The following is a 144,179-nucleotide window of genomic DNA, read 5'->3' as shown; positions in this document are numbered from 1 at the left end:
GCCCCCCCGCAACCCCCCTGCGAAGCGGGGGGCCCCCTCAGCTCAGTATTCTCTTCCAAGAACTCTTAATATAATATGGAGCAGGGGGCCCTCCATGCACCTTGTAGGGGGCCCCCTCAAATTTCGTTACGCCACAGGTGGAATGTCTTCCAGATGCATCCAACAATATGGCAGACTGGCCCTCCTGCCATCTACTAGCTAAGTAGGTACTTCAGCTGGAGAAAGGATATGAAAGTGGCTGCAATAGATGCCTTCCTCCAGGACAGGACTACGAAAAAGGGTTATGTGTTTCCCCATCTCAATGATAAGACATCTGTCGACATAGATGAGAAGAGAGTAGGCAGACCTAGTGGTGGTGACCCCGATCTGGAGATCTCAAGTTTGGTATCCAGTTCTGATGGAACTTTCCTGGCACTCTCCAATCCGGCTACTCCTTCTTCCAGATCTGCTCCTGGATCCATCGGCGAATCCTTATTGTCTGATTACAGAGGGCAATTGTTGTCTTGGTTTGGAAGATGATAGGGAATGATGGAAAGCTCTCTGGCACTTGCAACAGCCTCAGTTACTCCTATCCAAAGCATGATCAAAAGGAACTGTCAAACGCTACAGGCAGCATGGTTGAGGTGTGTGAGTTGGTGATTGTTTGCAGAGGTGTGTGGATCCTATGGGGTCAGATTTCATCCTTATCTTGAATTTTCCAGATAGCATCTCCTCCAAAGGGATGGCATACAGATCGGTAAACACCTTTTCATCAATGATTTTGGCTGGAATTCTATCAAAAGTATTTTGCTGGGGAAAACCCCATTTGTCTAAATATTCCCGAAAACCATCTGCCTGTCTCTTTCTCCAGAACCAAGATACTCTCCCGTTTGGGATGTGAACAGGATTCTTATCAGACCTGGCTTCCTTGGCGTGGTTTCCCCTGATTTTTTGCCTTCTGACCTCCTATTTTAAACTGTTGTGCTGACTTCGTTTTTGCTGGCTTTAGGTATCTGGTCAAGTTATCTCTGCTATCCAGTGCTAAAGTGCATGTGCTCTTTACTTAAATCATGGTAAACTTGGTTTATCCATGTTTGGCATATTTGATTCACTTATAAGTCCCTAGTAAAGTGCACTATATATGCCCAGGGCCTGCAATTCAAGTGCCACTAGTGGGTCTGCAGCGCTGATTGTGCCACCCACTTAAGTAGCCCCTTAAACATGTCTCAGGCCTGCCACTGCAGTGAATGTATGTGCATTTTTAAACTGCCATTTTGACCCAGCAAGTTAACCTACTTGCCAGGCCCAAACCTTCCTTTTTATTGCATATAGGTCACCCCCTAAGGTAGGTCCTGGACAGCCTATGGGCAGGGTGTAGTGTATTTAAAAAGTAGTTTTTACTTTTAAGTTTTACATATCCTGGTAGTGAAATATTCTTAAACTTGTTTTTTACTTCTGCAAGGACTATCTCGCCCATATCATTACATGGGGCTTGCTTATTTCATTTTATCAGTATAATTTCCAATTGGGAAGAGATGGGGCTTCCAAATTTGATGTCTCTGGACTCACAATGTAAATACACAACTGATGGTGAAGTTGGTTTTTAAATTGCAGTTCTGAAAATGCCACGGTTAGAAAGTTGGCATTTTCTTAGTTAAACCATTTGGTGCCTTCTGTTTGTCTCTTGAATCTGAGGTGGGTGACAGCTGCATTCCTGCATTCCCTCTAGACAGCCATACACAAAGGAAGGATAGTTGTGACTGAGTAGCCATCTGCATGTTGATGGGTCATCCAGAGCAGGCTGAGAGGGCGGAGCTGCCACTTTAACATTTTAACACCTGAAAGGGCTCTGTCCCATCCCCACACAAAGGATTGCATACACTCCAGGAGTGAGTCTCGAGATAGGGCAGGAAAGGTAAGGTCTTGTGCATTTCAATGGCCCCACTCAACTGGGTATAAGTACTGGACCTCTGACACCACCAAATCAGAACACTTCTGGAACTGAGGACATTCTACCAGGAAGAAGTACTTCTTTTCAACCAGGAGTCACTGCCACTTTGCTGAACTGCTTTGCTGTGTTGGCTTGTTCTTTGCTGCTTCTTGTCTGGGATTGAGAAGGACTGTATCTGCATTTCTGCATCCCAGAACCTAAGCCCTCTCCAAGGGCTTATTGACTTGCCTCCTGTTTCTAAAGTCTAAGGGATATCAAGGGCTTCAATTTCATCTTCAACTCAGCACCTGGACTTTACTTGCCGTACGTCTTGCTCTGCCAAGTGGTGCCAATCCAGTCCAGGGCCCTCGAAAGCAAGTTTAAAGTGCTGCATCAGCCAGAACCTGCGCATCGGTACCGTTGGGTCGATCGGTACTGCTGCATCGCCTGCTGTGAGATTGGGTTCGATGCATCATTGCTGTTGCAGGGACCGACGCATCACACTCGGAACCACCGCATCACCTCTGAAACAACCTCTTCATAACTACGCATCGCCGTCACAGCGTGGAGAAGATCGACACATTGCCCCTCCAACGTGGAATAACCAGGTGATTTGCACTTGGAAACACCACACTCAGAACCGTGGCTTTGCTCAAAAGAACCAATGCATCACCGTAGTTGCGTGGAGAAATCCACCGCAACACCCCAACTGTGTGGGGATGATCAACGCATCTCGTGCTGCGACAAGGATAAAGGTAGTTTTGCTCAGTAGGCCCTGCGTGGGTCCTGTAGCCAGCCTGTGCTTATGACTTTGGTCCTTTCCAGCACAACCAATTAGCTTTTTAGCGCTATTTGCTTCTAAGCGCTATTTTTGCAGTTAATCTACTTCTACTGATAGATAGTTGAGTGAGTCATCTCCCATTAGCATTAAAATGTAAACCTAGACAATCAACAAAGGGGAAGACTCCGGCTGTCAGAAAGCACAACTTGTTATTCTGAATCCAATGGGAGAGATTCACTTCCTCTGCCCCTAACCACAACCACTAATGACCACTCATAGTAAAACACGAGAGACACATAGTAGAAATGGGTAAAAGGGAGGGGCATGATAGAGGAAACAGAGACACCGGATATTATTTCTTTCCCTTGAATTGTATTGGATTCTTATATAGCGCGAACTGCCACCCTAGGGGTATCCTGGCGCTTAGACTTGAAGATAGCCACCACAAGAGCAGACCAAATTAACCGTGGGAAGGTCTAGTGTTCAACCCTTGGGAAAAGCCAGGTTTTCAGACTCTTCCGGAAGCCGGTCGGGAAATTGGCTTGTCTAATGTTCTGGGGCAGCTCGTTCCATAGGCGTGCGGCAGCCACACTAAAAGCTCCACCCCCCATCCTGGATCACTTAAATCTGGTAGTCATTATCTGATTTGCACTAGAGGAGCGAAGCTGCCTCATGGGATTATACCAGGTAAACGTCTCCTCCAGTGGAACTGGGCCCAAGTCATGCACTGCTCTGTACACATTACAGAGCGATTTAAAACAGACTCTTTCCTCAATAGGCAGCCAGTGAAGATCTCTCAAGGCCAAGGTTGTAGAAGATCTGCACTGCCTATTTTGCTGCAATGGACTGGACTCTCTGCAACCCCTTAAGGATATATTGTGGTGCTCCCAAATACAGGGAGTTGCAGTAGTCCAGCCTGCTCAGAATAATGCTCCTTACTACAAGAGAGCGAGTGTCCTTAGGCAGTAGCGGAAGAATCTGCAGTAGCATGCACAACAGGGAGAAGCACACGCTGGCAGTTTTGTTAGCCTGTGACTCTATTTGGAGATTATCATCCACCAAGACCCCCAAATTGCGCACCGTATTGACTGGAGCCAGGGGTTCCTCCTCGGGGGTGAGCTTGAACTCCAACGGTAGATGTTGAGACATTCTGGTAGTGGAACAGTATAGCACCTCTGTTTCCCCCCATTGAATTGCAAGGAATTTTTCCTGAGCCATCTTGAATTCTGACGCATACATTCCTGGAACGTATCCATGGACACTGCTTGTTTCCCTTCCAGGGAAAACACCAATTGGGTGTCGTCAGCATAGTTGACCAGGTCAATTCCGAAGGGTTTAATAATGGGGAACAGGGGCCGCAGATAGATATTAAAAAGAATAGGGCTGATCGCAGAGCCCTGCGGCACCCCGTGGTGTACTGGAGACTTGCTGGAGGGGCATGGCGTCATGGTCACAATGTGTTGTCTTCCTGACAGATAAGAATGTAGCCACTGTAAGGCCCGTCCTTTCACCCCTATCTTTTCCTGTCTTTCCACCTATACTGTGTGGCTCACCATATCGAATGAGGCCGACATGTCCAGTAGCACTAGGACAGTGGGATTCCCATTGTCGACACGCATACGTAAGCTGTCCATTACGGTTGCCAAAGCTGTCTCAGTGCCGTGGCCTGGACGAAAACCAAATTGGTTCCTATCCAGCAGGTGATTATCCTCAAGATAGCATGACAAGGTTTTACTAACTGCTTTTTCTAAGATTTTAATTGGATATGGCAGGAGGGAGATAGGTCTAAAGTTTGCTGGAATTGTAGGGTCCAGCGAGGATTTCTTGAGCAGGGGTGTCACTACTGCCTGCTTCCATATCTCTGGTATCACTTCTTCTTCCAAGGATTGGCAGCAAATCTGCCGCAGCCAAGGGAGAGGTTCTTACCCAAATACTTTCCAAATTCTATGTGGAAAAGGGTTAAGAGGAGAGCCCGAGGAGACACTTTGGGCAAGGTTATTAAAAGAATCCTCCGTAAGAGCTTGAAAGTATCCAAAGGAAGTATCTACCCGGGGTTCTTCGCCTAACTTCCAGGGTGAGTCATCCTGGTCACTGGCATTGTTGGGATGGAGATCTCCAACAATTTGAGTAATTTTTTCTTCGAAGTGGGAGGCAATCTCATCGCAGAGTTTCTGCGATGCAACCACCTTGTTGCTCGTACTGGCTGGGCTGGAAAGGTTCCTGAAGATATTAAAAATAGCTTTTGTGCTGTTTGGTGCTTGCAAAATAGATTTAGCATAGAAGTCTGCTTTTGCCCTAGAGATAGACTCCTTGTATCTGGCCTGTAATGATTTCAATTCTTTCTTATCCAGCTCTGAGTAAGTCCTTCTCCATTTTCTCTCAGCTTTCTTGCATGTTACTCGCAGTAATTTCAGCTCCTCGTTGTACCAAGGGGCTGAGGCTTTATTCCTATTCTTGAGTCTTTTTACTGGAGTTAATAGGTCCAGAGTTCCAGCTATGTAATTACAGTATATTTGATACTTCTCCTCTACGGAGACAGAAGGAGCAAAAAGATTCTGGTTCGTGATGGTCGGGTGAGTCCTATTTTTTACTAGTTTGGCCCACTCTCTTCCCTTTTGGTATGCCACCGACTGGTTATAATTGTCCTCTGACCTGGGTATCGTGATGCTAAAGTGAATTAGAGAGTGATCAGTCCAGCTTTGTGGCAGTATATTTGTTACTTCAGTCTCGGTCTGATTAGCAAACAGGAGATCTAGTACGTGACCTCCTTGATGGGTTGGTTGTTGTACCAATTGATGTAAATTAAAATTCTCACATGTTTGCCTTAAATCTCTCAAATGGTTACTTAGGTTCCCATTATCCCATAGATTGAAATCCCCTAATAGAATCGTTCTAGAGTGGGTTAGGGTCAGGTTAGTAATGGTATCAAGTAGTGCTTGATATTGGGTATCTAGTCCTGGGGTTCTATAACAGACCATTCCTGTAAGTAGCCTGCCTTTGGCCTCTTGCAGTGAAAAGCCCAGGAGTTCGATCACTGTGACGTCATCTACCTGTAGAGGTGCAAAGTTCCACTATTCCCTAAAAATCACTCCAACCCCCCCTCCTCTTCCAACAGCGCTCGGTTTGTGAAAGATTGTATAACCTTCTGGGCAGGCAAAACCCATTTCCACAGAGGAGTCAGTGCTAGTCACTCTGCAAGGAAAAAAAGCATAACCCTCACTTCTGTGTCCTTAACAGAATTGAAACTTTCCACCCCGATACATAGGAAAAGTTACATTCAGGTTAAATTACAATAGGGCTTTAGATGCTCCTGTGGACAATACAATTTAATTGTTCATACTTTTCAATATGCTTGTACTATTACTCTCATACAATGTGCATTTTGTATTGGGTGCCATTTGGTATACCTCTTAAATAGGCTAGTAAAAAGGGCAACTTCTGTGGGTCAACTTTGAATACACCTGCATTTTGATGGACTAAGTTTAGTTTATACAACAATGATTTAATTGTGAATAAATAGGGTGACAAATGTTTGTTTCTTTATCATAGTGATATTTTGTCTTTCCTTGTGATGTTTCCATTACTTTGCTGATATCTATTGCTAGCTGAATAATAAGGCGATATTTGGGAGATGCCAATGCAAGTTTTTCCTAGGTTGAATACCAATGTGTGAGTAGCTTTACACAATATAAAATCTCTATATATTATTTTTATACATTACAAACAGCAAACTATATGGGGGAGGTGCTGTCTGATTGCACCTAAATAACTTGTACTAAATATCTTTAGGGCATCCTGCTGATATAAATAATTATGTTATAAGTTGCCACATTATGTAGGCAGTTTTATTTTTATCATTAGAATGTGTATAAAAATGGCTCTCATATAGCCAACTTCGTTAATGAAGTTTAGTTTATGTCACAACTTGGAAGGCTCCTTAAAGATATGGGAAGGCTTTAGCTGAGCAATCCATACCAATAAAGCTCAACGTCTTCATGTAACGCCAAAGGTTTTCTATGGGTAGGATCAGTTTATCTAAGTCTATTCCAACTTGACCACTGGCTGCATTGGTTTAATAGATAACAGGTCAATAAATTCTCTGCTATAAGGCCTTTAGTAGGTGCCTTTCAACATCTTATGTGTGGGTAATTAAGTGTATATAATTTATTTCTATAGGTGTCAGCTACACCTGTGATTTATTTCAGTGACATTTTCCTACGAATACGATTGATTGCTGTATAAGAATATGGCTTAATGGCTCGAAGGATGGCTTCATCTATCACTACATGTTTATATAACAGAATAGTAGGCATGGACTACATGCTGACTACATGCTACCTATTGATAATAAAAAACATGTATGTTTGTTCCTGTTGAACTTATTTTGGTCAAACCGTAATGAGTTGTGTGTTACAGAAGATCATATGTACTTGTAGTACAATTATAGATTTTCTTATATAATATCGTCAATTGATTGGTATACCTTTTTTATTATGAAAGTCTAAGAATTTTCTTGCCCAAATTTGCCAAATAATTATATGCATAGCAGTGGCGTTTTGATATACATCTGCGAATATTAGATGATTGTCATTGGCATTTTTTTTATATGGATTTTAAATCTATAAGTATTTAAGAGTTCCTTATCAGATTTTTATTAATACATATGTTTTGGATTCAGCCCTGAAGAAATTGCTCTTGTGAAAAAGGAATGAAATGCAATGGTCGTGTTTTGTTTTGAAATAAGGATAAAGAAGTTTGGAACCTTTTTGAGACTAACGTGTTTGACTCTTGAAACTACATGTAGTTCAGGATGAATTGTGTATGCAATGGCAGGAGTTGCGAAAAACAATCTATTTTCTTTTTTTAGCTTTATATAAGGATTTATTGTTCCCACATAGAATAGTTTTTCAGATTGCTCTAATTTTACAGTTTTTCCTTTTTGGTAAAATCATGTTAGCTTAGATTAGTTCAAATAGAAGGTGCAATTTAAATGTTTTGGTTCATTTATGTTTGGGTTTACAGCACAGGATACACATTTGATCAGATGAATATATATGAACTAACAACTGAACCAATGTTTCCTAATTCATTAATATGATTCTTTTTTATATATGTTTTAGATGAGGGCTGTTTCATTGAATCGTTTTATTGTTTAATATACAGCCTTTTAGGGTAAACCATTTGAATTCTTATCAATTTTTTTAATCTACATATCTGCCCACATACATGTAACCACAGAGTAGCTGAGATCAGTCCTATATGGTGCAAGAGGTGAGGCAAAGGCAGTTTTTTTTATAACAATCAAACATTCAGATGCTGAAGGCATTCGCTGTTACTTTGTTATATTTTCACTAGCTTGGCCTACGTTCCTTGGTGACCGGGCCTTTGGGAGCTGCTGATCCAAGGGTATAATGAGCAGAGGAAACATTATGTAAATATCTGGTGGTTATTTTCCGAACAGATTCCCCAGTGTTTAATTGGGTGCTCAAGACCTAGTTATTAAACTTGCTTTTTCTTAACCTTATGAAGGTGTTAGATATTTCAGGAAGCAGGCCCATCACTGACAGCAAGTACCAACCAAATTGTGAATCGTATGCCAATTTAAAAACTTTTTTCTGCCTCAGCCTAGATGTTAGGTGCAGAGAGTTTGCCATGGAAAGATCTTGAAACTTTTGCCACGATTTTTAGGATTTACCGAATCCCCCATCATACTGCAGAGAAAGTAAAGACTATCAATTCCTGTACTATTTTGAGGTTGTTCGTAAAACTATTCGGGATGTGGCCTGGCAGTCTGGGCTGAACAGTTCCTATTGGAACAGACCATGGGGTAACATAGATTACGCACATGGTCAGTGACTGGCTACCGCCCCCCCCCCCTTATGACCTCACCACCCCCGGACACAGGAACATAAACATGGTATCTTTGGAAGGCGGGAGGTCGCAAGACCCCCCGGCCGTATTTATTAAGTTATAAAAACAATAAAATCTTTATAATTGCATGATAAACCGTTATACAAAATCAGCAGGACATTAGATACATTATTGTCAACAGGTGTGAGTGACTATCCTTAACAAAGACTCTAATACAGATTGTTTCCTAACCGAGTCTAACATCCTCCTCTGTATTTTTGTATACTAACATTTCTGGGCCAAACGGCAAGGTCGCTAAACAGTGTCAGGTCCTACTAGCTGCGCCTCAGATGTGCGCATGCGCAGCCGGGCCCGGTAATTACCCGGTCCATGCCGTGAACTTCATTTACCCACTAAAGGAGAGCCCTTACTCTGCGCCATCCGGTGACGTCATGAGTATGCACGCGCGGGGTGGCTACCAGCCTAAGGAAAGCATGACTCCCCAACCCGCGCCCCTTTGAAGCACCAGTTACCTTGCCCCTGAAGTTCTAGGAGGGGCCAATGGCCCCTCCCCCTGGGCGGGAACCTCCATAGGATGATGCCCGCCCCCTCAGACCTTAAAATAGTTGCTCACCGGTCATGACCTTACCGCATGCCCCATTCCTAATAAATACGACGACCTATGGGAAAAAATTCTAAAGGACAACTACACTGACTAGAAAGCATACATCATGTATAACACCGTAGAGCTACAAGGGAAAAAAGGGGCTAAACACAATTGCACCAGCGACACATAATACAGTACCATTCACTACATTGGGAGAAAAGGCCTACGAGAAAGCATAATCAGCAACATACCTTCTAAATACAGTATTGATCACTACAATGGGAGAGAAAGTCCTAAAAGAAAAACCTCATCAGAAAATAAACATTTCAGATACAGTTTACCGCGCCTGGGAAATTAAGCTAACAACAACCTAGCAATTTACACACTAAATCGGACTAGTAACACATCATGGATGGTGGGTGGGAAAACACGAAGCCCCGAGCGCGGGGCACGTCCGGTGTGGGGGAGCGTCCAGACAACAAGGGGGTCACCTGGCCGCTCCCCGCCTCTTTATTCCCCAGCGGCCCGCCCCCCTCCCCTCCGACCCGGATGTTGATTAACGTCATCCGGGTCAAGGGAGGGTGGCAACCAATCGGTGGCAGGGCGCGCCCCAGAGGACACGCCCCACCACCGAGAGGTCCGGAGGGCAAGGGGGGGTCGCTGCACCGCCATGCGGGCGGGGGGGCCAAGAGCCCCCCCTTTTCACATGGTCAGTGACTGGCTACCGCCCCCCCCCTTATGACCTCACCACCCCCGGACACAGGAACATAAACATGGTATCTTTGGAAGGCGGGAGGTCGCAAGACCCCCCGGCCGTATTTATTAAGTTATAAAAACAAGAAAATCTTTATAATTGCATGATAAACCGTTATACAAAAATCAGCAGGACATTAGATACATTATTGTCAACAGGTGTGAGTGACTATCCTTAACAAAGACTCTAATACAGATTGTTTCCTAACCGAGTCTAACATCCTTCTCTGCATTTTTGTATACTAACATTTCTGGGCCAAATGGCAAGGTCGCTAACCGGTGTCAGGTCCTCAGATGTGCGCATGCGCAGCCGGGCCCGGTAATTACCCGGTCTACGCCGTGAACTTCATTTACCCACTAAAGGAGGGCCCTTACTCTGCGCCATCCGGTGACGTCATGAGTATGCGCGCGCGGGGTGGCTACCAGCCTAAGGAAAGCGTGACTCCCCAACCCGCGCCCCTTTGAAGCACCAGTTACCTTGCCCCTGAAGTTCTAGGAGGGGCCAATGGCCCCTCCCCCTGGGCGGGAACCTCCATAGGATGATGCCCGCCTCCTCAGACCTTAAAATAGTTGCTCACCGGTCATGACCTTACCGCCACAGGCCAGCATTGTTAACCGACGATCTGGCCTCCCCCTTACCTAGACCTAAGCCAGGAGCGCGCTTACTTTGCAAATCCCTCCAACCAGGCCCAGACATTATTAGACCACAAGACGTTCACTGCCTCAGTCAAGTGCACCCCGTCCCTCAGGTAGAACTGCTCACCCCAAATACACCCATGTGGAATCGTCTGCAACCGGGGGGCTCGAAATAATTTGTCCAACTGTGTGTTGATCCTCCGTACCGAGTGATTCAACGCCCTGACCAAGTCCCCCCCTCGCCACTGCCACCGAGGGATAAGTTGCGACCAAACTACTGTGGAACCCGGACAAGTCCTGGCCACCCACCCCGCAGTGGAAATGATCTCCTCAATAAGCATGCGCCTCCCCAATTTGGCCAAATCATTCTCCCCCAGGTGAAGTATCACCACTGACGGGGGAGCGGGCTGCTGAGCTAAGAGTCCCTGGAAAAAGTTCCGAAACTGGCTGAGGCATAAACCCCCTCTCCCGAAGAATGAGATATCAAACCCCTTTTGCGCCGCCTTCTTCCTACGGTCTCCTGAAAGAAAAACATGTTCCGCACGCCTAACATAAGAGTGGCCCACAATCCAAGTCACCAATTTCTTGTGTCCTCCGTGCTGTGCCGATGTCGGTAGTTGGCGCCCGGTGGCGAGTTCCTCCCCTGCGTGACAGGTTTGAGAAACTGCAAAAAACCAGAAACATACCAGGCGTGAGCACCATCCTGTCACAACATGTCAATTCATACATAACTCTTGTAACGTTCGGACGACCATCTCCCCAGTCTCTTCACATTCTCAACTGAGAGACCCCTCGCCACTGCCTCAGTTGCTGCCCCAATCCTAAATGAGTGGGTGCCGAATTCCTTTGGATCAAAATCTGCCAGTCTGACCGTTAGCTCCAAGACTCGTCTAAACTGGTACCTGGTCAATGGTGTACCATCGGCGTGACACAACAGTGCGCCCCCCACCGTGCCCTCCCGCTGCCTGCAGAAAGCCTCCACGTGAGAAACCGGGCAGCAAGGGTTGGCCCGTGCCCGGTGGAGCACTATGGTGTGACCCCGAGAATCCTGATCAGTTTTTGATCTCTGAATTGTTATCCACATAACGTCCTCCCTGATCTTCACACCGGCCCACTGTAGTCCGCCCACCCTATCAGCCTTCGACCCAGCCACTAACTCCCCAACCCTCAAAGCCCCATAGAAGGCCAGGGAAAATGCAGCCTTGAACAAAAGTACTTTCCACTGTGAGCTACATACACCGTGCAGCGCCCCCAATAAGGCTGTCAGCCGTGCCAGTCCAATGGGCCTTCTCTTATCACCCCGGTAACCCTGTAAACGGCGCCAACCCCTCAAGGCCTTGCGTACCAGAAAGGTGTTAGTGGGATCTCGCATACCCTTACCCTGTGCGAAGAAGGAGACCGCCGCCCTATGTCTGCTCGCAGCCGCCACTGAGCGCCCTTCCCTGTGCATCGATTCTAGGTAAGCTGCAAAGCTGTCCTCCTGAGCCCACCTAACCTCCCATTCCTGCCCCAAAAAAGCCCGGTAAGACAAAAACGCCCCTTCGTAAGCTGTCTTGGTCCTGGGGGCTAAGCTAGCAACCACGAGGTCCTGTAATCTGGGGCACCAATCTGTCAAAGTACTGCCGGGAATTGCGCTGGCTGGGGGTCTGCTGCAGGAAGATGTTCCCTGAAAACCTGCATTTTAAAGCGAGAAAGGGAGTCAGCTGCATTGTTGAGGATGCCAGGGACATGCTTGGCTCTGAAAACCACATTCCATTTTAAGCATTGCAACACAATCTCCTTTATTAAGCGCAGTATGAATGGACAGCGTGCCCCCTGCTGGTTTATACATTCCACAACTGTCATGTTATCAGACCAGAACACCACGGATTGATTGCATAAGTGTTCCGGCCAGACCATCAATGCTACCCATATCGGGAAGAGTTCCAGAAAGCCAATATTGGCGGTCAGACCCCGTGTTCTCCATTCTGCTGGCCACCGCTGGGCGACCCACTTAGTCCCCAGGATGGCACCAAAGCCCGCACTCCCCGCAGCGTCTGTCCATAAGCCCAATTCTGCTGATGTGGCGGGAGGACCTGACCACACTACTCTGCCATTAAAATCCTCCAGGAATGCCATCCAAATAAGCATATCCTGGCGAACCTCAGATGACAACCTCGTGCGGTGATGTTTCTCCCGTAACCCTTTCCTAGCTTGAGCAATGGAGCGTGAGAAAGGGCGTGCCATTGGGATGACCCGAAGCGCAAAATTCAATTGCCCCACCACTTCCTGTAGCTGTTGCAATGTAACCTTGTCTTTGCGTAGGCATTGAAGTAGGGCTGCTCTAAACCTAGACACTTTATCCATGGGTAACCTGAAGCATCCTTCCACTGAGTCAATTTCGATACCAAGGAATTCTAAACAGGTGGACGGTCCAACCGTCTTCCCCGGCGCTAGCGGGACCCCAAAAGCCCGCATGAGCACACAAAATTCCTGCAACGCCCAAGCACACTCCTGAGATCCCGCCGCACCCAAGAAAAGGAAATCGTCCAGATAATGCATAACCTACCGGTGGCCCGTCGCCTCTCTCATGACCCATTCCAAAAATGAGCTGAACGTCTCGAAGTAGGCACATGAGATGGAACAGCCCATGGGCATGCATTTATCCATATAGAACTTGCCATCGAAAGTGAAACCTAATAGATGGTGGTCCAGAGGATGGACTGGGAGGAGACGGAAAGCAGATTCTATGTCTGATTTTGCCATCATCGCCCCTGGCCCCAGCGCCCGCAATAAGTCAACTGCCTGGTCAAATGAGGCATACTTTACACTACAAATCCCCTCATCAATCGCATCATTCAATGACGCTCCTCTAGGTGCCGACAGGTTGTGGATCAGTCTGAACTCCCCTCTCTCTTTCTTGGGTACTACCCCTAGTGGAGAACACATAAAATTGGGGACAGGCACCGTCTGGAAAGGGCCAGCTATCCTACCCAAAGACAGTTCCTTGCTAATCTTAGCAGCCACCACTGCGGGGTTATGTTGTACTGACAGTTGGTTCCTGCAATGTGCACTACCTGTGTACCCCCCTGCCGGGATCCTAAAACCTTGGGAAAAACCTTCCTGAAGTAGAGTGGCCGCTGTGTGATTCTGGTACCTATTCAACCAAGGGATCATTGCCAAAACATCTATAGGGGTGGGGATATCCAAATTATCTGCACTACTCTGGCTTCCCCCTCCCCTTCTGACTGTGGTTGCCCTGCTTAGACCTGCAAGCTGAGTCGGGGTGGGAGGGGTGACCGCAGACTGCACATGCATGTCTAAATCTACAGGTGCCAGGGGCCCTCGTGCAGGTGCGCTTATTAAAATCCCAGCACACCCCTTTTCTCTCAACCCCCCCCCTACTCCTACCCGGGACCTCGCTCCCCTGGGCCGACCGAAAGGGGTGTTGAGGTCTGGTGGAGTACCCCCTGCCCGCACTGGTGGACTGGAGTGGGGCTGAGCTCCCTGAGAACTGCCTATGCCACGACACAGAGTCAACCCTGTCCCATGTCAGTGATGAATCAAATTCTTTAGCTTTCCTGAAATTGACATCATACTCCTTCCAGGCATCCCCCGGGTACTGCTCGCTCCACCCCACAATCCTACTCTGGTAGCAAGCCAATGGCGCCTGCACATTAGGAGGCCGTTCGGACATGATGGTCGTGAATACTGCGAAAGCCCTGACCCAGTTGAGCAAAGTTTCCTCCACCCTAAATCTAGAACACTGTGCCCTCCATTCACTAGGAAGCATCCATTCCTTTAGTGTCTTTGCATGTTCCATTTCCCTGCTATCAAGTAGCAATGAAAAAATGTAAATATATTTTCCCGCCCAGATCATTTCTTTCGTTGCCTGGGACACATGTTGTGCCAAATTCTCACTCCTGGAGGGCATTGACCCATCCCCCAAGAGAGGCAGCGCCACCTCCTTACCATTTCCTTGCACCCGGGCCGGTTGACCACCATCTGCGTTCGGTTGGGCGGGGCTGGAACCTGAAAGTGAAGCAGATGAGGGTACCGCAGCTCTGTCGGCTGCCGCTGCCGATTTAATCCTTTCTACCAACTGCGCTGCTTCCGCAGCGTGATCTGATGAAGCAGGTAACACGCCCCCCTTTTGTAGCCAAGGCAATAAGGCCGCTATTTGAGATGCCAATTCAGCAGGGACCGAGTCCGGGTTATCAGCTGGGACTACGGGCGCCCCAGGTGGCGTGGCCGGTGGTACTGGTATGGCAGGCAACGGAGTGACCGGCGGCGGCAGGCCCGGCACTGGCATCGGTACCACGGGCGGGGAAGCAGGCCCCACAGGAGGTAACGCCGGCGGCATGGCAGGAGCCGGTGCAGCGGGCGCCGGAACTACCGGCACAGGTATAAGAGGTACCGGAATCGCGGGTGCGGGTGGAATAGAAACCGGAACTACCGGGGCTGGGGCACTGCACCTGGGCTTCTTGGCCTTAGACTTCTTTGGTGGGCTAGCAAAATCCCCCCTTGGCAAGGGTGCCTTTCGCTGCTGCACGGGCCTGCCTGAAGGGCCTGGGGGATCAGCAAACCTTCCATTCATGAGGGCCTCCAATTCATCCACCTTCCCCAACCGCCTATTAATGCTGTTCATCTCCCGCATCATGGCCTGCATCATAACCTCCATCCCGGACCCTCCTTTACCACCCATCGACCTCGGCATTACTGAGGTGCCCCGCCCTACACTCCTAGTATTCCAACACAGGTGTAAGTGTGCTTAATACCTTCACCAGAGGGAGGATGTACAGGGGGCTGTAAGCACCATGCAACCGTAACCGCAACGCCCCGGCTTATCCGGTTTGTCAGGGGTGAGTAAACTCTAACGTAGACCCACCCGGCGGCCACCAGAAGCAATGTAATGCGAGCCCCCGCTCTCCTCTTACCGTTCCAATCCTGCGTACTCCCAGCCGGAATTGACCTGCGACCACCACCGCTGTCCACCACTCAGAGCTTACCACGTGAAATTGGAGGAATGCAGTAATAAGACACCTAAAATAAAAAATGTATTAATTCCTGGAAATGTTAACGCACACAGTTGTGAAAGCAGACTGTATAAAGTTAAACCCCCATGTACATGCTCCAACTCTCCTTTACTGCCCAGTCCACTGCACCTGGTAAAAGAGAAGCCAGATCCAATTGGGCACAATCAACAAAGGTAAGAAGCCAAAACCACCTATTTACCGCCTATTGTCCCCAAAGGCTGTTCACGTGTGCCCGCAGTCCCCCACTCAAGGTCTAAAAGGTAAAAGGCCAGAAAAACAACCAATTTACCCCCCTATTGTCCCCAAAGGCTGTCCACGTGTGCACGCCGTTCCGCTATGGACCCCCCCGCACTACCAACCTGGGCGGTATAAGGCGCGCTCATGCTCCTGATAAGCTTCCCGGATTACCCCTCACCTGGGCCAGAGACAACGAGAGCGGCGTCGCGCAGCCTCCGGGAGCCGACAATGATATCGTGATGCACACGTGCCGACCCCGGAAGCCACACGCCACACCGCCCCCACTCCCACCACCGTACCTCAATGCAGACGAGAAGTCACCGGACAAGGCAAAGGTACTCGTAGTTCCGCCAACCGCGTGTCTGCCCAGCGTCTCCTTGTTCCCAAGGCAGCAGCGCGTCCGTCGGCGAAGCTCACGCCGGAGGAAAAGGCTAAAGACCGCCTCGCGTCCGCCTGCTGCTCGAGCCGGCAATCCCTGGCTATTACGGTCGAAGCCAGATCAGACCTGGAGCAAAAGAAAGAAAAACAGTAAAAACACGAAGCCCCGAGCGCGGGGCATGTCCGGTGTGGGGGAGCGTCCAGGCAACAAGGGGGTCACCTGGGCGCTCCCCACCTCTTTATTCCCCAGCGGCCCGCCCCCCTCCCCTCCGACTCGGATGTAGATTAACGTCATCCGGGTCAAGGGAGGGTGGCAACCAATCGGTGGCAGGGCGCGCCCCAGAGGACACGCCCCACCACCGAGAGGTCCCGAGGGCAAGGGGGGGTCACCGCACCGCCATGCGGGCGGGGGGGGCCAGAGCCCCCCCTTTTCAGTACATTATTTACTCCTTCAGCAGGCCGTAGTATAATACTCCATCACCCTGAAGGGGGGGGGGCATATTCTGGATTTAGAGCTGTTCGCCACCCCACTAGACACCTTTTACATTGGCAGGAACAAGCAGTCATGCCGGTTCCTGTCAATGCATTGAAAGTGTACAGTGCAGTTCAGTCAACATGACGGTGCCATAAATATACGTCCAATAACTTTTTTATTTACAAAAACAAAATGCCAAAGTTGGATTTTCTTTATGAAAATAAAAAAAAAACGATGACCCCACGCCATGGCAGTTTTCTCCCATGGAGTGGGAGTGTAATTAAAATGTTTTTACTTTCACTTACTGCCAAGTTTTGTATGGTGGTGAGTCCTTTTGCCAGCCGCTGTGTGCCTGATCTGCTGACAGTTATCTGATCGGTCCGAGGGGACCGCAACGTTTGCCCGTTGTTGTGCCTGCCTGCTCCATCTGTCCTCACGGCACAAAGGGACTACATTACCTAGCATTCCCCCGTGAGGCGCACTGCTATTTGCGTCACAAGGAAGCGTCAGGAGGCACCCCAAAAGCCGGCACATGCTCCCACGGCGTTGTACGTGCACAAGTGTGCCCAGGCCGCGCCTGAGCGAAGCCCGGGCCAAGGGCGAGCCGATCCGAGCATGTCAGAGACAGACAGAGGCTGGGCTGGGCCATCCTATTAACATCTAAGACTTGAGGTATCTACAATTTACCCAAAGACGCTGCTATTTGAATTGTATGCTTAGTATACATAATTAGTCTAGTTTAGTTCTGTACCATGAGTAAACGTAAACACACTACAGGGCAGGGGGTGGTGGGTACTTTGGACGTGTTCTTATTGAGGGCAGAATCAGCTCTGATACATGAGATCGAGCTTACAGAGCGCAGGCTATTGTTAGAACCCCAGCAGCTTTCTAACAAAACTCTTCAGGATATGCCTGCCCCTCTCTCCCTGCAATCCAATAACGAAACTCCGTCTCATGTAAATATCACCTCAGATATCAAGACAGGATCCACCTCCTCCCCAGAACTAGTAAGCATACCTAACAACTCTCCCGTAACAACTAGAGGGCAAAAGGCCGCTATAAGTTGTAACAATGGCCAGGAACCACCGACTTAGAAGAGGAAGGGTAGGGGTGCTCAGAGACAAAACCATAAAGTGAATAGCCCAAAGGCCACGAGGTGGAAAGTTAGAATTAATGATAAAGATGCTTGACAGGGGCCTATCCTTCCACAGTTACCAGCAGCAATGAACAGTTTAATACCTCCGGTACAGGAGGATGCTTTCCGGAAGAGAATGGAGACAATGATATCTGTTCTGTTAGACCTATTGGCCCAAAAATGAGCCTTTATTGAAGATAGGCTTATTAACCTGGAGAGGTCAGTTGCAAGTATCATTTCTGATGATTATAGTATAGATAATGGGGGGGGAAGTCATATCTATTAGGGGTGATAGGAAAAACAGCTTAGTAACAAGTAATCATGCAGCTGTACCATCTAGTGATCAGCGACACACACAATGCTCTAGTTTACCCATTAGTAGGACTGGAGATCAAGTTCAAGGTCAAAGATCTCTGCTTCCCCTACATGATCAGCCGAGGCCACAGTTACAACTTGATGGCCTAAATCCTGGGAATAATCATGGCTCTAAACCCCTTAATACGGCATCTATAGTAATGGGTGGCAATGTACCGATAGATGGGCTCAGACCATCCGCATTCCAAAACACACTCCTGGCTATAATCAGGGAAGTAATGGTATTAAAAACTTAAATTGACATCTTCCACCTGAAGCCACTGTATATACAATAGTGCTTGCTAATGTTCCGCCTCTTTCTCACAACACTGTTGAGCATTGGTCAACCCTAAGGAATAAGTCGCTACATCTATTGACTGCCAGAACTGGGCTGACCGATATTCTTCTTTTCTCAGAGTTTAAAATGTCTTGTCAAATACCTTGGGTAGGTAAATTGACTAAATCTTTGGAAGGTGACTGTGTGGTATTAACCTTTAGATCACCCAGATTAGGGAAGTCTATTCTTGATATAGCAGAAAATCAGTTTATCTTTCCTCATAGCATAAATAGACTGCCCCTGGGGTATTTTTATCAACCCCCTCGAGCCTTGAGATACAATCCTGTGGGGGAACCATCTTCAAGGGGTTATTGGCCTAGATACTCAATTCCAGTGAGTAATTGTAATGGTACCTTTAATTCATTAGATGAACAAGAATGACTTGCCCATTCTCCAGGATCTTTCTTAAGAAATAGTGGTTGTGGAGATAAGGATCAGAAAGATAAAAGCCTTGCGGTCCATGATCAACCGACTCCCTATACCCAAGAGGCATGGGACATGATCATTACAAATTTGAGCATAAAGGACACTCATAACTCTATGTCCGTTACCTGCTTAGAAGAGTTGCAACCTAGTAGAGAAGGTGGATTAGCGAGCCATTTATGTACACAGCCTTCAACCGACACAGTAGAGAACAGATATTGTGAAATAGTATCCTGTAATGTCACTGTCTTGCTGTCAAAACAGTCAGACCCTCTTTTTGGGGAATTTATTATGACTCGTAACATTCTCTGCTTCCAAGAGACGTGGGCAAAGGAGGCAATCCATATTAATGGATTCAAGACATTCCATACTCCAGCAATCGAAGGCCTGAGTGGAAGAGCAAAGGGGGGAATTTGGACATATATATCAAATAGGCTGGAAGCGAAAAAGTTAGAGCTTTATGCAGAGGAACCTGACTACCAATTAATGTTAATTCATGGTGATGGCAACTATTGTATATTACTGATAAACTTCTATAATAATATACCTTCAGCCAAAGTGAGAGATGTCTTAATGCAACTATTTAATAATCTGCAGACCCTGTATAGTAAAAATGATAGAGACATGATGTTAATCATGGTAGGAGATTTTAATTGTGCCTTGTGTTTAAGCAAGGAAGGTAAAATCTGTGGTGTTGTAACAGAAGAAGGTATTAGTAATACCCACTTCCGTCATTCTCCATTGGGGGAGCTGCTTAACAACTTGATTTTTAGTACGGACTTGGGTTTTGCTAACGAGCTAACTAACAAACCTATATCTATGCCCCATACTTTTAATGGTGGAGGCTGTTACTCCACCATAGATTATATCCTCATATCGAATACCCATGCTCATAGACTGAATTTGTTTCATGTGGATGATAATCCACTGAGTGATCACTTTCCATTATGTCTCTCAGTTTCTATACCGTCTAGTAAGTTGCATAGTCAAGATATAACAGACCAGGCCTTATCTAACATCTCTATTACAAGATAAATGGCTATAGAATAGAATAGAATAGAATAATTTTTATTGTTTAGTTAGAAAAAACCATAACAATATAACATTTATTAACAGTGCATAATACCGATAAAATCAGTTAAAAGGTAATATAAAACAGGTGCTTTATCATTAAGTTTTAAGCCGTTTCCTAGTACGAATAGTCAATATGTCAATAAATTTAGGCTGTTACCTGAAATTAATTCTGAAGTGCCATCGTGCTAATAGCTTAATGTTAAAACATACACGTTTGCAATTTGATTATAAATAATGTAATTTATGTGCAAAAATTTAAGTTTTAAAAAGCATTTATGAACAACAGCAGCAGGGTGAACGGACGAGTTCATTGATCGTTCAATGGGGCTTTCTTGTGACTGAGAATAAGTCCTTAAGGTCTGGCTAAGACGGATCCGTATCTCCTTCTTGGTATTTATTTATTTTATTTATTTAGCGATTTGTAAAGCGCCTGGTGACCCAAGGGCATCCCCGCGCTGTAAAGAATGTTATCCAGATGAGGGCAAGGAAGAGGGGAGACCTTATTTGGGGAATAGGAGTGTCTTCAGTTTTTTACGAAAAACCAAATAACTGGGTTCCAGTCTAAGGGTACGTGGGAGGGAGTTCCATCCAGTAGCCGCTTGTACAGAAAATCGTTGGCCTCCTGTGCGTGTCCTTTTGAATTTGGGAATATTGGCTAGATGCTCATTCTCGGATCGTAGGGATCTGGGTGCTTTGTAGGGGGTGACCATGTTACTGAGGATCGCAGGGCCAGATCCGTTGATCAGTTTGTAAGCCGTGCACATGGCTTTGAATTCCACCCTTTGGCGCACAGGGAGCCAGTGCAAATCCTTGAGGGCGGGTTTGGCTGACACTCTAGATGGAAGGTTCATGAGCATGCGTGCTGCTGCATTCTGTGTCCGTTGCAGTCTCGTCAAGGTGGCCTCAGGGGCTCCCAGGTAGACCATGTTACTATAATCCAGCCGAGACAGTACTAGCCCCTGGATGAGTAGTTTCCTGGATGTGGGTGGTAGTAAGGGAAGAATCTTGCGGGTAGTGCGCATGAGCCCAAAACAGGTGCCTGTAGTTTTGGCGGCTTGCGTCTTCATGGAGAGCTCGGGTTCAAGCCAGACTCCGAGGGTCTGGAGAAGCGTTGATGCTTTTTTGGACAGTTACCAAGTTTTTTAGCCGTTTGTGTTCAGCAAACGTTAAAAATTTTGCTAGGCGGCAATTTAACTGAGTATTTTCTGGATTGAAACATGCTAGTACCGCTTGTCTCCTTGTTCGGATACCCATAGTGTTAAATAGGTTTTTTAGGAGTTTCTGCCGGTCGTGGGCCATATTTTTGCATAGGCAGATTAAGTGTAAAATGTCACCTTGCTTGGTTTTGCACAGGCTGCAGGAGTCTTGACCTGTCCGCCGTTGCCATGGCGGAAGATGTTGGGCACAAGGCAGAACTCCCAGTCTGAACCTCATAAAGCTCAGTTTTACTGCTTAAGAGTACCCCTGATTGAAATATGACTGTGGGGTCAGAGACTTATATGTGTTCAGAGTCATCCAGGCATGGGCTCTTTTAGAGAAGGTTGCCTTGTCTTCAATCAGTGACGCTTGTTTAATGACCTTCCAGGCTAGTTTTTTAAAAGCGTAGTATCCAATTTGGGCATCCCAGAGTTCCTGTAGTTTAGTGTATTCTAGGGCTGTCTGGAGGTAAGCTCTGGCTTGGGACGTATCTCTGTTTTGCAGTTCTTGCCACAGCAAACTGTTAAGCATGTGGGACCGAGAGCTTTTGATCTTAAACCAACAGATGATGTATGCTCCTTGTCTGGCAAGATCTTGTCGCAAAAGCCCGAACTCCAACCTGACCTGGGCTGGAGAGATGTAGTTCGGAAGACAAAACATTTGTTTATAGGCTTGAACCTGAAGGTTGTCTAATTGCTTAGCGTCTCTGCCCCGCATTGCTTCACTACCATATGCAGTTGTGGGAAGAAATTTCGCCTGGGCTACCCTTAGTACGGGGGTCAGGAGCGGCCCCGTGAGTTTGTGCACAAGATTTTTCAGAGTTATGGCCATTAGCAAGCCCTTTCTTTTTTCCTCCTTCATCTGAGATTTAAACAAGCCTCCTTTATCGATTATTACTCCTAAGTATCTATATTCGTCTGCCGCGTCAATTTTTTTATTACCGAAGAACCAATTCCTCTGGCGTGTCCTTTTGTTTTTTTGGATTGTCATCGTCCGTGTTTTTTGCAGGTTTATCTTTAAATTGTTTTCTACAGCATAGTTCTGCATTACTGTCAGGAGCTTCTGTAGACCGACGTGTGTGTGACTAAGCAGAACTACGTCGTCTGCGTACATGAGGTTGGACAGTACAGTCCCACCTAACCGCGGGGAATGAGAGTTACATGCATTAAGCACTTTTGGCAGATCAGCCAGATATAGATTAAACAGGGTTGGTGCAAGCACACAACCCTGTTTCAGGCCTTTTGAGGTGTAAATTTTCTTGGAGATGTGACTACCATCGCCTAGTTTCACCTGCACCCAGGTATTTGTGTGTAAAAGTTTCAGCATGTTTACCGTAGGTGCTGGTGCACCCCATTGATCCAGTTTCCTCCACAGTCTGACTCTCGTCCACGCTGTCGAATGCAGCACTAAAATCAATGTAGCACAGGTGTAGTGGTTGCTTGGAGATTTTGGCTGCGTCGATTATTAGAGATATTGTGAGGATATTGGTGGTGGTGCTTGTTGATTTACGGAACCCTGTCTGATTCCACGGTATAATAGAACTAGCCTCTGCCCAGTTTGTTAGTTCTTCAAGTATTGTGCCTGCAAAGTATTTAGCCTCATTATCAATCAGAGCTATTAGGTGATAGTTGTTAGGATCAGCCTTGTCCCCTTTTTTATGGATTGGTGCTATGATTGACCCTTTCCAAAGTTCTGGTATTATTTCCAGTTGCCTGATGTCCGTGAATAAAGAATGAAAAATAACCACCCAGGCATCAGGCTTAGCTTTGTAAAGTGCCGGAGGAATGCCGTTCGGGCCTGGTGCTCCTTCTCTTCTTCCTTTTGTGATTTGTTTCCTTATTGTTTCCAGGGGGTGATGACTGGCGACACCTAATTGGCTGTTTTCGTTGTCTCCGAGATTTAGGTTACTAGGGTAGGTTGAAGTCTGGCTGATATGTGCTTGCGGCGAAAAAGAGCTTATTTGATAATTGCCAGGTGTTTCAGCAGGGATGTTAAAATGGCTTGACAGGTAGTTTATCCATGTTGATTCTGTTATGTTTGACCCAATTCCAGTGTGATGTGGACGGATGATTCCGTTAACTGTTTTCCAGAAGCGACTACTATTGTTGCATTTTATGTCGCATAGTAATTTTGCCCAGTGGTCATTCTCAGAATCTCTTGTGATGTGCCATTTAAGTTTCTTCAATTTTGCCCTTTGCTCTTTTAAGTTTGTTCGAAGAAAAATGTTCCACAGTGAATATCTTAAATTGCGCAGGGCTGCATTAATTGTTTTTTTAAGAGACTTTATCTCTAGTCGGGTTTTTTTCGAGATGTTGTACTTATTTCGTGTGAACTGTAGCTCCCGGTTGTTGTTGTTGTTGTTGTTGTTTTTTGCTAATTGACTTATGAGTGTATCGGTGAATATTTCCCAGGTTTCTATTTGATTTCCTGGGCTTTCAGCTAGTTTATTAAAAAGTTGAATTGCAGCATCTGCTTTAGTAGCTGTATTTGTTGTTGTGCAATTAATCCTCCGTAGGTTAGAGGTATGAAGACTCTCCTGGGTTGCTTCTGGCGTGATTGTTTTTGAGGCTATGCAGGTTATGTAAAATTCTTGTGGGCGATGGTCGCTGTCTCCTTTTTCCCCCATTCTGAACCCACCGATGTGTTCAAAGAGTGCAAGATTTACAAAGGTGTAGTCCAAGATGGAACTGGTTGTTGAGGAGTAATATGAGGCTACGAGTGGGGTGTCATCTGAGAATCTTCCGTTTAATGCACGCAGATGTAAGTGTTCCAGGTCATCTAGAAGGTGGTTGTTGCACAGGTTCTTCTTCTTCTGCTGTGGTACGTGTTGTTTGGGGATATTATAAAGGCCAGTATGCAGCACTACCTCATAACCCTGAGCTGAGCCTATAAGATGTTGATTAAAATCCCCAGTCAAAATGATCAGAGGGTTCTCTGGCGCCATGTATATTTCTGTCACATGTTTCACTAACTCAGTGGCATCTTTTATTTTGCGTTTAGGGTGGATGTATGAGTTTATCCAGGTCACCTCAGTTTCTTTATCCTCAATGTAAATTGGAGTTTTGACTGTTATAAATGTGTTTGAGTTTAGATCCATCGTTGTTACTGATGATATACGTGTTGTTGACACGTAAGTGGCCAGCCCCCCAGAGCTGTGGCCAAATCTTCCGGATCTATTTGCCGGTGTGGAAAAGCACATGTATCCCTCAATTTGTATCGGGGACATGAGCCAAGTTTCTTGCAGTAGTATTATATTGTGGGCCTTGATGTAATTTAGAAAGTCTGGACCAGTTATTTTTGCTGCTAGGCCCTTTATGTTCCATGAGCAGACTTTAAGGCCTGTAGATCCAACTTGTTGATCTGGTCAATCCAGCTCTATGTGTCTTTTTATGGTACGTAAAATTGTTTCCGTTTTTCGAGCCTGATGTATTGGAGCCCGTGGTTGAGATGTTAATTCCTGTTTGTGCCTGTAGTCTTCAATGCTCTTTTGGCGAGATCTACCACGGGCGCCCTTGAGGATGCTGGTTGGTGGAATATTATCCACTTGTTGACCTGTGCCATCAGTAATTATTAGTGGTGCCGGGTATGCTGGATTTTGAAATGGAAGTATCTTGATGCCCCATTTTTTGAAAACATGTAGTTCGGCCAGAATTAGTTTTGCAGATCCGCTAGAGGACCATGTTGTTTTTGTTGCTTCCATAGGTTGAGGGTTGTTGGTGTTTACAAACTCTATGGATGTTAAATCCGTTGATCTTATCACAGCTAAAGTTGGAATTGCTTTACATAGTTTTAAGATGTTACCGCGATAAGATAAATGGCTATAGTTTACGCTGGTCGATGGTGGATCCTGCAGTGATCACCAGAAAAGTGATAGAAAAGTGTAGACCAGCTATCGACATCTGCCTGAGTGAGGTGGCTACTCCAGTTAATATTCTTTCCTCCTTTTAGTCGATTTCAGAGGTCATAAGAGAATCGCTATCTGTTTTACGAAAGAATAAATGAAACCCTCATGGCTGCTTTAATTCAAAGTGCTCCCGGGCCTATTCTAATTTAAAAAGGGAATTAGATAAGATTCCTAAAAATGTTACAACTATAAGAAAGGTAAGAGGGGAATATAGAGTGTCCCTTAAGGAAAGAAAAGTCACAATAAGAAATAAAGCCTGGGAATCTCTTCATAAAGCATCTATAAGGGGAGATAGTTTGGCTTTTTGGAGAATAGTAAAAGCACCTCACCTGAATTCCAGGGAAGGGCCATCAGTGGAAGTTGCTATATCAGAGACGCAGTGGATCGACTTCTTCTCGGGGGTGTACAATATAGATGGAAACTCTGTCATCCACACGGAGAGTGTTCCCAGGGAAACCATCAATAACCCTGAGGCCCAGTTTTCTGACCTTCAGTTTACACTGGAGGAGGTGACACGTGCACTTTCTGCGAGTTCTGAGAGGAAGGCCCCAGGACCAGACAGGGTCCCCATAGATCTTTTTAAATGTAATAATGAACTATGGGGGCCCATTATTACTCAGGTTTTAATGGCTAGTTGTCGCGCCCCCTTTCCAAAAAAGGGGGACCGTCAGGACCCAAAGTGTTATAGGCCAATCTCTTTATTAGATGCCTTGACTAAGGTGGCTGGACGTATAATATTGAAATGTCTAAATGATTGGGCAGAGGAAAACAATGTTCTGTCCGACATACAATATGGTTTCCGGGCAGGATTAGGGACAGTGAAACAGAGCCTTAATTTAGCAATCTTAGTGGGTAAATACACACGAGTGAAGAAAGGCAGGCTGTTTTTAGCTTTTGTTGATCTCACTGCCGCCTTTGACTCTGTGAGACATGAGGAGTTGTGGGTTATCCTTGAGAAGATTGGCGTAGATATACAAATTATTAATTTTCCTTATTCGCCTATATTGTAATGCCAAGGCGCGAGTACGCTTTGGCTTGGGTGGAGAACGCACGGCCTCATTTCCTATTAGGAAGGGGGTCAGACAAGGCTGTGTCCTGGCCCCCTTTCTTTTTAACCTTTACATTAATGGTTTATGTGAGGCACTACTTAAGGATAACCAAGACTTCCCACAAATAGCTGCTTGTCCCATTCCTTCACTTCTCTACGCAGATGATGCAGTTTTAATGTCCTAGACCCAAATAGACCTACAACGGGTTTTAGATAGTTTTACTAAGTTTATGGGCCACCTGGACCTTAAGGTGAATACTTCAAAAACCTACATAATGAGGTGTGGAACGGGGAGCCAAAGGTGTAGGGATATGTTTTTAGAGGGTCAGAGAATACTAAATGTTTTGCATACTTGGGAATCCTATTTGACCAAAGTGATTCTTGGACACTAGCCATTATGGCAACAAAACTTCTATTTGCTAGATCAACAATGGCCCTTGCTAATTTTGCAAGGAAACTTGGGAGAAGACCGCCTTTGGAATTAATAAAGATTTACAAAGCGAAATGTATCTCTGCAGCCATGTATGGTGCGGCTGTGTGGGGCTTTGCAGACACACAGCCGCTGCAAACAGTGGAAAATATATTTTTGAGATACATTTTAGCTGCTCCTAGTAATTTATCTGTGTATGTCTGCCACTCTTGAGTTGGGTCTGCCATATATTTCAGATCTAATCAAAATGGAGCCAATTCTCCTATGGCATGGGATTTGGAATAAACCTGAAACAAAGTTAAATCAGGATATTCTAGCAGACAGCTTAAAACTTGAAGGAGCTTTATTGATTCCGTGGCTGAGGTACATTAGAAACTTTATGTCCGATCTTGATCACCCAGAATATTATAACAAACCGAGTACCATGCAACTTATTAGCAGAAAGGAATTAAAAAGACAGGGCCTTTTGCTTCTGGACACTATTAGATTAACAACAGAGAGTTTAAAACCCACTGTCCAGTATAATCAACTGATTTTATCTTCTTTTAGCATTCAGCCTTATTTATTATATGTACCTGGTGGCTATGATAGATTTTTATTAAATCGTTTTAGTGTAGTATTTTCCACAGACTTGTGAGCTTTCCTGGTATGAATGATTGGTCTCGAATACTAGGACTGTGTCCCTGTGATAATAGCTCGGAGCAATCGATAATACACGTCCTTCAATTTTGTAGATTTTATACTAATTTGAGGAAAGTTTGGATCGTCCCAATTTTAAAGGAGCTGGGCTTGAGACAATGTCGCCCTGCAATGCTTGTGCTGCAGCTCCTGGATGATGTACACAGAGGCTGGAGGATTGGCATGTTCTTAAAAAAAGTACTTAGCCACAGGAAACGCATTATTTCGTAATTAAGGAGACTAGTATGATTGTTTGTATGACTAATTTTCAATATGCAGTCTGATTATGTATTGTATACAAAATGTTATAGTATTTAATGAATGAATTGTTTTTATGTACTTTTATGATTAACTCATAAAGCAATCGAACAAAGTCTCTTTGAGTCAAAGTAAAAACGGTCAATTTGTCCACCCACTCTAAACAGGTTTAGCAGACAAATGGCCAAACCTCCAATGGCCCTTACTCCTTTCAGGCCGTTGTAGGAGTATATCAGCAGTGGTGACGGAGCTGTCTCCATCACTGATATATTTAAGTTTCTTCTGACTCAAAATGAGGTGGGCGGAGCTTCTGTTTGTTGGAGAGCATACTCTGCCACAACTAAATACCCTCTCCCCAAACTTTAAATGAAGCCTTAAGTGTGATTTGCATGTGGTTGCTCTCCCATTTAGTGTGAGACAGTTGACAAAAAAATGTATTGGGCAGAAATGTGAGCTGAGTGACTATCAGTGGAGTAAAATGTTCGTGCATTTCATTCATCAATTTTTGTGTTTCTGACTGACCAGGAAGCCCATGGTCATGCTTACCTGACTGATTGTCAGTATTAATAATGTTGAGAGAAGTCTCCACGTCTTAATAGAGCACACTGTATAATAAAATGAAGATTGCAAGGCACCCTTGGGCAAGAAAGCAGTTAGCTTGCCCTGGGGTGCTGTGACCCCTACTTTAGCAGCTACAGCAGGGGGTGTTTTTTTTAGGCCTCTTTTATCTGCAACTTGGCTGATAAACACTCCTAATGAACGCAAAATGGAAGAAAGAAAGATGGGTTGATAAAAAAGTGAAAAGGATGGACAAATAAATGCATGGGTGCTTGAAAGGGTGGATAGATGAGTGAGTGAAAAGATGGATCGGTAAACGAATGGATGATTGACTGGGTGAAAGGATGGGTATGTGAAAGCATGGATGAATGAGTGAAAGGATGGCTGGGTAGAAGGGTGGATGGATGGGTGGATGAAGGGATGGTGAATGAAATAATGGATGGATGAGTGGGTAAAAGGATGGGTGGTGAAAAGATGGATGGATGAGTGAGTGAAGGGATGGATTGGAGTGTGAAAAGATAGCTGGGTAGAAGGGTGGATGGGTGGGTGGGTGAAAGGCATGGTGAGTGAAAGAATGGATGTATAGTGAAAGGATGGTTGAGTGAAATAATGGATGGATGAGTGGTTAAAGGTGGGTGGGTGAAAGGATGGATGGATGAGTGGATGAAAGGATGGATTGGTGGGTGAAAGAATGGCTGGTTAGAAGGGTGGATGGGTGGGCGGGTGAAAGGAAGAGTGAGTGAAAGAATGGATGTATGGTGAAAGGATGGATGGTTGAAAGGATCGCTGCATGAGTGGGTTCAAGGATGAGTAGGTAAGAGGATAGGTAGATGATTTGGTGAGAGGATGGGTAGATGGGTGGATGGAGGGTGGCAGTGTAAATAGAAATCTAAGAGGATGGATGGCTGGATGGCTATATGGATGGATGGATGGATGGTTGGATGGGTTGGGTAAATTATGTCAGAGTGAATGGAACTCTGGGAGGATGGATAGATTGCTGGTAGGTGAAAGGGTAGCAGAGTAAATAGAGATCTTAGAGTAGGGTGGATGGGTGGGTTTAAGGATAGCAGAGTGAATGGAAATATGAGGGAATGGATGGATGGGAAACTAAGTGGACATCTGAAAGGATGGATGGTTGGACAAAAGGATCAATAGATAGATTACAGGCTTTATTGTTGGACAGTTAAGTCAAATTATGGATGTGTGGGTGGATGTATGTATAGATAGGTGAATGCATATATGATGGATATGTGAATGGATGGATGAAATGGATAATTGATGGATGGAATGGTGAAAGATTGAATGAAAGATGAAAAAATGAACAAATGACAGAATGTAAAGATGAAATGGTGGATTTCAGCAGATGGATAGAAGGGTGAAAGGATACATGGTAGCTGCTTGGATGAAAGAGACAAGGGTGCTTTTCTAGAGAGCTTCATGCTCACCTGCTTTGCTTGCTTTGTGCAATCAGAGATTAGGTTCAGATAGGGGGGGGTACCTTAATTTTCTGGTTATTTCATTGAGCATGTTACTGTAAGTCACCACTCAAGTGACATCTACTCCAGTTCCAATATCTTCACACTTTCACATTCTCTGTCCCACAATAATACACTTTCTCATTCCCTCTACTCCATCCCTTACAACCTACGCAAATACACATCTTCACCTCTCTAATCACAATTCAATAAGAGAATATAAACTCACAAATATTTAGTCAAATACATTTTACATTATACAATCTTTGAAGTAAACAGGTACCATTGTCTCACTTCTATTCTCACAATTCCTTTCCTCAACTAAATTTTCCTCCAACACCTCAGCACGCAGAATCAAACCTCAGACACTTGCCTTCCTTGGAAAACTACTTCAGATTTCCCCACAAATATACCAGCGATTAGGAATTGTATTAATATAAAAATCAGTGTTTCAAAACAAAAAAAACTGAAATTTACCAGATATAGTTTACCGCAAGAACTATAACTTACACCCCCATAGTACATGGCTGATGACCTAATATTTTACATCACTCATGACATGTTCATTGACATCACTGATAACATCATCGATGACACCTCAAATTACAACATTGATGACATCACCCAACCTACTTCTGTTTAAATTACTCTATAAACCAACTAACCTCCAGATGATTTAAAAGCCTCCTAGGTGAACCAAGCTCCTCCCATGTACAGACTTCGCCCTGTACTGAACAAAATGTGGACAGTCAACCTCAAGTAGAAAAACAACCAGACACAGTTGGGCAAGCCTGTGTGGCACTTGATCTTTGCCCGGTGAACAGGACATCATCCATCCCACTGTTGTTTAATTAACAATATCAAAACTGCCTTTAAAATATGTAAAAAAGTACTAAATGGTGCACAATCATGTAAATCATAAATTAATCAACATATTAATTATACAACATTTCTACACTGTAGCCAACTCCCTCTATTCTCATTCAAGCTGAATTAGGTGGTGAAACCTTAATAAACACAGACTTCACTCTCTATGCAGCTCTTCATAGGGATAATACTCAATAATGTCATTGAATGTGTCATAAGTGATGTAATATATGAGGTCATAAGGAATGCATAACAGGGGTGCACGTTATAGTTAGCTCAGTGAACTAAAACTAATTAAAGTCAGGGAATTTTCGGGTGTAAAACATAAAGCTACTTCTGACACTTTCACCTAACTACAACGTCACTTTACACTTTGTTATTTCCAATGAATATGTAAATAGAGAGCTAGATAGGTGTAGATCCATCCATCCATCCATCCATCCATCCATCCATCCATCCATCCATCCATCCATCTCAATGTAAAACTCAAAGGTTAAAGTAACGTTATAGTTAGGTGAAATGTTAAGTAACAACGCAACAGACTAACTCTAAAAAAACACAGAAATTTACCAGCTATAGTTAGAGTTATCTCAAGTAACTATAACTAGTGCCCTATGGTAACTGTAGTTCATGCACCCATCATGCACAGTTTTCTCATCAATAATTTCACTGCAAATGTTGCAGTGATATTATCAATTATGTGAAAAAGGTGTAATGAGTGTTGTAATATGTGAGGTAATTAGCAGTGCATGGTGACGGCACAAGCTATAGTTACCTTAGTGTTAGAGTCATAATTACTTGAAATAACTCTAACTATAACTGGTGAATTTCAATGGTTTTTAGATTTTAAAACATTACTTTGTTACTGAACATTTCACCTAACTGTAACTTTACTTTAACCCTTGATTTTTCGGTGAATTTTAAAGTTTTTTTAAGGTTAAGTAATATTCAATTACAATACGTAAATCCAACCTACGGCGGTGCGTGGCAAGTAGTTGACTCCAGAGCTGGGCCTGCAGCCAGGTCCTGTGGCCAACCCCTTACATGCAGCCAACTCAATGCTGCGCACAGGGGGTTGTCCACAAGGTCTGTTCGCAGCCCCCGTAAAGGCAGCCAACCGCATACTGTGCAGGGCCTGCGGTCATGCATGGTTGGGTTGGCCACACCACTGCATGCAGGCTACTGCATGCAGTGCAAGGCTTTTGCCCCTGTGCAGTGAAGGGTTGGCTACAAAACCTAGCCTGTTGCCAGGCCTCATGGCATCACCCTTAAAGGCAGCCAAAACCATACTGCACATGGTATTAAGCTGTGCGCTGTGACTGGTCAGCCCCCAGAAGAGGGGTTTTAACCCATCATACCCTCCACCACAAATGTACCCATGGCCAGGACCATACGGTCCACAACAGTTTCAAGTACCCCCTCCCATACCAGAACATGCCATACTTCCAGCCTAATCAGAACTAACAATATTTTTTAGGCCGGGGCGGGAGAAGACGCAGATGGGGAAGAAGAGGCAACAGAAGAGTCCAGAGGGAAGACGACATGAGAGGAATGAACACGAGGATCCAGAACTGGGGATCCTCAATAAGGGCCTTGTATTGTCCCCACCACTCAAATGGACAAGTTTAAAACCCGATGTGAATTGAGTGAATTTTTTAGAAAGATACGAGTCAAGACATTTTTTGAAGGAAAACCTCGACAAGCGAAGGACACGGGCTACACACCCCTACGATAAAAGTCTACATTCTGTCTACCCCCATCTATGATGCCCTCAGAGGTAAGCGCATTTGAGGAAGTGGTCACCAAGGAGATCACTACAAACTAGAAGGAACGTCTACAACAACCTGAGCAGAAAGGAACGAGAAGCGCTGGAATCATTAGGCAACTGAAGTAACCTTGTAATAAAACTGGCTGTTAAGGGTGGATCAATCGTGATACAGGATGTGAACTCTTATAGGAAGGCAATGTTTAACCCTCCTCTCGGATCTGAGACGCTACAAGAAACTGCAGAGGGACCCCACAGCACATCTACAAAAAACCATCTCCAGAATAATTGCTGAAGCATTGGAGAGAAACTGGATCACGAAGAATGAGAGGGACTTTCCTAATATCTCGATTCTATACAACCCCTAAAATACACAAGGGTAGAACCCCACCACTAGGCCCATCATGTCTGGCAGTTGATCTATTTTGAAACCTCTCTCTAAGTACACAGACTGGTTCCTACGACCCCTCGTCACTCGAATCAGATCATATGTAACGGATATTAAACACCTGCTCAATATCCTAGTGGACTTTGATTACAATCTCCTACAAGAAACCATGATATGTTTGGATGTGGTGGCCCTATACACCAGTATTCAGCAAGAGGAAAGTTTAAGTGGAATTAAAAATACACTTGTGCACAAGATTGGCCCTGGGAGGCACCCGTGGAGTGGATCATGACACTAATGCATATGACCCTTACGGGGACTTTTTTCAAGAATGACGACCAACTCTACCTATAAGTTTCTGCAACTTCCATGGGCAGTACTTTTGCCCCCAGCATTGCTTGCTTATACATGAGCCAGCTGGAGGAGGAACACATTTGGGGGCATATTCTCAAGGATCTATCGCCGAGCTATCGGCACTTTATTGCAGCCAAAGTCACGATTAATTTATTCGTCCCATTCACAAGCTGGTGCTAACAGCCCATATAACCAGTTTACCCGCAATAGCAGCTGCAAAAAGTATTGCCACAGATGACCCTGGCAACTAACGCTAATGAGATGCAGAGTAGGCGTTACTGTGCAAAAAGCTGCCACAACACCACATCACAACATTCTCAACGACAAGCCAGATCTGCGATAAGATCACAAAACAGGCAATAAGGTGCGTTAGCAGCAGGAATTTAACACCTGCTCTCACCTCATGTAAAGTCGGACTACAACCTGCACCAGAAAAGGGAGCCCAGCCCAGAGCCACACCTGAAGAACAACAGATGCCATGGAGCCAACGATCATGCAGCTTGGACCCCGAAGAGGGCCACAACACCCACTGCCACCCGCATGGACCGCCCAACACCCCCCCCCCCCCCGGGGCCCTACCCCAGGCACCCCCACCTCCCCGGACCAAGAGATTGTACATCAACGTCCCAAAATCATGAACAAAATCATTCACCTGACGTCACAGAATTACAACAAATAACAGTCATGTGAGTACAGATAAAGCAGAATCAATCATTCACCATAGACTGTTCAAACAAAATATCACAATCAAATTTGTCTCCAAACAACTATTTGGAAGAGTCATGGCCGGGTCATTCCTGGACAGTCTGTAAGTGACAGCCTGCAAGACAATATCCAAGATAAGAAGGTGTGTCAGGCACTCATCAAAGGACAGAGAGAGAGAGAGAGAGAGAGAGAGAGAGAGAAAGAGAGAAAGAAAGAGAGAAAGAAAGAGAGAGAAAGACAGAGACTGAACAAGAAGTGCAAGGCCAATCGGGCCCTTGGCTCATACATGCCAACTGTTGCGTGTGTTTCACAATTGGTGCACCCTAAATCTAAGGCCTGGCATCAATTTCAACGCAAAGGCCACATCACATTTTAGAAATGCAAGCAGTAGTCAGACTAAAATTAGGCATGAAAGCTCCTTTGTCTCAATACACAAGGTGGAAGGACATCCAAACCTCCAATCTTGGTCTTAATTGCGGCCGGCACCCCCTGAGTGAGATACCATACCAGACTCTGACGACTCCCACACCACGACCTGCGTTAATGAAAGACCGTGTCCACACCCCACACACACTTGTCCCTGCTCGAGGTACACCTGCATGGGATGCTCCTGACACATTGGTAAAAAACAACATACGTCCAAACGTTGAACACACATAAGACTCATTGCTCCGTGCTGTGGCATATCGTCCACAGAACTGCCGCCGGTCTGAGGAGTACCGGTGGTACGAGACCAACAAACGCAATGGCAGGCAATTTCGGGCACATGCACAACCCCTGTAACGTGGAACTGTACCGTGCACGAATGCTGCATCTGTTGGGATCACTGCCACTGGCAGTTTTGTAAATCAGTTACCGTCTGAGTTTCCGTCTTGCGTACGTCACCTACGTCCAGCCCTGGTTCCACTGTTGATCATGCACATTCTAGTGGCCCATGGATGTCTGCCTATCCAACACAACTGTAGCTGAACTGGATTATGACTTGTGTGTGCGCCCCCTGTTGGCCAACGGACAGGGGTGTAACTGGGATACCTGTGCATGGGATGCTTTGATCTGTGGCATGTGTTCTGGCAGTAGTGGATGGGAGATTGCACAAGTCATCATGTGCAGTGACCACATTGAGGCGCTTCTCTATTGGGCTGTGTTGCGGATTGGTGAAACTGCGTGGACGGAGCACACCTGTCCGGACCAGTTAATGGATTGGCTCTCCCTCGTGTTCCTTGAAATCGAGAACGACGTACTTTTGGAACTGATACCCTATGAAGCTGCGCCTTGCATTCATGGACGAGTAACTACCTTCCTGCGGCCACAACTGATTGACACCCACAGCACAAGTACCAACGTCGTGTAGGAATGGTCACATATCCCAGAACAACAGTGGACATGTCTGCATGCACCCGGACTCAGAATGCATGTGAGTGCACCTACACGTGTTGTTAGACACCTGTGCAAGGTGATGCAGCCCCAAGGGCAGAGCTGCACAGCATCGTTTGGCAACGTTCCTAAATCTGACATACTGCTGGAGGGAGACTACACACATGGCAATGTAGCACGACATGTGACCTTGTTGGTCCCTTTCACCTGCTCACTGTCTGCAGATCACACAGTTGGTGCAGTCCGGTGGTACAGCTCCATGCAGATCCCATGGGCTCTGAGTCGTGTCCCCTGACACGGGGCAATGAGCAGATGTCAAACATCACATGACTGATCGCGCAAGGCAAGGTGGGCTGAGACTGTTGTCATCCGTAATGATTTGTGTTAATTTTTGCCTCCCCATTTCTTGCACCTCGACACGTTCCCATGCTGCCTGTAAGTGTCTTAAGCATTTGTCCGCATGTTGTGGCCCATTCCTTGCCTATACTGACACGCACATGCTAATAAAGTCTACGCAGCTTCACCAGTGTACAACTGTGATGAGTGTTGATTAGTATGACAAATCGTGTGCCTCAATGAGCATTGTCCGTACACAGGGAGGGACAGACTGCCGCATGTACATTGGCGGTGAGTCCCTAAAGGCAACTCCACCTCTGTGAGCCAGACATTGTGTTTGGGATAGTTGCTTGTAGACCTGTGCTCTTACGTGTCTTCAGCAATGTGAGTATGGTGTCCAACTTCTTGCCATGTGGATCAATGTGAGCCATCAAAACAGGCTGTATCCACACTGATGTGTGTGAGTAGGTCATGCGAAGAGATGTTCTGTAGCCACATGCGATGGGGACACTACTTCAGGAGTGCCACCAATTTTGACATTTCTACACGCAGCCCTAATTAATACATGGATGTGGGGTTACGTTGGGGGGTTGCGAGATTGTTGTTCTTGTGCAATGAGCTCACAGCTAGTTCACACCTTCACAGTCATTTAATTGGCCATGTGGGTCAGGGTCAAACATGCGCATTGATAACTTTTATCAGGGTGTACCTTTTTGTTCAATCAATGTCCCTACATTCATCCATACTTTTATACGTGAGTGAACATAGACATGACACATCTGTGTGATTTGGAATGTTTTATTCACATTCTGGGTAGTCTTGCAGCTGGAGCAGTACACGACCAGTTCAAGTTCACATAACATGGTTGCCCAGTGGTGGGCCAACCAGAGTCCTTGGGGGAATGCAAAGTTAATCTGAATAGGAAGAGTTCAGTCCGCAGCCGGATTGCTGTGTCATTGGTACCAGAGCAGATATGGCAGGTCATGTCGGGGTCCAGGTGAATGTCGCAGAGCGTTTCGGGGGACAGTGGGAGGTGTTGTTGTGTCTTTTGCGTTCCAGGCCATGATGCATAGGGTGGAACCAGGCAGGGACAGGCCATGTGGTGGGGATGGATGCTACTACCTCCTTCCTCACACAGTCATTACCCTACACATCTTACTCCTCTGAGACGTCTTCTGTGTCCGGAGTGTCAGGTGTGTGTGGTGGTGTTATGGCTGCATCACTGTGTGCCACGGACACATCAAAGTGTGAAGGTGATAGGGCGGCATCACTGTGTGCCAATGACACGTCAGGGGGCGGAAATGTGTGTGTCAAGGTTCCTGCTGCACTCATCTGGTACAGGCTCAGTGGCAGCAATGGCAAGATGAGGATCTGCAAGGCATGGAAGATCACAGCTACGTCTCGCTGGTGTTCAGCTCTGGCAGCCATACTTCCAGGCTGCATCAGCTCCATGGTCTCCATTGTCCTCCGCATCTGTGCCAACTCCGTGCTGTCATCGCTGTAGCCTGTCTGACTAGATAGTTTTTGTATCCGAGTAATGGCCCCAGCGAGGTCAGCCAAGGATTGTTGGTGAGCATGGTGCGGACAGTGGGTGTCTGTCAGGGACTGTAAGTGGTCCCTGATGGGACTCAAACATCCACGTATGGCATCGAGTTTGGCTGCCATGAGGTCGAGCCCCACCTGCAGCTGATCCGCCATCTTCTCCTGGCACCCTAACACACAGCATTGAAATTCCATTTGTTGGTCGTGGAGGTCCTGTGAGCCAGCCGTGGTGGTGTGTGCAGGGTGTGGGGTCACCGTGATGCAGTTGGGCTGCCCTGTTCCTGGGGGTGGGGTGTGGAGACTGTCCATTAGCCATTGGAGGGTGTCTGGGCAAATGTGCAGGGTGTCCTCTTCATCATCACTGTAGAGATGTGTGGTCTGCTCTGCAGGAGGTGTTTATTGTCCCTCTGCAATGTAACAGGGAGATGCAGGTTAACAGTGTGTTCCATGTATGTTGACGCATTGTAGATGTTTACATTCAGACTGCATGACAATGTACATTGTGGCTGTTTAGGTGAAGCTGCCTATTTGATGGGAGACAGTGGACATTTCGAGTACATGACGGATGTGTGGTTGTACTCGTACATTATCATCTCACAGTGTCATGTAATGCCAGATGTCATTGGCCAATTTCTATGCACAAGTGGCACCAGTTGTGTCCTCTGTCCTGTGGTGTAAGGGTTGCACTTTGTACCACATTGTAGTCAATGTTGATGTACTGTGATTGCTATGTGTGTGTGCTGCATTGTTGGCGAGTTGCCCCTACAGCTCGGTGTGCCTTTGACTTGTGTGCTTTTCGGGTGCTGGGATGTTTGCGACTTGGTTAATTTGTGCTCTTGGACAAATTTTGTACTCTTGTGCATTGTTTGTCTGCAGATGTGTTTTTGACGTCATGGGTTGTAGGTGCCTGTGGATGTGCCAGAGTGTGACCTGCTCCTTTACGGATGTGGTCCACACTCAGCCATATCAATGTCGTCTTGTGCACCATGTCAAATTGGTCGAAAGTGGTAGGTTCCTCTTCCGAATTGGTGGCGCGCACAGGTATACTAAGACTTATATAGGTCTACTTCTTATCAACAACTTTCAAAAAAATTCTTTCAAAGACGTACTCTTGATTTATCATCCTTATGTTTATTCACAACCATTTCATCTGAATTTACTGTCATTTTACAATTTTACAATCACCCAATGCATTTCGGGTCGATAAGTAGACCCTTCCTCAGGGGTCTGTAATTGGAAAGAAAAAAGGAAATTTACAGGGCTGTTCAGCCTATTTAACTCTTATGTGAAGTACAAGTACAATGCTCTAATTACTTAATGGACAATTTCTAGCTAATACCTCGCTACTCTTTAAAGGTAATGCATCTCTAGATTTGATGTTAGAAAAGAGGCCGATATAAGTGAATACCAGTAACTTTCTTTAGTTTATCAAAACGGTAACTGGTTTTCGTATTATCTCCAATCACGTTCAAATAAATCCTTAACATAATGCTGACTACATAAGTTAAGTAAATGATAAATTGAAAAATCGGTAACCTAGTTGTTCTCTGTTTGCGTGAGTGTGTCATGTACTTACTTCCTGGTGTAAAATTGCCGCGTATTCGTCTTCCAATGGAAATCGAGTTAGTGAACGTTCACGTGTCTATGGTATTTATGTGAATCCTGATTGGTTTAAATGTGTTCAAGTCTTCCAATACAATTACCTTATAAGAATTTCACGTATTGGTGCTATTGTAAACCTGTGTTGATTGGTTCCCGTCAAAATGACGTGTTTACACACTCGAGACCCGTCTAAGACTCTTGCGTGTGTGGGGATGCCACGTGTCTATTAACCAATAGAAATAAAGTATATACGTGTGAACTTGAATTCTATTTCTTAATTAAACTCTGATTGGTTCAAACGCGTGAATATAGCTATAGAACCAGTTGATCGTGTGATACTCCGATGTTACTAGTTGTTTAAACAAATAACTACTGGCATATGTTTAAAACAATGCGCAAGTACAAACTCACATTTAGGATATTAAAAAGTGAAACATGAAAAAATGTCAAAAGGCTTATCCATCTTTCATAAACAATGCAAACAATGTGAAAAGCAAATTAAATCAACAATGTATGTTCCAAACGAAATATCATCTGAAAACCAAAAGTTCATGAGTTCAGCCATCTTGAATTGGGATGGTAATATGGGATTCAAGCAGGAATACAATATTGCATCCTCAACAAATGTTCAAAGAAAGCATGATAATTCAATTCTATCATTGATTCCTTTCGGTTGCATGCTGTCCATTTTCCTGATCCAAAAATATTCCGCTCTCAGTCTTTGTTTATGGGCATCCATAGTAGGATGTGGTTTTATTACTTCCATTATCGTGAATCTCAGTTGTGCAATGTTATGACCTGCTTCTGTCCAATGTCTGGACAATGCGGATTTTAAGTTCTTATTTCTGATGTTGCTTTTATGTTCTGTTATTCTTATTTTTATCTTGCGTTCCATTTGTCCTATGTATAACTTCCCACAGGGACATTTAATTCCATAAATTACTACTTTAGTGTCACTCGTACTTGAGTGTAATAAAGTAATTCTTTTCCCAGTCGTTGGATGAGTAAAATCTTGGCCAGTCATCACATTATTGCAGTGCATGCAATTTTCACATTTCCTCATTCCTTTGTGTATGATTTGTTTGTTTGCCATGTGAGAGCTCTTCATTAGTTCTTTTAAATTTCTTGACCTTTTGTATGCAAATGTGATTTGGTTTGCTACCAATGGTCGAAGGTCTGGTTCTTCTGTGATAAGAGACCAATGTTTTTTCATGATAGTTGTGATTTGACTGGTTTGCACTGAATGTTTCAATACACATACTGTGAGTTTTTTGTCTGTTCTTACTTGTTTGTTGAGAAGAGATCCTCTGTTCATGGATAGGACTTTCATTTTGGAATCTTGAAGTATTTTTTTTGGATATCCTCGTTTCATGTATTTTTGGATATGCGTATCAATTATGGAGGACAAATCATTGGGGTCTGATGTGATCCTTTTGTAACGGATAAATTGAGACAACGGTAAATGTGTCTTCAATGAGTGGTGATGAAAACTGTCAAAATGGAGGCTGCTGTTTCTATCGGTAACTTTGGTGTGAACCTTAGTGTTGATTTGACCATCTTTTATGGTTATTCTTACATCCAAAAAAGCCAATTCGTTTCTATCCATTTCATGGGTAAATTTAATTCTGTCGTGCACTTGATTCAGTATTTGGATGTTTCTCATAAGATGTTCTCCAGCTCCCTTCCATAATATAAAAATATCATCAATATATCTTTTGAATACCATGATACCACTTGTCCATTGTGAATTGTTCAATATATGGTCGTTTTCAAATTTTGCCATAAAGGTATTCGCGTAGGAAGGTGCCCCCGCAAAACCCATCGATGTTCCACTGCATTGTTCGTAGAATTCATTATTCCATTCTAGGTAACTATGAAATAATGCAAAATGAAGTAGTTCTAACAGAAAAGACTTATCTGTTCCTGTAACTTCGTTTTCCAGTAAGATCCATTCCATGGCTTCTAACCCTTCATTGTGCGGGATAGAGGTATACAAAGCTGTTACATCAATTGAACATAGCCATAGTTCTTCATTTATTGGTATTTCAACCGTGTTCAATAGATTTAAAAATGCGGTTGTGCCCTTAATGTAGGTATTCCATTTTTGTACCAGCGATTGCAGAAACCAATCCAAATATTGTCCTAAAGGTTCTGAAATTGATCCACAGGCGGACACTATGGGTCTAAACGGTGGTAAGGTGGCATGTTTATGTATTTTTGAGAGCATATAAAACTGAGGTCTCCTGGGATATTTGACATTTAGAAATTGGTATGTTTTTGTTGTTATCCATTTCATTTCTAATGCTTTATCCAGAATTATTTTTAATGTGCTTACAAAGGCATCAGTTGGATCTTGCTCAAGTCTGCGATATGTATTGGCATCTTGTAGATGTGATTTAACACTCTGTGTAAAATTCCGTATTCATGACTACTAGGGCTCCTCCCTTATCAGCTTTTTGTATAGTGATGTTTGTCATTTCTTTGAGTGGTCTTGTGCACCATGTCATGTATTGTGACTGCAGCCATGCTATCTGTCATGCAGTGTCACTTGCACTGTCCGTGTGGCTCACAGAGCCGCTGCTTTTCTGGATTCAGCACATGTGCATGGGTAGGTTGTGACATTGGTGATATGGAGGGGAGCCCATTTGTGCACATTGGTGTTTCTATGTGTGCTGCAGTGTGCCAAGGGTATCAGGGACATGTTCCACACTCATTGTGGGTATGCAGTGTGCTGCACATGATTGTGCATGTGTGCCATTGTGCCCATCTCCATCCGTCCTCCCAGTCCCTGGTCATTACTCACCCTGTTGATGTTGGGTCAGGTCATATCGAGCTGTGTCCAGACCCCAACTCCTTGCACCGTCTCCACACTGATGACTGTGGCCACCATTTCCTCCAGCTCATCCAGCTCCTCCTGTGGTGCAGGACTCCCACCACCAGTCGCCTTTGCTGCATTCTTGTTGGCAGCGAGTTTCTCCTTGGTTTGGCTGTGCACTTCATGCCAGCGCCTCTTGACCTCCTCCATAGACCTCCTCGACACTCCAACTGCATTCACGTTGGTGACGATGGACTGCCATTTTTCCGTCTGTGTTGCCAATGATGCAGTGGAGGTGACGAACAGTTGTTGGTAGTGTTCTATCACCTCCGTGACGATGATCCGGTCTTCCTGCGGACTGAACCCCGTCTTCCTCTTCTCCTTGCCCTCCCCGAACACGGGGTTCCTGGCTGGTCCTCCGTGGGGTGGGGGTTCAACAACCCATACACTGGCAATATCCGCAGCGTGTTGAGATACATAGACCATATCCTCATCATCTGCCATGGGGACGAAGAATGCACAAAAACATTTGAAAATTGGATAAACCATCTAAATCCATTTTTTACGCTTCACTATGTCATCTAACAATGCAAAGATGTCATTCTTGGATATCAATGTTATAGCCAAAAATGGGAAATTGGAGAGTACGCTATATACTAAACCGACAGCCCGCAATTGCCAACTCCACTTCAATAGTGCATACCCACGATCACTGAGGGAAAATATCCCTATCAGACAGCACCTAAGAATCCGCAGGAACTGCTCAGATCTTGAAAACTACATCAGACAGGCTGACAAACTCACTAAAAAACTATAGGAGAAATCTTACGCTAGAAAGGTTTTTGAACAAGCACACAAAAGGTCTCGGAACGCACCACAGTCTGCCTTACTGGAGACGAACACTTTAATATGTGTCACGACCTACAATGCTTCTTCCAATGCCATCAAGAAAATAACTAACAACAAGTGGCACATACTCACTTCAAACAAACTTGAGATTCAAAAGTCAGTGTTTTCGTTTAGATGCAACAAAAGCATTAGGAACACTTTAATACACATTGACAGTTGGAAACCGAAACAGAATACTCAACTGACTTTATGGAACCAACCACAGGTGAAGGACCAATATCCGTGCGGCTCATGGGTCGTTTGCCAGTTCACTACCCACACTACCCATGTAGACGTGGAACTGGAACACCCATGGGAACAGAGGGATCATAGAAACTGTAACATAGAGAACATCGTATATATGATCACATGCCCCTGCAAGGCCAAATACATTGGTATGACCAACAGGAAGGTGAAAGTACGAATAAGTGAACATAGAAGTACAATCAGCCGAGCAATCACAGCTACCAAACTCACTGCCCATTATGTTGAGAAGGGACATATGGACAACGATCTGGAATGGATACTGGAGAAGAAAAGGCAGTGGGTCTACAGATTACAAAACCACACACAGGAACTCAATGATTCCATCCCATAGAATCAGCTGATTCAATCGAAAATAACGTGATATGAACACTTTGCGTACATATATATCATTGCTGAGGTTCCAATTTCCCTCGAAGCATATACGCACAAACAGATATCCTCACTGACCATACCAACTAAAAACAAGAAAACGTCATGATGAAGTCATGATGTATACATGTTAGGTGCGTTCTCTGCCAACTAATGCATCTCATGTTGAAGCAATATAACCAGGATCCTTTAGCCAGATAGATCATAATCTAATGATGATAAACAAAAAGAAAGTGACATCAGGATTGGCTCCCAAAATAAATGTGAATTTATGTAGCTGGGACCATTAGCCCAGGACACCTTTATATTGGCTCTCGCCAAGGGCATAGCATAACTAACTGCAATTTGCTATAACACCATCTGAAATGCACAGAGAATAAGTGGGTTACTCTCCGCATGATGGGGCTACTTTCATTGTTTACACCCGGTACATTAGTATCACCTCGGTCCCTTTCACAGCCGTAAACAATAGTGCAAAGCATTGATTGACAACGATCGCCCTACAACCTGATGGATCGGGCGATAGGCAGTAACCTTGGTCACGTAAGGGAATGAACTTCAATCCCCATGATGCCATACTCTTCCGTAGTCCCGTCCGGGACACATGGAAATGACATCATAGAAAGCTCCGGGTGGGGCCCCGCATCCCGGGCAATCAGGAGAAGGGCAGGCAAGAATGCTTTATAAGCCGCAGCCCAGCATAGTGAGTTACAAATGCAGAGAGACGCGGACCCAAATATGTGTGGCTGTGGGGCAGGACCTTTGAGGAAGTAAGTAGAGAGGCGAGGATGACTATGATCATCCTTGGGACAACTGACAACAGCATGCGTGAGGCTTTAGTCACATGTTTCTAATGAAGCAAGTGTCTATTGTTTTGTCTCCGTCCTTTACTTTGGATCAATCCATCTACAGAGTTTGACTACAAAGCTACCCCCACCCCCCCCTTTGAACAACAGACCCTTGAGACATAGTAGAACCGTCTTAATAGGGAAGTAGCTGTGATACAACAGGCTATTACGAATGATAAGAGAAGATTAACGGGCATTTTATACCCAGAAGTATGAGTGTGAGAGTAAAGGTACAGGATGCATGTGACGTGACGATGTAAAAACTATGATGTTTAACAATTTACAGGACGTTTATGTAAAGATGTAAATGACATCATGACTCGTGAAGTGCGATCATATGGGACAATATTATCCCCAGAAGGCTCATTTTAATCACAAATCATACTAAGTTTGTAGAATGAAAGCACAATATAGCACCCAATTCGCTGGTAATATATGGGTGAAATAGTTGCAGCGCAAGTCGGACACGTGATTATTCTCACTAATGTTTCTTTTGCAGGCAGACTCGAAACAATACAGTACTGGATGGGAGATAAGTATACTATTTACCATTCCCGAGAGTGCAGCTATCTGCACTCTTCATTGAAAGAAATATAGAAAAATACCCTGAAATACTGTCAAGCCCACACTGACTTTTAGGAGTCAGGGTGAACCCAATGATGAAGCATGACACTACTAGAGAGTGTGAGGGTTATTTAACAAAAATGAATTGCTTCCTTCCCTGCGCTTAAGTGGTTGGCGCCACAAGATTTTAGTGTCGAGCTTTCATCATACTAGGTGGGATACCTTTGGTGACCAGGCCCTGGGGACCCATCCCCTGTGGCCTGGTGTAATTTGTAGGGGGAGGAGGGCACACAGCCCTCCTCCCTGGCCCGGGACTCCATTCCTCAGGGTCTAATGTTATTGTTGGTGGAGGGGAATGCTATATTGGGCCCCGGGGAGCCCATCCCTCAGGGCCCAGCGTGATTGGGAGGGGGGACACATGGCCCTCCTCTTTGGGCTGACTTTGGCCCCAGGCACCCCATCTCTGGGGCACGGCATTCATATTTGGGGGAGGGGGCTAATTCTGACTTTCTGGACCCCATCCCCTGGTGTTGAAATAAGGGGGAGGGGGCATGTGGCCACCCTCCTTGAGCTGACTTTGCCCCCAGGGACCCCAACCCCCAGGGCCTGGTATCATAACTAAGGGAAGGGGGCCACGCTGCCCTCCTCCCCTGGCCAATTTCGACCCTGGGGGAGCTCCAAGGCCTCCACAAACCTAGCAGGCTGCCCAGATCGAACAAGAGTTACAAGAAACAAATGATGGACGGAATGCTGACAATGCAGACATTCTCCCCCAGTCAAGAGATCTGGGTTAAATCCATCGTTCTTTTGCCCACTACGCCACCCCAGTTTAGACATGGCCATATGCAAATCAGTCTTGACCCTGTGCCTCATGGGAACAGTCCAGCCCGAACTGCCAAGCCATGTCTTCCCTGGACCGGAATCAAGCATCCTAGGACCGGTTTCTGGCGTTTAATGAACACAGTAAAGACGTGTCTCACTTGTGAGACCGGTATGGTTGTGCTGTATTCTAGTGCATAGAGTTTTCAAGTATTCAAGTATACAAGTGCATGCATAGAGTCATTCAAGTATTCAAGTATTCAGGTGCACCGATTCAACTGTATGAATGTTATTGTCTTAGTCAGGTTCAGTTAGGTTTGAATGTGTCAGGTTCGAATGTAAGATTGTTTTATTGTGATTTTTTTTTGGGTTACATTTCAACATGTCGTTATTTTCAAAACTACGTAAAATAGGTACTAGGAAAGGTGTATTAGAGAAATCAGTTAACATTCCGCCTAGAGACACACCTGGACATTTTATGTACTGTAAACATGGTTTAGATGCCGTGTTGTTTTTAGAGCTATGGGTGGATTACACGAAGGATTTAGAGATACAGTATAGATGGCCTATCACGGGAACGTGGGATGCGGAATGCATTATGAAGGTAGAGGAAGAGATATGGAAGAGAAAATGTAGACCTGCTCAGAAGGATGCCATTGAGTTTTGGCGCAAGGAGTAACATAGAAGAACAGAGAAAGAGTTCCACAAAGCAGAGAGAAGTAGACAGGAGTCTGAAAAAGCCAAAGAAAAGAAGTTACAGGAGGAAGGGGAGCGGGTAGAAAGAGAACAGGCTGAAAGAGAAAGAAATACTGTCGTTGCTGGTATTTATCCCGTCCTTTCAGAGGAACTAGCAAGAGTGGCCCCAGTAGAAAGACCCATTAGAGTGCCACCACAAGTACCCCGAAAAATAAGACCAACAACATCCGAAGCGTTTGTTACCGCCTACCTAGAGGAATCCCCACCAGCATACCTAGACGGATCTTTCCCTGCACCCCCAACACAGGCCCAGCTCCAGGAGCTCGAGGACGGCGGGGAGGGATCCGGGACAGCATCAGGAGGGGGGCCAACTGTAAAAGTAGACGTCTCCGAATGTATATACGATCCAGATCCAGGAAAGGGCAATATGCTCGTGATTTCACTAAGACTTAGACAAGCAGTCGCATATTTGGAAAAATTACCAGATATGGATAAACACCTAAAGAAAATGTACAATTTCATAAGAACAGGGGAAGGTCCTGAGTGCATTGCAGAGGCCACACAAAACCGAAAAGTAATTGTTAAGAACTATATCCTTCGTTTCCTAATTAACTGTCTGATCAGGGAAAAAGACGAAGGTGACGGGGACGTACACCCTTGTTATATAGGTTGGAGTGATCACATAGATGCTGGTCAGCATGATAAATCAGGACAGACAGACAGCATGTTGACCAAAATCCAAAAGGCAATAATAGCCTCACACGAAGCAGGACCGGACGGAAAGGCTGAGTCGTCCTCTGATGACGAAGCCGGGGACAAAGACAAAGTACTATACGTGGGCCATGCCCGACGGTTCGAGAGGCCCAAGGGCCTCAATTACCGTAAACAGGGAACAGCTATAAAAGAAAGATATTCCCTTGAAAGTTTATTCCAAACTACCGAAAAGGCCCTGAATAGATGGATAGGTAATGACCAGCCCCTCACCCCGACCGAACAAGAATTAACACGGTCAGCCACCCTGTGGGTGTCCCAACATGATACATATAATAATGATATAGTAGCCCAAACGTTCTTGAGCCTCCCACCAAACGAACAGCGCATAGCTGGTGTTTACATGGTCCAACATTTGATTACGTTGTATGAGAGTCAATATTCTGATCCCGGTCTATTGTATAAGTTGCTGGACGACATAGTACTAGAAAGGTGGACGAACATGGGTACTGAATTGATTAATGTCATCCTAGATCTACGACACAAATATATAGAATTCGTGACTAGGTCCCTGCTTCCCGCTCCACCCCATGATAGGCGACAGTTATACGACAAGCTGAACCCCCTACGAGAAGTTCATCCTGTAAAAGATACAAACAATGTTCTACAACGGGTGTATGTCTACACCCCCTTGTCGAAATTAGAGATACTGGAAATGAAAAAGATGTTGCCCTCCCATGATAAAGACCCGGGGGGTTTTCACCGAGAACTAAAAGGAATTCTCCGCTTAGGAGAGTATACATATGCTGACATCCTAAAATTATTGAAAGTACTATTGCCTGCTGGTATTTACGAGAAGCTTAAAGAAAAGGACTGGGAGGTGGGAGAGAAAAAGATTAGCTGGGATGTGTTGGAAAGAGAGGATACGGCCAGAGCCCCGGGGGTTGGTCTGGGTCCCCGAGCTAAAGAATTACCTGAACTCCTTGTACAAGTTTTGCCTAGATTATTAGTTACTAAAAAGGAAGACTGGGATGCTATTTCAGCCTGTAAGCAGAAACCAGACGAGGACACAAGCGATTTTTACTCTAGGTTTGAGAAATGTTTTACTATCAATAGTGGCCTTAAGCCCGGTAGCGAATCATATCCCCATCTTTTCGTGAGCAAACTAGTAGAAAATTCCCTACCCGAGATTAAGTATAGGGTACTGAAGGTTGAGAGTACTTGGCAAGCAAACAGGCCTTCACAAATGTTACAAATGTTACAATATCACCAAAACAAAATTAGAGAAGAACACGAGCAGGAAAAGAGACGCATGAAAGACACAAAGATGAAGATGCTGGTGGCCCAATCGGCACCGCCAAACACAAACACGAACAAAAGTAGCACAACACCAGTTAAAGGGAACTGTAATTATTGCAAGAAGCCAGGCCACTACGTAAATGAATGTGCAGTCCTGAAACACAATATAGCTACAGGTAAAACAAAGCCACGTCCATCTCCTCCCAAGGAAAATAACACGCATCAGACATCAGATACGTTTCCACCGCCGCCACCGCCAGTCCTTGCACCTGCACCCACCCACGCTACAGCACAAATGTATCAGCACGCTCAACATAACTATCCAGAATACCAAGCATATTCATGAAGCAGCCTAGAGAGGGAATTCGACTTGCCCCTTATTCCAGTTCCTGTGGACCAAGAGGGTCCTTATGTACATGCACGTTTACTGGGACAAGATAAAAAGTTTTTGATTGACACTGGGGCGAGTAGAACTACCATCAGTCATTCCGAGGTTCCAGGGGCACCCCTCTCGGGCTCAAAGAGCATATCCCTGGGTTTTTCAGGAAAGCCAATTATTAATGAGGTTTCGGAACCAGTCTCTTTAGGAGTTGGTCCACTGATACATACAACAGACTTACTGCTTACTAAATCATGTCCAGAAAACTTACTTGGTATAAAGACGTTAAAGGAACTGGGAGCAATTATCTGTTGCTCGCCAGAAGGAGTGCGACTGTATTTACGTGATTTCAAGGGACATTTTGTAATAAAAGATTTTGACATCAGGCTCCAAAATTTACCACAGCACCTATGGGCACAAGGTCCGACTGACGTAGGTTTCATGAACATTACACCACACCAGGTCACCCTCAAAGCAGGAGTAGTGCTGCCACGAATACGACAATACAAGATCCCACCTGAGGCTGAAGTAGGGTTACTGAAATTAATCGACAAACTCATTGCACAAGGGGTGGTGGTGGAGACTGATTCAAACGTATGCAACTCACCTGTTCTTCCTATTCTTAAGCGAACTGATCCCAAAGCACCACCTGTCTATAGATTAGTTGTGGACCTGCGAGAATTGAACAAATGTGTAGTCCCACAGTACCCGGTGGTCCCGGACATTTCTTCATTATTGACTGCTATTGATGCAGAGGCTACGTTCTTTACAGTTATCGATCTGAAGAACGCATTTTTCAGTATCCCAATACATCCAGACAGCCAATATCTTTTTGGTTTCAGTTTAAAAGGCCGCAGCTTCATATTCACAAGAGCACCACAGGGCTTCACAGAGAGTCCTAGCATCTACAGTCAGGCACTCAAACAACAACTAGACAGTATTCATATGCCTACCACTACAGCGCTGATACAGTACGTAGATGACATTCTCATCACAGCAAGATCAGAAACTGACTGCGAAGATGCATCACTCACGGTTTTACACTTTCTGGCTGACAAGGGGCACAAAGTGTCCCCTTCGAAGTTACAATTCTGTGTACAGCAAGTGGCGTACCTTGGGCACTTGCTATCCAAGGAGGGTAGGCGACTGACACCGGAACGTATTCAATTGATTTCTGGCCTTTCACAGCCCAAGACACAAAAGGAGGTACGTGCATTCATTGGCCTCACTTCATATTGCAGGCAGTGGATTCCCCAGTATGCTTACATAGCCAAGCCCTTAATGCAGTTGACGACACAGGAGGCAGCTTCTACTAATGTCCTCCCTTGGACACAAGAACACACTGTGGCATTTGAAGAATTAAAAAGAGCTTTATGTCAAGCACCAGTTTTAGCGACCCCTGATTACAACAAATCTTTTATGCTTTTTGTGACAGAGCGGGATGGAACAGCACTATCTGTCCTCACACAAGATCATGCAGGAAAACACAAGCCCTGCGCTTATTTTTCTAGTACATTGGACCCAGTAGCCCAGGCTTTGCCTGCGTGCCTAAAATCTGTTGCAGCAACGGCCTTAGCCATAAGACAAAGTGACTCGCTAGTGCTGGGCCACCCCCTGACAGTACAAGTACCGCACGCAGTAGAGGTTCTCTTGAACCGGACACAAACCCAACACCTGACTGTAGCGAGACTGACAGGTTATGAGCTGACGTTATTTCAACCACACATAGAGATCAGACGATGCAACATACTGAATCCTGCTACTCTTTTGCCCTCTAGTACAGAAAACGTTCCACCACATGACTGTGTTGAAGTGATACATACCGTGACTAAACCAAGACAAGACTTGACAGATGTTGCACTCCCAGACCCTGACCTAACGCTCTATGTTGACGGCTCATGCATGAGGACGGGGGCGGGAGAATTAGTGGCAGCGTATGCAGTGACCACTGCTACTGAAATCATAGAGACTAAAAGAATAGACATACTGTCAGCACAAGCAGCAGAGCTCATCGCTCTGACACAAGCATGCATAAGAGCTAAGCACTTGAGAGTAAACATTTACACCGATTCACAATATGCATTCGGGGTAGTTCACAATTTTGGAGTACTATGGAGAGAAAGAGGTTTCTTGACCTCTCACGGGGCCAAGATACAGCATGGCCCCCTTATACAAGCCCTTCTGGAAGCGATACATTTACCGACAGCCATAGCTATCCTGAAATGCAAAGCACATACTAAAGCCACAGATACCATTTCTCAAGGCAATGATCTGGCAGACCGAACTGCTAAACAGACAGCTCAGACCCCACTAGACATGACGAACTCACAGATACCATCAATGACTAAAGCCATGACAGTCAGGGATCCTTCCAGGGATGTACAAGACATACAGACACATGCTACTCTAGATGAATTAAAGAAATGGTCGGAACAAGGAGGGGTACTGACTGATCAGGGTTGGATGACTAAGGGCAAAGCAACATGGTTTCTTCCTGATTCGATGGTACAAGTGATCATAAATACCGCACATAGTCCTGCACACTTAGGAGAGAAAGCAATGCTAGACAGCTTACAGAACATCTGGTTCAACAAGCACCTGCGTGCAGCAGTGAAACAAAAAGTCAGAACATGTATGATCTGTTGCCAATTCAATCCAGGTAAAGGCATTCCGGTGGAACAAGGTGGATTCTCTCCACCTGACCATCCTTTTGAAGTCCTCCAAATGGACTATATCCAAATGAACAGATGTAGAGGTTACAAATATGTCCTGGTAGTTGTATGTGCACTCACAAGATGGACAGAAGCTTATCCAGTCCCTGATTATACTGCTGTAACTACCGCCAGACAATTGGTGCGAGAGTTTTTTCCACGTTATGGATTACCGCGTGTCGTATATTCCGACAACGGTCAGCCTTTCTCCTCTGAACTCATGAAGCAGGTGTCCCTTCTGTTAGGGTATACCTGGAAGTTTCATTGTGTGCGACATCCTGAAGCAGCAGGCCTTGTAGAAAGGCACAATCAGACCTTAAAGACAAAACTAGCAAAGATTTGTGCAGAAAAAGGTGTAGATTGGATGGTAGCCCTGCCGGTTGCCCTCTTTTACATGCGAATGGTAGCCCATTCTAGAACTGGCTTATCTCCTTACGAAGTGGTCTTTGGTAGACCACCGAATATGTGGGGCACTCCGATGCCTAAAAAGATTACTGATGTTGATAGTAACATGCTGACAGATTACCTGGCTTCCTTGATGTCTGCACTACTCTCTTGTCGTTCGCAGGTTGCCGCCGCCTTCCCTGACAACACCCAGGTCAAGGAACACTCCATCGCTCCTGGGGATTATATTTTTATAAGGAACTTTGACAGGACGAGCCCTCTTGAGCCGAGGTGGAAGGTGCCGAAGTTAGTGCTATTGACCACGAGGACAGCCGTTAAAGTCGAAGGACGGAAAGGATGGCTGCATATACACCACTGCAAGCGCTACTTCGGGAATAACGACTCTTTTAAAAAGGAAACAAACTTTTCAGACTTTGAGCCCCCTTTACTAGAGGAGACTCCTCAGCAGGAGTACAAAGCTAAACTTAGATCTAGAAAGCCAGACCCCGTTTGATCAATTAAGTCCACTAGGTGGTGAATCGGTTGAACATGTATTCTGACTTACATAAGATCTCGGACAATGATAATCATAAAAAGAGCAAGATGAAAAGCAAATACTGTAAAATATTACGTGGTAGATGTATAGTGACTTTGATTTTTCTATCTCTTCTGTGCATCACGATAATATGTATCAGCTTAATACTACATGCTATTTTTCCTCCTATTGCCTCACTCTTACACTCCTCCACTAATGATACCATAAAGCACACATTTAGTGATCTGCCATCCTATGAGCTATCCTATCGACTTGCCCTGCGCAACAATACCTTTATTCAGATGCTGCACCATTCACATCAGACTAGGAATGCTACAGACTGCTGGGTCTGTGGCCGACTTCCCCCGTATCAGAAGGTGAAGGGAGTGTTGCCTCTTTTCCCTTTTCCGTTCTCCCATAATGGTTCTTGCGGAGCATGGTTTGCCTTAATGACATCCATCAACGGTGATGCCAAAGAATGTCAAGACAAGGAGTGTAGGGGTGACTGGGTATGGGGTAACTTGAATAAAGTCATGAATGAAGCATGTTTCCCAGACGAAGAAGGTCTTCCCCAAAGAAAAGGTACAGATCTAGAAAATGAAGAGTATCAGCAAGGAAATGCGACCCTCGACTTTATAATGTTGAATGTCAAGCCCATACACAATGTAGGTCCATCCTCAATTACAATCCTGCCAGTAAAAGGGGACTTGTGTGTCAGAAAAGAAGGCTCAGTACATTTGGGGCACAGCGAGTGTAATACTATAATAGAGTTTAAAGACAAAGGAAAGTCCTATTTCAGAGCATCACGACACACCTACTTTATTTGTGGCCAGACAGCCTATGTACAGCTGCCCTTAGACTGGGGTGGGACGTGCTACATATCATTTCTTTTACCACCCGTTTTCTTGGCCCCATCGAATTATCATCAAGATCCCCAACTAGCACTTATCAGACACAGACGAGGGCTCGATGCCTCCGGCATTGACCAGACCGAGACAGCTTGGGAGCAATATACTGATTTCAACAAAGGATTCTTTTTCTTCATAGGTCCCGTCCAGAATAGTAAACTTATCCGCAGGCTAACAAGGATTCTAGAAACAGTTGTAAATGAGACTGCATCTGCCCTGGGGAACTTGACCCAGGAACAGTCTGCTATGAGAATGGTCGTTCTTCAGAACCGCCTTGTTCTTGACGTCATCCTGGTGGATAGGGGCGGGGCTTGTAGAATCATCGGCTCCAGCTGTTGTGTTTTTATTCCTAATAACGCACCATCTGTATACAAAGCAATAACAAGGCTCCACAAGATTGCCCAAAGCATACATCAAGACCCAGGCACGTGGACTTGGTCCAGTTGGCTCTGGGGAGTAATATCGGCATGTGGATGGAAAGTGTTGACTGTCTGTGGGTTAATACTACTAATGGTATTCAGTTGTTGTCTATGTCTGCAGTGTGGCCCGGCCATTTGCGGCCTGTGTGCTACTGCATGTGTTCCACGTCCCCATATACAAAGCATTGAAAATGGAAAAATAATGCTGCAAGAACAGATCGACTGTCTCATGAGAATAGATGTGACATGAAGGGTCCACTAGGGGACAAGGAGGGAATGAGAAAATAAAGATTATGACAAGGCCTATGTGTCCCCTATGTGTTCCCCAACGTGTACATGCATGTACGCCATGCATTTTCCCTCTATGGCCTGTCAACCATGATGCCTATGCTATAACGTGGCCTGCCATCAAGTCTCCCATGAGAGAAACGACAAATCTGCACTGAGGCCTACACGTTTTGCATTATGTTTTCCTGCACTCGTGCCATTTTCATGAAAGCCCATTTTGTGGCTCAGCCGGAGCCTGAAAAGAGGTTTCAGGCCTCAGACGCTCTGAGAGATGCAGCTGCGTATCCTTGGCCTCGCACACTTGGGCCTCAGCCAAAGGGACCCAGTCCGAGGTGCCGAGATAGTATTGATCACGGTTATCTGCTTACTCCTACTGAATCACATTCCTGCCTGGAAAAGGAGGAATAAACAAAACCCGCCTGCAAAGGATAGAGCCTAGCCTTCCTGTCTCCCTTTCAGTGATTGCAAAGCTCACGTCAGTGAAAAACCCATAGCCCCCACGTAAGGCCCACGCAGTGAATAAAGAAATAGAAGCCACATCGGCTCTTGGTGATGGGCAACCTATGTCACAGATCAGTTCCTGCTCCGGACTTTAGATATCAGATAATACAAGATGTGCTGGTCGTCCTGACACTGAAGGCCTCTCTTCCAGACTCCCCGGCTGCACAGTAACCTTCCCCCATTTACACACGTCATGCTCGAGTTGAGCACAAGTAAGGCAAAGTTCCAGTAAAGTTCCAGCTGATCACGCAACCCCCTCCAGGTACCCACCCACCTATGACACTCACCTATGACTCATCAAGTGGACGCCCACATGGACGCCCACCTTCACGCCTACTTTCACGCCCACATGCTCTTATCTCATTCTCTCTTGCTCTCTTGTGCCTGAAGCGCTCCTGCTTACGTATAATATTGAATGTATATATACTGTACTCTGTGAATAAAGTTGCAGAAGACCCTTCCTGATCCCTTGTGGTGATGGAACTATTCTCCCTATAACTCGAGTTATTGGAATAAAGCCCTTTTGAACCTGATACCACGGACTCAGCCTCTTGCTTTATGCATGATCCTATTGATACCTATAGAAATTATGAGTGCGTAATACTTTATTTACGACACCATCTAAATCCATTTTTTACGCTTCACCATGTCATCTAACAATACAAAGATGTCATTCTTGGATATCAATGTTATAGCCAAAAATGGGAAATTGGAGAGTACGCTATATACTAAACCGAAAGCCCGCAATTGCCAACTCCACTTCAATAGTGCATACCCACGATCACTGAGGGAAAATATCCCTATCAGACAGCACCTAAGAATCCGCAGGAACTGCTCAGATCTTGAAAACTACATCAGACAGGCTGACAAACTCACTAAAAAACTATAGGAGAAACCTTACCCTAGAAAGGTTTTTGAACAAGCACACAAAAGGTCTCGTAACGCACCACAGTCTGCCTTACTGGAGACGAACACTTTAATATGTGTCACGACCTACAATGCTTCTTCCAATGCCATCAAGAAAATAACTAACAACAAGTGGCACATACTCACTTCAAACAAACTTGAGATTCAAAAGTCAGTGTTTTCGTTTAGATGCAACAAAAGCATTAGGAACACTTTAATACACATTGACAGTTGGAAACCGAAACAGAATACTCAACTGACTTTATGGAACCAACCACAGGTGAAGGACCAATATCCGTGCGGCTCATGGGTCGTTTGCCAGTTCACTACCCACACTACCCATGTAGACGTGGAACTGGAACACCCATGGGAACAGAGGGATCATAGAAACTGTAACATAGAGAACATCGTATATATGATCACATGCCCCTGCAAGGCCAAATACATTGGTATGACCAACAGGAAGGTGAAAGTACGAATAAGTGAACATAGAAGTACAATTAGCCGAGCAATCACAGCTACCAAACTCACTGCCCATTATGTTGAGAAGGGACATATGGACAACGATCTGGAATGGATACTGGAGAAGAAAAGGCAGTGGGTCTACAGATTACAAAACCACACACAGGAACTCAATGATTCCATCCCATAGAATCAGCTGATTCAATCGAAAATAACGTGATATGAACACTTTGCGTACATATATATCATTGCTGAGGTTCCAATTTCCCTCGAAGCATATACGCACAAACAGATATCCACACTGACCATACCAACTAAAAACAAGAAAACGTCATGATGAAGTCATGATGTATACATGTTAGGTGCGTTCTCTGCCAACTAATGCATCTCATGTTGAAGCAATATGACCAGGATCCTTTAGCCAGATAGATCATAATCTAATGATGATAAACAAAAAGAAAGTGACATCAGGATTGGCTCCCAAAATAAATGTGAATTTATGTAGCTGGGACCATTAGCCCAGGACACCTTTATATTGGCTCTCGCCAAGGGCATAGCATAACTAACTGCAATTTGCTATAACACCATCTGAAATGCACAGATAATAAGTGGGTTACTCTCCGCATGATGGGGCTACTTTCATTGTTTACACCCGGTACATTAGTATCACCTCGGTCCCTTTCACAGCCGTAAACAATAGTGCAAAGCATTGATCGACAACGATCGCCCTACAACCTGATGGATCGGGCGATAGGCAGTAACCTTGGTCACGTAAGGGAATGAACTTCAATCCCCATGATGCCATACTCTTCCGTAGTCCCGTCCGGGACACATGGAAATGACATCATAGAAAGCTCCGGGTGGGGCCCGCATCCCGGGCAATCAGGAGAAGGGCAGGCAAGAATGCTTTATAAGCCGCAGCCCAGCATAGTGAGTTACAAATGCAGAGAGACGCGGACCCAAATATGTGTGGCTGTGGGGCAGGACCTTTGAGGAAGTAAGTAGAGAGGCGAGGATGACTATGATCATCCTTGGGACAACTGACAACAGCATGCGTGAGGCTTTAGTCACATGTTTCTAATGAAGCAAGTGTCTATTGTTTTGTCTCCGTCCTTTACTTTGGATCAATCCATCTACAGAGTTTGACTACAAAGCTACCCCCACCCCCCCCTTTGAACAACAGACCCTTGAGACATAGTAGAACCGTCTTAATAGGGAAGTAGCTGTGATACAACAGGCTATTACGAATGATAAGAGAAGATTAACGGGCATTTTATACCCAGAAGTATGAGTGTGAGAGTAAAGGTACAGGATGCATGTGACGTGACGATGTAAAAACTATGATGTTTAACAATTTACAGGACGTTTATGTAAAGATGTAAATGACATCATGACTCGTGAAGTGCGATCATATGGGACAATATTATTCCCAGAAGGCTCATTTTAATCACAAATCATACTAAGTTTGTAGAATGAAAGCACAATATAGCACCCAATTCGCTGGTAATATATGGGTGAAATAGTTGCAGCGCAAGTCGGACACGTGATTATTCTCACTAATGTTTCTTTTGCAGGCAGACTCGAAACAATACAGTACTGGATGGGAGATAAGTATACTATTTACCATTCCCGAGAGTGCAGCTATCTGCACTCTTCATTGAAAGAAATATAGAAAAATACCCTGAAATACTGTCAAGCCCACACTGACTTTTAGGAGTCAGGGTGAACCCAATGATGAAGCATGACACTACTAGAGAGTGTGAGGGTTATTTAACAAAAATGAATTGCTTCCTTCCCTGCGCTTAAGTGGTTGGCGCCACAAGATTTTAGTGTCGAGCTTTCATCATACTAGGTGGGATACCTTTGGTGACCAGGCCCTGGGGACCCATCCCCTGTGGCCTGGTGTAATTTGTAGGGGGAGGAGGGCACACAGCCCTCCTCCCTGGCCCGGGACTCCATTCCTCAGGGTCTAATGTTATTGTTGGTGGAGGGGAATGCTATATTGGGCCCCGGGGAGCCCATCCCTCAGGGCCCAGCGTGATTGTGAGGGGGGACACATGGCCCTCCTCTTTGGGCTGACTTTGGCCCCAGGCACCCCACCCTCTGGGGCACGGCATTCATATTTGGGGGAGGGGGCTAATTCTGACTTTCTGGACCCCATCCCCTGGTGTTGAAATAAGTGGGAGGGGGCATGTGGCCACCCTCCTTGAGCTGACTTTGCCCCCAGGGACCCCAACCCCCGGGGCCTGGTATCATAACTAAGGGAAGAGGGCCACGCTGCCCTCCTCCCCTGGCCAATTTCGACCCTGGGGGAGCTCCAAGGCCTCCACAAACCTAGCAGGCTGCCCAGATCGAACAAGAGTTACAAGAAACAAATGATGGACGGAATGCTGACAATGCAGACATTCTCCCCCAGTCAAGAGATCTGGGTTAAATCCATCGTTCTTTTGCCCACTACGCCACCCCAGTTTAGACATGGCCATATGCAAATCAGTCTTGACCCTGTGCCTCATGGGAACAGTCCAGCCCGAACTGCCAAGCCATGTCTTCCCTGGACCGGAATCAAGCATCCTAGGACCGGTTTCTGGCTATCAGCCGTCATCAGCCAGGATAGCTTGACTCCAGTGGCGTAGTGAGCACGGGTCCCACGTCTGGGAATACCCATCCCACTTAGGGCGAAAAGCGTTACAAGAAACAAATGATGGACGGAATGCTGACAATGCAGACATTCTCCCCCAGTCAAGAGATCTGGGTTAAATCCATCGTTCTTTTGCCCACTACGCCACCCCAGTTTAGACATGGCCATATGCAAATCAGTCTTGACCCTGTGCCTCATGGGAACAGTCCAGCCCGAACTGCCAAGCCATGTCTTCCCTGGACCGGAATGAAGCATCCTAGGACCGGTTTCTGGCTATCAGCCGTCATCAGCCAGGATAGCTTGACTCCAGTGGCGTAGTGAGCACGGGTCCCACGTCTGGGAATACCCATCCCACTTAGGGCGAAAAGCGTTACAAGAAACAAATGATGGACGGAATGCTGACACTGCAGACATTCTCCCCCAGTCAAGAGATCTGGGTTAAATCCATCGTTCTTTTGCCCACTACGCCACCCCAGTTTAGACATGGCCATATGCAAATCAGTCTTGACCCTGTGCCTCATGGGAACTGTCCAGCCCGAACTGCCAAGCCATGTCTTCCCTGGACCGGAATCAAGCATCCTAGGACCGGTTTCTGGCTATCAGCCGTCATCAGCCAGGATAGCTTGACTCCAGTGGCGTAGTGAGCACGGGTCCCACGTCTGGGAATACCCATCCCACTTAGGGCGAAAAGCGTTACAAGAAACAAATGATGGACGGAATGCTGACAATGCAGACATTCTTCCCCAGTCAAGAGATCTGGGTTAAATCCATCGTTCTTTTGCCCACTACGCCACCCCAGTTTAGACATGGCCATATGCAAATCAGTCTTGACCCTGTGCCTCATGAGAACAGTCCAGCCCGAACTGCCAAGCCATGTCTTCCCTGGACCGGAATCGAGCATCCTAGGACCGGTTTCTGGCTATCAGCCGTCATCAGCCAGGATAGCTTGACTCCAGTGGCGTAGTGAGCACGGGTCCCACGTCTGGGAATACCCATCCCACTTAGGGCGAAAAGCGTTACAAGAAACAAATGATGGACGGAATGCTGACAATGCAGACATTCTCCCCCAGTCAAGAGATCTGGGTTAAATCCATCGTTCTTTTGCCCACTACGCCACCCCAGTTTAGACATGGCCATATGCAAATCAGTCTTGACCCTGTGCCTCATGGCAACAGTCCAGCCCGAACTGCCAAGCCATGTCTTCCCTGGACCGGAATCAAGCATCCTAGGACCGGTTTCTGGCTATCAGCCGTCATCAGCCAGGATAGCTTGACTCCAGTGGCGTAGTGAGCACGGGTCGCACGTCTGGGAATACCCATCCCACTTAGGGCGAAAAGCGTTACAAGAAACAAATGATGGACGGAATGCTGACAATGCAGACATTCTCCCCCAGTCAAGAGATCTGGGTTAAATCCATCGTTCTTTTGCCCACTACGCCACCCCAGTTTAGACATGGCCATATGCAAATCAGTCTTGACCCTGTGCCTCATGGGAACAGTCCAGCCCGAACTGCCAAGCCATGTCTTCCCTGGACCGGAATCAAGCATCCTAGGACCGGTTTCTGGCCATCAGCCGTCATCAGCCAGGATAGCTTGACTCCAGTGGCGTAGTGAGCACGGGTCCCACGTCTGGGAATACCCATCCCACTTAGGGCGAAAAGCGGTACAAGAAACAAATGATGGACGGAATGCTGACAATGCAGACATTCTCCCTCAATCAAGAGATCTGGGTTAAATCCATCGTTCTTTTGCCCACTACGCCACGACAGTTTAGACATGGCCATATGCAGATCAGTCTTGACCCTGTGCCTCATGGGAACAGTCCAGCCCGAACTGCCAAGCCATGTCTTCCCTGGACCGGAATCAAGCATCCTAGGACCGGTTTCTGGCTATCAGCCGTCATCAGCCAGGATAGCTTGACTCCAGTGGCGTAGTGAGCACAGGTCCCACGTCTGGGAATACCCATCCCACTTAGGGCGAAAAGCGTTACAAGAAACAAATGATGGACGGAATGCTGACAATGCAGACATTCTCCCCCAGTCAAGAGATCTGGGTTAAATCCATCGTTCTTTTGCCCACTACGCCACCCCAGTTTAGACATGGCCATATGCAAATCAGTCTTGACCCTGTGCCTCATGGGAACAGTCCAGCCCGAACTGCCAAGCCATGTCTTCCCTGGACCGGAATCAAGCATCCTAGGACCGGTTTCTGGCTATCAGCCGTCATCAGCCTGGATAGCTTGACTCCAGTGGCGTAGTGAGCACGGGTCCCACGTCTGGGAATACCCATCCCACTTAGGGCGAAAAGCGTTACAAGAAACAAATGATGGACGGAATGCTGACAATGCAGACATTCTCCCCCAGTCAAGAGATCTGGGTTAAACAAGAGCCAACATTTGCCTGGCCTGGAGTAGATGCTACTAATGCTGTTCTCTCTGGTCAGAAGCAATATTTAGATCTGTTTCCCTGCCCACTTCACTGTGGGCAGGGAAACAGATCTAAAGTCTGCTCCCAGTGGGTGGGAGCATTTGTTAAGATATAAAAATGCTCCCTCCAAGGTAGAGCAAACACAGGCACCCCAGGACATAGCCTGTAAGCTGACCCTGGGGGATGGGGTCCCCAAGGCCATTAATGGCCATGCTGCTCTCTTCCCTTTGCACATGCAGCTGGGCCCCAGCGTATAGGGTGTCCGGGCTGAAATGGGTCTGGGGAGGGGGGCTGCCTGCCCTACTCCCCTTTTAGAAACATGGCATGGCCCCAGGGGATGAGGTCCCCCAGGGCTGAAATCAGTCTGGGCAGTGGGCTATGTGCCCCCATTCCCCTTTACAATGTGGCTAGGCCCCGAGGGATGGGGTCCCCAGGAATTAATATTGACCCAGGGAGCGGGGCTGCATGCCCCACTCACCCTTTACAATGAGGCGAGGCCCCAGGGAAAAAATTGGCCTGGGGAGGAGAACCACATGCCCGTCCCCCCTTTACAATGCATCTGGACCCCAGGGCATGGGTCCCAAGGACAGAAAACAGTCCTGGGAGAAGGGGCCATGAAGCAAGGAGCTGTGAAACAGGGGGAGTCACAAACATGTTTTCCTCATGCAATTTCCTTAGAGATTTTAGACACAACTACAGCCCGAATGGATTTACACCAAATTTAGGAAAGAAGGCTTTTTGTAATTTGGTGTAAATCTGTTCAGTAGTTTTGGAGTTATTAAAGAAAAAAAATGTCTTTCTGGAGACACAGATCCACCACGGATCCACTCACCAACAGAAATGCCGTGATTGGCTGACCGCAACCTGAGAGAAAAGGTGCGTCTGCCATTTTGTGAATCAGGACAATGTTCAGTAGTAGAAAATAAAGTAGATATAAGAGGTCAGGATAGAGGTATCCTGACTCCATGGGACTGATGGAGGGGTCTGTGAGGGACCCTCTTGGGAAAGAAATTGTGGAAAATTGTTTTTTGCATGTGTGAGTATCTGTTTATTTGCGTGAGAATCTGCAGATCCCCCGTGTCACTCAGTGTGGCTCCCAAGTGGAACTGTTGCAGATTAGGGGATCCAGACCCCAATTGAAAACACATATGCCCATTCACAGACCCACTCACACACTCTCTCACATACCTACACTACTACTCCACACCCACTCATATATCTATATACCCACTCACACCCCCATACAGTCACTGATACATCCACTCAGAAAACCACTCACATACTCAATCACAGACTTATAGAGATACTCACATAGCGATGTACACACCTATACAGCCACATACACACCAACTCACAGATCGACACAACCTCTTACACACCCACTCACAGACCCTTACAGCAAAATCACTGACACACCCACTTAAATGCCCATACATCTACTCACATACTACTCAGAAACCTACACAACCACTTACACACCCACTCATACACCCACCCATCACACACTCACATTCCCACTTACACACCCACACAACCACTCACACATCCACTAAGCCACTCACACACACCCAATCAGAGACCTAGAAAACCCATTCACACACCCATACAGACAGTCACACACCCAGTCACACATCCATACAGCCACTCACACACCCATATAGTCACAGATACATCCACTAAGAGACTCAGGAACCACTCACGTATCTAATCTCAGGCTCACACAGAAACTCACACACCCAGATACCCATAAAACACTCACACCCATACAATCATGGATACATCTACTCAGAGACTCAGAGAACCACTCAATCAATCAATCAATCAAAAAACAATGTTTATTTAGACCTTGGTCTTTAAACAATTATAAAACCAATTTAAAAAACATCACAATATATACATTATCAATGTTAGGGAGTTGGTACATTTTTCAATAGATAGTACATGAATCCAGTTTTCCAGCTTAGGGAGGCTCAGCACATTTTAAAAATATATACAGTATAAAAATATTCTATTAAAATACAATTATTAGTACCATGATACAAAAGTTAAAATGGTTTAAAATCATTAAATCTTTTAACTAAATAATTCTTAGGAATTGTTTTTTTTTTTAAATTTCTTTCATATATTTCCCAATTGCAATCGCTATATCAAGATTTGGCATTTCAGTAAGTAGTTCTGCTGCCTTATTCCTTTGCCTTATTTCATATTTTAGAAATATTGGGCGGAGATAACATTTACGCTGTTCTAGTAGCGTTGTACAGTCCAACAGAATGTGCAATATATCGCCTTTAGTGCTCAAATTACACTTACATTGGCCATCAAGATGTAACATTTTTCTTTTCAGTTCCTCATTTACCAGCCAGGGATTTATGCCTATTCTCATTCTTAAAATCTCCTGTCTATACCCCATGTTTAGTAAAATTTCCAGATAGGGGAACCAATTTTCTTTTCGCCATGAATCCCTCATTAATTGCACAGATTTTTTCTTCTCCAAGTATACCATATCTCCTCTTCTTGAGGCTTCTTGTCCATATTTTATGAGCTCCTTCTTAGAGAACTCTACCTGCAAATGGCTCTGGGTGATTTTCACCTTTAAATTCTCACTGGCCTGTAATAATTTCTTCCTTGTGTCTTTCGCCCATTTTAGGCTACTTGATATAATCTCTTTCCTACACCAATGTGATATTTTCTGGCCTGTCTCTAAATCCAGGCGTTTCCAAAATCTAACCAAAGCCATTTGAGCCTGAATACTCCAAGCAGTTGTACCTATCTCGGTTCTTATTGCTTGGATCATCGAAGAGCGTGGTAACGCCAACAATGTTTTCAGGCACATACCTTCCTCTTGGTCCCAAACTTGTTTACCGTTTAGATAAAGGATCTCTACTCCATACGATACCTGTGGTGGGATCATAGAGCTAAAAGCCTTTAACAGCGGTCTATGTGACATATATCCATAGTCCCGATTGAATTTCTTCAATCCACAGATCGATGTGACGGCCTTTGCTTTCTGAGCTTCTAAATGTGTATACCATTTTAACTTCCTGTCAAACCATACGCGCAGATAGCGATATTCATTCACTATTTCCAGTTTAAAATCTCCTAACATCCATTTAAAACTTGTGTCTTTATTTCCGAAACATACATTTTTTGTTTTTTCCATATTTACAATTAAACTTTTCCCTTCACAATATTCTCTAAACGCATGTAATTTTCTTTGAAGGCCTATTTCAGTCTGGTCCAAAATCACCAGGTCGTCAGCATATAGCAAGCATGAAATTTTCTTACCGTCCATTTTAGGGCTTGCACTTCTTTCAACCTCTAACGTTGCTGGTAGGTCAGCCAAAAATATTACAAAGAGCAGGGGGGCTAACACACAGCTCTGTCTAAGGCCGTTTTCAATTACTCTTTTTGGTGTCAGTTACCCCTCTGTATCTCTTATTACTTGGGTCCAATTGCCACTATGTAGCTCTTTTATTATGCTCAGCAACCCCACGGGGATATTTTTATTTACTAGAGCTTCCCAAAGGCAGTTCCGCTCAACTGAGTCGAACGCTGCTCGAAAGTCAACAAAGCAGCAGCACATCTTACCATTTTGTTCCAATGACTTACGTGCCACTGCCTCTAAAGCAAAGCACTGGTCAATTGTGGAGTGTTCTTCTTTAAAGCTTCTTATTAGAGGGAAGTTCCAAGCAAACATAAACATATAATCTATTGGGCAGTTTTGTGTACCTATCTTAAATGTTTTCTTTGCTGGGCAATCAGATTCAAATCTACCATTCAGACAGTAAAGGCCCTTCGACCCTAAATAATTTCCCAGCCATTCACCCCGTCCTTGGGGGTCGCAGGCCGGAAAAATTGCTTGTTTTATCTCATATGCATCCATTATATCCCTATACCAGAGATCAACCTTCTTTGGGCTCAATTTGTGATTAAAATCCCCCATTATGAAAAACCAGAGAACCACTCACAAACCCACTCAGAGACCTACACAGGCACTCACATACCCACTCACATACTCACACATCTGTTTACACAACTACCTCCCACACAACCACTCACAGACCCATGCAGTCACTCAGTCACCCACTAAGAGACCTGGAAAACCACTCACACATCCAGTCAGACACCCATACAGCCACTCCCACACCGAGTCAGAGACCCAAAAATTACTCATACACTCACACAGCCACTCACACACACCCCTACAGACCCAGAAAACAACTCATACATCTACTAACGGATCCACACAGGCACTCACACACCCACTCAAGCACTCACACACCCATGTATATACTCATACAGTCAGTGATGCTTCTACTTACAGATCCACACAGAAAGTTACACACCCACTAACACATCCAGAAAACCAATCATACACCCACAGAAGCACTAGACAGCTAGTCACATACCCATACAGCCACTCTCTTACCCTGGTACACACCCACACAGCCACTCACACACCCATTCTCACATCCATATACCCCTTGAACTCATCCACACAGTTACCTACATAGCTACTCCCACACCTAAACAGTGACACAGTTATATAAATTGTAATAGAATATGTTTGTAATAAATGTGTTGTTGTTTTGTATAGAATGTGTGCTTTTGGATGGGACCAGATCCGCAGATCCTCCGCAGAACCACCAGCAACTTAGCCGGCAGACCCCTTATTTGACCGATGATCCGTTGCGGATCCCAGTGAGAAATTTGAAAAAGAATTTGAAAACATAAAGAACCAGGGCCCTTTTCACAAAGGTAAAGTTAGACCAAAAGTTAAACTTAAACCACAAGTCTAACTTTACCACTTTTCAGTATTCACAAAGGTAATTTACTACTGGTTAAGTTAGACTTTTGCTCTAAGTTAGGCTTTTGGTCTAACTTTACCTTTGTGAATACGGAAAAGTAGTAAGGTTAGACTTTAGATCTAAGTTAGACTTTTGGTCGAACTTTATCTATGTGAATGCCTGGGAAGTAGTAAAATTGAACTTTTGGTCTAAGTTAGACTTTTGGTGTAACGTTACTTTTGTGAATACCAAAAATTAGTAAAGTTAGACTTTTGATCCAAGTCAGTGCTTTGGGCTCACATTACCTTTGTGAATACCTGAAAAGTAGTAAAGTTAGACTTTTGTTCCAAGTTAGACTTTTGATCTAACTTTACCTTTGGGCCCCCAGTGTTTGAAGAAAAGGGTTGGGACTGAAAAGAGCATTTGTATTTATGATGTGTAGATGATAATTACACATAGAACAGGATGCAATCTTTTAAGTTGTTGATGAAACTCTCTTGCCTGTATCTGTAAAATTGACTCCTTCTTTCTGTCCATGTCAAAGTGTAAGTTGTTAAGGTATATAGAGCTCATCTTATGGTCTTGGAGAAATGTAGAAACAGCTTTATTAATATGTTTCTTGTTTTCTCTATCTGCAGACAAAATTGGGTTGATCACTGCTACTTCTGTCTTTGGCAAAAGTTGGAGAACACCAAGGAAGAATGTGGGAAAAGTTACATTAATTTAGCAAAGGCATCCTTCAGTAGGATGTCCAGTCGTACCCCAGTAATTGCGCCTAGGTCATTGCCGCCACAGTACAGAATCATGAAGTCTTGATGTTGGCAATCCGCAATCCTTTCAACCACAGGCAGCAATTGATGCCACTATACCGCGCTCTGGCCAACCCAAGTAATGTCTACATTAGGTAAACCTAGGCCCCTGTTAATGCCACTCTTTCTAGCACTTTCTCTGACTCAAAACACAAATCTATGACCCAGAATCTTGACTCTGAACATTTTGGAGACAAACAGGATTAGTACACAGGAAAGGCTGCAGCAGAATGAGGCAGTTTGGAGATCTAAGGCAGTTACAATGGAGGACAGCAAGTAAAATATAAAATAACTTATTTTATTGGATGGTGGGGGTGTACAGGGATCTAGAGTTAGGTAGTGGTGGCATGGCTTGACAACCTACGATCCCATGATTCCCCCTATAAATCCGTGCAACATCCGATTTGGATTTGTGGTCAGTTCGTACTGGGCCCAGACAGCATCCGACGCCCAGCGATCTTGAAGAGAGACCTCGAGCGGCGCAAGTGGCTGGCGTAGAATGGGTCATGGTGTGCAGGCCCGAGGCCGCAGGCTAAAGTAGCAAGACGGAGCCAAAGTGATTGGAGCTGCAAAACACCGCAGTAGCCAACAGTCCTTGCCGGGGCCTAAGCTGTAAGACCGGGCTCTGTTCGGCTCCGCTCCCCCAGAAAGTGCTGTGAGCTATAAGCCTGGATGTCCCCATACCAGAGTGTAGGCTCTGTGAGGAGGTGGGGAGTGGCTGAGGGAAAGCCGCAACGTGAACCGGAGCGTGTCTGGCCCACTGGGAGCACCTGCTGCTAACTCTGTATATTGAGGGCTACATCCTGACGTATGGCGGTCCAGGGCTATGTTATGTTAATGTCATGTATTTATAGAGCGCATGACTGCACCAACAACAATGCGTCCCAGCGCTAATGTCAATCATAAAGTGAGGAGTCAAGAGAGATTTGGATTTGGAGAAGAGTCAGGTCTTCACTATCTTTCTAAAGGTCCAATGTCCGAGTTGCTGCAGATGGGAAGGGGTAAGGAGTTCCACAGAGCGGGAGCCAGCGACTTGAAAAAACGACCACCCGCTCTGGCCCTCCAAATCCGACGAACTCTGGCCTAATATAGGTCTGCAGAGTGCGTGTAGGTACATAGTGGGAGCATATGTCGCTCAAGATTCCTGGGCCAATGCCTGAGAGGATCTTGTGAATGATACACAGGGCTTTGAAGTGTATTCTCTGTTCCAGAGGTAACCAATGTAACCAACGGAGGAGTTTAGAGACATGGCATGTTTAGGAAGAGCGAAAAAAACAGGGGAAGCCGTGTTCTGGACGCGTTGTAGCCTCTTGATCGCGGATTTGTTGGATCCCAAAAGTAGCACATTGCAATAGTCCAGTCTAGCCATAGTGGAGGACAGGATGATCAACTGCTGGGTTTGAGAATCAAAGAGACCCAGAATTGGCTTTAGGGCACGTAGCAGCCCAAAACATTTACCTGCCACAGATTTGGCATGGGCCTCAAAGGTGAGATCTTTGCCGCCAATATTCCTAAGTTCTTAACCATAGGTTTGGTCATGGGAGGCACTCCAAGAGCAGGAGGCCACCACCGGTTGCCCCAAAGATGAGAGTCCCTACTTACCAGGAGGATTTCGGATTTAGCTCAACGCTGACCCCTGGTGGACACCACAACATAGTGGGTGTATGTGGGAGGAAAAAGGCAGGTCAGTTTCTTCGAAGGTCCGATCGGCCAGAAATGAGGAGAACCAGGCAAGGGCTTTGTCGTTGACACCTATCTCCGTCTGACGATGGTGCAAAACCTCATGAGAGATGGTGTTGAAGGCTGCTCTCAGATCTAACAGAATGAATGCCGTAGTTCTGCCCGCATCTAAGGAGGTTCGTAGCTGTTCTATGACCACCAGCAGAGCGGACTCGGACTGTGCCGTGGCCGGAACCCATTTTTAGATGTGTCCATTTTAGTGTTCACTTCCAGGTATTGGGTTACAATCAAGTTGACATATGATTCCATGATTTTGGATTGGAATGGGAGCAGCAAGATTGGTCAAAATGTTTCAGGCTTGAACACATCTAATGTTGGCTTTTTCAACAGGGGACCACTTTAGTGTGTTTCCAAGACTTGGGGACCAACGTTGAAGATAGGGGCAGATTGATCAGCTCCAAGCACTTGGGCAACAGACACTGTCAACATTTTCTGAATGAATCAGGTTTCAGGGGATCACCTGGAGATCCTGATTTTATCTTGGTGAATAGCGCTTCTCCAGCTTTAGGGGAGATAGGAGGGAAGGAGGAAAGAGAATGGGTGCACAGAACCCAAAGACACGTTCCTCCCCATACAGCAGGAGGTATCACCTGGGCAGAAACTGGTAAAGATACACTCCACCTGCTCAAGAAAGAATTTAGCCAGTATTTTGCATTGCAGACTGGAGGATATGATGTTGTGGGTAGCAGAGGGGGACTTTACCAGGTCCTTCAAAAGTGAAAATATAGTTTTGGTTGGGTTGCTGCTTGTCGAAATCAAGTTGGTGTAGTATGCAGCCCTAGTCTTGTGGCCCAGTTTATGGTATGCTTTAATCGCACTTCTGTACTGTGCTTTAGCCAGAGGGTCATGAGACTGTCTCCAGGCTCGTTCTAGAACCTTGCAGTTCTTCCTGGATAGGGTCAGAGATTCATTGAACCAAATGTTAGCCCGTGCACTTTTTGAATGGGTGAGTTTGAGCGGGATCCAGGTGTCCAATGCTTGGGTGACCCATCCCCGAAAGAGTACATTAGCCTCTTCAATATTGGCAGGGTTTGTTTGGGAGCTGTGTGCTTAAAGCTTCTAAAAAGGCAGCATTGTCCAGTTTATGCCAGGGATGTTTAAGTGTGGGGTTGCGGTGCAACAGCAGTTTGGCACCCACTAACAATAGCTGCATAGAAATAAGGGAATGATCTGTCTGGGGCATAGGGAGGGGGCTGCACCTCCAAGGACTGGAGATTAGAGAAGAAAGGGTCAAGGAGATGTCCTGCAAGGTGGGTTGGCCCTGGAACCAGTTGGACCATTTGGCAAGCTGCCATGTCCCCTAGGAAGTTAAAAATGTCTGGTGCCTCCTGCGACTCCAGATGAAGGTTCAGGTTGCCTATAACATTGAAATTGGCTGTCTGAAGTGCTAGGGTAGTGATAGCATTGGTCAGGGCTTCTTGAAATGTTTTCGATTGGGCCTGTGGACGGTAAATGAGTAGCCCAGAAAAAGTAAAATGAGCTGTCAACGTGATTTAAAGAGTGCGCAGTCAGGGATATCTTTGGGGGTGAGGCTACAGGTATAAGCTGCTTTGTGTATAATTGCGATACCTCCCCCTCTCCCCACCGCTCTGTTCAAGTTGCTCATTACATAACTGGCAGGGAGGGCCAGGGCTGGTATGGACACAGAATTCTCAGAGAGCCATGTCTCTGTTAAAAATAGAACTGCAGGGGACTGTTCATATAGGCGGTCGAAACACCTCAGCATAGTGTTTAGACAGGGAGCAACAATTTAAGCTACAGATAGTATAGGTCTTATCATTAGAGATGTTAACTGCAGAGCACAGGCAAGTTCTGGCCCTGAAAGTGCACTGACTGCAGTATGTGGGGCAGGCGTCCGGGGCCTCGGTTGTGTTCTCCACAGGCAGCTCCACCTTGTAGAGTGACCAAGGCTGCACAAGAATAGACTAACCTGTGGGGTAAAAGTGAAGCAGAGTGCCTGGCGATGTCCTGGCATGGATGAGCACAGACAGGCTTACCTTTGGCATGCTAGCGGTGCATCCACACTACGGCGTGCACTAAATGCCTGGGGGGCACAACTTGCTCCTCCGGGGCTGATCTCTGATTGGGTTAGAAGTGGCCAATCAGAGTGAAGCACCGCTGAAAGGTAAAAACTATACAAGAACAATTGCATGTCAAAACAGGTAAAATAAGTGTTTGTCAGGCTATAAGTGCAAAATAACCATTTAGTGTGACTAGAACATTAAAACCAGCGGCAGCAAAACATCAATGTCCCACCACTCGGTTCCCCACCTTCCCTCAATACTGCTGGATCCAAAATCGGCCATCGACCAGGCCGCACCCGGCTACCCTGTGACCTGCACTGCAGGGGCGACGCCAATTTTTTTTTGGGGTGGAACTGAAGTGATTGGAGCCGTGGGCTTAAGCCGTGATCAGCCTGAAGTAGGTGCCATCTGGGGAGAAATGTCAGGGCAAGACCGGGCATGAAGAGGCACGACCGGGCCGACGTGATCCTAGAATAGGGAGCCAGGATCGGTGGGTCGGAAGCCTGCGCACCACAGGGCTGAAAGTAACTGGAGGGACTGCCCGATCCGGGCCCATTGGAGGCAGGCAGACCTGAACAGAAAAGGCAACACCATTAAGCTACAAGTGGGGAACAGAGTGTCCCCTGCGGCCCATTGGGCTCAAGACCAGGAGACACACCCTGCCAGGTGAACCAGGGGTGAGGGGCTTCCCGGTGAGTCATCAGTAGGAACTCTGACAGGCCGCCAGGCATGTGGAGCAGCCAGGGCAGGCGGCGGAGAGTACTGCCGGGGAGGCTCTTGGGGGCTACCCCCATATTTGTAGGCTGAGAGTACTAACAATGCAGGAGATATAATCATGATGGTAGGAAAGGGACCCTGCAGTGGCCACCAGACAAAATTGTACAGCTACACACTGCCCAGGGGGCCAGTGGACAGTCTGGCGGTGGAGACAGACCCCGCCCTTCCCTCCTCGCATCTCATAACAGCTACAGAACTCACCCTAAATGGCCTAATGTTGGCCCTACAAGGAGTGCGGTCGGATCTCGCTGGAAAAATAGATACTGTGACTAGAGAAGTTACATTGATTAGAGTGGACCCAAGAAACATGAGCGACTGATTGAAAGAGGTGGAGTAAGTCATGAATACACTTGTGGCAGACACAAAGACACTTCAGGAAAAAGAACAACACCTCACGCCACAACCAAAGTTCTAGAAGCAAGGCTGGAGGATCAAGAGGGCCACTCCCACCACAACAACATCCGCATTATCGGAGTCCCAGAGAGAACAGAGGGGACGGCAGTGGACCTGTATGTAGAACACGTAATATTAAAGTCGCTCAAATCAAAATGGTTGTCCAAATATTTATCAGTAGAAAGAGCCCACAAAGTCCTGGGTGCTCCACCAAGGCCTGGGGCTTCACCACATCCCATCATTGCCCAGATCTTCAACTACCAGGACAGAGATGTAATCCTGCAGGCCTCCTGCAGTGCACCACCACTCAAAATAGACAATGCAATTATCACCTTTTTTCCAGACTTTACCAGAAAGGTGCAGCAGGTGCGACAAACTTTTCTTAACATCAAGAAAGCTTTGAGAACCAAAGAGATGAAAAACTCCATTTTGTTCCCGCCAATGCTTCAAGTAACAACGGAAGGTAAAGTGTGGAGATTCCCCACCCCAGAGGAAGTCTGGGAGTGGCTTGATGGGTGGCGAACGGTGGGATGGCAACGACCTACACACAGAGGCTATAATAGAGGGATCAGCCAAGCGGCACATGAGGCTGCAGACGCAGGTCGGAAATCCCCTCAAATTTGGGACTCCTGGGAGGTCTAGATGACTGAAGATAACGGAAGGACGGCGACCAGCAACTAGGAGCTGCAGAGCAACTCCCGGGAGCTCATAGAATTGATGAAAGACTGGTTCAGAGGATGGACTCTGGAGACGCAGATAAGCATATAATTTGTACTTTCCGTTAATGCAAACATTGCAGATTTCACATAACGACAGTGGACTATTTCTCTGTATGGTGCAGACTGAGCCCCACAGCCCTATTACCGGGGACTAGGGCAGGTTCAATGGTAGGTAAATGCATGGCTTAAGCTGAACCGATGTTCGTTAGTTCAGTTTTGGGGCGACAGGCATTCTGCAATTTGGGGACGTGGGAAGTTCTGGGTCCATCATGCAGGGTAGCAGGAAGGGGGGAATTACCAAGTAGGGGGTTAGACGTTATCAAGTTTATTTCTAAATACAGCAGATGTACAACTTCGAAGCACATCATGAAATGGGGTAGGGGGCAATAGTATCACTCCCCAAATCACTATCAATGTAGCAACAGCAGCACACGTAAGAATGCAGCTAAGAGAAACCTATATGCACACAGATCACCAACATGTACACACTGACGTCACCCCACATGGAGCAAACTGGTGATCATGACATGGAATGTTAATGGCCTAGGAAACAAAGTTAAACGTATGATGGTGATGCAATATATACGAAGACATTCCCTAGACATAGTGTTACTGCAAGAAAAGCACTTGCTGGGAAGCACATGCAAAGCTCTAGACAGATTTGGGTACAAATTAGTGGCGCGTGCTGGATTTACCACTGGGTCTCGGGGACTGGGAATACTGATTAAAACTGCATTACCATTTACACCCTGGAGAACATGGCAGGAGCGCCTAGTAAGGTTTGTGGCCAATACTGGACCATGGGAGGGTCAGGTCGTCAATCTGTGCTCATTATACGTGCCACCCAAGATGCACTCTAACACATTGCCAGATTTAAGCACACTACTCTTGGAGCTCCCTCACAGAGTGTTGGTATTGGGTGGCGATCAAAATGCATTAATGGACCCCTCCAGGGATAGACTGTCGAGTACAGGGAGAGATTTGGGAAATTATGTCCTGAAGGCATTCATGGAATCCCTACGGCTGGTGGACTTGTGGCGAGAGCACATTCCCCTAGCCAAGCAGTACACCTTCTTTTCGGCATCACACAGAGGGTATTCACGGCTTGACTATATTCTAATGCATACTGACACGGCCAACAAATTCAGGGAGAGATTGCATAAGGCGAGAGGCATATCAGACCACTCTGCAGCTGAGGTGTGAAAGATAGGATCAATTAGAACCACTGTTCTGCCACAACGCATAGACCCTTGGCTGCTCAAAGATAAAAAGATTATGGATCAAATCCGAGAACGGACTGAACACTATTTCCTGGATAATCTGGGGACTGTAGACTTGCCATGTATTCTATGGGATGCTTATAACATAGACATAAGGGGGCACGTGCAGGCACTAGCAGGGGGATAGAGGAAAGAGCAACAACTCCAACACGAAGTGTTCGAAAGAGAACTCACTAAATTGGAGGCAGTGGCCGGGGAATCCAGAGGAATAGACCCACAAACTAATCACTTACTCCACCTAAGCAACAGGAGATGCGTAATATTGCAGAAGGAAAGGCTAGGGATTATGCCATAGCATCTCAGAAGAGACTGTATGAAATAGGAGAAAAGGCCACCAAACCAATGGCATGGCTGGTGAACAGGGACAAAGAAAGTAATTGGGTATTAAAAATAAACAACCAAGCTGGAGCAACTTGCAAAACAGGTGATAGCATAGCCGCAGCCTTTGCACGCATCTACAAGCAAATATATCAACCCACCTCAACAAGAACTAAAATGGAATGTACCGAATTCCCCAGAGACACAAATCTCCCAGAACTGTCACAAGAAGACAGAAACGACCTAGATGAAGAACTCACTGCAGAAGAAATAAGCTATGTAAGTAGGGCTCTACAATCAGGCACGGCAGCAGGTCCCAAAGGCAAAACGGTCAAGCTCTATAAGGGGATAGTGACCCTGATAGCCCCTCACCTGTTAGATATGTTTAAGGAGTCACTGGACCGAGGAGGGCTTCCGGAAGATCAAAGATTGGCCATGATAGAAGTGATTCCAAAAGAGGGCACACCACTGGAGGATTGTTCCTCCTATAGGCGGATCTTCTTACTAAACATTGAAGCAATGTTCCTGACCAAGGTCCAGGCTACTAGACCCACCAAAGTATTAACCACCTTAATCCATCCTGAATAATGCGGTTTAATGCCACATCGGAGCACCAGATTGAACCTGGGGTGACTTTACAGAGTTTTCCAGGTGACTAAAAGAGAGCCGAATCACAATGCCCTGCTGTTGTCCCTGGATGACCGTATGGAGTTTGATAGTATAGAGTGATAGTATCTCTTTGCGTTACTAGAATGGTTCAGCTTTGGCCCTAAATTCTGCACCTGGGTGCAGCTGCCATAAAGTGACCACTAGCCAGAATGAGGGTGAATGGAGTGGTTTCTAGACAGGTCACGCTGAATAAGGATACAAGGCAGGGATGCCCGCTCTCGCCCATGCTCTTCACATTGGCACTACGGCCCCTAGGGGCATGGGTCAGAAGGGATCCACTTGTAAGAGGCATACAGATGGGGGGCGAATGGGAGGAAAACATCTCACTACATGCCGATTACATAATCCTATACACCACCAAGCCCAGATCTACTATTCACTGTATTCTTCACATATTTCAACTATTTGGGATCTGTTCTGGCTACCAGATCAATTGGGAAAAATCTCTTGCTTTCAGTCTGACAGGTGAAATGCCGACTATGCCTCCCAGTGGGAGTGCAATAAAGGTCAGGGATACATTTAAATATCTGGGCATCATGATATCGGGCACATAAGCTGAATTTCTAGAAGACAACCTCTTCCCCCAACTACATAGATTACGGAAGGACGTCACACATTGGAAAACGCTGCCACTCTCACTAATGGGTGGAGAAGCCCTTTTAAAAATGAAGGTGCTACCGCGCTTTCTGTACATCCTCCAAAACACCCCATACACAATCTCTATAGAGTTTTCTTTCATAAAGTAGACACACAAATGAGACAATTGTTATGGGATAGAAGGGATTCCAGAATCGCGCTACACAGGTTACAGAGAGGGGTTTACAAAGGAGGGCTAGCAGTCCCGGATGTCCTCAAGTACTACTGGGCCGCAAAAGTTGTCGCCCTTAATGACTGGGTCTTCTGAGGCAGGGAGGAGTTAGCGTACTGAATGACCACCACTCGATGGATCAGAAAGGATATCCAGATGCACTGTATAGTAAGGACCTGACGAGCAAGCTGCCGAAACATACACAAACTACTATACGACTTTGGAGGAAGACAACTAAATTCCTGGGATGAGAAAGCAAACTCACAAAGTGAACACCCCTGTGGAATAGCGACCTACTAAGAGAGGTATGCAGGCTAAGGGCTTTCACTTGTGGACACTACTAGGCATTGAGTACCTAGGAGATGTCTGGAAAAGTCAGAAAATGATAGATTTCTGAACCCTACAAACAGACATCAAATGGCAGACACCGAACAGGTTTGATACACACAATTGATAGAAGATAGAATACTCCTGGACCCAATAACGGCAAAAGCCACCTCCCTCATATACTAATAAATTATGAATAATGCGCCGGATCCACTGGTGCCCTGAGAAAGGCATGGGAGAGAGACCTAGGGACTCTAGAGGACGATGACTGGGAGGAGGCTATACAAGGCCCTAGCGAAGTAGCAATGATAGCACAATTCCGCCTCATACAACTTCGAATCTTGCATAGGTCATACACAACTAGAACAAGACTATACAAACCGGGTAAATGCGACTCAAACAAGTGCATGACGGAATGTAGAGAGGAGGGCATATTCTCCCATATGCTTTGGGGCTGCAGAGATATCAGAGCAAGATCACACAGGTGATGTCAGCAGTTACCAGACAGTCGGTCCCATTAGATTCTGATGGCATATACTGTGTCTTACTGGGGAGACCAAGTGGCCGAGATACACCAGGATGTGGTTACTGCTGGCAGCTGTAATTGCCAAAAGGAACATAGCTAGGGCATTGGGAGATGCAACCCCCCTAGGTTCATAGACTGGGAGAAGGAACTCGATTGGTGTGGAGTAGCCAAAAAAGTAGTGTAACACAGCTGGGAGTGATGGGAGAAGTGGGGTAAAATGTGGAACAGGTGGGTGGAGTACAGAGGGATTTGAAATGTTGCTACGATGTAAATGAAATGAGACAAGCAGAAATAATGAGGTGGTTCGAGAGCCTGACTAAATTGAATTGCTCAACTAAGTAATGTTGAAGGGGAGGTATAAGAACTGAAGGGCGTTGGGTGACGAGAAGGCCTTTGACACTGTACAAGCTATGATCACTACCATTGACCTGTGATGTGTGTTCTACATCTGCAAGTTTAATAAAAAGATTTTTTTGTTTTTTAAAATAGGTAGTGACTTTAAGAAACATAGTAACTTATTCTGTGATGAGCTTTAGAAATATTTTTGAAAAGTAGGCTGTTTGGGATTTGCATGGAATTACGAACAGTCAACCACACCTGCTACATTTAATGTGAAACGAGTTGCTTTTGAGAGAAAGTCTTGTGAACTTTTGCCTAACTGGAAAGCAGAGACTATTGGAAACATGGTTACTATGGAAATGAGGCTAAAAGATTATGTGGGGAGGGAAACAAAGAGACTGTAGTGTGAAACTTAAATCAGGCTGGTGTACAATAATTGCTCAGTAGGGAGTGTGCGTCTTTTAACCCCTTGTGTGCCACGCCCTTTCCCCGCCCTGTGCCGGCCGTTACATTAGCGGGCGGGGTTCTTGACGAGCTGGACTCGTCATGGGCACAGCGCATCCGCGGCCCATGACGAGTCCAGCTCGTCATGGGCACACAAGGGGTTAATTGAAAAAATGTGCAAAACAAAATATGAATGAAAAGCATTATCAGCAGATTGTTGAATTCTTTTAAGGGCATTTATGTGGATCCGCAAATTTGCTGTGAATTCACATGGGGGTGCACTGCACCCTACGGTGGATCCATGGATCTTAAAAAAAAAACAATTGAACCTCTTTACAGGAAACGTGGAAAGGGTTGAAACTGTGACCTTTTAGAAGTGGTATAAAAAAAAAGAAAAACATTTGAAAGGAAGTCTGTTGCTTGCTAAGTACAGTAGTATGAATGAAAGCACAGTTAGAAGTACAGGCAGTATTGGTACTTTTGTACTGAGAGTGAAGGAGGATTTGCATATTTCTGACTTGAGATTTGCAGTGGAAAGCAGATATTAACATATATAAAAATAAAAGTTGAACAACAGCAAAGAGATTTACAGGTATGTGAACTAGGATGTGCTATAAAAAAGTATGTTTTAAAAAAACATGAATGTATCTAAACTGAAAGAAAATGTTTAGCTTCTAGACAATACAGTAAAAGGCAAAATAGAAGGGAGCTTAGATAAGAACATTAACTAAAAAAATAATCAGCAGCAAAGGCGAAAGAGGAACTGCTATAATAAAAATATAGGTATTTTATGAAGTCAGTCTGAATGAATGTGTTTGAAGTTAGATATGGGTCGCTGTTTATAGTATGTAAGTTAATAGTATGCAATTTGCACCCACCCACTCACACAGTCAGGCAGGCACTTACACACCCCAGTTACACTCCAAAAAGCACTCATGTACCCACCATTCACATAGTCAGTGACTGTCATGCTCAGTCATACACCCATAAAACTATTCACACACCCATTTACTCACCTATATATAAACTTACATGTTCATTCACAAACCAACTGTCACACCCACTCACATACCTATACAGGCCTCCATGTACCCAGCACTTAGACAGTCAGTTACATATGCACTTACACACCCAAACACACAGTCACCCACTCTTATAGACACTCACATACCTATTTACAAAACCAAATAGCCACTTACATACCAAGTCTGACAGCAAGAGGCACTTACATATCCACTCACACACCGACACAGCACTTATGTATCTACCACTAGCAGAGCTACTTGCACACACACACACAACCAAACACCCACCAACACAGCCAGTTGCCAATCCATACAAAAACTTGCATACCTATTTAGACACCTATATAGTCACTAACACATCCAGTCACACACCCACACAGCTACTTACACATCCAGTAACACACCCACAGAGACACTGACACAGTCACTCACATATCTACTCAATCACTCACACACCCAGTCACCCAGCCATGTAGCCACTCATATACCCATTTATATACCCATTCTCAGACACTTAAATAGCCTCTCACACAATGACCTAAGCACCTATGTAGCTACTCACTTGCTTATAGTATGCATTGTAATAGTATGTACCGTAAAGTTAAATGTATTCTATATTTGCTTTTCAAATATCTACTTGTTATTAAAGAGGCATGGAAGGTAGAAGGGTGACGTAAAAACATTAACAATTATGCTGTTTTACAGCATCCATAAACTGTGTAAAAGATGACATTCTTAATGCAACTGGCATTTGCCACAATGAGTCACCATGATAGAGAACCAACCAGGTAATAGTGTAGCAGTACTACACAGGTTCTTTTATAAACCAGATGTTGAACAACCTATCAATACTAGTACATCCCACACAAACATAGATTGGTATACACCATTATCAACATCAAATAGATTTGCACCACTTAGAAGATGTAGTGAACTTGACTCACTGCATAGGAGCTCAACACAAGAAGTTAGGAGAAAGTTAAGTATACAAATGCCCTCAATTAGCATAACTATTCCTGAGATTGCCACAAAAAAGGCCCTGTTGAATAAAAATCTGGTCATCACAACATGGAACATAGCTGGGATTAGAAATAAGCTGATGGATGAAACCTGTATGGATATGGTTAAAAAATGCCATCTACAGAGGCCTTTTACATCGAGGGGTATTCTTCTGTTATAACACCAGCTATCCCTTTCCTAAATGGAAGAGCAAAAGGAGGCTTAGCCACCTTGATTTCCATCAAATTCCCGTCGATTCTTAAAATAAAATAAAATAAAATAAATAAATAAAATAAATAAAACCTATAATAAGTCACAATTTTCCCAATTTCTATGGTTCCAAACTACTGAAAAGTTGAATATATTGTTAATTAACTTCTATAATAATATTTTTGATAACACCAGAAACAAGGTTGTCATGGCTTTAGAAAAAGGAGTTTGATATATTAAAAAAATGTATTCAAAATTACGGTGACTTTACCTGTAGAAAATGTGATGTTTTAGAAGGGAACAATTGTGGAGATAGGGATCAACATGGTGAAGTTCACTCTTATTTTCCTCTACGGTGAGGAAATTAATGGAAACATTTACAATTATAATTTAGAGTTCTTGGAGCAGTCTTGTGCAGAAGGAAAATACACTGCTCCAATATGTGAAGGCCATTGATATTGTTCGATGATTGATCACATTTTGGTCCCCGAAATTGGCCTAGGACTGATAGAAAAATTTGAGGTTGTGGAAAGCCCATTTAGGGATCACCGTTTGTAATTTTTCACCCTTAGATTTATGACAACTTACCGGGAGAGGATTTGCTTAGCCACAGACATTGAAACTCAAGGTGAAAATGGCATAAGCATTAAATGGTTGGGAGTTCATTTGTCCTCCTTTCTTGATAAAATAGCACATTAAAACCACTAAGACATTAAAATATGTATGGAGGGAAATTCCACTGACCCATGTATTATTATGGCCTTCTGCAATATTATAGCTGCAATAGCAGGAAATCTAAAAATTGGCGATAAGAGGAACTTCAAGAAAAACTCTATCTGGTTTGACCACCAGTGCACAAAAGCAAATCAGGACCTTAAAACACTTTGAAAGACACCGTAGAAATAGTAAAATGATTAAAACCATGAAGAAGTCTTATAAACAGGCCTTAAACAAAAGAAGAACAGCAATACAGGAAGAAGCCTGAGGAAACCTAGTGCAGGCAGCAGATACACACAAGATGTAACATTATTTTGGAAAGCAATAAATCACACCTTTTTGAAAGATCAAATCTCTCTTAAGACAGAGACTCTAGTACAACCTTCAGATTGGTTAGGTCATTTTGGTGAGATAGTAAATCCCAAAAATGATAGTCTAGTAGACCATGATAAAAAACTTGTAACAATAGCTTATCCAAATTTGATGCTCCTTACCCAGGATGAGATAACAGTTGCTCTAGAGAAATGCGCCAATGGGAAGGCACCTGGTCCCGATGGGATACCCATAGATACTTTTCAATCGGATATTCACTTTTGGGCACCAATCATGTGTGTAATGCATCAGCAGGTGGATTCTCGCCCACAACCTGAACAGAAAGTGTTATTGTTCCAATCTTCAAGAAGGGAGACAGAGGGGACGCAAGATGCTATCGCCCCATATCCCTTCTTAACTCAACCTCCAAAGTGATGGGCAGAGTCCTTTTAGAAAGGCTAGAAAATTGGGTGTACAATAATTTGGTGCTTGCAGAATCCCAATGTAGGTTTAGAAGGGATTTGTAGGGACTATAGAGCAGTGTTTAAACTTCACCTTATTGTTAGTAAATACACTCTCTTTAAAAGTGGCCACCTTTATTTATGTTTCATAGATTTAACAAGTGCGTTTGACCTGGTTAATTACGCAAAATTATGGCAGACACTGGATGAGATGGCACCCCTAGAGAGATCATTGTTTACTTATCACAAATATATAAACATCTATCTGTCAGGGTATATTACGGGGTAAGAGGTGAGTGCACGCCTCGTTTTAGGGTCACACGTGGGATTAGACAAGGATGGGCCCGTGCCCTGCTGCTGTTTTCCCTCCATGTTAACAGGCTTGATGAATCATTGCAAAAGTAGAATACTGATGCCCCTAAAGTTGGCAAATGCTCAACCCCTGCTTTATTGTATGCAGATGATGTGATCCTGTTGTCCAGTACCACAAAGGGCCTCTAGTGCCTAATCGAAACCTTTTCTGTGTACATGGAAGAAAAAGGCTTAAAGTTAAACCTTAAAAAACATTTACAATGGTATGTGGGAAAGGGAGATCAAAGACTAGGGCATTGTAATGTAATGTAATGTAATGTAAGGTACACTTATATAGCGCTCCTATAACTCCAAGGAGTATCTTGGCGCTCACCCAACCCAGATGGAAGGGTTGGAGGGAAAGGAGACAATTTACGCTTTACACTACACATTACACCAGTGCTCTACAGGCAGCATCGGTCAGAGAAAACTCCCAGGTTTTCAATGCTTTCCTAAACTGGGTTTCATGAGACAGTGATCGTAAAAAGGGCGGAAGCTTGTTCCAAGCCTTGGCGCCCAGCACAAAAAGGGATTTGCCCCCTTTTGTTGCTAACTTAAATCTAGGGATTATAAGCAAATTCTGACCTGCAGACCTTAGGCAACGTGTCGGGTAATATCGTCTAAAACCATTACATAGATATTTTGGTCAATGCTGTTGAAATGCCCTAAAGGTGATTAGCAGAATCTTAAAAAGAATCCTTTTACCAATTGGTAGCCAATGGAGCGCATTGAGTGCTGCTGAGACTGATGACTTGCGAGGCCAACGTAATACTAGGCGGGCCGCTGCATGTTGGACCATCTGTAGTCTATCGAGTACGGACTTATTAGCTCCAGAATATAAGCCATTACAATAGTCCAGCCTGGAAGTTATGAGGTCAACTGCAACCGTTTTTCTAGCTCGCAACGGGAGGAGATCAAAAAACTTCCTTAAGGCTTTTATTATATGAAAGCACGTGCCAGCTACGGCAATCGCTTGATGTTTAAAGGACAGTTGGTTGTCAAACTTAATGCCCAAGTTTCGAGCAGATGTAATGGTGTTGGGAGGGGCTTCTGCGTCATCAGGCCAACAGATTTTTGGGGAAAACAGATTTTGATTTCCAAACGGCAAGATTTCTGTCTTTCCGGCATTACATTTTAGATGATTATTGGTCATCCATCTGAATGTTGCTGCTAGGGACTCCTTAACGTTTTCCTCGGCGCCAGGCCGTTCCCTATCCAGCACCAGGATAAGCTGGGTGTCGTCAGCATATGATATTGTACTGATCTGGAATGATGCGATCAGTTTTACCAGGGGGACCATATACAGATTAAAAAGTATAGGGCTTCGACTCGAACCCTGGGGGACCCCGGAGCGGACGACCTTGGCTTCAGATTGGTATTGACCCAGCACTGTGACTTGGCGTCTGTTACTAAGGAAATTTATGAGCCATGCCAAAGCCTCCCCACCTACTCCTGCGGCAGCCAGCCGGTCCACTAAGATGTTATGTGAAACCGTATCGAAGGCTGCCGACAGGTCAAGTAGGATTAAAACAGCCTTCTTTCCCTGGTCGATGGCCATTCGTAGGGTCTCTGCTGTAAACAGCAGGGCAGACTCGGTAGAATGTTTTGACCAGAACCCTGACTGGTTAGGATGTAAGATGTTATTCTCTTCAAAAAAGCTCGTAAGTTGATTATTAACAAACATCTCTGTCAGTTTGGACATCACCGGAAGCAGGGAAATAGGGCGCAAGTTGGAGAGGGTGGTTGGGTCAGCTAGTGCCTTTTTCTGGAGAGGCCTAACGGCTGCAAGCTTCCAATCATTAGGGTTGTCTGCCGTAGCTAGTGACGAATTAATGATACTATTGATGATAGGGTTAATCGCCACTGCTAAAGTCTGTAAGACCAAGGGGGGGCATGGATCAAAGGGGGATCCAGATTTACTGGCGAGAATGGCCTTGGAGGTATCTTCAAGGGAAACAGGGGCAAATCCTTCCAGACCAGTTAAGAACTTCTCCCCCTCTGTCCTTTCAACTGCTCCCGACATAAAGGGCACTGGAGGAAAAGTCCTCACGATATCAAGGATCTTATTTTCAAAATAGTCAGATATCGCATTACAGAGATTTTGGGATGGAGGAATCTCCTGCGAAAGGGCTGATGGATTCATAAAATCCTTTACTATCTTAAAAATTTCTTTTTGCCCTTGACCCGCCATGGAGATAGCCTGTAGATAGTGAGCTTTCTTAGCTGACTTTATTCCTGCGTGGTATTTCCTTCTAGCCCGTTTATAGGCATCACGGGCAGTAACCTCATAATTCCTGCGCCACCTCCGTGCCAATACTCTTACTTCTCCCAACTCTATTTTCAAAGCCGGTGAGAACCAGGGGGCACTCTTTTTGGTCTTAATGGGACTAGGATTCTTATTACCAGTTGGTCCTAACAAGTCACCCGCCATGACTATCCAGTCACAGAGGATTTGGTTGTCCGCAGAGGTATTGCCTGTTAACACCGGTATACTGGTTTTTAGTATATCTATGACGTCGGGTCTACTAGATAGATTCTTCCAGTTAGGTTTGTGGTTTTCATCGGGACTTTTAATATTTTTTGTAGGAGTAACCATAGTTTTGTAATTTAGTGAAATATGGAATGGGATAAAAAAATGATCGGACCAGATCTGAGGGCAGGGGGGTTTAACTATAAGCCTAGTGGAATTTGAGCAAATACAATCCAATAAGTGTCCTGCTAAATGTGTGTGTTCATGATTCAGAAGAGTGAGTCCAAGAACGTTAATGATATCCATAAAGCAACCAACTCCTGGTTCTTTAGGGGAGTCTAGATGCAGGTTTAGATCACCCAATACTGTAAAGTTGGAGAATCTGAGCGCTAGGTCGCTCAGTACATCTCCGACTGTTTCCAGAAACTCTGTTGGGGATCCCGGAGGGCGATAGATAAGGGCACCCGAAAAGGTAAATGAGTCATGAATACCCAAAGAAAAGGCTAGCGCCTCTGCTCCTTTAATATCAGCCAATTCATGGGTAGAACATTTTAGGGAATTGCGGTAAATAATGGCCAGGCCCCCTCCCCGTTGTTCAATTCTGTCCAAGCGCTGGATTAAAAAACTCTGCGGGAGGGCTATGGCTAAATCGGGATTGGACCAAGGTTTTAGCCAAGTTTCTGTGACCAAAAGCCAGTCAAGATTGGTTTCCATAATAAGGTCATGTATATTCTGGGAGTTCTTACAAAGCGATCGGGCATTAATTTATCCACCCCGTAATACAGGAGAATAGGAGGGAGCCTTAATAATAGGCTCTGGAGTTAAGATAGATTTACCCTGACCACAACATACAAGATCAAGCTGATTATCAGGGTTTAAGGCCTCATGACAATGTAAATAGGGCACAGTGGGGGACGGCAAGGATGCACTCGACATACCTATATTGGTGTATCGTGGGCGTTGGCCCGCACAGAGTCTCCCGCCTCCACGCCTCCTTAGCGCTGACGGGCGCAGACGGGCAAGACTCTGGCCCGACTCAGGCACTAGTCAGGCGCTACCGCTGCGCGTCACCGCTGCGCGAACTCATGGGAGGTTTAAGTAGAGTCTCCACTCACCGTCCGCCTGAGCACTAGAGCGCTCAGCACGATGGCGCCACGAGACCTCCCCAGCTACCCCCAAGATGGCGGAAGACACGAAGATCCACAAATTCGGCCCGCTAAAGCAGCGGTGGGGGCACAATTATGGTGCGAGAATGTTGGCAGTGAATCAAGTTAAAATCAGGGGTAAATAACAATATAATAAATCAAATATCAAAATTGGGTAAATATTAAAAACGCGAGTATTTCCTGCAACCGAGCTCGCTTAAGCGCTGGCAGAGTGTAAAGCGCCGCGGTCTATAAGTACAGCTTTCCATTCCATGTCAAGGGGGGAACCAATAGCTGAAACCCACACTTTTATATACTTGGGCATCCATTTTACATCCAAAGGCCATTGGGGGCCACAAAAAGAAATACGTAAACTAAAGGTTTTCCGGTCAGTACAGCCGATTTTTTGATTCTCTGCCAAAATGGGGAGCAAGCCAATCAGAGAGAACTTGACCCTTTATAAGAGTGAGTGCCTAATTGGAACTGGCTACGGCTCTGCACTATCTGGGATGACTAATTGTGCCGTTCTTCAGATCTAAGTGAACATCTTCCTAAGGAGATTATTAGCAGTTCCAAATTCAACCCCTTTTTATATAGCACATAAGGAGTTAGAAGGTCCTTATATTTAGGACTATATCAGTGTCATCCCACTCATTGTCTGATCTGGAGCAAAATTAAAACTAAATTTACTCAGGACATTATAGCTGATTGTTTGAATCTTGATTGTGGCAAAAAGATTCCATCGCTGGCGCATGTCAACAATCTCCTAAAGGAGTTTGATGAGAATATTGATATTAGTGACCCCACAAAGTTTTATGTTATAGTAAGAAGGAATTGAAATTGGTATTTATAAGGATCAAAGAATCCCTAAGAGAAAATTGTGAATGTACAAAGCCAACGATTAAGACTTACTGTGAAGGGCCACCTGAGAAAAGCATAAGAAAATATATGTTTTGGGCGCCAAATCTACAACATATATTTTAGCTTACAATCAATCAATCAATCAATGAATTTGTAAAGCGCGCTACTCACCCGTAGGGTCTCAAGGCGCCGGGGGGAGGGGGATCCGCTACTGCTCGATGAGCCAGGTCTTGAGCTGTTTCCTGAAGGAGAGATGGTTCTGGGTCAGTCGTAGGTAGGTGGGGAGGGAGTTCCATGTCTTGGCCGCCAGGTAGGAGAAGGATCTTCCTCCGGCGGTGGTCTTGCGGATGCGCGGGACGGTGGCAAGGGCGAGGCTTGCGGAGCGGAGGTGGTGGGTGGGTGTGTAGAATGTGAGGCGGTTGTTGAGGTATGTGGGTCCCATGTCGTGGAGAGCCTTGTGTGCATGGGTGAGGAGTCTGAACGTGATCCTCTTGCTGATGGGGAGCCAGTGCAGGTCTCTCAGCTGGGGAGAGATGTGGCTGAAGTGGGGGGTGTACAGGATAAGTTGTGTAGAGTGGTTCTGTATGCGCTGGAGTCTTTTCTGTAGTTTGGCTGTGGTTCCAGCGTAGAGGGTGTTTCCGTAGTCCAGTCGGCTGGTGACGAGGGCCTGGGTGACCATCTTCCTGGTGTCAGTGGGGATCCACCGGAAGATCTTTCGAAGCATGCGCAGGGTGTTGAAGCAGGATGACGAGACGGCGTTGACTTGCTTGGTCATCGTGAGGGAGAAGACCAGGATGAAGCCCAGGTTGCGAGCATGGTCCGTTGGCTTTGGAGCGGAGCCCAGGGCAGGGGGCCACCAGGAGTCGTCCCAGGCGGAGGGGGATGTTCCCAGGATGAGGACTTCGATCTTATCTGAGTTCAGTTTCTGCCGGCTGAGCTTCATCCATTCCGCGACGTCTTTCATTCCTTCCTTGAGGTTGGCTCTGGCTGTGGCGGGGTTGTTGGTGAGGGAGAGGACCAGCTGGGTGTTGTCGGCGTAGGAGATGATGTTGAGGTTGTGTTGGCGTGCGATGGCTGCGAGGGGGCTCATGTAGATGTTCAAGAGGGTGGGGCTGAGCGAGGATCCTTGCGGGACGCCGCAGATGACTTCGGTGGCCACGGACCGGAACGGGGGAAGGCGGACTCTCTGGGTTCTGCCGGCGAGGAACGAGATGATCCATTCCAAGGCCTTCCATTGGATTCCGATGTTGCTGAGGTGCTGTATCAGGGTGCGGTGGCATATGGTGTCGAAGGCTGCCGAGAGGTCCAGGAGTATGAGGGCAGCTGTTTCCCCGTTGTCCAGCAGGTACCTGATGTCATCGGTGGCTGCGATGAGGGCGGTCTCGGTGCTGTGGTTTGCTCGGAAGCCGGACTGCGAGGGGTCGAGGGATCCGTTGGTCTCGAGGAAGGCGGAGAGTTGTTTGTTGACGATCTTCTCGATGAATTTGGCCGGAAAGGGGAGGAGCGAGATGGGGCGGAAGTTCTTGAGGTCCGTGGGGTCCGCAGTGGGTTTCTTCAGGAGGGCGCTGAGCTCGGCGTGTTTCCAGCTCTCTGGGAAGGTGGCGGATGCGAAGGAGCTGTTGATGATGTTCCGGAGTTGGGGTGCGATGATGGAGTCGGCTTTGTTGAAGATGTGGTGTGGGCAGGGGTCGGTTGGGGAGCCGGAGTGGATGGTGTTCATTGTGTGGGTGGTATCTTCGGTGCTGACCGTCGTCCAGGTGCGGAGGGTGGTGGTGGGGGGCGCCGGATCGGTGGTAGGGTGCGTGGTCTGTGCGCCGAAACTGTTGTGTATGTCGGCAATCTTGCGGTGAAAGAACGAGGCGAGTGAGTCGCAGAGGTCCTGCGAGGGTGTGATGTCGTTGTTGCAGGCGCTGGGGCTGGAGAGCTCTTTGATGATGCTGAAGAGTTCCTTGCTGTTGTGGGAGTTGTTGTCCAGTCGTTCTTTGAATGTGGTCCTTTTGGTGGTGTGGATCAGTTGGTGGTGTTTGCGGGTGGCGTTCTTGAGGGCTGTCATGTTTTCTGTAGTCTGGTCGTGGCGCCAGGCTTTCTCGAGGGTGCGGCAGGTTTTATTGGAGTTTTTGAGGTCGTTGGTGAACCAGGAGGCTTTCTTGCTGCCGTGTCTGCTGGGGGGGTTCTGGTGCGAGGTCATCGGCGCAGTTGGTGAGCCACTGTGTGAGGTTGCGGGCTGCTTCGTTGGGCTCTGTCGTGTTGGTGGGGGGATTCTGGCTCAGGGAGGTGGTGAGCTGGTCGGCGGGGATCTTGCTCCAGCTTCTGCGGGGAACCTGTTGAGGGTGGTTGTGGGTCGTGGTTCTCCTGAAGTTGAAGTGGACGCAGCTGTGGTCTGTCCAGTGCCGTCTGGTGGAGTGGCTGAAGGAGATGTGCTTGCTGGAGGAGAAGATGGGGTCAAGCGTGTGACCGGCGATGTGGGTGGGGGTGTTCACCAGTTGCTTGAGTCTGAGGTTGGCGAGGTTGTCCAGCAGGGTGGCGGTGTTGCTGTCATTGTTGTTCTCCAGGTGGAAGTTGAGGTCTCCTAGGAGGATGTAGTCTGAGGTGGTAAGGTCGTGCGGGCTGACGAAGTCTGCGATGGCTTCGCTGAATTGTGTGCGTGGTCCCGGGGGTCTGTAGACGAGGGTGCCTCTGAGGGTGGTCTTGGGATCGGTATGTATCTGGAAGTGAAGGTGTTCGGCGGCGGTGAGGGTGTCGTCGGAGTTGGTCGTGATTCGGATGGTGTTCCTGTGGACGATGGCGATGCCTCCTCCGGCTTGGTTGACGCGGTCCTTCCGGGCGATCGTGTAGCCATCCGGGATGGCTATGGCGATGTCGGGAGCTGAGGACGCATTCATCCATGTTTCTGTGAGGAAGGCGACGTCTGGTGATGTTGTGTCGAGAAGGTTCCAGAGTTCGACGGCGTGCCTGTGGATGGAGCGGGTGTTGAGCAAGATGCACTTGAGGTGGTTGTTGCTGGAGCCTGGCTTGGTGGGTGTGGTGCAGGATCGGGTGCAGGTGAAGTTGCAGGCGTGGCAGGTGAATGCTCCGTGGGTGCGTTTCGGGTTGGCTTGGTAGCAGGCTGGCTGTCGGCCGGTGTTGAGTGCGTGGAGGGTGGCGGCGTCGTATCTCTGTCGGGTTGGCTGGCTCCGGCAGGGTCCAGGGGTTCAGGCACTGGGCGCGGTCCAGGCGTGGATGGGCATAGACGGGCTTGCCTTTGGCGCACCTTCGGCAGGCAATCGGCGCGCCCGCTGCACGTGCCCGCTGCGCGTACGCGCGGTACCCGCCATATATGGCGAAGTGGGAGGGAGGAGCAGCTGGGAGGCGGGAGCGGGGCAGCGAATGGGGAGCAAGTGCCAAGAGAAGGGGGCGAGGCCACAGGAGAGCAGCGGCGGGGAGCGGAAGGGGGGGTGGAAAGACAGGAAGACGGAGCGGGAGACTAAGCGGGAGACTAAGATTGGGTACTCTCCATTTTTTTATAGCTTTTATTGACATGGGAAAATGGAATCAAAAGTTACCAAATTGCCCTTGCAAAGTTAAGTCACACTAGTCAATTTTACATCATACTCTTTTTTGCAATTTTTATAGGGATATTAGGAGAGAATTGTATGCCCTCTTTTTTCACAGCAAGAAATTATATTCTTACAAAGTTGCATTTCATTTTATTTGTAGTTTGGAGAATGAGAGAGTATGTTATACTGTGGCCTCTTTTTTTCAAATAGCAATCAAAAGAAAGAAGGCTAACTCACATCTCGAGGCTCTAGTTTATGAAATTACATAAGATATATACACTTAGGGTAACTTTTTATGTTTTCATGTTTTAGACTACTCATGGATAAGATGAAATATAACACGAGTTGTTAATCACATGTCCAGTGTTATCTTCTGCTGTTTTATTGTAAAACCTTTTTAGGGAATTATATATAACTTTTTATTTGATTTTAATTTTAAACTGAGGTAATGACAACTAGTGTATAATGTATATTTATGGTTGACATATTTTAGAATGCCTTTATGATTGTATTTTAAATGAATAAAGCTGATTGAATTGAATTGAATTTCAGTTTTGGTAAAATAGTGGGGATGGTAACAATCTGGTTGGGTGGTACGAGTCCCACAGCTGGTCTAGATGCTGATGATGATGCACCACCTTCTCTCTCTCTCATCATCCTGTCATATGCCCTTGTATGTATGTTTATCAGATTATTCCACATAGAGGTTGCACCATGTCAATACTTCTTCCCCATACTGCACAGCACATTTTTGCCGCAGATAGTGCATTGGACAATTTTTGCAAGAACTTTCTTTTATCCTGCAGGGATGGGGAAATATTTCCAAATATTGGAGGACTTCTTTGGAAGTGATAAGTCTTTCTTCTTTTTCATCCTTCACTTCCCCTTCTCTTCTTTATTCAGCAGAAGACATCCTGACTCTAAAACTGTACTTTTGAAGGAAAGCCAAAAAAAGGATTGAGCTATGGTTTTCAGTATTCAAACTATTGATGGACAGAATGCAGAACAATGTCATACATTCACCCCAGTACAGAGATCTGGGCCTAAATCCAACGTTTTCTTGCTCACCATGCCATTCCAGTTTGGACCCAGCCATATGCAAATCAGTCCTGACCCTGTGCCCAATAGGAACAGTTCAGCCCGAACTGCCAGGCCAGGTCCTCCCTGGACTGGAAACAAGCATCCTAGGACCGGTTTTGGGGTTTCACCCCTCTTCAGCCAGGATAGCTTGATTCCAGTGGCATGGAGAGCATGGGACTCACGTCTGAGCATACCCGTCCCACTCGGGGTGACAAATGCAAAAAGAATTATTGATGGACAGAATGCAGACGAATGTCATACATTCACCCCAGTACAGAGATCTGGGCCTAAATCCAACGTTTTTTTGCTCACAATGCCATTCCAGTTTGGACCCAGCCATATGCAAATCAGTCCTGACCCTGTGCCCAATAGGAACAGTCCAGCCCGAACTGCCAGGCCAGGTCCTCCCTGGACTGGAAACAAGCATCCTAGGACCGGTTTCAGGGTTTCACCCCTCTTCAGCCAGGATAGCTTGATTCCAGTGGCATGGAGAGCACAGGACTCACGTCTGAGCATACCTGTCCCACTCGGGTTACAAATGCAAAAAGAACTATTGATGGACAGAATGCAGAACAATGTCATACATTCACCCCAGTACAGAGATCTGGGTCTAAATCCATCGTTTTTTTGCTCACCATGCTATTCCGGTTTGGACCCAGCCATATGCAAATCAGTCCTGCCCCTGTGCCCAATAGGAACAGTCCAGCCCGAACTGCCAGGCCAGGTCCTCCCTGGACTGGAAACAAGCATCCTAGGACCGGTTTCGAGGTTTCACCCCTCTTCAGCCAGGATAGCTTGATTCCAGTGACATGAAGAGCACGGGACTCACGTCTGAGCATACCCGTCCCTTCGGGGTGACAAATGCAAATTGATGGACAGAATGCAGAACAATGTCATACATTCACCCCAGTACAGAGATCTGGGTCTAAATCCATCGTTTTTTTGCTCACCATGCTATTCCAGTTTGGACCCAGCCATATGCAAATCAGTCCTGCCCCTGTGCCCAATAGGAACAGTCCAGCCCGAACTGCCAGGCCAGGTCCTCCCTGGACTGGAAACAAGCATCCTAGGACCGGTTTCGAGGTTTCACCCCTCTTCAGCCAGGATAGCTTGATTCCAGTGGCATGAAGAGCACGGGACTCACGTCTGAGCATACCCGTCTCTTCGGGGTGACAAATGCAAATTGATGGACAGAATGCAGAACAATGTCATACATTCATCCCAGTACAGAGATCTGGGCCTAAATCCATCGTTTTTTTGCTCACCATGCAATTCCAGTTTGGACCCAGCCATATGCAAATCAGTCATGACCCTGTTCCCAATAGGAACAGTCCAGCCCGAACTGCCAGGCCAGGTCCTCCCTGGACTGGAAACAAGCATCCTAGGACCGGTTTCGGGGTTTCACCCCTCTTCAGCCAGGATAGCTTGATTCCAGTGGCATGGAGAGCACAGGACTCACGTCTGAGCATACCTGTCCCACTCGGGGTGACAAATGCAAAAAGAACTATTGATGGACAGAATGCAGAACAATGTCATACATTCACCCCAGTACAGAGATCTGGGCCTAAATCCACAATTTTTTTGCTCACCATGCCATTCCAGTTTGGACCCAGCCATATGCAAATCAGTCCTGCTCTGTGCCCAATAGGAAGAGTCCTGCCCGAACTGCCAGGTCCTCCCTGGACTGGAAACCAGCATCCTAGGACCGGTTCCGGGGTTTCACCCCTCTTCAGCCAGGATAGCTTGATTCCAGTGGCATGGAGAGCACGGGACTCACGTCTGAGCATACCCGTCCCACTCGGGGTGACAAATGCAAAAAGAACTATTGATGGACAGAATGCAGACAAATGTCATACATTCACCCCAGTACAGAGATCTGGGCCTAAGTCCATAGTTTTTTTGCTCACCATGCCATTCCAGTTTGGACCCAGCCATATGCAAATCAGTCCTGACCCTGTGCCCAATAGGAACAGTCCAGCCCGAACTGCCAGGCCAGGTCCTCCCTGGACTGGAAACAAGCATCCTAGGACTGGTTTCGGGGTTTCACCCCTCTTCAGCCAGGATAGCTTGATTCCAGTGGCATGGAGAGCACGGGACTCACGTCTGAGCATACCCGTCCCATCGGGGTGACAAATGCAAAAAGAACTATTGATGGACAGAATGCACAACAATGTCATAAATTCACCCCAGTACAGATATCTGGGCCTAAATCCATTGTTTTTTTGCTCACCATGCCATTCCAGTTTGGACCCAGCCATATGCAAATCAGTCCTGACCCTGTGCCCAATAGGAACAGTCCAGCCCAAACTGCCAGGCCAGGTCCTCCCTGGTCTGGAAACAAGCATCCTAGGACCGGTTTCACCCCTCTTCAACCAGGATAGCTTGATTCCAGTGGCATGGAGAGAACGGGACTCACGTCTGAGCATACCCGTCCCACTCGGGGTGACAAATGCAAATGCAAATGCAAAAAAAAAATACTGGTTTTCAGTATGTCTCCAGAGAGATGTGAAACCCAAATAAGTGATTAAGGGTGTGGCCTGTAATGTTTATGGGTGGAGAATTATTGTATCCACTGAAAAGTTGAGGGTTGGGTGTGTTCCTGGAATTGCTGTAGATCTATGCATTTGCCCAACTCGTAAAATAAATTAGTATGTTGTGAAACACAGATAGGTTTCCAAATATTAATGTATGGATGTGGTTTCTCGGACGTAAAAAGTAAAAATTTGTGGGGCCTGTAAATTATATTTACATATTTTTTTTAACATTTTATAAAATCTGTGGATCCACTGCGATTTCACCACAGGAGCTAGTAACCATAGAGTACTTGTATGGGCTACCTTTTTGATTTTGCTGTGGTTCAGCAGAGCCATAAAATGGATTAAAAAAAGAGAAAACGCTGGCGTTTTGCATTTACAGAAGACTATATAAGTTACTTTACCCTGATTTATTAATTGTTACTTTTAAAATGTATAGTAAGAATAAATGTGTGAATAAAATGTATTTATAAACTTGTAAGAATGTATATTTTCTAAATTGAACTTATAGGTGAAATTGTAGCACAATTTATATTTTAAAAACCTGTGAAATTCACTAAAACAAACAAAGGTTACATGAATGTTATAGTTAGGAAATAGCATTATTAAAACCATAGACATTCACTGAAAAAAAACAATGGCTACAGAGATGTTATTGTTAGGAAAATAGAATTCAAAATCGTAGAAATTCACTGGAAAAAACACAAAGGTTGCAGGGGTGTTATAGTTACAAGCATAAAACCATGGAAATTGAGCAATTATAGTTACCTGATCTAACCCCCCCCCCCCCCCCCCCCGCAATGCACTACTTTTGGCCTTGCATATTACATCACACATGACATGGTCAGTGATGTCTCTGATGACACCCCAAATGAAATCACTGGAACATATAGTAGAAGTCCAGAAAGTCCACACAAATTGGCAGTGGTGCATTCCAGGGTGTATGTGCCCGTAAAACAAAGTTTAGCTCTTGGTTAATCCAGCAGTAAGGAAGGACTCACTCATAGGACTGTAATATCAACATTGCTCAGAAAATGCATTTTTTGTATTGCTAAAAACTTTGGCACCATTTGATGAATCGTCACAAAACTTTCCAATGAAGTGCTCTTTTTTGCCTAGTCTAGCAAAGTTTCACGGTGATCCATCAAGCATGGGCCAAGAAAAAAAGGGGGGTCCCAAAATGCATTTTCCGTATTCATTTTCCTGTTGGGACTTCAGACACAGCTACAGCCTAAACCACTGAACTGCTTTAAACCAAATTTGGATGAAAGATAAATCTAGGTCCAGAAAGAGTGTTTTTTGTATTTTGGTGAAAATCTCTTTAATTGTTTTTGAGCCATTAATGCTCAAAAACGTTGTATATCTAGAGATGCGGAGACTTTGTGGATCCCCACAGATCGCAAACTGAGATCTGATTGGCTATCACCACTTCAACCAGGAAGTGGTGGCAGCCATCCTAGAACTCGGGCTTTAGTCCCGAGTCCTGAGAAAAAATAGAAAAAAAAGACACAAGGTAGGAATATCCCGACACCCTAGGCCTGGTGGAACGGTCGCCATGAGGTAGTTGTAAGTTTGGTTTGTGATTCCATAGAAAGATTTTTTTTGGTTTACTCATAACATTGGCCCTGCTTGACAAATGCTCATGAAACTTCACAAAAAGACAGTGCATCCCCCTCAGCTTCCTCCTGGAAAGTTTCGGGTGGATCTGTCAAGTGGGGGCTATAAAAAAAGACATAAAATCCCCATGCATTTTCCATAGACATCTTTAGGCAGAGCTACAGCAATAACTGCTGAATGGAATTACACTAAATGTTGCAGGAAGGTAGATCTTGGTCCACAGATTGTGCTTTTTGTGATTCAATGTGAATCTGTCAGTAGTTTTGTAGGAAATAAGGATGACAATGATTGTATATTTTGGCAGTTAGGCTCACGAGAGTTCAGTGAGCCTCCTACTAGAGTGCACAATAAAAAACAGAGCCCTGTGAATGGTCGTGAGACCCTTTTTCCCCATGAGCCTTTACACTGTTGCAAGAGGCTACAGATAGTCCTGCAAGAGCGAGCACTCTTATTGACTGGCAGTTTGAATGTTAGAAATGAAATGGCCGTCATTACTGTTTACTGTGAAAAACTGAAGGTGTTGTGGAAATGAAAAATAAAAGCTATATAAAGGGGCATCATAACGTCATGCTGTCCCCCTAGATTTAGAGAGGAGGTGTCTAAGGGATAACTACTGTGAAGATAATAAATGTATATTGTTTTTAATCAATTTGTATGATCTCAAGGGTCTGCTGCGCAATTCATAAATAGTAAAAAAGGAGTAGATGAGCTTTCAATACACTCTATTAGTAGGAATGAATATTGTGGTCCTTGTTTTTTGAGAGTAAGTGTGTGTGAGATAAGTACTCAGATGAGAAAATAGTTACTTATTTTCAAAAAATGTTATGATCTTGCGAGACTCTCGTGGATTTGTGAAAAGTAGGAAGGAGTAGGTGATGTTGGAATACACCCTGCTATGCACAGTTGTAACTGGAGGAAAGAGTCTTAGTGGAGGTGGTGTTTATCAAAGTCTACTATTTATGCTCATTGGCTTGTAAAGAGTTGTGAGAAGAGTTAAGGCTCATCCACATCCTATTACGCATACCCATGTCTGAGAGAGAGGTATGAAAGGAGAGGTCAGTCCCTCTCCACTCCCTACTATACACACTCATCCTTATAGAGAGAGGTCTCAGCAAAGAGACCAGTCTCTCCACATACCCTTCTATGCACAGCCATCATCTAAGAGAGAGAAGTCTGAATGGAGAGGGTTGTCCCTTCCCACACCCTATTATGTACACCCATCATTACAGAGAGTGGTCTCAACAGAGAGTCCAGTCTCTTTACACACCCTACTACGCACACGTGTCATATGAGAGAAAAGTCTGGAAGGAGAGCCCAGTCCCTGCCCGCACTCTACTACGCACATCTACCATCCAAGAGAGAGATCTGAGTGGACAGACCTGTCCCCCTCTGTACCTTACTATGCACACCCACCACCTGAAAGAGGTGTCTGAAACGAGAGACTAGTCCCTCCGCACACCCTACTATGCACACCCATCAAATTGAGAGAGGGGTCAGAAAGGAAAGGCCAGTGCAATCTTACACCTTACGAAGCACACCGGTCTTTTGAGAGAGAGGTCCGAGCGGAGAGGCCAGTCTCTCCCTACACCCTACTATGCACACCTGTAATCTGAGAGAGAAGTCCTAAATGAGAGGCCAGTCACTACACACACCCTACTATCCATCCCTGTCATTTGAGCAAGAGGATTGAAAGAAGAGGACAATCCCTCCTTACGAACCAGTATTATAATTATGCAAGAGAGGGTTGTCAATGAGAGTTAGTCCCTTCCACATACTACTATTTCCCTACAATTTTTCTCACAATCTCGTGAGACTAGAATGCAAGCTTCAGGGAGGGAAACTTGCTGCATGAGGCTCGTTCAAGCCCTTAAGCATCTTGTGAGACATGCATGGAAAATTACGGGGACTGCTACAAGGTGTTTTACCAACCCACAGGAATCTCGCGAGAACCTGTGGGGAGAAGTAACAAAAAGCCAAGGCTTAGCAAATAGTTACCATTTTCCTTACATGGTTGAAGAAATGCTGTGATATGATTCAGTGCAGAACCAGATATAGCTCAGTTTGTCCCTGGTGCTTTGGTGGAGAAGGAAGTCTGTTTGAGTTGTGCTAAGCAGAAAGGCATTTTGATGTGGAGCTGAAAGAGAGTGGTATCTTCATCTGCATTTCAGAATTAACCAAGTTCAGGAATTTATTAATATATTTTATAAACTATGTTGTGAAGTGTCAATAACTGTACTAATGTTGGTAAATGTATTCTGCAGCATGTTTACAGAGTGAACGGCTGTTTGAGAAGGTGTAGATCTCTTAATATAGCTTTTGAGAGGTAGACATTAGAATGCAGAGAAATATCAGCAAGTCTTGCAGATTACGTTGAAAAATTAAGTGTTCCAACTGTATGCACTTGTAAATAAAGGAAGCAGTGTTTCTCAAATTATAAAACAAAGAATGTGAAGTGTTAATGCAAGCCCTAGTGTTTTTATGAACCTCATTGTTCATATATGTAAGGCCTATGAGATGTTTGAGTGGTGTTATTGATATTTCTAGAGTGAAACACCATGCTAAATGTTGGAAAATTCCTCAAGAGGAATGTGTTACTTTATGAACGTTTATGAAATCAGGTTTGTTGCCATGTTATAATTTATTTGTGAAAAAAATACAGTGGGTGAGGGTCTGGAATTTTTCTGGAGAAATTAATAGCAAATTAGTGGAACACTAGATATAAATATGTGATTGTGGGTGAAAGACGTAGAAAACTTAACAGAAAATAGTGAAGAACGACTGTTATGATTTATTGACTAGCATGTGACATTTACATTTTTTGGTTCTTTTCTCTTTTTCTAGGAGGAAAATAGAAAACAGAAGTTGTGAACAAGCACACTACCATATAAGAAAGTATTTGGAGGAGAAAAAGAAGTCTTGTTCAGTTTAAAAAAAATGGAAATAATAACCCTGTGGAAAGTGAGGAAAAAAACTATTAATTGGAGAAGTGATAATGTTTGTATTGCCTAGAAGGGGCATTTGTGATCTTGTACAAGCTTGTGCTGTGTAGATCTACGTGCCTCTGAGGAAATAAATATCTGCTTACATAAGCAGCAAAAATGAGCCTTGTGGATTATTGTATTGTTCAGCAGTGACTATCTGAGTAGAAACAAAGTATACAGGTTCAAAAGATACATAAGCAAATGAAGAGCTCTGCTGTTTGGCAGCACAAGCTAAGTCTGCCCATGCTAACCTTCGTGAACTCTTTTTAAAATACTGTACACACTGCAGACTTTTTTTGCTAGCTTTCCTCAAAACCAAAAAGTGCCATACCAAAGTCTCTTTGCCAAGCTGAGGTGGTGCAGCTACACCAGGCTGCGAATCACAATGTGATGAAGCCATTATAAATTAGTATAGTTGGTTGTTTTGTTTGTTCTACAATTGTTGGTATAGTGTGTTAATGTAGTAGTAGTTGTTGTTATAGTTGTATAATGTTATTAAATTGTTTTATTTGTAAAAAAAACTTTAAAGTTACTATTGATTTACTTGCTTAATAGTTGTGATAGATTGGAATATTATTCGAGAATTGTAAAGTTGACTAAAACTAGCAGTTCCATCTTCAGGGAGTGTAGAAGTGCGCCTGCATGTATATATCTATACGGTACTATGCGCATCTTTTATACTACGAGTAAAGTTGATTTAGATGCCATTTATTTGAATACCAAACTATGGTGAGTCATGCAAAAGTGAGGTGTCAGTAGAGAGATCAGTCTTGTCCACACTGTAGTATAGAGACCTCTCATAAAAGGCAGAGGTTTTGGCACAGAGGTCAGTGCATCCTCCCTCATACTCTACTACATACTGCTATTAGCTGATAGAGATGTGATAGTGAAGAGGGATGTTCTTTTGCACATGTTACTACATATATGCTTGTGTATCTGGAGAGAAGTATTAATGGAGAATTCTGTCCCTGGCAAGGGCTTTGGAGAAAGGAAAAAGGGAAACAGAGTACAAACAACATAGATCATGAAACTATAGGATAGCTCTTAAAAGAGTTGTTTTTGTTAACAGTTTTTAACAACTATAAATCATTTCTTATGTTTTCAAATATTGGTAATATTTTTGGGGTATTTTAATTTTTTGAACAATTAAAGAAAGATATACAACTTGAAGTGTTAAACAAACACCAACAGCATCGCCTTAAAAAACAAAAGGAAGAAAAACTTACAAAAACTGTTAAAAAAACTACTGCCTAGTGGGACAATTGGGGGCATATTTACAATGAAATGATGGAGTGCAGTGTTAGCCTTCCAGGCTTAACGCCGCACTCCAACACTTCAGAAATGCAGGGTTGCACCATATTTACAACAATATGGTGCAGCCCTGCATTTCTCCGTGCTGGCTCTAAACTTACCGGCCTTGCAGGCACCCTTGCACCATAGTGCAAGGGTGTCTGCATTGAGGAGAAGATTGTTTATTTGCTGTTTCCATGTGTGTTGCCCAATGCAGCACCCATGGAAACAGCAAAAATGAAAGAAATAAAGCAATTCTCCTTGTTTCAGCTGTTTAAAACCAGGTTTTCCCTGGTCTTAATTTTGCTGCTGCCTCCTATTTACGCCACCCTTGTAAATTGGGGGCAGTGTCAAAATTAATGTGTGTTTTGGTGGAATGCCCACCGCAACACCCATTGCCCTTCACTTTCACGCTAAGTATAGCGTGAAAGGGTGCCTTATTTACAAGTCGGTGTAAAGCCACGCTAAGTGGCTGAAGGCTGCCTTGTAAATAAGGAAAAGCCCCTATCACCATCACAACGTAAAGTGATGTTGTGGTGGCAATAGGGGCTTGTAAATATGCCCCTTGTGCTCTTGGACAAGCTTCTCCTGGGGCAGACATGCTTGTCTCTAATGAAAAATGTATCTGCTCACACAAGCCGCCAGATAGTGTTTTATTAAAAAAAAGCAGGGTTATTGTCCACTTATGCATTTACAACCTGCATAGCAAAGTATCTCCTGGAGAAAATAACGTTGAAACCCCTGTAGATTTGTCTAGCTCCTCAGCACAAGCCACCTCTGTCCATGCAAGCATTTGGGGATGTATGGATCTAAGGTGTTTCCACATCCCTGTGGTACTCATGCTATATTATTTATTTCTGCTGCCTTGGCTGAATTCGTTGCTGCAAAGTTTACAGGTAACATATTTCACAGAAACTTTTTTGCTACCTGGCCTCATTTCAAAGACTTGACTGACCAAGGATTCCTTGGAAGGCAGAGATGGTTGAGCTGGTGCAGCTGCCCCAGGCTGCTCATCAGAATCTGATGAAGACATCTTTGTGAAGAAAGCAACCAGGAACGAAAAGCAAGCCAAATATATCTTACTTTCACCAAAAGTGAACTAAATCAAAAAGAATGGAATTTTCTTCATTTAAATAAAGACATGCATATGAACCAATCACAATCCTTCCTTAGGGTGTCGGTTCACTCTCGGACCTCTTGCGAGATACCCATGAGCATCTCGTGAAATCTTAAAAAATAATATTGCTCTATATATGTCATGGACTATTCCATAATCAATTTTTCCAAGCTAATCCAGATCTCTGATGTTTTAATTTATCCAGAATTTCAAGAAAACACTGTTATTAACTTAATTCCAAATGCACGATCTCATGTGTAGATTGCAAGAGACGAACAAGAAGTATAGCCCACTTGGAGTCCATGCAGGGGATTGTGTGTTTGACTCCTGCGAATGAGATCGTAAAAATATTGTTGCTTTATATATTCAATTGAACAAAACATCAATTCACTAATTTAATCAACTTCTGTAACATGTTACTTTGTTCAGAATAAGAGGAAAAAAACCTGTTCGTAACTTAATCCCAAATGTATCATCTCGCGAGAGGGTTGCGAGAGCTGATCAGGAAGTACATCCCCCTCGGAGTCCACACATGGGATTGAGTGTTCAGCTCCTGCAAGCGTTTTGCAAAAGTCACAACCTTTTATAAAAATATCTGAGTTAAGTGCTGCAACCCGTGACAAATTGGCACAGGACTATATATGCCCTCCTCGGCATTAGTTTTTTTGTTATGATTGTTGTTCCAGTTCAGAGCTCCTCATTTTTTCTGAAGGTGCTTATTTCTGTTTTGCACTTCAGAAAACAAAAATGCCCCTCAAAAAAATAAAATAATGGTTAATAGAAACAATACAAATGTCTCTTTTCACAACTGCCTATTCTGGTTAAAAGAAAGGCAACATTTTATGTTGTTTGTGTTTTGGGTGACCATATGTTACCATTGTCCATTAATCCATACCCTCAAATTACTTTCTTCTAATAAAATGTACCTCCAAAGTTACTAGTGAATTTTGTTCTTTACTCACTTACAATTTTAGATTTAAATACTACTGAAGAAAAAGAAGTGACTCACAGCTTATAATAGATGGTGTAAGCCTTGTCCTCTAACATTACAATGTTTATGTTTCTGTATGTCCTTTTTTGTTTTAAAACATTCTATTCTCAGTGGGTGGAATGGTCTAATAGTCTTACAGCTGTTCTGTTTCCAGCTATAACGCTTGTTGAAGGCTCTATCCTTTGTTATAGGCTCTTGCCTGTCACTCTGGCCTATAACTCAGGTTCAAGGCCTGTAACAACTGATGTAGCTCTCAGCAGTGGAATATAAGCCTGTGAGCAGACAGATGGATCTCTTCCCACACCATATGGCACACAACCATCATTCACGAAAAAGGTATTAGCCGACAGGCCAGTCCTTCTCCACACTCTACTATACATTGCTGTATTCCAAGAGTGGGGACTGTGTAGAGAGGCCAGTTCCTTCCTATGCCCTAATGTGCACAGATCTCATTAGAAAGGCCACCCTTGCTCGCATTCCATGAATACACCTATCATTCTGGTGAGAAGTGTAAGAAGAGAAAGCAGTTCCTCATCACACCCTATTACGCTCACATAATAGTCAAGACAGAGGTTTCAGCGGACAGTGCAGTCTTTCCCCACACACTGCTATGCACAGCCAATCCCCTTGAAAGGGATGCATGTAGACAACATAACTCTCCACACCCTACCATCTGCATCTTGGAAATAAAATATTACTTTACCTTCAAAAGACCTTAGAAATTCACTGAAAAAAACACAAAGGTTAAAGTGATTGTGTATTTTGGAAATGAAATTAAAGTTAGCAAGTTTAAATATAACTTGCACCTATGCCATGGACGGCTTTTGACCTCACATGCTACATCACCCGTGACATGTTTTATGACATCATTTATGACATATCTACTAAAGGTTTGTGATCCATCTGACTCTTAAACTCTGTACCCATAGATAGCTGCAGAAATAATTGCTGCCTCACCAACAGGCTACCTCAGCACCATACAAACTTCTTGAGGCAAGTGCCACTACCTCATGTTTGCCATTTATTACTTGCAACAATTGAGCACCCAGCCCATACTGACTGGCATCAGTAACAACCTGAATATCGAATGGCTTAACGGGGGAGGCACATAACATTTCCTTCTTATCCCGGGTAAACTCATTGTTGCTCATACTACTCCAACCAAATTCTTAACTTTTCTTGAGTAGTTTATGCACATGATTTGTCTTTTCAGCCCATACCTTAATGAAGTTAGAGTAAACTATCAATCGTCCAGAAAATGACCTAAGTTGATCCCTGTTCCCTGGAATGAGAAGCTAAACAATTGCTCAAATCATGCTATTCTTGGGTTTGATCCCAGCAGCTGATAATATATTACCCAAATGCTCACTAATGGTCACACAAACTAAATTTGTGGCCCTCAGTGTAATTTCTTTTTCTTCCAAGATTGAAAACACACATGCTAATCGTCAGTCATGTTCCTGCCTACACATACCAACACATCGTCCTGGAAACAGACACCATCAACAGTCAGAGAATCCATAATTCTTCAGAAGACAGTCGATGCTGACACCAGACCAAAAAATATTGATTTATAATAGAAGGTTCCATCTGGGGTGATGACAGATGTCCGAGGGCAAGATTCCTTCCTTAGACACACTAAAAACTGCAGCTCAATAGCTTTGTCTAGAGTTAATTGGGGAATAGCCAATAAGGTTTCCTAGGATTTTCTTGTTCTTCATCTTCTCCTTCACCTGGTCCCTGATCATTTCTTCTTCTAATTCCTTAAACTCTCATGTCGAAATGCTCCATGAGCTTCTCTGGTAGCTGGTGTTTCTTGAAAAATTTGTGTCTTTACTTGATCACTTTTCAATGAGGCGTAAAATGAGTGTTGAGCATTTTTATTGCAGAGGCATTATCATTGGTTGTGGCTCCATTATCAATGATGATTTCACAAGGAATATATTTCAGAATTGTTCTGCTCACACAGCAAAGGCAAGGAAGGAGCATACATTTTTTTTCCTTTTGAATGAAAGTGCCTCTTTTTGCATGCATGGTCACCGCTGATTTTGTGGACTGAGGCTGCTGTTTTCTTTGACTTTGTAAGCTAGGGCACAACTATCCAGTCCCATATGCAGGTGCTCTGACCCCTAAAACATACTGACATTGGCTAAAACCCTACTTGGCATATGTAACTTTGCTATAAGGCCGTACTATATGGTGCCCTAGTACTCCCATAGCATGTAAATAATTCAAGAACAATTTTTTATATTTATTAAAAAACAAACTTAATGGTGTAGTTGGATTTGTAATAAATATTACGTCAAAGGGTATTTTAGAAAGTTATCTTTTCCTTGCCTGAAGCCACTGGAGGCTAGTTTGCATTAACCTCCAACTGTCACCCAGTTGATACATAGCCATGATGAGGTGTGAAAACGGACCTCGAGGCAGAGACAATGGCCTAGGTGTGATGAAGTGTTTTTGCTGCCATTGCAGGAAGACCAGTCAGGCTGTGCCTAGAAACATAATTTACTTCAAGGGGGCTGCCCTATTACACATGGATGTAGCTCACACCTGAGCAAGTGATTTCTTTCGACCTCCTAGTCAGGTGGTCACAAAAGCCATTGGGGGAAAACCTGTTTGGAGTGAGCAAAACAGAGAAAACTGATCATTACTATGATACACTTTTTGGTGCGCACAAGCATAGAACGGTTTCTTTATTTTTCATTGTAGAGAGAGAAGGGAACTGTGGGGTTGTTTGGAGTAGGGCACACAGGAACTGCTGCAATAGTGGATAGGGTTACCCATGGAAACGTCTACTCGATTGCCTAGGGACAGGCCAGGAGTCACCGCCTCCCATGTGTTAGTGGCAGATCCCTGCTGATGGTCTCTGCTGGAGTGAGTCTCAACCTCCAAATGCTGCTCCTGTGCCCCTGAAAACCTTGGCTTTGTCTAACTGGAATTTTCCAAACATTGGTGGGATTCCTAGACCTCTGGAGGAACTGGACAAACCTGGCAATTATTCAAGCCATGTATTTGATGGTCAGTCTTTGATTTGACGTTGTTACCTGAGGGCGGTATATTCCTATTGCCATTGCCTTAATAAGGGCACATTATACATCTTTGCGGATACATCTGTTCACTTATTAAATATTGTGAATTTTTCATTGTATGTGTAAGGAGTATTTTTTTAAATTATGTTTGTAAAAATGATAAAAGATCTCTTTGATTAAAACTATTAGAAATGAGAACAAGAAATTAGGTGTGCAGTGACTTTTTGCACAGTAATGCCCCTACACAATTAAGAGATTCATAATATATTTAGGGTTATGATTAATGTTTAATGCATATCAAGCGAGTTTGCTTTCTTTCCGCCAGAGGCGACAAATAGTAAATCGGCCTCTTTTTAAAATCATTTAATGTTTCCTGCTAGAGCTTTCTTTCTTTTTGTTTAGATGTTTATGGTGTAGCATATGCTCTAGAAGGTTATATGGGCTCCCTCACTTTTCCCTTGTTGAGCTGATCCACCCAAGCTGTGTTGCCGCTGAGCTGAAGAAACAGGTTTTTCCTGCTCTGAGCTTTTCCACAGCAGCAAATCTGGTGCAGCGAGGCCTCAGGAAGAGGGTACCCAGCCACATGGAGCTCTCTTGGGATATAAGTGCAGCCTTGGCCAGCTGAAGGATTCTGAGCTCTTAAAAGGAGACATAGGACATGATTTAGAGTTTACCGGACAGGTTGCTCCATCACAAATGTGATGGATATACCGTGCTCTGTATTGAAAGTACCATTGGATATAATGCACTTGTAATATGGAGGATGGGATATCTTCTGTCATGTTTATAACAGAGTAACCTGTCCACCAAACTCTAAACCAGACCATCCGTCTGAAGATAAAAATCTTGATGGGGAGAAGGTGCCAAATGTACCGACTGGACAGATGACTTCACTGAGCATGACATCTGAACTTTCCCAAAAATAAACAGCTTCACGGGGCCTCACTCAATGCCTATCCAACACTGTGGAGCCCTCCTCAGATACAGCGTGCTGCCTAGCACTACTGATGAATTTTGTCTTATTATGTGTATTTGTAACATGTACTATCACCCGTGATGTGCTGAGCTGGTGTCTGTGCCAAGCCCTGCCTTTGATACATTGGCTATTCAGCCTCATGTGTAATTTAAGAAGACTTGAGTAGGCTCTGATGTGGAGTGGGAAGCCGTTCCATGCTTTAAGGCGTGATGTAAAAGATTGCCTGTCCTCCTAATCTGGTTGTGGCAATGCATCAGATGTGTACGAGTAGGAGTCCTGTGGAGAGGAGGTGTCTAAGTAGTTGGTGAAAGGAGATGAGACTGTTCAGGCAGGCAGGGCCTGAGTTGTGTAATACCTTGAATGTGTGTGTGAGGAGTATGAATTCTGCCTGTTTGTCTATCAGGAGCCAGTGGAGCTCCCTGACGTATGGTTTGATGTGAGTCCTGTGTGGACAGTTGAGAACTAGTCTGGTTGCTGAGTTCTAGATGGTTTGTAAACTTTTAGAGAGTTGCTTGGTAATCACAGCATAGAGGGTGTTTCCCCAGTTCAACGTTCTGGTGATTAAGGGGTGAGTGAAGATATTTGTAGTGTTGTCTTGAACCCATTTGAAGACTTTCAATACAAAGTTTAGGTCCCAAGTTAAAACCACTGTCCAGATTGAACCTGGTTGGTGTATCCAACCTATGCTCCATCGTGGTTGACCTCAAATTGCACCTAGGTCCTGGTCTACCGCAACTACTGATGACCATTGGCTCATTGCACTTTTTGGTGCTCTTTGTACTTACATCTTTGAAAATTCATATCTCCATTATTGGATTGTTGTTGTTCTGGTGTAATATTGCTTATTAAATTGTTCTCTATTTTAATAAATTGGAGTTGGCTTTTTGTTGTGTTCTGTTTTGAGCTTTTAACTGTTTTGGTACTTCTCAATGTTTTACACATTTTCCTAAGTTAAGCCTGCCTCCCCTGTTTCATAGCTACCATGGGTTGTGCTCAGGTTTAAATTACTGAATTCTTAACAGGACCTAACAAACTAGTGATATTATCACGTGGAGTGGACTACCATTCACCCCAAATAATAATCAGATTTCTATCATTCTTTAATGCCTTCTAGATATACCTTTAAGGTTTTTTTCAATTGTTCCCAATTAATGCCGGGAGCAAGACTACTAGGTAGAAATGACACACTTTGCAGCATGTTGGAATTAAAATTAAAATCCACAACCAGGTTTGCTCCCTTGTACAGAAATTGTTTTACATATTCAGTTATTGTACTCAAAGTCGAAAATTATTTTACAAGCACAGTTTTGTCCAACTGCATTCAGACGGTACTAATCTAACTTTTGCTCAAGCAAAATTAAAGTAAGTATGTGATCTTTGTCATTTAATACATGTCTGTAATATCCCACCATTTATAGTGAAACATATAACATGGATGTGCAGTAGGATGTGGAGTACCTACTCACAAAACAACAAATAGTTCAGTAAAGTACATAAACACAAAGTGAACTTGGCAGCATACTATCCCTGAAGATGAGTGGAAATATAAAAGTGTGCATGTCACCATGCCAGTTTCAAGAGAATGTGCCATTTAAATGCATATTATCATAAATAAACCACTGCTACACAAATGCTGCTGTACGAGTATGGTTGCACAAGACAACAGGCCACACCATGTTTCTTAAGGTCTGCCTATAACATTGGTTTGCGCACTGTCTTATTCGAGGTTATGCATACGAACATAGAAATGCTGGCTCGGGAAGATAAACTCGGACCATAGAGGGTTAGGCGGCTAATGCAGCCCTACGGTGGCTGAAGGCAAGGGGAAGGCCACAGGGAGCCTGCGAAATCCCCACACAGCATTGGCCAGCGGAGTTCAGAAGATCCAATCAGACAGTAGTAGGCGGGGCTGTGCAATTCTTAATTTGTACCAGTGTTTGCACGGTGTGGGGCCACTTGCACTTATTTTTTGTGACTGGTACTTATTTTTCTGTATTAGAGAGTCACCAAAAGGAGGAGAGTGAAAACAAGCAAAAAGATGGAGGAAGAGAAAGATGGAAAACTCGTCACAAAGGGAGACATCAGGAACCTGCAAGAGTGGGATAAAGATAGAGGCATGAGATGGGTTAAGACTATAAAGCTTTGGTATTCAGCACACTGATATTTAATGACACTGCTCACAGGCTTCCAAGTAGAGTTTTAACCATAGCATCATTGGAACACACATTGCAGGCTCTTAGATTAAACCACACAATGTTAGCTAAAAGAGAGGCATTTCAAATATGGTCTCTGTCAAGGCACAAAGCACCGGTAAGAAGTAACTTTACTAGGGCGGTGAGGAGGCTCTCATGAACCAGGTTCTTTCAGTCTTGAATGGCTGCTCATTCTGGTCAGGGAGCACATCATGAGGAACAACGGAGGATCAATCAGACAGTAAGCAACTGAGGAGGCAGTATTTGGTGCTCAAGTACACCCATAACATGTAAACAATTCAAGGACTGCTTTGAATATTTATTAAAAGACAAACTTATTGGTGTAGTTGGATTTGTAACAAATATTAAGTAAAAGGGTATTTTAGAAAGAGTCATTTTCCTTGCCTGAAGCCACTGGAGTCTAGCTTCATTAGCCTCCAACTGTGAGCCAGCTGGTACATAGCCATGATGAGGTGTGAAAACTGTTCTCAGAGCAGAGACAATGGCATGGGTGTGGGGAAGTGCTTTTACTGTCATGGCAGGAAGACCAGTCAAGCTATACGTAGGAACTTAATTTACTTCAAAGGGGCTCCCCTGTTACATACGTATGTAGCTCACACCTAAACAAGACATTTTGTTTCACCTCCTAGTCAGGCAGTCAACAAACCCATTGCGGGGAGCTGTCCCCTGAAGATATTTGGAATGCGCAAAATGGAGGGCACTGATCATTACTATGACCAGACTTTTTAATGGGTACACAGGCTCTGCACAAGTGTAGAAGGGTTTCTCCATCTTTGATTTAGAGAGAGAGGGGCATGGTGGGGTTGTTTGTAGTAGGACACACAGGAACTGCTGCAACAGTGTATAGTGTTACCCCTGGAAACTTTTACTCGATTGCTTAGGGAGGGGCCAGGAGTCACACCCTCCTATAAGTTAGCGGCAGATATAAATGTGGCATCCCTGGGCATCTTCTTAAAAAAACTCTAGACTTGTGGAAAAACTAAAGAAGGACTGCACCTGCTGTTTGAGTCCTGTGAAGAGACTTGAAGGGCTGGACCTGCTACCACTTGTACCGAAGATTAACATGTGGAATCCATGGGCCAAATGGCTAACTTACTGTATAAGCTACAGTGCCACAACAAGCTGCAAGACGCCAAGTCCTGAAGACCCCAGCTGATATGTACCAACTGGCCCTGACTTGTTCCCTGCTGGTGGTCTCTGCTGGAGTGAGTCTTGACCTCCAAGTGCTGCTCCTGTGGCCCTGAGAACCATTGGCTTTGTCTAACTGGAATTTCTCCAACATTGTTTGGATTCCTAGACCTCTGGAGGATTGGGACAAACCTGCCGAGCTGATCCACCTAAATAGTAAATCAGCTTCTTGGTAAAATCATTTAATGTTTCCTGCTAGAGCTTTCTTTCTTTCTTTTTGTTTAGATGTTTATGGTGTAGCAGAAGCTCTAGAAGGTTAAATTGGTTCCCTCACTTTTTCCTTTTTGAGCTGATCCACCCACGCTATGTTGCCGTTGGGCTGAAGAAACAGGTTTTTCCAGCTCTGAGCATTTCCACAGCAGCAAATCTGTTGTAGCGACACCTCAGTGAGATGGGACCAGGCCTCATGGAGCTCTCTTGAGATAGTGCAGCCTTGTCCTGCTGAAGGATTCTGAGCTCTTAAAGAGACTTAGGACATGACTTAGAGATCATCGGATTGGTTGCTCAATCACAAATGTGATGGATATCCCGCACTCTGTATTACAAGTGCCAATGAATATAATGCACTTGTAACATGGTAGTTGCATGCGACAATAAAGGCGATTGCAGGTGTGACAGGATTTTTGGGGTCGGTGGCTCAACTAGCAATCTTTGCCAGTAAAAATATGCTCCAGACGGTGGGTACCCTGAACACCCTGAAAAGGCAAGCCTTATTTAGAGCCACACATGGCACATCCAGCAGAGGCACAGACAAGGAACAACTGCCATCCTTACAACCCTTAAGAATCCAAACACAAATGACAAAACCTAAAAATATATTACTTGCACACTCTGACATCGGGATGAAGACCCTTGATTAAGGCAAGGAAAAAAAGGGTCAGAGAGAGTTACAGTAGCTGATGGAATAATTGCATTGATATCTGTGTTAGAATTATGAGTGTACAATGTTCCAAAAACATTTGCGGTGAGATTTGGGTTCTGCAAGTTTCTGCAACCAAATACATATAATTGTAAATATATCTCACACAGCATGTATTTGGTGCATCTGGAACAAAGTAAAGATGCATTTGCTCAATCCTGTGCTAAATCTTTGTAAAATAAGTAAAATTATCAGGTCCTTTCAAGATTAGTTGGAAAATGTCCAGTGCTTAATATGTAAGAATAAAAAATAGAGAAGGACAAAAAGTGAAGGGTAGAGGAATAGAAAAGGATAGAGTAAGAGAGAGACAGTAAAACGGTGAAACAGAAAGCAGGGATGAAAAAGAGCCAGCAAGAGTGAGATAAAGAGGCAGGAAGTGTATTGCGATTCAAGAGATGCATGAGATTGAATAAGACTAAGACTAAGAAGTCATGGTATTCACCATACTAGGTATAAGCGACATCTGCTCAGCTATCCCAACTTTTGATCTGAAGCCAGCCTGCAACTCTGTCAATAGGTTGCCAGAATCGACCCTACTTTGTAATCTATGGAGTAATACTTCCCCCAATATTTTCCCCACTCCATCCAGGAGGGAGATTGAGTGATAATTCAATAGATTCCCTGGACTACCTTTTTTATGGATTGTTTTTAAGATTACTGAATGCCAGGAAGCAGGTATACAGCCACTATTTATGGTAGCGTTAAGGACCTGTGTCAGGACCCACGACCAGTAATTTGGGTCCATCTGATATAAATCTAATGGTACAGCATCTGGACCAGACGCCTTATTATTTTTTCATAGACTGGAGAGTTTGCTCAAATTCTGGTCTAAAAGCTTGTAGTTGAGCTATCTCGCTTTGGCCGGTGTTCCTGTGCTCATATCCATGGCCTAATTGACTCTATGTTCCACCTTAGACAGGTTTGGACTGATATGATGGCTTATCTGGTTGGTGGTTCCCCTTTCAACAATACTAACTGGTCTCCAAAAATACTTGCAGTTCTTTTCGGCTGCTGCCTGCTTCAATTCCTCCCCTAACAGGCACTGTTGACTGAGGGCCTGATTATGAGTTTGGCGGAAAGGCACCACCGTGGCTTTCTCTGAGGTCTTCCTGCCCACTGCCTTGGTGGTTCGACCACCTAATTACGAACCATGCTGGAAGTTGGCTACAAGACTGCCACTGGACCGTCGCCGCTGCCGAGACTCCCGCAACCACGTAGATGGAGGGACAGCCAGAGGCGGGTCTTGGATTACTATCTCTCTTTCCATCAGCAAAATCTTTTACGCCTAAAAGGACGATGCCTTCAGCACCTTGGTTCTCAGATTCTTTGCAGATGGCCAAATCAGCCTGCAAGAAACTGGAGAGGAAATGGCGGAATGGGTACAGTCCAGCTAATAAAGAAAGTTACAAAAGGAGCCTCTCGATTTACAAAAATCTAATAACTGAAGCCAAAAAAACATACTTCACGGAGCAAATTGAGAGAGCCAGTTCTTCTTCTAGAGAGTTGTTTAGGACTATAATCAAACTTACAACTCTAGCGGTGCCTATCTCAGCTCCCAGTGCTGGTATGTGTGAGACCTTAGCCACCTTTTTTCAGTCTAAAGTGGCAGGGATTTTTTCATCCTTTGCAGAAAGCTTTGGAGAGGGTGGTATTGCAGCACAAAGGGGGGACGCTGGGTCAGGATGGCCGCAGGATAAACTTAGGGAATTTAACCCACTGTTATCTGAAGAGGTCACTGGTCTCTTGTTGTCTGCACGTTCAGGGGCCCCTAGTGATCCGTGTCCGGTAGCAGTCCTTAAAGAGTGTTCAGTGGTGATTGCCTCCACGTTAACTCCGTTATTCAACGCCGTTATTAAGGCAGGCACCTACCCTAGGAGATGGAAAGTGGCCTCCATCTTACCCCTAATTAAAAAACCAACGCTAGACAAAAGTGACCCTACCAGCTATAGACCGATCTCGCGGCTCCCTCTGCCTGCAAAACTATTTGAGAAGGCCATAAATAAGCAACTTAGCCTTTTCTTGGAGCGAACGAAGGCCCTGGATTCAACGCAGTTCGGGTTTCGTACTGGACATAGCACAGAACTGGCTTTGATTAAGGCGACAGAGGAAGTGAGAGAGGCTGTGGATCAGGGGGGAGAGGCAGTCCTAATTCTGCTTGACCTGTCCGCGGCATTTGACACGGTCCATCATGGTGTTATGATGGACCGGTTGGCTAAGACAGGAGTGGTAGGTACGGCCTGGAGTCTCCTGAAGTCTTTTTTGACCGATAGGACCCAAACCGTGGAGCTGGGGGCTGAGGTATCTAAGCCGTTTGCTCTCCCGTGTGGGGTCCCACAAGGGTCTTCTCTCAGCCCTACTCTCTTTAACGTTTACGTCAGCCCCCTGGGAGATTTGATTAGATCCTACGGCCTCCAACTTACTTCATACGCTGATGACACGCAAATCGTGTTATCAATCCATAGAGAATCTAAAGTGGATATGACAACAAGGTGTCATGACTGTCTTAAAGATATTGCTGGTTGGATGGCCGCGAATTGCCTCAAACTGAACGCTGCCAAGACAGAGGTCATGATATTTGGAAACAATCCAAATACCTGGTCGCCTGCCATGTGGCCTGAGGCCCTAGGGAAGCCACCAGCACCCACCTCAAAAGCCAGGAACCTAGGCGTCTTGATGGATCAGAAATTGGACTTTGGTGGTCAGGTCAGCGCAGTGGTGTCCTCTTGTTTTCATATTATCAGAATTCTTAGGAAGATAAAATCCTTCCTTTCCAAGGATGGTTTCCGGCTAGCCGTCTCTGCTTTAGTCTTGTCACGCCTCGACTACTGTAATAGTCTGTACCTCAATTTGAGGAAAAAGCATCTGTACAGACTACAGGTGGTTCAAAACGCGGCAGCAAGACTACTGACCGGGGCCCCCAAGTTTGTTTCAATTAGGGAAGGAATGAGGAAATTACATTGGCTCCCGATTCACAGACGCTCACAATTTAAGGCCATTTGTACGGTCTTTAAGGCCTTGAAAGGCTCTGGCCCAGAGTTTTTGAGAGATTGCTTTAAGCGGTATGTACCAGTGAGGGCACTTCGCTCCGCTGAAAACAACCTTGTGGAGGATCCCAGAATAAAAAAGGCCAACTGGGGTGGAAAGATGTTCTCCTTTGGCGCCGCCACCATTTGGAATTGTCTCCCACAACATCTTAGGAGGGAGGTTGAACTTATGCCTTTCAGGAAGGGGCTGAAGACCTGGCTATTTAAGGATTAGTTCCTCGGTCTTCAGGGTTAATCAGCATTTCAGCGCCAGGACACCTTCGGGTATTAGTGCGCTTTATAAACTCCTAAATAAATAAATAAATAAATCAGCGAAACATCACTTCGCCGGGACACCGCCACCAAGAGACGCCAGCCCATCGGGAACATCGTATTTGGCTCGGCGGTATTCCACCAGCCCGATAGCAGCGAGTACTGGCAGCCAGCAGAGAAGAGCGCCGCAACAGCAGTCTTCTGTCTCCATCTGCAACATCCTAATTTGGCGGGTGGGAGACTGCCAACTCTGCCGTCTTCTTGGGACTGCGGATGTACGGTGGTGAGATTTCAGAGTCACTTGTAAGCCTGCCTGCCGATCTGGATACACATTTCACTTTGCCTGTCATACTGCCAATATATAAGGGCCTGTGAGACTGGCCTTCTTTCCTGGAAGCATTCCTCATCATACCAAGTATATTTAGGTTTATTGACAGGACCTTGGTTAGTATAGTTAACCAGGCATGTCCACATTAGTTTAATCTCCGTTAGCAATGCAGGGAAAGTGTCCAAAATAATTTTATTTGTAACACCCTGGTTAGTAAAGAAGACCTCTTCCATCCTATTCAATAAAGGTTATAGGTGAGGAATCTCAGCTAGATATGTATCATACTTCCAGTGTATTGCTTTCCTATTATTAGCCGATTCAATTGGGACATGGTAGAGGTTACCTGTATAGATCTGGGTCCATTTACGCTAGCCCCAAGTTCAAGTCTCACTGTGAGAAGGTCATGCTCTCTTTCTAACTGCCTCACTGCATGCATGTAGCTTACAATAACCCAGTTCTCAAGGGTGATTAGAACTTAATCTACGAGTGAGCCCCTAAGACCTGCTCCATGGGTGCTGATAGTTGGGGAATCAGAAATAGTACGGCCATTAAATGGCTGAAGACACATCTCTAGTAGGCGAGTTACAAATGCCTCCCCCTTTCTACATGGCTTATCTTATTCCATATCGGGTTCAGGTATTTCAAAACAACAATCCTCCATCAAAATCTCATCACTGCCCATTCCATCTATTGAGCGGACAGCGAAATCCCCACTAATCAAAAGGAGATGTTTTCCCATCTCAACCTTACATTCCCCCATATCCAGGGGATTTTGACTTTTTAATGGCTCTATATAGATCAGTAAATTAGATAGAGAGATAGCGATAAGGGAGCATGAGAAAGAGAAAGATGTTCTTTAAAGAAAAAAGGATGGGAGTTGCGCGGAGCGGCGATTCAAGATGGCCGCCGGGTGATGAGCTCCGTGAGAACGAAGCCGATCCGAGAGTGAAGGCTGCTCTTGCATGCAACGGAGCTATGTTTCCAGGATGGAATTCGCAATAGGAAACTACAGAGTCTGACTTTGCAAGTTTTTTTGACCAAAATGCGGTCTTCTTATCCTTTTAATTGCGCATTTTCTGCTTCCCTCAGATGGCGGCCGCCATTTTGTTTTTTCTACAGCGTTTTTTTTCTATCTTTCTGCTGCCACTGAGTTCTTTGACCAGCTCCCTGTTGTTCTTCAACGGTGTCACTGTGGCTGCTGCGTTGGTTCATATTATGTCATCTTTTTGCGCAAAAAATTGTTAGTGGTGGAACTCCTTTGCTACCTCTGTGGATTCCTTGGATTATATTCTTCAACAGCTAATGTAAGAGAAGCCAGGTCTGTTTACCTCAAGCGTCGTCTCCAGCCTTCTTCAATATTACGACACACCCTCATTTTTTTTTTTTTGGGGTCAATTTTGACTGTTGGTACTGCTGGTTCCTTTTTCTTTTGCCACTTTATTCGCTTTTTTCTTCAGTTGTGCTTTCAACGTCCCAGTATCCTTCGCTGTGTTGTCTCCTGGAACTTCCGTCTTCGGCTGCGCTTCCTCTTGCTATTGACTAACCAATATCACCGCTGTCCTGCCTGCATTCCTCCATTTGTTATTTGTGTCGTAGTTGGTTGAGATACCATCAATATGGAGGGTGCACACTCAACTAAACCTCATGGTGGCTCCACTGGGGGTAGGAAGGACTCAGGTAACCCTTCTGTCAAGCGTACTAAAAAAGACCCGCCTTCCCCAAATAAGTCTCCGCTGCCTCTCACTCTTGAAGACATTATGGAGGAGTTACGCCTTATTCGTCGTTTTATGACAGACACTGTTGCTACACTTCAGAGGTTAGATGAAAAGTGGTCTAGTTTGGATACGAGACTTTCTGAGGTGGAACAGAGGATCAGTGACGCCCAGGATGTTGTCACTAAGGTTGACGCTCTTACCAAAGAGGTTGGCCAGCTCAAGAAGGTTGCGGAGGATTTGGAAAATCGCAATAGGCGCAACAACCTGCGCATTTATGGTATTCCGGAAGGTTCGGAAGGGTCGGATATGATCCAACTCCTAAAGTCTCAGGTTCTTCAAATTGTTGGCCTCCCGAAATCCTCTGACTTCAACATACAACGTGCTCATCGTCTGGGACCTAGGAATACATCTTCTGCATCTAAACCTCGGGGAATTATTGCATATTTCCTCCTTTATTCAGACCTTATGTCCATCCTCCAGGCTGCTAAGCAGCACAAGCAAATGATTTGGTCGGGGCACAAGGTCTTCTTCACTCAGGATGTTTCCAAGCCTACGGCCTCCCGTCGTAAGGAATTTTTGGACCTCAGGCCTGCCTTGAGATCTATGAATGCACGCTATGGTCTAATCCACCCTTGCTTTTTCAAGGTGACTTATAAGGAGAGAACTTTTAGTTTTGAGGATCCTGCCGATTTGCGGAAGTTTATACATACTCACAAGGGAGAGCTTATGGAATTGAGCAAACCCTAGTTGTATTTCTTTTTTTTTTTTTTGGGTATTTGACCATTGTGTTTGTTCTAAAACTGTTTTGTTATAAGTCATGCAGTTTGTGCGCTTCTTTGGCTCACTCCTGGTTTTTCCTCTTGTTTTGCAGGAATTCCCTATGTGGTGTTCTTGTCAAGGTCATCCTCTGTCCCATCCTGCTGTATACAGTGTTTATCCCCTCCCGTTGCTGTTTCTTTCCCTAGATGTTTGGTAGGTCCCTTCACTTGTCTTATTTGATACTACCAGTTCTAGTTTTATATAATATAGTCTTTCGTCTTTCAGTTTTTTTTATTTTTTTTATTTATCTGTTTATTAGTCTGTTTCGTAGTATGTTCTCTTATGTGCTCCTCTCGGTGCGGCTGCCTTGTTCTTCGCCGCCCCCCTCTCACAGTAATGTTTTTTGTTCAACCGTTTTCTGTGGCTAAAGTCTGCTGGCTTTTTGTCACCCTCCTTTGGATGCCTTCTGGGGGTTTATGTACCCCTGCACCCTCCTCGCTATCCTTCCCCTTTTCCTCTTCGTTCCTTCCCCCTTTTTGCTGCGTATCCTCCCTTTCCTCACTCCTTTTTATCCCTGTCATCTCTACTCTTTTGGCAACCTCTCCACTCTTTGATACACCCCACATTTTCTTTTTTTTCTTTCCAATCATGGTACTTCTTTCAGTGTCCTATTTATTAAACTTCCATTTTCAGTCTGCTTTTCATTCTCTATCCTGTCTTAACTTCCATACTCTTTTCTGCTTATCTTTACTTTATTTCCAAAAATGAATGGTTTTCGTGTTATTTCTTGGAATGTTAAAGGCATTCGCAACCCTGTCAAAAAACAACGTGTACTATCTCATTTAGCAAGGTTGAAATGTCATGTTGCACTGTTGCAAGAAACCCACCTCAATTCTCAAGATTTGTCTTCACTCCGTAGACAATGGGTTGGGGAGGCGTTCTGTTCCCCAGCAGTCAATAGTAAAAATGGTGTTCTTATTTTGTTTTATAAGTCATTATCTGTTCAGTTGCACAGTGAGCTCCATGATACGTGTGGTAGATGGCTATTTTTAGATGTTACTGTTAATAATACACAATTTTCCTTTTGTAATGTTTATGGCCCTAATGGTGTTGATTTATCCTTTTGGAGGGATTTTTCGAAGCTTCTTTCCTCTCATGCAAGCGATAATTTGGTGGTGGGTGGTGACTGTAACCAACTAATGGATCCATTTTTAGATCGTAAATCACACACCAGATATGTTCCCAATAAGATGCAAAAGTCCTTTTTTAATGCTATTTCCTCTAGAGGCCTTTTTGATTTATGGAGACTTTCTCATCCAGATACTTTAGAATTTTCCTTTTTTTCTCCAGTACACTCCTCACATTCCCGTATAGATTATCTTTTTCTCACACAGCATTTATTCCAATTTATGATTAACTCGGAAATTGGCTCAATTCTTATATCTGACTATGCTCCGGTTATTATTGATATGGACTTTCCCTCACCTACTCCCATTTCCAAGCGTTGGCGCTTTAATAATTCGCTCCTCCTAGACTCACAGTTTGTTGAGCAGTTTATTTCTTTTGCAAAGGAATTTTTTATAAATAATCTCCATTCTACTCCTCATTTTCACTCCATTTGGGATTCCTTCAAAGCTGCTGCTAGAGGTTTTATTATTGCTTTTGTCTCTCGGAAAAGGAAAACGGCTTTATCAAAGTCGGCCCAAATTCTTAAACAAATTAAGGGCCTGGAGCATCTCTATTTTACCACCAACTCCTCAGAATCACTCTCTTCCCTCATCAAAGCAAAAATGCAATATAATAAACACTCTTGGGATTCTGCTTGTAATAATCTTCTCAATTTTCATTCCAAAATGTACGGGGGACGCAATAAGGCTGGTAAGTCTCTTGCTACTTATCTTAAAATTAAAAAACAAAAGTCTAAAATAATAACTATTACTGACTCACAAGGGACTCCTCAGTATACTGATGAAAAAATTCTTGATTGTTTTGTTCAATATTACTCCACACTTTATACGCCCGAATCCGCTCCCTCGCCTTCTCAAATTGACTCCTTCTTTCAGTCTCTCCCCAAGCCCTCGGATAGCTTTGCGGATCTCTCCTCCCTGGACTCTCCTCTCTCAGAGAAAGAATTACTTAATGCTATTACTCTTCTTCCCAAAGATAAAACTCCGGGCCCCGATGGTTTTACGGTTCGTTTTTTTCTCCACTTTAAGGACATCCTACTACCTCATTTATTTTCTTTGATTAACTCCTATGTTGCTCAGGGAGAGTCCCAGGGCTCTTTCACTCAGGCTATGTTATGCTTAATCCCTAAAAAAGATAAAGACCCCTCCCTTTGCAAAAACTATTGACCTATTTCTTTAATAAATACTGATTGTAAAATTTACGCTAAAGTTTTGGCCTCTCGTATCAATAAAGTTATTCCTGATCTCACTAACATTTATCAATCCGGGTTTGTTAAAGGTAGATCCATTACTGACAATTCTAGAACTTTTCTTAACATTATTCATTTGGCCTCCAAAATGGATTCTCCAATCGCTGCCATTACTTTAGATGCTGAGAAAGCGTTCGATAGAGTCTGTTGGGATTTTATGTTTGGTGCTTTGCGGTGGCATGGCTTTAGTCCTACCATCATTCATTATGTTAAATTGTTATATTCTGCTCCCTCTACTTCCATTTGGGTTAACGGGTCCCAATCCCCTTACTTTTCTCTGCATAGAGGCACCAGACAAGGTTGTCCTCTCTCTCCTCTTCTTTTTATTCTTGCGTTAGAACCCTTTTTGGAAAAAATTCGTCGTTCACCATCCTATACAGGTTTCATATTTCACAACATTGACATTAAGTTTACGGCCTATGCTGATGACATTTTGCTTTACATTTCTAACCCATCTACTTCTTTACCCTCACTCTTCTCCTTGTTACAAGAATATTCTTTGGTTTCTGGATATAAACTCAATATAGATAAGTCTGAGGTTCTACCACTTAATAAATTTTGCCTTCCTCATATGTTTCAGGGTTCAGGCTTTGAATGGAACTCTGGTAATATTAAATGTTTAGGAATTCTTTATGCTAGCACTATTAGAGACACTATTAAGCTCAATCAGAAGGATATAGTTAAAAAGCTCTCTTCTCTTATAGAACGTTGGTCCCCCCTTTTCTTATCCTGGTGGGGGAGGCTGGCCACCATTAAAATGATGCTTCTTCCCATTGTCAACTTTTACCTTTCAATGCTTCCAATTTCCCTTCCACTCTATTTTTTTAAAACCATAAACCGTATTTTTACCTCATTTTTATGGAATAAACGTAAGGCGAGGATTTCTCTCTCCCGTCTTCAGCAACCCAAAGATTTGGGTGGAGTTAACTTCCCCAACATTACTCGTTTTCATTCGGCTTTTACTTTGAAACAAATTTGGCCGTTTCTTTCTGACTTGTCTGACCCCCCTCTAACAGCCTGGAGTGCTATAGAACTTGCGCAGCTTTCGCCCTTCTCATTTGCTGTGGCTGCTCGGCTGTCTCATCCTCCGCAAAGTTTTCTCACTCCTATCTTCAGACACTCTAAAGCACTTGCCCTTTCTGTCTTCCGCTCTTCTCTCTCGCAGTTGGAATTTCATTCCCTAATCCCAATTTGGTATAACAAATTCGTTAAGATTAATCACAAAGCGCTCTTTTGGAAAGAATGGATTGATAAAGGCATTATTTCTTTTGACTCTTTACTCAGCAATAACTCCCTGCGTGACTTCTCCGACATTCGTGCCTCTTTTCACCTTTCCAACGCCCACTCTTCTCAGTATCCCTTGCTTAAAAATTCTTTAGATCACTTTATCTCTCATGGTGCTTCACTCTCTACTGCGGACTCAACCACTTTCCCTCTACCAGACTTCTCTATTCCTCTTAAAGCTGCTGCCATCTACAAATTGCTCTCCCTTTCTCCTGCCGAAAGAACCAAGTCCAAACTTGAACTTTCCTGGGAAATGGATCTAGCTCATGAGTTTTCCCTTCAGGTTTGGAACTCCTTATGGTCAAAATTGCACACTGCTTCGCGTTCTGCAAGCACCACTCAGACTTTGTATTTTTTTTACAACAAACTTTTTTTTACTCCCTCTGATTTGTTTCGTTTCAAATTAATTGATTCTAAAAAATGTTGGTCCTGCCCCTCTGACAACAGTGACTTTTTTCATATGTTCTTTCACTGCCCGTTGGTTAAATCCCTCTGGTCCCGTATTTGGTCTAAACTGAATGAAATCCTAGCCACTGACCACACTTTTGAGATTGTCCATATCTTTCTGGGTGGTATCGCTCCTATATGGAATGTTTCTAGCAATGTACGTAAATTTATAGATTTGTATATAGCCATTTCTTTACAGATTATCACGACTAATTGGAAAGATACCTCTAAGATCTCGTACAATGCATGGTGGAACCTATTGTGCCATCACCACCGGCTGGATCGTGCTTTTGCCACCACTGCTCCTCTTTTGATCAAAAAAGACTTGTTATGGTTGCCATTAACTAATTTTCTCTCCCAATCTGCCCCTTAAACAGCTGTTTGATTGGTTTTTTTTTGTTTTTTTTTCTCTTCCTTGGTCATTGTTCTCATACCGCTTCTTCTACTTTATATATGCATTTATTAATTTACGGTAATTATATGATGCTTATTCTGTACATTGTTTGCATTTTCCCCCTCCCCTCCTCTTCCTTCTCCTCTCCTCTCTTCTCTACCCTCCCTGCCCTTTAATCAAAATTTTTTAAAATGCTTTTTCACTAAGTATATTCCCTATTTTTCTATTGGCATTTGCTAAATTGTATAATTTGGATTTTATTATTGTACTATTGCATTGCCTTTGTTTTACTCTGTACTGATGTTTTACTTGGTTTATGATGCTTAATAAAGCTTTCTAAACTTAAAAAGAAAAAAGGATGAAAAGAGAATGTTTTAATATTGACCAACTAAGGGAAAAGATTAGAATCTTTTCTATTATCAGATAATAAAAAGGAAGATTGCTTAAGAAAAAATGAGGTGTGATAGGACTGAAAATCCAGAAAATTAACTCCATCCATGTGTTTAGGATTTTTAAGTTTACAAAGAGACATTCTAGCTTTTTTATTATGCCATACAAATGACGAAAGAGTACTATATATGCTTTTATAAAAAGATTTAGGGATATTAATCAGAATGTTAGACAAATAAAACAATATTACTGGAACAAGCATCATTTTATAGTGTCTAATCTACCCCACCAGGATAAAAATAAGGGGTGCCAACGTGATGTGGAAGCAGTTAAAGTTGATTGTAATTCTTTTAGATTTAAAGCAACCGTATCTTTAATGGAAGGAGTGAACCATAGCCCAAGATATTTAATTTTAATTGGATTCCAGTGGAAAGAAGAAGATGAAAAGTCGGCATGAAAACAGAAATTGCTTTAAACTAGCATCTGTTGGTACTGGGATTTTGTTTTGTTCCGTTTCAGATCGTTGATCCAAGGGGGCAATATGCATGGTGGATACGGCCCTCTTCCATGCTCCTTTCTGGGGTTTAGTCTTACCTAATAATTGCACACCCCCTTTAATCCCTTTTAATCCCTTTTTATAATTTAGTTTTTAGTTTTTGAGGAATCAATGATTGGGTTTTATTCACTCTCTTGCTGTGTGGTCATGGAATTGCTTATCATTTTTTGTATTGACCTCCCTCTAAAATGGGGTAGGGATTTTTATCAGATTTCATAATATATAGTGTCTTTATTAGTTATAGCTCCAGCTCCCACTTCTGTAGCTACTTTCATTGCTCTATTGTCAATCAATCAATCAATTAATCAGAAGTTTGAATAGCTCAGCTACTCAACCGTGAGGGTTTCAAAGCGCTTATTATCCGTCTGGGTGTGGAGGTTCAGTCGAAGAGCCAGGTCATCAGATCCTTCCTGAATTGGGTCAGCGACGGGGATTGCCTAAGTGGGAGAGGAGGGTGTTTCAGGTTTTAGCGGCGAGGTAGGAGCAGGATCTTCCTCCGCTTCTGGTCTTGTGAATGCATGGATGGTGGCCTGGGCAAGTTGAGGCAGAGAGAAGTTGTCTGGCGGGTACTTGGAATGAGTGGTGGTGGTTCAGATATGCTGGTCCAGTGTCATGGAGAACTTTGCAGGTAAGTTGGCTCTTGTCTGAGCAGTGAACAGTGCTCTCAATTAATAAACACATTGCTTCTTACACTTTTTCCCCCTTTTCCCTTTTTCTTTGCTGACATTTTGAATCGTGTACTGGGGAGCCATCTGTAGACTATTGCCCAGTTGGTAAGCCATTGGTTTCAGTTAAAAGTGGCGGCGAGGTAGAAGTTGAGGGGCATTGTCATGTTTTCCTTCATCCCCCACAATACTGCTGTCAGCGACTCCCTGGGCTTGTATCAATTTCATCTATAGAACACTCGTAGTTGCCGCAGTTTATCATCTTCCTTGGAACAAATCTCCTCTGTCTGTGTTATCTGATCCATTTTATTTTTAATTAATATACAAGTATCTGTAGTATGGCAGAGAGCATAGCCATTGTGTGGTCAGACCCACTAAGTGTCCTCTCCAAAGCATCAGTATTGAAGTTAAAACAGTATGCAGCAAGTGCAAGGCCTTGGATACGACGGTATCCTTTCTAACCACCCTTCTAGGTGAACTTATGGATGGCATTTTACATTCAGGGAAATTAAGAAAAAACAAATCAGCTGTCATCGACACTGATGTCTAGTCACATTTTGATTAATCGCTGCTTGAAATTGGCATGATAGTTCTGAATCCCTGTGTACCTGTGCTTTAACTGTTTGTGCACACCTGCTAATTTTCCCTACACCCTTTTCAGTTACAGTAGGTAGTACGGGAAGATCTAGTAGGGTGTAGTCATAGGGGTCATTGAATCAGTTATTAAGGCCATCAAACTACTTGTTAGTAGAGGGATATCCTACTTGTTTTTTATTTCTTTTAGTGGGATGACCATCAGCAGTATTGATGAAATCTTACTATTCTCCTCGTTGTTATTGAAGCCTGTTCCCCAATTACTTCTATTATCAAACCATTCTTCCTTTTCTTATCTATTACTACTTTGTTTTCCTACAAAAGTGGGCTGGACATTATGATAAAGATCGCTCACAGTGGCTTTGACACTGTATCCAGCAGCCTTCTTCATGGCATCAGGCTCCTCTTGTCTGGCCAGGAGTGACTCCAAAGGTTCTAAGGTTTTGTGGGGGGGGGGCTAATATTTCACAGGGGTTAAAGTACCTTGTAATTTGGATTCTCCCCCTGCTTGCATGGCCATTGCCTTGGTGCCCTTGGAGGACTTAGAAAAGTAGTGCGTAATAAGGGCAGCTGGTGGGGAGATTATATGATTCAGATCTATATAGCGCGGGCCCTTCTGTAGCTGAGATGTCAGAAGATGATTGTACACTGTCATTGAATGCCTCGTAGCTTTTAAACCATCAGAGCCTTTTCCCTTCTTTACAGTGATCTAATATGATGTTGGTTTGATTAGCTGATACTTAATCAGACCCCCCACACAGATATTGAAACTCCGGTGGTTAATATAGTTAGTACTCAGCAATAGTCAATAATCAAATTAAGGGAAATATAGAGTCCTTTCTGTCACTGAAGATACTGGGCTCTTCACAGGTAGCTTGCCAGAGGTGGTGATGAACTATAACAGGCAATGTTGAAAGGTGACTTTAATATTAATGTAAATCATTTCAAAACATTGGGCACTGCTGTCTTTGGGCCCTTAATTTCCTGAAGGAACACTATCACAGCCCGTTTCTGCTAATGTTAATGTTTTACACCATTGCATTTTGTCTCTCACATTATTCCCACTCTTATTCTTTTTCATGTGTGTTTCCTAAATATCATACTTGTGCCCTTCTATGTCAAATCCTGCCTTTCCTACATTTCGGGCACTTTGAAATGTATAAATACTCTATGTGCTGCAATATGGCATTGTACACCCACTTGTGATATTTGAACGGAGGTTAACTAGTATTAGAGCATTGGGTTGTGGGAGATCCACTGAAGACAATGGCGTGGTTCAGGACCAATAATGACTGCCATGGAACTCTGACTCCCGCCTTCCAATGTTTGTCTTTCTGTTTCTCCCTTTTTAATTTATAACATTCCACCGTCAGTGGGAGGAATGTTCTAAAAGCACTATAAGGAGCCTGCCCGCATGATTAGTGGGCAGCTCAAATACTGCTTAACTAAACTAAGCAGCTGAACCTGGATTCAAATCTGCTTTTACCTGGAACTACGCCTGCTTTATTTTCCTTGTATGAGGCACTTGAAATCTCTCTTCTCGGTGGTGCCTGGCTCCTATTACAGGTGCCATCTTGTAAAGGTTAAATACCCTATTTTATGATTTTTTTTGCACTTTTATTTTAATTAGAAATTGTTTTACCATAGATCATGCAGCAGGGGAGCCTGCCTGCATTATCAGGAGTTGCTGGACACCCTTAGAAATTGTTTTAACCCACCGGTTCTATCGGTTGTCTGACATGCATGAATCATGCCTCAGCTCCCCCAACTGCCCCCTCTTCATGGAGAGGCATTTAAACAAGCTTGCAGTTTGTCCATGCCGCTAACATGCCAAAGGCAAGCCCGACTGCAACACTTCAAGCCCAGATAGTGCATAGAACATGAACCACTGCTAGTTTTACCCCAGGTCCTACTATTAGAATGGGTTACTCGAGGGAGGAACTCATCGCCATCCATAATAAAAGTAAGTCCTATTTCTGCTATGTATTAGACTCATTTGCAGAGCCTGTGTCTCTGGAATACTGTTGCAATACTGGCACGTTTCAGCTACACATAGATGACCACCCAAGAGTGGCCAAAGCACAGAATCACTCTAAGCAATGTCTCACACAGGCAGCCACAACTAACATGTTATTAATTCCAGATCCTTATTAAAACATAAATAAGTTGTCACTTACCTGATTCAATCCCAAAAGTTAGATATTCTGTTTATTACAGAAACCTGGGGTGACCAGGCGTCCGGCCCAGACTTTGTTGTAGCCACACTACCAGGATGTATGTCATACAGGTTACACAGAGTAACCAAGAGAGGCGAAAGCCTTGCCATTATTCAACTTGCCCACAAAAAAGTGAGCTTTCAACCTGTTATGTTATCACATTGCAAAGCCCTTGCTTTCAACACTGAATTGACTAAAGCCCACTCTTTTAACGGTCTACTTCTAAATCGCCCCCTAGACCCCAGACAAGCTTTCTTCCAAGACCTCATCACTATCTTAAACCCTTTGCAAGTCTCATTGATTTTAAACTCCTGGGAGACCTCAACTTTTATCTAGAAAATTACACTGATAAGAACACACAAACTCTACTCGAGATGACAGCTAATTGTGGTTTTAGTCAGGTAGTGTTAAGCTCAATCCACTCAGCCAGGAATTATCTCAACAGCATTTTTACTAATAATTCATTTTTTATTTTTAACCAACACTAGTATACTACCTGTGATCTGGTCTGACCATTCGGTAATACCATTTGATATTAAATTACCACGTCTACCACAACGAAATAGGACATGCTCTAATAATCTCAGTACCCAACCATGGCACAAAAGTTTGCCTGACAAACTACAGCAAGCTCTGCAAGAGTTAGTACTTTCGACGTCAAAGGAGATTGATATTATGGTTAATAATTACACTTCCTGGCTAACAGCTGATGTCAATTTGCTTGCTCCACCAAAGGTTTCTTGCAGCAAAAGAGCACATCCTACAACACTTTGGTTTGCTGATACGCTTAGAGACTAAAAAGAAATGCAGAAGACAAGAGCACACCTGGAGAAAGAATTACAGTGATACCAAGAAAAATGTATACAAACTGAAATTTCCACCTACAAATCAATGATCGGGATGGAAAAGTTCTTTTACTTTTCTGCAAAAAATTGAAGCAGCAAAAAACTCAACAAAAGAAGTTTTCTTAACTGCAAGGAAACGTATAATTCTAGATATAGAGATGACTGCCATTATGGGCAAGATTTTTGTAACAGATTGGCTAGCTTCTTCCAAAACAAAGTTAAAGAAGTCTATGACAAATTTTCTCTCAGTAAGCTTTTACTCAAAACTAGCTCACATGACCCTCCGCGTGATAACAGCTACCTTTTCCATCCATCATCCCCTTTGGTATCGGTTTGTTAGCCCTAAGTTGGCAGGGTATGCCCAGACGTGGGTCCCTTGCTCACTTTGCCACTGGATTCAAGATAGCTTGGCTGATGAGGGTTATGAACCCGAAACCGGTCCCAGGATGCTTGTTTCCAGTCCAGGGAAGACATGGCTTGGCAGTTCGGGCTGGACTGTTCCCATGAGGCACAGGGTCAGACTGATTTGCATATGGCCATGTCTGAACTGGGGTGGTGGAGTGAGCTAAAGAATGATGATGGATTAAACCCAGATCGGTTGACTGGGGGTGAGTGTTTGATTTGCTCAAGCGTTCCATCCATCATTCCCTTTGGTAACAGCTACCTTTTCACCAAATTTACAGAGTCTACTCTAGAGCAGGTATCTCACTCAAAAAGTCTACAAAATATAGATCCCCACTTGACCCTTGTCCCCCCTCTGTAGTTAAACTGGCACCAGACCAATAGTTCTGAATCTCATTACAATCTTACAGCTCATGTTCAATACGGGCATCTTTCTGAAACAATGGAAAACTGCTTCCATATTGCCTCTTATAAAAAAAAGTTTCTTTGGACCCAACAGACACAAACAACTACAGGCCCATCTCCAGATTGCTTTTTCCAATAAAAATCGGCAAAAAGATCATGAATCTGCAATTAGCATCATTCATACAATATAATAATTTCTAGACCCGACTTGCTATCGTTTTAGAAGTGGGCACATCACTGAGACAGCCTTGATTAAGGCAACAGAAGAGAGAGAAACTCTAGATCAAGGAGGTAGGGATGCTCTCTTACTACTCGACCTGTCAGCAGCTTTTGACACAGTCACTCATGAGCTGCTGATAGGTCGACTAGCTGACATTGGTGTTAGAGGAGAGGCACTTCCTCTCCTAAAATCTTTTTTGCCCAGCTGGAAACAATATGTTTCACAAAACGAATTCACATCAGAAGTTTTTTTCCTTCCATGCGGAGTACCACAGGGCTCATCACTGAGCCCGACCCTATTTAATGTCTATGTTTCCAAATTAGCTATCTTTATTAGACAGTCTGGTTTCTTGTTGACCTCCTACGCAGATGACACACAAATTGTCTTCTCCCTAGCTAAGAACGATCTCCACATTGACTCTAGGTTTAGAGAATCTATTCTGCCAGTTAATACATGGATGGCAACCAACTGCCTTAAGTTGAACTCTAGCAAGATAGAGTTCATTGTTTTTGGAAAATCACGCCCTTCTGGTCCCACTCTTGGTGGCCTCCAGAGTTAGGTATTCATCCTATCGCAGTCAAATTAACCAGCAATCTTGGAGTGATTATTGATGGGATACTTGCTTATAAGGAACAGATGAATGCAGTTTCTTCCTCACTCTTTTACACCATTCCAACAATTCAAAAAATTCTACCCTTTCTGCCTTGCTCCTTGCAAAAAACAGTAGTCACTTCGATGGTGTTTTCTAAACTTGACTACTGCAATGGGCTTTTTTCAAACATAAAACAGCAATATCTGAATAAACTTCAGATTATACAAAACGCAGCCGCTCGGCTGTTATTAGGCATTCTTAAATTCAAATCTTTAGCAGGTGCTCTAAAAAAGATTCACTGGCTGCCAATAAGACAGAGAGTGGAATTCACGTCTGTCTGCTGTTTCTAAGACACTGCATGGGATGGGACCTGACTACCTGATGACAAAATCAAGTGGTACAAGCTATCAAGAACCCTGAGGTCTTCCGCAGCATACAATGTCTTGATTCCTAAATATAAGCGCACATCTTGGGGAGGAGGAAGCTTCATTTACAGTGCATCATATTCCTGGAATGCCCTACCTATTCATTTCAAAACAATGAAAAATCTCTTGGCTTTTAGGAATGCCTTAAAAACTTGGCTTTTTAACTCTATATGAAGTATATCATTTGATGCTGTTCATAGGTAGCTCTGTTACGAGCTAGCGCCAAGACACCGCCTGGTGATCGCTGCGCTTTACAAATAAATGAACATAACATAACATAGGCCTTCTGCCTCGCCTATACCAGCTGTTAAAAGTCCTCCCGCTCGTTATAGTCCCTTGACTGTGACCTGCGCCTATAACTCAGGTTCAAGGCATTTAACAACTCTTATAGACCTTGACAGTGGGCTATAATGCTTGATTAAACAAAAAATAGCATGGCCATGGCAAATATTTTGCTTAGATTACAAGCTCCCACTTAATTTTAATTCTGAAACTGATAAATATATGTGTGAAATGTCAGGGCAAAATGAGAAATTACAGGGCGAATCGGCAGCAAATTGCTGATTGTGCTGGTAATTCCTCATTTCTAACTGGACTCAGAGTTTCCTACTTGTAATCGCCTTATAACTCTAGCCTCTAGATACTGGTGTTACCAGTATTGGTAAATCAAGGGGTTTGGATTACCTTATCAGAGCCCTACACCATCATGTTGCAATGGCTTCCAGGCCTTCATGAAAAGTGGACAGTCCAATATGAGTTAAGGTTTTAGTAGAAAAGTGCTCGACAACAGACATTAATACTACAGACAAATACATGCTAAATGTTACAAGCCAGTCAGCTGAGTGCACATGTGAAGCTGGTGATCAGCAAACCTAGCATTGGCCTCAATCCCCGGCGAACATTACAGATGAACCCTTTTATTCATAGACTTTATCTTGTTAATGAGGTGCACAATTTGTTAGACTCAAAATGGGTCCCTAAGCCATCCATGAATGGGAAGAGTCGTTAATGAGGCATATCTTTACCCTGAGATATAAGTAAGAAGATTGTAGGATCCCACAAGACTGCCTATTTAGCCACAATCAAGTTGTTGCACAATTCACATGAGACTGCTTCATTACTGCATCGGAAATACAGATTCTCCATTGCTGAAGACGCCCAATCCCAAAACACCCAAAACCCAAGCAATGACAGCACAAGGTCCATAAATATAAGTGAGCAATGAGTGTCACATTGGACTAAGGATCAATCCTGCCATCGTCTGCTGACCCTGTGCTTTTTGGCCTGTCTTTATTTGAACATCTTCAACTCAAAACAGCCTCCGGAAGTGAGAAAGGTTTATGTAAATGTCTTCTGAAAACATTAATTCATGTTAAAATTCAGTATGTAGGGGGTCAATTGAATCCATATTTTGATTCCTTAATTCCTTTACAGATTTTTCAATTATTTTTTTACTACCTACTTTTTATTCCTGTTTAAGTCCCCTAAACAATGATAGTCGGAGGTAAATTTCACAAATTCTACTCTCAAATGTCTCTGGTTTTTCAGAGATTACTAAAATCTTCAACATGTAAAATTAATTCTGCACATTGCTAAATGGAAAGTATACCAATGCAAAAAGTTCAAATGTACTTTAGAAGTTTGGGCTCTTCATCTCTATTCCAAGGAAGAATGCCTTAAATGCAAATGCAAGATTTAAACTCCTAGCCATTTTAGTGAGATTGTTTTACTCACCAAGATGCAAATGCTGGCAGCCCTTTACACCATCTCTGAAGTGGGCTACTTGTTTTGTAACCTTCTCATGGGTTGTCTTTGGATATGTCTTTACACCGATAACATGGCGAAGATTGACTGTTTCCTATTTTCCTCTTGACAGGTAGTTGAGGCAAAATCTCTGTACATACAACAATCAGGATAAAACACAGCAGGTTTTATTTACTAAAGTCTTGCATTTGCATGGCACAAAGAATTGAAGCACACAATCTTGGTGACATATTGGAAAATCCGCCTCTATATATGTATATATATATATATAGACCACATATCACATAGCATTGCTAAGAAAAAAAAGACACTCAAAATAAGTCAAAAGAAAGAGAGGTGGGAGTAAACAAAGAGTAATGAACGCAAAGGGAAAAAAGATGAAGAAAGAAAGAAAGTTAGTGTATAGAGAAAAATTAAAGGGGAAAGAAGGAATTCAAGAAATCAATGAACCGTGAATAAATGGTAATGCCAGTGAGGGAAGTATTACAAGAGGATGCAAGGAAGGAAGAAGGGAAACACAGAAGTAGTTTATTTGCAGTGAATTGAAATGATGTGCAAACAAGGACAGGAAAGAAGATATAGTGTTTGACAAGAAGAAGCCAGAAAGAGGAAAGAATGAATGGTTGGAAGAACGTAGGAAGTGAGAGGCAATAAAGGGTCTAACAAAAGGGAATTAAAGTTAGTAGAAGACAATGTGAAGGTGAGGGCAAAGGAAGGAAAGCAGTAAAAAAGAAAGGTAGGGAGAAGGGCAGAAGGGAATAAGGGATGAGGAAAGGATGTAAGAATAAAGTAAGGCAGGATGGCAGGCGAGGAAGTGAAAGGAGCGAGGAGGAAGGTAATAACAGAGAAAGTGAATGAAGCTGTGCCTCCTTTGTAGAATCCCTAGTGAGATCAGTGCAAGTTGTTACTTTATTTATAATGGTTGGGCACAAAGGCTCGTTTAGGGCCTAAAATGTTTGCCGCCTGAATAGATGCTAGTTTAAGCCACAAATCTCTGATTCTGACTTTCATTCAGCCGTGTTCCTCTCAGTTGTGATGATGTGTTTCACATCCATCCATTAGTAATTGCACCTATTAATACAGGCTCACTTTTATTCTTATATATGTGATAACTACCCCCTGCTGCACAATATAAGGGTATTTCAAGTCACCAGAAGGTCCATGGCCATAAAGGAACAATACTGAGAGGAGACTTGCATTATCCTTATAATGTAGTGCAGTGGGTACTTCTTTCCTTATAATACATGCCACAAACCACCTAGATCCTTGGTACATAGCTCTTTCACATAAGAGAGAACATGTTTACAAACATGAAGAATAAAAATAGAATCCCAGACTCTATAGTGCAAAACTAAACACATAAAAATGCTGTTAGATAATTGTTGTAAAAAGATATTAGGATCAGTTTATTTCAAGTAATTGTTAAAAATGCAAAATATAAAAAACAAAATGATTCTCACTTTTTCATCACTACAATAGGTTGTCATAAATATCCCCTTTCAGATTGTCATAGTACAACTAGAAAAACTGTGCAGAAGTCAGAAAAGCAGTGTTTTGTTTTCAACCTGCCTTTCACCTCGGCTACTGGCAGCAGGCATTGTGACTCAGAACTCAACTGTTAGAGGTTATTACAGTTGACTTCTGACGTGATTTTAAAGACAGGCTTTTAATACAGGGGCTGCGAAATCCCATGTGTAAGGATGCTTCCTACAGAAGCACAGGAGCTCTATGCTGTTTTTCAGTGGAACATGTAATGTTTCCATGTTATCGACATAGATATGCATCCCTGAAAATCACGAGTCTCGATATTTTTGTTGCACCCTGGAGTGAGGTGTTGTAAATATATTTTAGGGATGTTGTGTGTATTTGTAAGCTATATTTAATAGAAAATGTTTCGGGTATTGTAAATTTGTTTCAGGCAGCAACACATTTGGTTGATCAGAAAGCACTGCCTTTTATATTGCCCATGATCGTTTGATAATAAAGGAGTCCTTTCTCAATGGGGTATCATTTTCCACTGATATTTTCGAATGACTGACATTGGATTGGTGCAGGTGCAATTCGCACTTACACAGGCTGACCAACATATTGCTGCCGTGCTCACTCATTTCAAATAATGTTTTTTGGCTTGTTCGGTATTTAAATTTTTGGTGTAAAATTCGGAGAGAAGAATGTTTTTAATGTAGCCTAAAAATGCTTGTACGAGTTATTCATTTATATACTGAATTCAACAGATTGTTTTTCATAAATGTCAACAAATTTGGATATGATTGACAAGTACAAATTTAATACTACCATACAAAAAATTAAGCTGCAGATGGTTTCCCATACACATTTATACAACAGAGATGCACATTAGAGTAGGCAGTTATCCAGTAAGCATCTATTTTTGTAATCAATGCTTTTTGAATGAGTTTGATGTTTTGAGCTAGTTTCAAGATTGAACGTCAAAGTGTGTTGTAATGGAGGTTTTAGCATGTAAAAGGCATGAAAACATTTTGCGAATACACTTTGATTTTGTGAAGTGACCGAAGTGCTAATAGGTTGCATCACAAATTCACTATTTTCAGGGGGTAGCAGAATGGCCCACACAATGAATATTAATTAGTCAGGTCACAATTTGGGACCCCCTGCTTCTGGCAGAAAACACACGAATGTTGGCCCGCAGGGGGCAGCTAAGCACTATCCGCGTGTTTACATTTCCATAGAGAATAATAATAAAAAAAACTGCAACAGTTATTAATAATGTATACATCTGGTCCCCAGTCTGTTGAAAACCAGTGGGTTGAAGGGTTATTTGGCAATATTTAAGGGAATCAATGAGTTTATGTACATTCACTTTCGAAAACCTTTGCCAAACTTCAAATAGATGGTGTTTGGAAAAATATCGAGTGGTGAAAATCGGGATTTGAAATATCAGAAATAAAATATTGTGATATAAAAATATTGGGATGCGAAAATATCATAATACATATACAAACAAAAGGGTAGATGAAGAGAAGAAAAACACCGTACGTCGTCCAAACGTTAACACATCTAATCACAAAGAGAGTAAGTATGGTGTATCAAAAGAGTGTTGAAGAACACTGTGTTCTGCATTAAATAACCCTGGGTGAAAAGACCAGATCCAGTTTTGTGGGGCGAGGAAGCCACATTTTAATCAAATTGAACTCTTCCTCCCATGCTCCTTTCTTTGCCTGAATTGACACAACATTCAGAAGTTTATCCATTAGGCCACGTCCCCAAATGAAGCAGATCTCCCATGACTATTGCAGTGTGTCACAATACGTTATCCAATAGTGTACCACAATGACATGTCACAATATATCACCCAATAGTGTGCCACCATGGATGCTTCATTGGCCACCACTGGTTGTATAGATGCTCTCAGCCACGCCCCAATGTAGTGTCTGTCAACTGCTAACCTGTGTTGGCACACTGGGGAGAGCAGTATAGTTAAAAGGACGGATGTCGCTCCTTGACGAAGTAAGTGTATTTATCGGACGCCAGTTGGTCGGACACAAGCACAACATGCGATTACTCTTTACTTGGGTTTTAAGATACATTTAGACTACATAATCAGAGAGGATTCACATACTGCTACAACCCACTTCGTATGTGATGGCCCTACTTTCTAACCTTGGGCAGCATTTTATTAGCAGACTAGGCCTTCCTAATTACTTCATCATTATTATATACTTTTTTCAATAGAGATTTGGCCTGAGATATGAAATGTCTTCAATTAACAGCACACTATGCCATTAGTGTGTTGCTACAGGAGCCATCCTCCCTGGCATTGACCATGTTGTAAAGCACCATTCCAAGTTGGGTAAATAAGTATGCATGATTCAGTGCTTGTGTTTTCTGTCTGCACAGAACCACAATTTCACATGTGTAGCATGTTTCACTTTACAGTGTCACTTCAAGGATCACATGTGCTGACTTTATAGCACTATTACTGTTGTATCAACCAATACTTATTATGATGTATTCCCTAGGTGCTCATCTCCTTGCAGGTAAGGTGGGAATTCCTTGTGTCACCTGCATGTGGAGGTGTTACATCAATTAGGAGGGATTTACTATCTCCACCTTTCTTAGCTCTGATTAATGCCCAAGACCCTGTATTAGGCTAGTTTATGGGCAGAAACATGTTGCTAGGACCATAGTTGTGAGGTTCTCAATGCCTCCCAGCAATATATGTTAGATGTGAGTGTCATAGTGCCCAGACATACATTTCTCAGTTCTTTTAACCATCCCTAGGGTATTCTCTGGATACACCATACTCTTTGAGATTAGAATTAAAAATATCGTTGTCAGGAATATTGTTTTTTAGGTAAGTAACATACATTTTAACCCCTTCCACGTGTGGCAAATTCCGCCGTGATGCGGGAGGGGGGCGGGGCTGGGCATGGCGCTCAGGTACCCAGGACGGCTCCCGGCCGTCATAAATCAAGGTGGGCGTGTGCTCATGACGGTCGGGAGCCGTCCGAACTCCGCCCACCAATTAATTCGCCCGCACAGGCGGGGAATTAGCCGCGCATGGGCAGAGCGGCAACGGTCGGACGGCTCCCGGCCGTCATGAGCACATGACTACCGTGACTCATGACGGCCGGGAGCCGTCCTGAGCATCGATGAGGTTAAGAATATATATATTTTTTTAATATCATTTTCAATAAAATAGTTGTAAATAATAATTTTTTTTTAATTATTTTAATGTCCTTTAGTTCATATATTAATTGTAAGTGTTACTATTGTTTGTATAGTTGCTATTCATTTTTCTAAATATAGTCTGTAATTTTTATACTTTGACAGTGAATTTTTGGGATTTTAGGGTGATAGGGTGGAAAGCTAATTAGGTAATAATTTATTATTAATTAATTATTTTTTTAAATTACTTATGTGATTGATATAAATTCTGTAAATTATTTAGTACTGCTTTAATTTAGTTATATTTTAGGTGCGGATTGCTAGGTATGTAGGGGTACAGGGTGCAAAGGTGATATAGGGGCCCATTACGATGTTGGGCAGACCGCCACCGAAAGGTTATTGATGGCGGTCTTTCCGACATAGAAAGCAGCGGTCCGATATCTGCATGACGATGCGGTTGGTCAGACCGCTGCAGGCTGGGGGGAAAAGACCAATGCCTCCGACAGGATCGGAAATCCCGTTGGGCGTCAGTTGGACAGATAATACCCAAATGGCAGTGGTGCCTGCTCAGGCACCGCAGTCGGGATTATGACGCCCATTTCTGCCACACAGTACATGGATGTTTTAAAAGTGTATTTTTTTTAGTGAGGCCTGTGCTGCAGCCCACAGAACAAGCCGTAATAGAGAACATACAATTTCCGACCGCCGTGGAGGCGGTCGCATCATAATATGGGAAGCAAGACCACTGACTCCCTGTCGGGCAGTCTCTTTTCCTCTACGATGTTGGTTGGACGCTCATCCGACCAACATCGTAATCGGCCCCTAAATCATAATTAATTAAAAATTAATTCTTAATTTAGAATTAATTATTTTATTGATCACTAATTATGCAATTAGTGTAATACTTATATATTTAGTTATATTTAAGGTGTGTGTTGCTAGGTTTGAAGTGATTTAGGGTGGGGAGTTTAGTAAGTAATAATTAATTAACAATGAATTAAAAATTGTTAAATGTATTTTGCACTGATTATTCATTATGTAAATTGTTTAATACTTTTATATTTTAGCTATAGTTTAGGTGCAGACTGCTGGCTTTGTAGGAGTCTAGGGTGGAAAGTTAATTACGTAATACATAATTACCAAATAATTATTAATTCATTCCTTCATTGATGATCAATTATGTAAATTTGCTGCACATGTTTATTTTAGTTGCGTGCTGCAAGGTTTGCATTGGTAAAGGAACAGAAGTAAATTAAGTAATAATTAAATAATTATTTTAACAATATTTTTAAACAAATTGTAAATAAATATTACATTCATTTTGTAAACCATAAATAATTATTAAAATAGTCAACAATAATCTTTAACTGATACTTGATTATTTCATTGATTAATAATTATGTAAATCATGTAGTTGATTTTATATATTTTTAATATGAACTTATAATGTTTATATTATGAGTTTAATATAGTTTTTTAATTAATAGAGTTATTCAAATATGTAATGCGTTTGAAGTGAAGTGCTTCCCTACTGTTGCATAAACTTGAGTGGAAATTGCATATCTAATAATCCCAGACTCCAATACTTTTTCTATTATTGGTTACATATATTTTGTATATTTATTTTGTATAATATTTATAGCAAGTATGTTATTTTATTTATTTGGTAATGTATTTGATATTTTTCAATAGAATTTTAGCATTTTTAAATTTGTATATATAAAAAATGTATATTTTAAAGTAGTCAATCTTAAAAATGTAAGTAACATTAATATAATGTATATTGCATAAACTCCACTAATACTTAACACTATTTATAAAAGTATATGTATATAAATAACACACACACATACATGGTTATGTGGGTTTATATATAAGTATATACTTAATGTAACTCAATTATTAAAAATATGTATTACATTATATACATTTTCTTGCTATGTTTTAATACACTACTAAGAAAAACACACACACACACATATATAATATATATATAAGGTTTTCATGTGATTAAGGTCCGCTACGGACTGAAACGCGTAATGGGCGACATTAACCTGCAACTTTAAGCACAAATCGTGGGTCCGCGTCTGCTTTGCTTGGGAGATACCTGCGGGAAGCGAGAAGCAGCCTTTTGAATATACATGTATATATATATAAATATATATATTCACTGAAAAAAACATAGGTTTCAGGCCTAATATAGTTAGGAATTAGCATTTAAAAAACCTTAGAAATTCACTGAAAAAACAATAGGTTTTAGGGGTGTTATAGTTAGCTGGACATTTCACTCGAACAAAACCATTGAAATTCCTCCGATATAGTTAGTTGTACTAACTACATCTCGTGCGCCCGCAATGCCCCCCACCGAACAATACAGACCCTCCCTTCACCACTGTGTAAACGCGCCCTGTAGCAGTTCTAAGTTGAGAGATTAAGTCCCCGTGAATCCTAAGGGTCCCTAGGGTCAAACTAGCCCACTAGGTACCTCCACTAAGCGCAACAGAGCTGCGTTGCAGAAAGGTGTAAAAAAGGGGCGTGGCCTCAGAACACGTGTCTACAACGCAGCTCCCTGGCGCATACTGGAGATACCTGTTGGGCTAGTTGGCCCTCAGGGACCCTCAGTATTGAAGGGGAATTAATTCCCCAACTTACAACTCGCCAGGGGGCGCATTTGCAGAGTGCTGCAAGGAGGGGGCGATGCTGGTCTTTTATTTATTTTATTTTTTTAAGAAGGGGGGCTGTGTGGACCCCCTTCTTTATCTAATTTATTGGCCCTGGGGACCCCATCCCTCAGGGCCTGCCCCCTAAATTTTTTTTAGAAAAAAAGAAATTTGGAAGGGGGCCACGTGGCCCTCCTCCCGAGGCCTTAATCGGCCCCGGGGACCCCAACCCCCGGGGCACGGCCTTTTTTTTTTTTTCTTTAGGAGGGGGGCTGCATTGCCCCCATCCTCAGGCCACTTATGTCCCCAGGATCCCATGCCCCGGGGCCGGCCTTTGTTTTTAAAAAAAATATATTTATAGAAACACCTAGGACATGCTGGACAAACCGTACGTACCTATCACCATGACGATTTGCGTGATATTCATTAAAATGTGACTATGCATACAATGAATCCACGTGGAATGTATTTACACCGCTAGTGAAGCTCTGACATGTCTGACGCCCTACCGTGCCTAATTCCGGCGCCCCCGCCGGTGGGTACTCTCCAAGTAGACACCCTTGTCGTTTATTTATACAAACATGGGTAGCTATTGACGGGCACATTTAATACACACGCACACCAAGCCATTCAAAGGAGATAAGACAAAAATTCGACCAAACTATGCAAGAAACCCCCCTCATGGTTAATAAAACACACATCCACCACCGGATGTGTAATACTTTTTATTTTACTCTCTGGAAAGGAGACAAACCTCACTTGAGAGTCACAGCGTGCTCCTGGCTGAGCCCAATGCTGTGTTACACCCACCAGCGCCCGCCGAGTGCCACACACCTCTGTGTTGTATTCCACCAGCTAGTGTGTATTCTAGGACACTCTCTAGCCCATGTGCACTGTAACACCACCCCGTGAATATGTCATGCCACACTTTCCTTCGCACGGGTTATATTGCCCCATCTAACGTGCCTTCCTCGATGCCTATGTTATAACGTACAGCGCTATGCCATACATATTACAATCTGGGATCCATATCTTTGTCACAGTGCATATGCAACGTTACACTCCCCAGCACATATTTTATATTACAACTTTAGAGACTAGTTAGGTTACACAACACTGCCCTGTGCATATTACACTCCAAGGCGCATATCGCATAGCACGCGCTAGTGCCTGTGCTATCTCGCGCTCTCCAATGAATCTGTCATTGCGCACAATGTATTGCATATTATATTTCACGCCCCGGTTCATCTTATATCACACTTTTTGGTGCATAGTTTATACCATATACTATATCTAGTTTTCATTTTCAATCGTGCTCTCAGGACTATGTTCTGTATAACACTGCGTCTACCTACCCTTTTCACAGGCATTACATTTTGCGATTGGGGTGGAGGGTCAGGGGGTGTTTCTACCAAGTGAGCCCGGAGTCACAGTCACAAACGTCCTCTTCTTCCTGAATAAAAGTGAGATTATGCTGCATACTTGTTCATATTTTAAGTAGTTCGCACAGACACACATTTTAAAAACAATAAAGTTCCTAATACCCACCTTCTCTGAACAGTTAGCTTGCTGCCCCATCCACCTCCTCCCTATCCTCTGTTGTCTGAATTCATGGACTAGCCTCCTCCCTCCTGCCATGCATGGTCTGATGTGCTGCCACTGCCCTCCATTTAGCATGATGTACCAGTCCACTCCTCCTGCCCTCCATTGCCCAATTCTGTGGCCCATCATTGACCTGCGTGAAGTAAAAAGTTTTTTTCCTTTTTGAAACAGACACTGTTCAAGTGACTCACTTATTCAATTCAATCAAAAAACCCCCAAGAAGGGTCTAGACTACTCACTCAAGCCGATGTAACACTTGCACGAAAAAAACACCAATTTTTATCACAACACCAATTTTTATCAAAACAAGCTATTTATTAGCCTCATAAAATATATTCATAGCAATATAATCAATAAAATTTCATTTTTCTAAGTATCAAAAAACAGTTAAAATCATTTTTGCATATAGTTGTGCAGGAGAAAAAAGGAAAAGACAATACACTATGTCATAAAGTGGTTAATTCAGACACCTATGGGCAACATCCACTCGGGATTTATTTCCCAATTTGGGATAGTTTGTTAGCCCCTTCCGAATTTATCACAGACTTAATGCGTCGACGCGTTTCGGAGGCTTTCGCTGTTGGTAGCCTCCTTCTTCAGGACCATATCTATTAGGTTCTCCAAAATATTTTTAACCTAGTGCAGAAATAAAACATTTTTTTACTTTTTAGAATAAAACATATTTTTTATCTACAATGATACTCTAATTCCTGTGACATCTGCTAAAAACGAACTTTGAGTGTCAAAAGTTTTGAGGAAACAATCAGTTTATCCGTAATGTACATATATAACTCCAAAACCATTTCAAAAGGACACAGGAGCAATTAGTTTATCAAACCATCAAGTTTTTCTTTTACAATGTCTTCAAAAAATTGTTTTACAAAAAAGACGTTTTTTTACGTTGCAAGTGTTTACATATCAACCATGCGTTCAGCTCATTCTTGTCACTCTCATGCTACCTCCATTGTCATAAAACACTTATACTCCATTCACGCAGTCATTGACAGTTGTCGAATAACTCACCTGTGCATTCGCACTAAGGTGACTTGTTTATTGGATTAAAATCTTGAGTATGATTGTCTCAATATTTCATGATTCTCCAAGCTGTCAAAAAATATAATCATATTTAAAGCAGTCGGTTATTTGTCAGGGGAATAAACTCCCTAACTAAAGATCCGTTGTGTGATTTTTAATTTTTAAAGAATTATTTTTATTATTATTACAGATCTATGCCATTGGTAAGGATCTATGCAGTACCTTTAAGATCACGCAAAGGTATAGAGTTCTTCCTTGCTTAGTTTGTTTGTCGTAGACTTGAGAGGTGATTTTCTGTCACGTTAGATTTATTCCTATTGGGAAAGACGTTCACTTAGCTTACCCTTAAAGGTTCGTAGTATTTATTCTACCCAAGGCTGTCAATAGGTTGTTTCTTTTCTTTACCTTTGGATCTTATATCTGTTGACTGCCTCCTGTTCTGGAGTTTTCTTATGATTCGATGTTTGTCCAGCAACCAAGACTGCCACCCCTTTAAAATAACATTAGAGTTTCTCTTTTCAGGGTAGATTCTCCAAAAACATGTGTTTATAGACTTATTAGACTCAGTGCTCAGTGAGACCTATTGTCAGTTGCATTGGATCGTTACTTGAACCTCTTAGCCAATATGCTGATACTTTTCTAAAACCTCTTGTTACTCAACAAAAATCGTATGTTCGAGATTCTGCCCACATTATTTCCATGATAGAAGGTATGACATATAACCCAAATAATCAGATCCTGGTGACCCTCGATATAGAGGCTCTGTACACCAATATACCACAAGACAATACTATAAAGGTTATTGGTGACATCCTTGAAAATGTAGACTTAAGAGGAGCTAACAAAGATTTCATTAAGCAATGTATCACGTTGGTCCTGAAAAACAACATGTTCCAATTTAAAGTCGAGCTGTTCCTTCATTGTAAAGGTACGAGCATGGGTGCTACCTGTGCGCCGAGCCTGGCATGTCTATACGTTGCCAGCTTCGAGGAGAGGCATGTCTTCAATGAAGCGGCTCCCTTCTTTGAGAATGTAGAGTTGTAGCGCCGCTTCATCGATTACATCTTCTTCATCTGGGAGGGCAATGTTGAAATCCTGGACGAATTTCTGGATTGGCTCAACTTGGGAGATAGGAACCTTAAGTTTACAGCAGTCTATGATAAAAATTATGTCAATTTCCTTGATATTACCGTTAAAAACATGGAAGGAATATTAGAAGTTGAACTATATACCAAATCCACGGATAAAAATACACTCTTACACTACAGGACTTATCATCCTCGGTCCCAACGTGATAATGTCCCCTTTGGACAATTTCTACGCTTGAGAAGAAATTGTTCTAGCATGACTGATTATCTTAAACATGCAGATAATTTGGCAGAAAAATTAAAAGATAGAGGATATCCAAAAAAACGAATTAAAAACTCCTGTAAAAGAGCACGATTTTATAATCGGGAAAGTATGATACATCCAGACCCAAATTTCAAAAAAGACCAATCGCCTACAGACTCTAAATTGGTTTTTGTAAGCCAATTCTCGAACATCAGTAACACATTGAAAAACGTGATCCATTCTAATTGGCACATCTTAAACGATGGGAAACCAGATAAAATCGCTAAACCAATTTTTGCCTTTAGACGTAATGAAAACATTCGTCACAACCTGGTCCATACATACAGAGAAGGTAATTATAACAATCAAACAACGATCACAGGCAATAGAGCTGTGGGTAATTATAAATGTAGCAATTGTTCTATTTCTGAACACTGTATTGTTACAAAAACTCTTACCTACAACAATTACACCATGACTGTCAAGACTCTCAACAACTGTAGGAGCAGCAATTTAATATACCTGCTCTTATGCCCCTTCGGTTTAGCATATGGTGGGGAAACAGGAAGAGAACTAAGACTTCGTTTGTTGGAACATAGATCAGCTTTGAAGATTGGTAAAATCAATGCCCCTATGGTTGACCATTTTACAAAATTTAAACATAAATATACTGAATTTTCATGGTTCATCATAGAAAAGATTACCTGCTCGAGAAGAGGTGGTAACATAGAAACCAAACGTAAAAATAGAGAACAGTGGTATATCTCAACGCTCGATACGATCAATAATGGTCTCAATACTAAAGAAGATTGGATGAGAATAGTTACATAAAAAACCAATCTTCTGGTGATTACATCTTCAAATTTGGCTCAGTAACAATCATAACCTTTATAATAAACACTGAGAAATGTAGCTCTAACATGATAAACGTTAGAAGTAATTAAGTTTACCGTTTGAGGGCATTTACCCTAGCAATTAGATTACTATTTAGAAATCAAATATCTATATATGAAACAGTTGTAATGATCTAAAAATTCATATGTTAGAGAGACGCTATAATGCTTTTATCCTATTGAATACCTAAAGTACGTTTTTGACTAGTGTCCCATTTCGTCAATATAGGGAGGTAACTTTCTGTTTAAGTAGCTCGAGTGGCGTTTCAACACTACTTTTGTAAAACATTACAAAATGGGTGTGGATGCTCAAATAGGTTAAGAGTAATAAAGCTTCGATGATTTAAAAAAAAAGGGAAAAAATGATCCTCACAAACTTCGGTCGCGTTTGGATGATGCCCACTTTGGACACACTATATAAATAAACTCGGCCCAAAAAATAGTCCTTTGTTGATTTTGCCCGCGATTTCACAGACGCGGAAGTAGCAGCCCGGGGACGCCAGCCGTAGGATTAATTCAGGTACGTCACACAAAACCGTGAGCGAGTTTGTTTCACCTTTGGGGCGATGTTGGGTTTATAGAACAGTATTACTTAGGGGTCTGTTACTTATTGTACCCAAATGTCTCTCTAGGAGTGGGGGGCCGTTGAAACAGGCTTTACTTATAGTGCGCGTTAGATAGCGCCGATAGAAACGAACGAATGAAGAGAAACTCTTTGAGCCCAGTGTAGGCTCGATATTCAGTGCGCTAATCATAACTCAAACTAGGATAGCGCCGACAGTAACTAAGAAGTATGGATTTATACAATGAACCCAGAGAGGGTTAGATTGTTAGGGTGCGAATAAAAATTGATAAAAAAACAAAATAGCACCGATAGTAATGAATAAGTGCCGATGTATATCATGAACCCAGTGAAGTAGAAAACTCTTCACCAGGAGCCGAGCCTCACATTTACATTGATTATGGGGAGGGTGAGATATAAAATAGTGAGAACAAGGAAACGACATGAGAATGACAGGAACTACATATTTTTTCTTGTCCACATGATGAAACAGCCACGAGCAATATTTATCCGGAGCAGTAAAAGAATTTCTCAATGCCATCTACCTTCTAACAAAAAGGTGAGCACTGAGTCTAATAAGTCTATAGCCCTGTATAAACACATGTTTTTGGAGAATCTGCCCTGAAAAGAGAAACTCTAATGTCATTTTAAAGGGGTGGCAGTCTTGGTTGCTGGACAAACATCGAATCATAAGAAAACTCCAGAACCGGAGGCAGTCAACAGATATAAGATCCAAAGGTAAAGAAAAGAAACAACCTATTGACAGCCTTGGGTAGAATAAATACTACGAACCTTTAAGGGTAAGCTAAGTGAACTTCTTTCCCAATAGGAATAAATCTAACGTGACAGAAAATCACCTCTCAAGTCTACGACAAACAAACTAAGCAAGGAAGAACTCTATACCTTTGCGTGATCTTAAAGGTACTGCATAGATCCTTACCAATGGCATAGATCTGTAATAATAATAAAAATAATTCTTTAAAAATTAAAAATCACACAACGGATCTTTAGTTAGGGAGTTTATTCCCCTGACAAATAACCAACTGCTTTAAATATGATTATATTTTTTGACAGCTTGGAGAATCATGAAATATTGAGACAATCATTCTCAAGATTTTAATCCAATAAACAAGTCACCTTAGTGCGAATGCACAGGTGAGTTATTCGACAACTATCAATGACTGCGTGAATGGAGTATAAGTGTTTTATGACAATGGAGGTAGCATGAGAGTGACAAGAATGAGCTGAACGCATGGTTGATATGTAAACACTTGCAACGTAAAAAAACGTCTTTTTGTAAAACAATTTTTTGAAGACATGGTAAAAGAAAAACTTGATGGTTTGATAAACTAATTGATCCTGTGTCCTTTTGAAATGGTTTTGGAGTTATATATGTACATTACGGATAAACTGATTGTTTCCTCAAAACTTTTGACACTCAAAGTTTGTTTTTAACAGACGTCACAGGAATTAGAGTATCATTGTAGGTAAAAAATATGTTTTATTCTAAAAAGTAAAAAAATGTTTTATTTCTGCACTAGGTTAAAAATGTTTTGGAGAACCTAATAGATATGGTCCTGAAGAAGGAGGCTACCAACAGCGAAAGCCTCCGAAATGCGTCGACGCATTGAGTCTGTGTTAAATTCGGAAGGGGCTAACAAACTATCCGAAATTGGGAAATAAATCCCGAGTCGATGTTGCCCATAGGTGTCTGAATTAACCACTTTATGACATAGTGTATTGTCTTTTCCTTTTTTCTCTTGCACAACTATATGCAAAAACGATTTTAACAGTTTTTTGATACTTAGAAAAATGAAATTTTATTGATTATATTGCTATGAATATATTTTATGAGGCTAATAAATAGCTTGTTTTGATAAAAATTGGTGTTGTGATAAAAATTGGTGTTTTTTTCGTGCAAGTGTTACATCGGCTTGAGTGAGTAGTCTAGACCCTTCTTGTTTTTTTTTTGATTGAATTGAATAAGTGAGTCACTTGAACAGTGTCTGTTTCAAAAAGGAAAAAAAACTTTTTACTTCACAGTAATCTGGTGCTCTATTTTCTTTTTGAGGAATATTGAGCCCCTCTCTCTTTTGTTTAAAACCATCATTGACCTCCTGCTTAGCCTCTGTGCTCAGCTTGCTGCCCCTATTCTCCTTCCCCATGCCCTCCGATGTCTTTGTGCACGCCCCTGCTCCATCCTTTTTGCCCACCATGTTCCATGGACCTGCCACTTTTATCTACTCTGAGTGTTCTGTTGAGCTGCCACTCCTCTCCCACCTGCCTAGCATTGTCAGATGACTGTAACCTGTCCCTGCCACCTCCCCCCTGCCTGTCCACATGCCATGCCCCTATCCCCTTCCTCCTGTCCTACATGGTCCATTTTACTACCACACCCTTCTGCTCTCCCTGGTCTGTTGTGCTGCAACTGCTCCTCCTGCCTGCCCCACGTGGTCTGTTGTGAGGCCCCTTCCCCTGAACTCTCTTGTCTGTGCCCAGGTCCTGACCCTCCCTTCTATCCTCCATGGTCCTTTGTGCATGCCCCTGCACCCTCCTTCTGGCCCATCATAGCCATTGTGCTGCCACTAACCCTCCCGCTTGCCATGCGTGGTCTTCTGTGCTGCCATGGTCCCTCCCACCTTCCCTGTGTGGTCAGCTAGCTGCCCCTGACCCCCTCCCACCTTCCCTCCATGGTCTGTGTGTATGCCATCATAGTCTCACTGTTGCTCTCCATGGTGTGTCTTGTTTCTAGTGCCCATCCTGCCTGACCTCCATGGTCATCTTGCTGCTCCTGCCCTACCCCTTGCCCCCAGCCCTCTGTTTCCATGTGCAGACCCATATTCCCTCCCTCCTGGCTTGTCTGTTCCATTGTAAATGCCCCTGATCCGTCCCTCCTGCCATTTATGGTCTGTTATGCTGCAGCTTTCTCTCCTGTCTGTCCATTATGGTCAGATAGCTACCATTGCTTCTTTACCCTCTGTTCTCTGTTTTCCATGTGCATGGTCCTGTCCCCTCCCTATTGCTTTCTATGGATTGTTGTGCTGCACTCCCGTCCCGCATGCCCTGTGCGGTGTATTGTGCTGCTGCAAACCCTGATGCCTGCCCTGTAGGGTCAGTTTGGTGGACCTCTCCATGTCCCTCCTGTCCTCTGTTATCCGAGTCCATGTCCCTACCCCAATTCCTCCTGCCTATCATGATTCGATGTACCATACTTGCAAACATTTTGAACTTGGTAAGAGGGAGATTTTGAAAAAAAACTGGGGTATTGATTTTCCCCTTTGAGTTACATTGAAAAAGAGGAGATAGTAGACAGGAGACAGATCAAATAAAGCCCATTTGAGCTTAAAAACATTGGACGTTTCCTGGCTGAAACGGGTCTGTTGGCATGTATGGTTGTACTACCAATGCCTCTTCCTTCTGCCCACAATGGTCTATTATATTGCCACAGCCTC

General features: G+C 43.9%; 1 protein-coding gene across 1 annotated transcript; it reads right to left on the bottom strand.

Moving 5' to 3' along the window:
- Window positions 1–36,991: 36,991 nt before the first annotated feature.
- Window positions 36,992–128,120, bottom strand: LOC146798429 (myb-related transcription factor, partner of profilin-like). Its single transcript, XM_085627968.1, has 3 exons — window positions 127,967–128,120; window positions 41,249–41,757; window positions 36,992–37,250 (listed from the first exon to the last, which is right to left on the bottom strand). Exon 2 carries the CDS (start codon window positions 41,744–41,746, stop codon window positions 41,264–41,266), a length of 483 nt encoding a protein of 160 aa, XP_085484094.1. The 5' UTR covers window positions 41,747–41,757; window positions 127,967–128,120; the 3' UTR covers window positions 36,992–37,250; window positions 41,249–41,263.
- Window positions 128,121–144,179: the final 16,059 nt, after the last annotated feature.

Source organism: Triturus cristatus, chromosome 9 (assembly GCF_964204655.1).
Source record: "Triturus cristatus chromosome 9, aTriCri1.1, whole genome shotgun sequence".
Taxonomy (NCBI): Eukaryota; Metazoa; Chordata; class Amphibia; order Caudata; family Salamandridae; genus Triturus; species Triturus cristatus.
This window is presented reverse-complemented; position numbering and strand designations above follow the sequence as displayed.

Coding starts and splice junctions, on each gene's coding strand:
- LOC146798429 (XM_085627968.1), bottom strand. CDS start 41,746: ATGGTCTATGTATCTCAACACGCTGCGGATATTGCCAGTGTATGGGTT.